This window comes from Parasteatoda tepidariorum, chromosome 11 (assembly GCF_982258835.1).
Source record: "Parasteatoda tepidariorum strain Cologne lab strain chromosome 11, Ptep-v5.0, whole genome shotgun sequence".
NCBI lineage: Eukaryota > Metazoa > Arthropoda > Arachnida > Araneae > Theridiidae > Parasteatoda > Parasteatoda tepidariorum.
Genome location: NC_141765.1, coordinates 48111436 through 48255614, shown reverse-complemented (window position 1 = coordinate 48255614; position 144179 = coordinate 48111436). Strand labels below are relative to the sequence as shown.

General features: G+C 27.5%; 2 protein-coding genes across 3 annotated transcripts in view; both read left to right on the top strand.

Annotated features, from left to right (window-relative positions):
- Window positions 1–25449, top strand: part of LOC107439181 (hexokinase-2) — a 37180-nt gene extending 11731 nt beyond the window's left edge. The window contains exons 2-13 of one of the 2 annotated variants that reach the window (XM_087154340.1): window positions 895–1360; window positions 2128–2290; window positions 8052–8197; window positions 10835–10910; window positions 12042–12181; window positions 13195–13294; window positions 15562–15641; window positions 16858–16970; window positions 19455–19604; window positions 21346–21479; window positions 23130–23263; window positions 25157–25449. In XM_087154340.1, the coding sequence (XP_087010466.1) occupies window positions 1283–1360; window positions 2128–2290; window positions 8052–8197; window positions 10835–10910; window positions 12042–12181; window positions 13195–13294; window positions 15562–15641; window positions 16858–16970; window positions 19455–19604; window positions 21346–21479; window positions 23130–23263; window positions 25157–25252 (1410 nt within the window). In that variant the 5' untranslated portion in view covers window positions 895–1282 and the 3' untranslated portion in view covers window positions 25253–25449. Of the gene's footprint in view, window positions 1–835; window positions 1361–2127; window positions 2291–8051; window positions 8198–10834; window positions 10911–12041; window positions 12182–13194; window positions 13295–15561; window positions 15642–16857; window positions 16971–19454; window positions 19605–21345; window positions 21480–23129; window positions 23264–25156 lie in introns of those variants that run through there. The other variant, XM_087154339.1, reaches the window with a different exon arrangement.
- A 20216-nt stretch (window positions 25450–45665) lies between these two features.
- On the top strand, window positions 45666–140970 carry LOC107439183 (integrin alpha-9). Its single transcript, XM_016051687.4, has 27 exons — window positions 45666–45909; window positions 70696–70817; window positions 86667–86779; window positions 87095–87221; window positions 90446–90522; window positions 93162–93210; window positions 93758–93868; window positions 95206–95294; window positions 95475–95546; window positions 97776–97919; window positions 99173–99275; window positions 99903–99994; window positions 100394–100484; window positions 101180–101225; window positions 104456–104613; window positions 108093–108253; window positions 109264–109398; window positions 113673–113755; window positions 114460–114691; window positions 117026–117189; window positions 120414–120495; window positions 123268–123381; window positions 125845–126108; window positions 127286–127408; window positions 134225–134317; window positions 136899–137021; window positions 139162–140970. The coding sequence occupies exons 1-27, from the start codon at window positions 45752–45754 to the stop codon at window positions 139267–139269; spliced, it is 3234 nt and encodes a 1077-aa protein (XP_015907173.1). The 5' UTR covers window positions 45666–45751; the 3' UTR covers window positions 139270–140970.
- Window positions 140971–144179: the final 3209 nt, after the last annotated feature.

Genomic DNA, 144179 nt, shown 5'->3' with positions numbered 1-144179 from the left:
TATCAAGTCTATTCTATTTCGCATTGAAGTTAAAAATATTGGCCCTAACTTTTTAAATTCATTACTTTGTCATGAACTCATACTCCCCTCAAATATGACGGAAAATTTACCTACACTCAATAAATAAGTGCCTCAAATTTTACATTATTGCTTGGTCTAATTAAGGAAACATGCTTTATATTAGTCACACCAATTGTATCACGAGTATGCTTGGGTCACATTTTGTTATGATTATGAAATATTTCTTTTGTATTTTTTATTAAATAATCATGTGAAGATTCTTGAGTCAATGAAAAACGAGTGAACAAAAGAGATCTTATTATGAGCAGTAAATATATTTTATTCAATACATGAAATGCTGCCTTTTCTTTACATTGAATGATCGTTAAATACTAAGGATTGTATAAATATATTTGCACTTACAAACTATAAATAATTTATTCGGATTTCTGTTCGCAATTTTTGCATTTTAACGTCTTAATCACCAGTCATTACATTGTACATTTAACATCAAATAAAGAAAATAGGAAAGAAACTGAACATAGATTCTTGCAAAGCTTTTTATTTATTCAACGTTCATTAATTAATTAAAAAAGATGATCATTCAACAATTAAGGAAATACATATTTCTAATGAAAAGGCAGAAAATCAATACTTCGAATAAAATATAATTACATACCCTTTTAATAATCTTTTATTATTTCTTGATAAGCTTTGATTCTGGAAATGAGCGCGCCATTTTCTGTTCTGTAGACGTCTGTAAGAAGGACAGGGAGGAGGCGTTACTCATTATGATTAGTATACTGCGCATGCTTGAAAACATGCCTGGAAGGGTCATCCTGTTTCCTGAGGATTCACAGGCATCCTCACGCTATACACTACCATGAAAAAAAGAGTTGGGGATTAAAACAGCCAATTAAATCATCGGAATCCTTTCGTGCACGAAGTTCGAGTAACCTTGTAAAAATAAAGACGTCAACATGTGATTTTGAAAGGGTGAAGTACAAAACGAAAGTGAAACAGCGATTCTCTCGGTAATGTGCTTTATCAAAAAGGGGTGATTAGCGATGGGGCAACGTTAAGTTGATTCGCAAAAGCTAAAAAAGTACAACCGGTTGCATCAAAAGAGTTGAAAATTTTTGTTGTTTCATCATCGGCCTTTTAACTGGCGGTATATCTAATGATAGCTACTTCAGTTTTGTAGTTAACTCAATCGTTTCATAGTCTGCCGGTAGTTCACGATTAAAAACAATTTGTAAACTTATATATATCTCATTTAGAAATGTCTGCTAAAAGTATTATTTTTAACAATGTTGGGTGTGACTTGAAGCTGAATATAGATGCGTCAAAAATGCAGCTGGTAAGAATCAGTTTATCCTCATGTAAATAAAAAGCTAAATATAGTACTATTAATTGTTCTGGATTCTAAAAAGTGTAGGTAGTAGGAGTCAATTCATTCAATATGCAAATTTGCCAATATATTTTATTATCATTCTTTTTCTGTTTATAAAAGTATTGTTGATAATTTCTTTGGAGAGATAATATTAGCATAAATTTCAAAATAAAATACAAGTTTTTATTCTATGGAGGATAGGATATGAATAATTCAAAACAACGTAAATGAAGCACAAATAAAGGTACAGAAATGGACATGTGCTATAGTTTCGGTTCTATGAACTAGAACCTTCCTTTGTGTCTGAACACAAAATGACAGAACAGAAGTAACGAACAAGTTAGATTGTTTACACTACTTAATTATTCTTATTTATAACTACAATCTTTTACTTCATCAAAATTACCAAAGATTACCTTCATCAAGATACCAAACAAAACTAATGAGACATTGAGTTTTAGAGCAACAATTTCTCAGATTTTTAACAAGCATATTTAATTTTCCCCAGAATATTCTATTTCACTAACAATACAACAGTGGAAAATTTTATTTACATTGCTTGCAAGCAATCGGGTATGTTCCTTACATAAAGAAAAGAAAATTATTTCTATGACATTTTGTTTTATTTTTATTAACTTAAAGTAAATATAGAGAACAATATTTTAAAATGGAAAATAAATAGTACCAACTTTAAGTTTACAGGTAAAGTATGTTCATTTTTCTTTCTTTTATAGCTTAAATCTGTTACTGATGATTATTTGCTAGCAGATGATATTATTAAAAAAATTAATGATGTCTTTGAAAGTGAAATGCAGTTAGGATTGATGAAAAATCCTCCTGTAGAATCATCTTTACAAATGGCAAACACATTTATTCCCAAGCATTTATCTGGCGATGGTAAGTAGCATTTTGTCACATTTAAATTTTTTGGCTTAGTTTTAAAATTATGGAAAACATTTAAGTTTTGCAAAAAATTTTATTTCAATAATTTTTATTTTTTTAAAAAAAGAAGAAAGGAAATAATAAAGCAGTTGACTTTTTTTGCTAATTATAACTTCTACACTAATCAGTTTATTAGATTTCAGATTTATAGGCAGTTTGTCAGATTGGTTAAATTCTTGTTTATATTATGCAATGCACAATTTTAAAAATTGGTGCCTTCATTTAAATAAGGCTATTAACATAAATATTTTACAACAAATTAAAAAAAAAAAGAACATAAATATATTGGTAATTTTATAAGAACCAGGTAATGGAGGCACTAAGCTCTGAATTTAAAATGTAAACATTTTTACCTTCTCAGGGCAGTATTCATTCTTTTACTTGATCTCAGTGTTAGATGATTTAGACAGTTATACACGAGAAACTAGGAAAAAAATCATGGAGGACTATATATTTAAAGTGTATAAATTTTCTCCTTTAAGCAAGATTGCATCTATTCAAATTAATCTAATTTTACCTAAGTAGATTAAAAAAAAATTAAAAAAAACATCATTGAAGATTGCAAAATTGCAGTTTAAAGATTTCAAATTTCCTGTTAACCTCTTGACAAGAAATCATTTTCGCATGCTTATAAAAATCTGCATAAATGTATCATAACAGGTTTTCCTTCAATTCCAACTTTCAGAAACTCATTATTTTTAAATATTGTTCATTGATTAAATTGATAGAAAAAAATAGTTACCTACCAAATTTTTTGATACTGCAGAAATTAGCTTCATTATCTCCGAAATGGCCAAAACACTGGTATATTAAATCCATATATTTTAAATTATATAATATGCACTGTCCCAAAACTATTGAAAAAAGGTATTCAGCTTTGTATAATTGTCATTCACACTGCTATATTTGTTTTCATGGATGATATTCTCGACTTCTAAGTGTAGCTAGCTTTCATAAAATAAACTCTTTTTTTTTTATATTTGCTTCTATGTGTAGCCAGTTTTCATTATATCATTTTTTTTTAAATTTATATTCCTTGCTATTATGTGTAGCCAGTTTTCATTGTATCAAATTTTTTTTTTTATTTGTAAAACATAATTCTTGATGTGTTACTAGTTTCTACGATTTTTATTCACTTATTATATTATAATGCTACTTTCATGTTACACAATTGCCTGCATTATTTTTCAGGTAGTTTTAATAAGGAACTTGTAACTAATATTTTCTATGTATTGGAGCATTGTACATACTTATTGTCAAATTTCAAGAGTTTGGTTTGTATATTTTCATGTAGTCCTGCATGATAGTTTTCAAGATATCTCCTGAATGTTGATCCACTAGTTTTATAAAACATAGATACATAAAAACAAGTGGTTTTAAGTATGCCATGTGTAGATTTTTCGATAATTTCTATTTTTTTAATTTTGTGTTTAGTACTACTATGTTTTCTAGTTCTTTCTATTGTCTGTTAAATTTGTGCCAAATGCTATCTTTAAGCCCATTTAGCTAATTTTACTCCTCTTAACCTTTTATTTTAATCAAAACCCAATATTAGTATCATTAACTTTGTATTATGCAATTAATTATTAAAATATATGGCATATTTGAATTTTATAACTTAGTAAACTCTCTAAATGTGGATAAAGAAATCACAACTGATCTCAAGGTATCAGTAATTTCCAGTCAAAATTCTATTAAATGCCAATGTAAAAAATAGCCAAATCTGTATGACAATACTTGCATTTTCTGACTACTTGTTTTTTCATATAAAACTTTATTTTTTTCTAGTTTTTTATACATAAAATTCAACAAACTACATAGAATTGTTTGTCTTTTTAAATTTCTAAAGAAGTTAAATCTTTTGCATTAAAAGTGTACTAAGATAATAATAAAGTGGCTATTTTTCTCTCTGACAATATCATTTATGAAAAATTAACCAATTGTAACCACACTTACTTAGTGACTCAGACAGTGGTTTATAAAAACCATGGATGTTACACATTACACCACAACCTAAATGCACCCTATTCATTTTTCCTCTTTTTCTTTCTTTCCTCTTTTTCTTTTTCTTTTTTTAAATTTTTTTTAGCATTAGACATAGTTTACAACAGTTTGTGATCCACTTATTTTTAGTGTGTAATGTCTTTCAATTTTAGTGCTGTATAACAAATAATGGATTTGTGCCTTTAAACTTTACTCTCTCAATGCAGAGATCTTTAGGATAAAAAAATTATTCATCTTTTTTTCTTTCTTCTCTCATCTGTAAACAAAAAGCAACAATGCAGTATAAGATCCTTATAATACAAACCTTGAAATGTGGAGCTTTGTGTTGTATAGAATTTTTTGTTATATGAATGATTAAACATACCTAGTAAACATGGCAATATATATCTGGTACAGATCAATATTAATGCTTTAAAATAGTTTTTTGAATAAAAATACTTTAAAACACGAAAATTAGCACTTAAGTATTTATTATTTATTGAAAAAAATTAAGTTATCGTGATCAAATGAAATAATATCCAATAAATTTATAAATTTTGATTTGCTTTGAGATAGTAAAATTAATGTAATTTATATAATTGTGTTTGGTAGGTCTTCTATTGTAGTTATAGCTATAAAGGCCTAAATAAGCATATTAAAGTGTTTTTATCCTTTTAAACAAGATAAATAATTTCAAGTATTGAAAATTGTGCCTCCTCTGTGCTCTAATGAATATATTATCTGGCGATGTAAAATCAAGGTCATGTCCAAAACCTTGTTTTGATTTTCTTCAATTTTGTAAGTATGCCATAGATGCTAGACATTTTTGGCATAAATAACAAGATTAAGTAATGTTTTTCAATATCAGTTATTTTCAATCATCATCACAAATTGTTTAAATTTTACAAAGCCTAGGATGACACTAATAGGTATAATTATTTGTTCAGTAAATTGATTAATTCAAACTTTTCCATATTAGTTTTAATGATTAAAGTTTTAAAGATTTTCTGCCAAATCTTAATTTTTTTAAAGATCTTTCTTACTAAAATTGTTGGAATGATTATGACTTACTGTTTGTTTGCTCTTGAAATTTGGATGAGCAATATTTAAGTCTTTACATTCTTTAACTCCTCTGAGTTTTTAATATTAGATACATTAGTTTTTAGTTAGATATTTTTGTTATTTTTGAATATAAAAAAAACCATATGCTTAGTTAAAATATGCTTAATTAATTCAAAATTTATGAAAACTATGAATTATCTTTTAATGGATATCTAAAGCATTTTACATCAATTCTAAATTGGTGGGTTTAAATTCCTAAATGCTTACCCCCAGATGAATAATACCGTATTTTTCGGCGAAAGCGCCGCTTCGTCACAAGCGCCGCACCTCGATAAAAATGAATTTTTAAAAAAAAAAGTTATTGTAAGCGCCGCTCCGGCGCAAGCGCCGCAATGGCGCTGAACCGCGTATATCAGCATCCTTTCAGAAGAGACCTTTAAATTACCATTTAGAATATCTGTATAATAAAAAATTAAATTTTTTTATGGATTTCATAAAATAAAGTTTTAATTTCTAAATTATAATAACAAATTTCTTTTTCAGCAAAAAAAAGCAACAAAAAAAGTTTTCTCTTTCAGCAAAAAAAAGAAAACAAAACTATATAAAATAAAGTTGTTCTTACTAGTTGGCACCGCGCCAAAAAACAGTAGAACAGCAAAAAAAATATTTATATGTTCAGTAGCTGAATTAAGGCTGAACTGATTACAGGAATCCGTAAAACAATGCAATAAGAAAAATAAAATAAAAATTTATTAAAAGAAAGATTTTAAAATTTATTACCGTTAACAATTTGAGGAAAAACTAATACATAATAACGAAACAGCTAATAATAACGAAATAACTAGTAATAACAAGAATAAGAAATAACTAAACAGGCCCCAAAAAAATTCTGAAGAAATGAGCGAACGGGAAATAAGTTTCACTTTCACAATCCTTGAGGGTGGAATTTTAGTGGGTAGAATGCCCTCTCCTTCAATGGAAATAACCCAATGTGACTCAATATTTAAAAGGGGTTGGGGAAAAGAAAAGGGTATGGGACCCCTAATCCAGCATTCCAAAATTTGGCACTTAATCTGATCTAATCTTTTTTTTATTTTTTTTTTAAGAAATTTATATTGATAGGACAAAAAAAAATCAGCTATATTCTTTTTATTTGGAATTTTATTCTGTTGAAGTAACTTACTTTATTTTATCTTTTAAAAATAAAAAAGAAGCTTGAAAAAAAAATAATAAATCTGTGTCAAAAGAAACATCTGTTTCTTAAGCAGTTTAAAATAAAGTGAGAAGTAAAAACACTTGCATTTCCAATGAACAAAATAAAGAAATGGAAGTTGGAAAAAACTGATCAATCAATCTTGACAGCTATGCTTGTGCTTTACCCCCAAATTTCCCTCTTCTGTTTGACCATAAATTGGCCACACCCAGTTGACATTGAAACTAACACGTGGACAACAAAATGAATTCCTTTTGCGGTTTTTTATTCGATTCATAAATTTTTTTTTATTTTGCCGCTTTTTATTTTTTCTTGTTAATTGTTGCTTGCTTGTTTTTTTTATCGTTATTAGTTTTTAGCTTGTTTTTTGTTGTTATTCATTGTTAGTTTCTTAGCATTAATTGTTAAAAAAAAAATTTTTTTTTTGTAGTTCCCTGTTAGCTTTTTTTTTTCTTCTTGCGAGGTAAGCGTCTTTTGTTAAAACAAAATGTTATCTAAAAGAAAAAACGAGAACTATGATCTGGCTCCAAAGAAGAAACGATTATTTCTTCTTCATAGGATTCTGATTATTTCTTCTTGATTATATTATATAGATTATTATTTTGATTAGTAAAATTTCTCTTAAGATGGGCCAGTTTTAAATTCACCCCACCCCATCATAATCTACGATCGAAACTTGACTAAATTTATTGGTTTTTCTGAAATTAACAGTGGAATTGAATTATAGTAAAATTTGGGGGCCATATTGGAATTTCCGAAAGAGATCCGAAGTTCGGCATTTCGTCAGTCCCGTGAGTGTCAGAGTTAGGGTCCTATTCTTCCTTTTCTGTTCGCTCAAATTACAATTGCCAAGGCGCTAAATAGATTTCTAGCTTGCGATTTTTCCTTAATCTGGGGGTGGATACAAGATGCATACCTTTTAAATTTTCTCCTTATGCGATGTTTTTTTAAAATTATTATTTCGTTTATTTATTTTCTTACAGGCTGCTGCCGAAAGTTTGCTAAGAATTGGCGATGTTCTGCAGCAGATCGCGATATGGGCGAATATTTCGTCGACTTCGTTATTAATTTTTTTTAAATAGTCTTTCTCTCAGAAAATTATTCCATCTTAAATAACTTTCATTGACAAATTTTTTTGCTACTAAAAAATATTTCGTCGGAAGCGCCGCTGCATCGGAAGCGCCGCATGTAGGAAAAAAACAACTTTTTTTTCGGTAGCGCCGCGGCTCTTCCGCCGAAAAATACGGTATAGAATTTCTATAATTTTTTTTATTTGATTAATTATAATCTTAAATTGCAATCAAAGATATCTTGAGACATTAATACAGATTTTTTGTAATTTAATTATCTTTCTTTAACAATTATTCTCATATTTTAATTATTTGCAGATTGCTGCTTAACATGTTATTCTTTGTTGAAGTAAACAAAAAAATGTATATTTTAACTTTTGTGTTCTAGAAAAAGGAGAATTTTTGGCTCTTGATCTTGGGGGTACAAATTTCCGAGTGCTTTTATTGAAATTAGATGATCCTAATGCAGATTTAGACAGCATTGTAAAATATTATACAGTTCCAGAAGAATTGCGCTTAGGGGAAGGTGTAAAGGTAAGATATACGCTTATGCTTCTCTAGTCCTTTTAGGATTATATTGTTCAGTAAATAGCAAATAATTTGTGAGACATTAGTGGTTCGCTTCGTTTCTTGTTGGAAGCCCAGACTCATTCATTTCGAGGATGTTAATTATGAACCATTTTTATTATATTCTTAATTATCATATTCCGCTATATACATACAGATACATTTTAATAAAGGAACTTAAAGTTTTGATTTTTTCATCCATATCTGCTGAGAGAGTGCTCTTTTTCTTATGATACCTCTATTTGTCTATATTCATCTCTCTGTATCCATATCTGACAAGAGTGTCCTCTTTGAAAATTGTTGTTCCACTGCATTCGGGGGACGCTATTTCCTCTCCCTCATCTATCTGACCCCCAGGCCAGAGGTCATCCACTTATGTGGGAGTTAGAGGCCTGGCATAATTCATTTCTACAAAACAAAGTTTATGATTTTTTTAAATTTTTACTGACAAAAATTTTTGTTATTCAACATTACTAAAAGTTTTTTTTAAAATAACGGCAGGCACTGAACTTTCGTTTTTCGCCTTAGAAGATGCCGGAAGTGTTGCTCATTTATCGTTACCCAGTGGGCCAGGGTTTAAGCTGAGTCTAAAAATTCATTAGCAAAAAAGCTAAAATCTGAAAAAAAGTTTTAGCAAAATGCTAAAATGCCATTAGGCTTATAAAATTACTTTATATCAAACAAGTACTGTAAGTTATCTGACAAAGAATAGCTTAATGTACAAGAATATCAAAAAGAATACCTATAACAAAAAAAAAACACATTTATTATTTATCAAAACATTTTGGTTTATAATTAACAATCTTCCTTTCTTTCATGTTTGCCCATTTTACAAATGCTTCTTGAAAGTTAAATGCCCTTTCAGGGCCCTCAATATTAATCATTAACAAATTGTTTACATGGTTGATTAATCACCTGTTTCGAATATTAGTTTTAATCAAATTAAGGCAGCTAAAGATGTTAGCGTCATGGTTTTTCGCGGAAGCTTTTTTTTAATGGAATTTAGTAAAATCCTTTAGCAAAAATGCGAAAATGCTTTGTTGAATTTTAGCATTTTTGAGGGGTCTTTTCGCATTTTGCGAAAAAAGCTACCGTAGCGGAAACCCTGCAGTGGGCACCTGTGAACCAAAGTCATGGAGGCGAGCAACATTACCCACGCCACACTGCCACAAATACCCGTTCATAGGGTGGGCCACATTCATACATTCACACATCAGAAGACAACACAGAGAGAGAGAGAAACATCCATGCCCAGAGCGGGATTCGAACCCGCAGCCATTGGCTTCGCAGTCAGGCACGCTAACCACTCGGCCACCTGGCCGGCCTTTACTTGAAGTGTTTAAGTTAAATTGAAAAAAGTAAAATATTTGTAAGAATAGGGGATAGTGTTTCATATTTAGTATTTTACCAACCTCAATTTAATAGATTCAGTGTATTTCATAATCATATTTAAATTTGCAGCTAAACTCTCAGTGTTGACCAGCAGCTTCTACCATACAAAGTGATCAAGTCAAATTGAACTTGGTTTTGGCAAAAGATTTCAAAAATTTGTTTATAATCATCTTACCTCCATAGAGGGCTATCAGGATTTTTTGTCCTGCATCTACATAAGGTTACTATAGAAATTGTTAACGTATCAAGATGTTAATCATGGTGTAGTGAATTTGACAATTTAGATGTTAGTGATTGAAAAGGAATTCAAATGTATGGCAGTAATTGATAAATGAAAGGAGAGTTTGAATTGGGTACAACAAAAGTTTCAAAGAAATGATTGAAACCGCTATTTCCTTTTATGTTGCAACACAGTAGATGTTGTGAACTCTGAATATTTAACTAATTAAGAAAAATTACTTTTTTAAAAATAAAATTATTTGTCATTTCAAAAAAATTTCGTAATTTTTTATGATGCCCACAGTACATTTGTAATTATTGGAAGTTTTGTTGTAAAACTTGAAATATTCTGCTCCTAGGCTCTTTTGTATCAGTTGTAATTAAATATTGCCCTTATTAAAATTTGGTCTCTCTTATATTTAATTGTTATTATTGATGCTTGATGGTGTCAAAAATGTTAGATGATTTAAAAAATAAACTAAAAAAAACAAAAGGAGATAAAAATCTGTAGTTTGCCTCATTCTGTTTAAGAAACCAAACAGTTAATTCTCAACAAGTTTCAATGTTAATTAACAAATAGTGTTGTTAAGTGGGGAAAACTCTAAAACTGAGTTTTCAAAATAAAGAACGTCTGCAGCAACAATGTAGCTTAGTCTCAGGACAAAATTATAATAATAGCTGTGTACGTAATTAATTCGTAATGAGTGGCCTGACATGCAGCTAGAAAACATTGCTTTATAGTTCTTTTCAGTCAGGAATGCCATCTGACCAATTGAACTGAATTGACTTTGGAAATAATTATACAACTTCTGAAAAATAAGTTGCCCAATTATATAAGCAACATATCGCCTTTTGTTATCTGTTTAATTTTCAAATTGATAATCATTTTGCAGGACACCCTATATTAAGCTATACATTTGAATGGCTGATAAAATATTTTTTTTTCTTTCTAAAATCCGAATATCATTTTAAAATGCTTTTTTTCTTTTACAGCTGTTTGAATTTTTAGCAGACTGTATTTTTGATTTTCTGGAAGCTAACAACTTGATAAAGAAACGATTGCCTTTAGGTATTTTTCCTATTCCGTTGCATTGTAGATGTTACTTTATTTTCACTCTTTATACTTTTAAAAAGTTACTCTTTATACTTTTTTTTCATTTAAAGCAGTGGTTGGCAACAATTTTTTAAAATGGTTATTTAAATTCTTTTTCCCCAAAAATTTTTGGTGGTGGGCCACATTGCTACTATTTTGGAAAACACATTATCTTAAAATACACTAAACAGAAATATTCTATTTAGCTTTTGCTCTTTATTTCTTATTTTAATTTTATGATTTTTTTTCTACATTTTTGAACTTATAAATGAATTAGCTATTTTTTTAAAAAAAATGTCTTAGTTTTAGTCTTTTTCAAAACGAATTGTCATCCTTAATTGTTTATTATCAAAATTTATGTCTCTAACATTATATTTATCCTTGTCTTTATGTCTCTAACATAATATTTATGTCTTGTTAGCATTGTAATAACTTCAGTTACTAGTTTACATCTGGCACAAAGTATACTATTTTTTGCAGACTTTATTTTAACACCTTCCTAAGTTTGAGCTTTAAAAGTCTTACTGTGATGGCCATTGAAAATATTCATGTAGTTTCAACAATAAAAAGACGATCGCTTTTAAACTTTCGTAATATTGAGAGATCTTAATAGCTTCTCATCATGGTTATTGATTATTGCTGGAAAGGTGTACAGGGATGTATCTGTATTCATCATCAGCATTTGGTAAGAAGATAGGGAAAAGGCTATTTAATATAGAAAAGCATGGACATGTAATATTTTGTGATATTAATTCATTTATTATTTTTGTAGAACCTGTTTCTTTGTTAAAAAGAATTCTGATTTGCATCTGTCTTTAAAAAAGGAAAAGCAGAATAGTAAATAAAAATTGTACAGTTGAATTTTATATTCATGAAACATATTTAAGATTCATTTTCTTTTTACGCTTCTTTACTATATTATCACTATTTATTTCTTTTTCTCTTTTTAATTTGGTTTTCCTTTTATAACTGTCAGGATGAATTTTTTAATGTTTTTTTTATCCTAAATAATAGTAATCTGAAATCAGTATGAAAATTTATTTTAAGAAGATGTTTTATTTTCAGCTATATTTTCTTTACATTTTTGTTTTTTTCCCCTTTCATTAGGATTTTGTTTTTCTTTTCCCATGATACAAACAAGCATAGATGAAGGAATATTAGTTACATGGACTAAATCTTTCAACTGTAAAAATGTTGTAGGGCATGAAGTTGTAAAAATGCTCAAAGCTGCTTTAGCACGGAGAAAGGTTATTGATTTATTTTACAGTTTACTTTATTTAATGACACAATGACTTCTCTGAAACAGCATCAAAATATCCTTGAAATAGAACATTAAATATTTATGTATGTTTTAGTGACAAAAATGTTTTAATATTTTTTTTTTCTTTTTTGGATTATTATATCTTTAGTATTATATTTTGAATAATTTTTAAAATTTCATATATATTTTTACTACTTTACAATAATTAAACTTGTATAGTTGTAAAGATTTTTTTTCTCTATTTATGTTCTATATTTTGTGTAAACTAGTCATTAAATAATCCTGTTTTATTCAGAGGTTGTATTTTTAATTGCTGATTTATATCAGAATAATCTGATATTTATTCAAGCCACACGAAAAGTAATAAAAACAAGTGTGAAAATATTGCTTTAAGAAGATACTAACAAACAAAAGCAAAAAACAATAAAAGAAATGCTTTTCAACTATATAAATTTCTGTTAGGTGCATACTGAACAAATAAAAATATACATATATCTTTTACACAATTATTTCCTCCATCCTAAATAATTTTTTTGAAATTTCCCTTTATAATCTTACATTAATAATTTAATTATCTTTTATGAATAACTTATTAAAACAACAGTTTTTTCAAATTACATTTTATGAAATTAATTTGCTAATTCAGCTAATTATCTGAATAAATTATTTTACATCAATGTTTCAATTTCATATTGACTTTTAACAGGTTGTTAAAATAACTGGATTTTCTTTTAATAAAAATTTTTGGTTCTCATCTAATACACTTTAAATTTCCCCTCAAAGTTAAATTATTAAATAGATATTGAGTATACATTATTTTAGTATATAAAACAAATTACCACTTTTGAATTTTCTACACATTTCACTTATGGTTTCTAAACTCTAAATAAGTTATTGTTATAATAAAGTTGAGCTCTCTGTATTTGAATTTACCCTTAGAATTTTTTATGTTAATATTTTGCTAAAGTTTATGCTTCAAATTTTAACCACTTTTTGAAGGATGTGGCTGTTGATGTTGTAGCTGTTGTCAATGATGCTACAGGCACTATGATGATGGGATCTTATCTTGATAAAAGAGCTGCAGTAGGATTGATTCTTGGTAATATACTATGTAATGTATTTAGTTTTATCATTAAAATAGTATACATATTGTGGGTTATTAATGTTGCATTGAGTTGCATATTTAATGGCGAGAGAATTTGATTAAATAATTTGCAATTTGGGCTTTTAGTCTACTCAAAAAAAAATTAAGATAAATTTCTGGTATTTATTGACAGTATTGTGATTGACATTTAAAGCAATGATTTTAAATAATTTTGCGAGTATGAATTTTGGGATATTTAAATAGTATTTTAAATCATATTTTGGCAGAATAATGAATAACTTTTTCTTGGAATATCTCTTAATTAATTTTCTGGACTTGGCACACAATTCTTAAAATTTTTTAATGCATTCTAATTATAAAAATTCTATTTAACGCTACAATTTTAAGAGATATTTACCAAGATTACTTTTTTTTTCTTTTAGAAATTTAAACTGCTCTGATCTTTTATTATATTTTCTAAAAAAAATTTCTTGGTAATTATGAAGTTTATTTTGATTAACAAAAGACCTGAGATAAACTGCAGGGCTCACTGATACATTTTTTCATCTTTTGAAGAAATACTTAAAGAATCATTTTATAACTTCAGAAGTATTTAGATCATGTAATCCCTCGTACATATCTATGGAATTTAAAGCTTTTGGAGGTTTGAGGGTCCACCAATAAATTACAAACGGAAAATAGTGTATTTGAACACCCTTTGACAAAAAATGTAGCAATACATTTATAATTTGTAACAATTATTTTGGTTATTATTTGCAATATAATTGTATAAAATTTTGTAAGCCTATCTTAAATATTTATGGAAATATAGACATTTTATAAAATCAAACAAATTTTTTTTGTCTTACTTTTGTTTGCTATAACTTTAAAAATATTCTATAAAACTAAACAAACTTTTTAGAGCATTTTAAAATTAATTGCCAAACCTTTGCTTTAAAATTTGAAAAAATTCGTTTAAAACTGTGCAGTATATAAGTAATGAAAGTACTTTTATACTGCTCTTGCACGGAAAAATTATAGCATTGTTTTTCAAAATTTTATAGTCAATTGTATTTGACAGCTAATGAAAATGTCCAATTTGAATATCCTAAAAATTTTAAAAGTCTCAAGTAGTTTTTGTACTTTTTAAAAGAAAGCTCAAAATAAGTGGTTTTCTTCAAAAAAAATTTTCATTGTAAAACAAAATTTAATAACAAATGATAATACCTTACAATAAACGCTTATACACCAAAATGTGATTGTATAAGGAAAGAAAACATGTAAAAGAAATACTTTTATGGGGTATGATCCCCAACAATGCTGGTGTCATTTTTAGTAAATCTTGTTTAATATTACAAAATGAAATTTGGGGAAAACCCTTATTTTGAGCTTTCTTTTAAAAAGTACAGAAACTACTAAAATTGCTTGAAACTTCATAGATTTTCAAGAAATTTCAATCATACTTTTTTTAAGGTTGCCAAATGCGATTTACTACAAAATTAGAAAAAAATGTAAACTTTTTATGCACATGTGCAAATTTAAGCAATTTTTCTCAAATTTTGCTCCAAAAATTTTGTTTAATTTTATTGTTTATTTTTTAAAGTTTTAGCAAAACATGGGACCAAAAAGAAATTAGTTTTTTTAATTAACATGTCCATATCTCTATAAATATTTGAGCTAGGTTTATGAAGTTTTGTGCAATTATTGCATTTAACCAAAATAAGTGTCAAAAGTTATAAACCTATTGCTATATTTTTTTGGCATAGGGTGTTCAAAAAAACTATTTTCCATTTGTGATTTATTGTTGGTCCCTCAAACTTCTTAAAGCTTTCAACTGCATTGATATGCATGAGAAATTGCATAACCTAAGCACTTCTAAATTCATTAAATAATTTTCTAAGTAATTTTTTTAGAAAGATTACAAAATCTGTTAGTATAGAAGTGTTTCCATTATTATATTCAACCCGTCCCTGTATCTAATAAATTTAAAATGTTTGAAAATTTAAAGTTTTTCATTAAATTAATAAATAAATGCACTTCAATTTTGATATTTATTGCCCAAAACTTAATTTCAAATGCCTTTATAATATGTTACATAAGTTAATATGTTACATGAGTTTTATAATATGTTACATAATTTTTGTGATTGATGAGAGTTTTTCTTTAAAAATTTAGGCATAAAATTTTTCATTTTTTGTATAATATAACTGTTAATTTCTAGAATATTTTCTGTTCAAATATTTAGTGCTTGGAATTTTTTTTCATACATTATCAAATTGCAGGAACTGGTTGTAATGCTGCTTACTTTGAAAAAGTAAATAAGATTGAAAAATGGGAAGGGAATCATCCCGGAGTTGAAGAAGTAATATATTTTATACTAACTATTAGTGAAAATATCACTAGATTAACTTGAAATGCCTTGTTTAAAACATGCTCATGATTTTTATAACAATTCTTATTTCCCCCTTAAGCAATGTGTTAAGTATTTAAGACTAAAAAGAGTGAATCTCTTAATTTGTATAGCCTGAATAAATAATCACCAGAGAAATTATTTATTGTAATTACTGAATGCCTTGAATAGAAACAATGCATTGATTAAAATTTTTGATTACTAAAGATTAAAATACTTTATTACTAATAAAGTTTTATTTTATAACTGGCGTTGAACAACCAACCCAATTTTAAGTTTATGACATACCAATGTTCAACTCTGTAGCCTTGTAATTTGCCTTCGTGAAGGACTTTTTGATGTAATTAACTTGCATTTCATGGAGAGGAAAACCACAAAACCTACCATGGTTAGCCTGATGGCAATGGGACTCTAATCCATGATCGGTCGACCACTGAGGATATTTTACTTAAGTAAATGGTGGTCTATGCAAGCCGGGTGTGGAAATCATATCGACCAGCCTTCTCTGGGATTTGAGCCCAATCACCTCATTAGGAGGCGAACGCTCTATCCCCTGAGCCTCCAAGGATATATAATGATATGGATTGATAATGACAAAAGCTAGTTTTTTTTAAAAATTTAACAATGATAAAGTTATTTAGGTGATTGATAAAATGTAGGCCTTGTCATAACCAGATTTATATGCATGATTTTCAATGTAAGTCATAAAGATATGCATTTTGAGGATACTTTTTATGTTTTCGCTATGTTACTATGCTAACTGGCTGTTTATGTTTTAAATTAGACTAAAATTACTTATTATGCTACTCATTCTTTGAACTAACATTTTATATTCTGACAAATAAATATATTCTATAAAAATAGTTTCTAATAATTAAGATTTATTCAATCTTATTTTTGATGACTTGATGTGGATCAAAATAAATTGTAATAGCATATATTACAATATTTTGCTTTTCTGTTTAATAAATTCAGAATATTGATTTGTACAATAACAAAAAAAAGCCTTTGAAACTATTTTTTGCTTCAAGATGTTTTTTAGATTTACATATTGATTAATGAAAGGTATTTTTGCTGAAAAATGTGGTATTTAATAAAAATGATCTAAAGTTCTCATTTTGGGAATTCTGTATTATAAATTTAAGACAAGCGTTACATATTATTTCAGGTTCTTATAGACATTGAGTGGGGTGCGTTTGGTGATAATGGTGTATTAGATTTTATGAAAACTGATGTAGATAAAGAAATTGATTTAGAATCTCTTCTGCCCCATAGTTTTACGTATGTATCATTAATTTCATATAATATTCATCATATTGTTCCTATTATTATCATCTTGTCTTCTTAAACGTATATTTTTTAACAAGAGTTCATAAATTTTCTATAATTTTGTTCAACTTAATATTTATTATCAAACTTCGAAGTGTTTCAGAGGATTTACTCTTAGAACAAACATCAAAATTTTAATATTTGTTTAGTTTTATTCAGGTTATTGGCTTCATCTTGTTTAAAAAATTATTTTTAAAAATTCAATAGTTTTATTAAAATTATATCAACTAAGTTTTTTCACTTATGCTTTGTTTTTGTTAGCCAAATGTATGTTCAAGTAAAATATGATTCTTTTATGTTGTATAAAAATATCAATCAAATAAGTTGAGTATTAAGTTGTCTCTATGCATGTGATTACATTATTGTAAACTTACATTATTTAGGAAAGAATGTATAGATATTGAAGTAAAATATAAGATACCATCTGTGGATCAAAACTTTGTTAAAACAATAAATAATTTTAGTTTAATGCCATAAGAGATAAAAGTTAAAGTAAAATAAAAAATGAAGTTCTCTAGAAACAACATATAAATCCCAAATCAACAAGTTATAAAAGACAGATAAATCATAAAAGATATGCGGAAGTAATAGTGGTAAATGAAAAAGGGAATAATAATTACTAAAGTAGAATAATAATTGCTTATTTCTTTCTGTATTATTTACTGAGAAATTTTTAAAAATGGTTTTTTTCAGCTGACGAGTAGATGAAGTAAAATGTGTTGGAAGAATGGAATGTGATCCAAATTAATTAAATTATATTGCTAGTTATGGAAAAGCAATTGCCAATGCTTAAGTTGAAAAAATGATGAAATCATCAAAAATGTTTGATTAAATTTAATATTTTTGAACAGATTTTATAATGTTATTTATTTATTTTCTCTTTGACATTGTTTCATTTTTTTTATTCATAGTTAAAATTCTAAGTTTATCTTAAGAATCAATAAATAATTGAAAAGTATTAACAAATATTTTATTTTTCAGTACAAATTTGTTTCTTTAATGTGTGTCCTGCTGGTTTAAAAGCATTTTATTTGTTGCACCCTAAATTTTTATTAACCTCTTGAAAGTGTCTTTATTATGAATATTTAGTATTTATTTTACAGCTCTTACTAGTCAAGAAGAACAGGAAATACCTGGAATTTCTATATCATACCTAGAAAATAACCAGTCTTATATTTGTCAGTAACAGTAATTTATTAAGATTCAAGTTAAACAATTCTGGCTGCTACTGCAATTATTCCTTGTACAAATTATGCATTTCAGTAAAGCTTTTTCATCATTTAGTGATATTTTCTTGCTCTCAAAGCCTAATGTTTGACATTAAAATAAAAAGGAATTATGTTTTTCCTATAAAAAACTACATTGTATGGGGAAAATATGGCCTGCAATAACATTAAATATTTCTTAAAATACCTGAAAAAGTCAAAAAATTTTATTTCTGAAATCTGAGTCGGAACCCTGTTAACTTAATAAAATATTACTTCTTAGCTTTTATATGAATTTTGTAAAAAAGAAAATGAATTTTTTTCAAAATAGATGTAAAAATCAGGCAACACAGTTTCAATTAGAATGCAATATAGTTTTTTTTTCAAGCTAGTGGATTTGAAGGATTTCATTATTATATAAATTAGTATTATATTCATTACTATACTCATTACTATATTCCAGTACATTATTATATTCATTATTATATAAATAGTTTTTGTAAAGTTCAGAAACACATGTTACTTTTTTATTAATGACAATTAATAAATGTAACTTTTTAGGAAAAGTATTAAGTTACAACAACAAAAGGAGAAAAAAACATGTAATTTGTTATGGGTGAAATATATTAAATTTAAACTTTTCAAATTAAAAAAGGAAGCTTTGAGATTCATAACAAAAATGTACAATAAGATTGAAGGCTTATTTTTAGAAAGCAAACTGAATAAGCTACTAACATTTTTATAAGGTATTTTTCGTAAACAAAGTTACTTACAAAATTTTTTTTTTTTTCAAATCAGCTAGAATTTATTTTTGTATTAACGTAAAAAAAACAAACCTAAACCAATAACTTCTTATTTTTTCTAATACTAACTATACTACTGCTTATATCTTGAGATTACCAGATTCACAGAATATCATCTTCCTTCCAAAATTAAACTTGTTGATTGGTAAAATAAACCATTTTTTGTCCTCAATTTTTATATTAACTTGTAGTTCATTGATAAGGTTTAAACTTAATGATAATTTAGTTTTATTTCAAACATTTATCAACTATCTTTTTTTCTTCTTTTTTTTTAACCTGTGTGCTATAATACAGTTGAATAGAATATTTTATCACATTAAACTGGATTTCTTAAGCATCCATTGTGCATTCTTGTCCACTGTAAAATTTCAGAATATTTTAAATTTGTTTTAAATAATATGATTTTAATTCTTCCAATTTTATTTCAGATTTGAGAAACTCTTTGCTGGAAGGTATATCGGTAGTATTGCAAAAAAAGTTATATGTAAACTTATTGAAAAAGGTGTTTTGTTTGGATTAAGAAAGGACTTACCCAAAGACTGGATATTTACTGCAGCAGATGTTTCTAACACTTTAGAGTTAGTGACAATTACTATGCTTTTTAAAGATGTAACTTTTCTAGTTTTTTTGCATTGCATTAAAACATAAAAAATTAAATATTTATTGGAAAGTAGATAGATTAAATATGTTTTTTTGAATTCAGAAATAATAATAAAAACAAGGGATTGGTGAAAATTTTTGATGTAGCAAGAAAGATGCATATGTTAATTGTAGAATAATCACCTAAGTATTTTTTCACTCTTGCAATATTCTACTTTTAATGTTTCACAAATGTGCTTGCTTCCAGGTCACTTGTTGAAAATCACTTGTTTGTGAAGTGATTTTCTAGGGAATAAAAAAAATTATATTGAAATAAATGGTCACATACAAACTTTTGACTTTGCTCTTCTAGAATTTCAAAAGAGACTTCTTCATGTAATAGCATATTAGAAGAAGGGCTGTTATTAAGAGTCATATTATTTAGCCTAGACTAAATATTAAATGAATACTTGGTGTAAAAATAACTCTTAATTGTTTTGTTGATTTTATACAAAATACTCTCTCCCCATCTTTTTCATTGCTACTAATTCTAACATTATATACAAATTTTTGGCACAAATATCTCGAAAATTATAAATCAACTTTGATGAGTTTTTCTTTTTTATGTCTAGCTGTATGTAATTAACTTCAATAACATAGTTCAAATAAATTTTCTTTGATATTTTATTGGGGAGATTATGAGAGAAGTCTAATATTTATTAATAATTTTTTGGGTTATTTTTGTTAAAAATTTGTTTGTTTTTTTCCCATGAGGTGTCAAAAAACTAGGGAGGATGCCTTGGGTTTCTAAAAACAAAAAGGATTCTCTAAACATTTCTTATTGAATATCAATTAAAGGAAAAATGAAGTTATTTGTTGACTGAATTTTTCTTCCTTGGTTAACAAACTTAATTTGGCTTTTAATTAGAATGAATGCCTTTGAAAATCTTCAAAAATTTTACATCCATTACTGTTAATTTCATAAGAAATTGACAGTGCAAATGGGGCACAATTACTTAACTGTTTCATTTTGAATGTTTGTTTGCCTTATAAATAAGGTGATCTTCAAAGTAAAGAACGAGGTTAAACTGGTTCCACTATGTAAACATCTTTGAAGAAGAGAAAACTTCTTTACACACTTTCGAACTGGGTTTTTTTTTAAATTCAGAGCAAAAAAAAAACTTTTAGGAGGAAAATATTTATGTTTTGGCCTTAAGCTTGGTTAACTGTTAACTTAGTTATGTTACAAAAGGAAAATTTGACTAGTTGTTCATTTAGCCACACTATCGTATACTGAACATTTTTGTCTAAATAATAAACGTTGTTCAATATCTAGAAATGTTTACTAACTAATTCTTGGAATGGTTTCTTGCTTAAATCTATCTCAAAAATTAAGTTACAATGATGCATGCATACTTATTCAATAGCATGATCATACCTTGTAGATTCTTTTGTGAAACAAATGTAGTAGTCAATTTTTCTTACAACAACTTGTGCTAGCTTAATACATTCAGGTGAAGGGCCATAATCCTGAATATTTTTTTGATTTTGTGTTTGGTGCAAGATATACATCTCTGGTTTTATGTGTTTTAACTTCACAATAAGAATGTTCTGATTTATTTTTGCAGAGCTGTTTTCTTAAAAACTAATTATAAATTTAGAAATTAATTTTATTAGTGTGATTGTCACTTTCATAATGTAAAATGTCATAAATTTATTAGCAATATTTTTTATGTGCAGGGAAACAAGTAAACAAGTCATTTTGGATATCATGAAAAGCAAAGGATTTAATGATATTTCAGAAGAGGATGCAGAAATTCTGCATTATGTCTGTACTATTATTTCAATTCGTGGAGCACTTCTTGTTTCTATTTGTAAGTTGCAAGCATGTTATGTGCATGTTAAAATCTTCATCATCTGAGTTTAAATTTAAAAGTATATGATCTCTGATTTTGGCTTATATTGCTTTGATAATTTTACTGTCCAATTATCAAAATTAGATTCAATAATAGGTTTAAGTTATTTTATAGATTTTACAGATTGTCGATATTTTATTATGTTGTAAATTTATTTTTTAATTTATGTATTTGTTTCATGTATTATATGTGTTTCATGTTTATATTACATAAACTAACAAATACATAGTTGTACCTAATGTAACTTTTTAACTTAAACTATGAAACAATTTTACTGTATTGATGCTAATTATTGTTCTGTAACTGTAACTCATTTAACACATGTAACCCAACATGTAACTCATTTAACACATTTAACACCTGTGATTCTGATCCATAAGCTGTATCTACTGTAAGCATTAGGTTAAATATGAGAGAACAGTGATAAATTTTAATTTGACTTCTTGGAGCCCGGCTTAAAAGCCATTTGCAAAAGAGAGAACTTTCATTGAAGCTTTTCTTTGTAAGGAAGAAAACTTGAAATTTTAGATTTTGCTCTGTTCATGCACAAAATTTTAGTCTCATTTTGCAAAACTTATTCTAACAATAGATTGTAAAAAGAACCTGGTTTATGTTTTAAATTCATTACCTTACCTATTTTTAAAACAGGAATTTTTTTTATGTAAATTGTGCATAAAGAGAGAAGGGAGAGCAAAATGGCATAATTGTATAAACAAAGTTCTATAATATATAGCTGTAATTAAATAAACTTTAATTTTTTCAGAGTTTCAAATTTTATAAGTAGTTTGAATTGCATATTTTTTTTGAAAACTGCTGCTCTTTAAAATATATAATCAAGTAAATATTAAATGTTAAAATTTTGTTGGAATAGTATAACTATGCAAAACCTTTCAAACTGCTTTCTAGTTTAGAAAAAAAAAATGGAAAATGAAGAAAATATATCTGGATGCTTTTGTTTCCTGTAGAACTCAAATGTTATTGAAAGTTAAAAATAATTTATTTTTGTAACTGCAGTTAACAGTTGATGTATACATTTAGTTTCATATAGTATCAAGTTTTGAAAAATGTTTAATACATAATATCTTACTTGTATGTTATATATAACAAATTTCAATGTAGATTGTTGATTGAAGATTGTTGATTAGAAATTTTGCATTATTAAATATTTTTTTTTTATTTTTTTATCAAAGAATAAATTATTAGCCCATTACTCGTAGTTAATATTACTTTGAAAAATAGATTAGAAGATTTTAATGCAAGCTCAGACATAAATGAGTTTTAATAAATTTTTTGAATTATTTTATGCATCGATTACTTTATAATGTATAAAATAGTTAGAAAAATTGTTTTTTTTAGACAGATAGTTTTTTACTTATCTTTACTTTAATGATTTTTAGTATCAAAACATTATAGTTAATTTTAATAAATCTTCTGTTTTAAAAAGCAATTATGTTCATATTTAGATTACAATATACTATCCATATTTTTGTTTTAAACTGATAAATGAGAGACCTATAAGTCATGATATATCTTTAATTTTTTTTTTTTTTTATTAAACTAATAATTAGGTTAGAACTAATGTTAGACTGCTTTTGTTTTTTGTTCTAGGTCTTGCAAATTGTTTGAGGAGAATGAACAAGGAAGATGTAACCATTGCCATTGATGGATCATTATTTAAACTTCATCCAAAATATGCTCATTACATGAACTTATTTATAGCTGCCTTGGCACCAAAACATAAGGTAAGTACAATTTATTGTAGTAATTAAAATAGTTTGGTTTTAAAGTTTACAAGGTGCAGAATTAAATTAGTTGAATTTGAAAAAAAATGGAAAATTTAATGCAACACTTAGAACAATATGGATTAGTTGGCTATGTATCTTTGCATATAGAATGACTACTAATTTTCCGCTAGAAATTTTCTTAACTTTTCAATTATAGTCCAAACTTTTATAAGATACATTGCTAATAAAGTTTATACAATCTAGAATGTAAATGAATCAAAAGCTATTAAATTATGTAGAATCCATTCTCAAGAAAGCATCCAAATAAAATTACTTAATAGTTTTTTAAAATCTTTGATTTAAATTTCCAACCTTGACTTGAAAAAATATATCATGCTTCACTGTGTTAATATTAGCCCCAGTGGCTGAAGCTGAAATGAGACACCAAAAATAAGGAAGCGAATGATGTTTGAACTATGAAAATCTTGTTGGTGACTTGGTGAAATGCTTTTGTGTCATAGGTTGCATTAGGTCGTTAAAATACACTTCTTGGACTCACATTTAGATTTCTTTCTTTAAGATCTTGGTAGAGTTAGTGATTACTAGGACATGTCTGTTTTAAAAGCATTTCTTTGTAATGGGTGTGATAGAATAGAAGTATGCTAGCTGAATATTACCAATCTGTTATCAGGGACACACCAACAGAAAACAACAATATCATCCAAAAAAATTATTTTATTGTTAAAATTTTCTATATTTAAGCCTCTGTTTCATTTCTTTGTAATTATTGGTATAATTATGAGCAGTAGATCTCTTACAAAACTGGTATGTAATGGACGGTTTTGATTCATGAATCAAGAGCCTTTATTCAGAATCATAAAAGCTTCATTTAAATGACAAAAAAAGTATAGATTTGTTATTTAGTGTGTTTTTTAGAACACATTTTCTTAATTTTTTTTCTTTAAATACTTTGAATAAATTTGTAATGTGTATTAACAGAATGATAAATTTCTTTCAAATTAAGCACCCTTTTAAATTACAAAAAAATTTGGCCTTTTTTTAAAAATATGTCTTTTTTTTTTTTAGTATGAGCTGAGCTCTATTTTTATTTTTTTTTTGTTTAAATATTTTTTTTGTTTGTTAAATTTTGCTCTTCATTGTAAAATTGAATAGTTGAAATTTAATTGTTTACAAAATTTTATTAATTACAGTTTTGATTAATTATCACAAGGAGTGAAAGTTTTAAAAATGGGAACTAGTATCATAAAATTTTGTAATTGATTTTTAAATTGTATGCAAGATGCAGAATGTTGAAATTATATTGCATTAATCTAATTTTAAATGAGGAAGAAACTTTTTACAAACAATTAAGTAGAAGATTTTAAAAATGCTTCACTAAACACATTCTTGTAGAAAAAAACAGTGAACAATCTAATATTTTTTGTAAATGTCTTTGATTCATCTTGTCCTCAAACAAAAATAAATATTAGTGTTGCAGTGTGGGTCTGTCATATGACAATTTATGTAACTTGTTTTTGGCTGTAGATCTATTTAGAACTAATAAATAGATTTGTAAATTTTGTGATTGTGCTAAAACCCAAAATATTTCATCTGATATAACAGGCAAAAAGTTTGCTTATTGAAACTCTTTCTTTTATTCAATAACTATGCTGACAGAAAGCATTATATGATTCAAATTTAGATTGTTATGGTGACATGCTCTTTTCATTCTTGCAATGTAGTATAATAAATGTAAAAAAAAGTTTTAAAAAAAATTTAGTTTTCAAAATTATATTTTAATGTTTCTTTAAATTTCTTATTTCAAAACTTTTCATGGCAATCTTTAAAAAACTGACTAACTTATGAACTAATTTTAACTTACTAAGAATTGTAAGGTTTTCTTTCTTTTAGTTTCAACTTATTCTTGCTGAAGACGGTAGTGGTAAAGGAGCAGGTCTTGTAGCTGCTGTTGTGACTTCTCTAAACACATCAGTTTTGCATAATTAAAATTAAAATATTTTCAAGTTTAATATAACTCCAAAACAAAGATTCTGTATTTTTATCAGAGCATAACATTGTTTTGTTGCCCAGTTACATTGATTTGTTACTTCGTCTATAAATTTGTTATCCAGCATATTTGCTCAGTTTTCATTTTAATGGTTATTGTTCTTTAATAAAAATATTTTGTTATTTCTACAGCTTCATATTTGTTTTATCCTTTTAATTTTATTAACTTTAATAAATAATGTAACAGTTAAGCTTTTAACAACACAAAATTTAACTTATTTTAAGAACTTTTTTAAGTTTCAATAAGCAAATTTTAATATTAATAATTTTAATATTTTATTACTTAAAGGACAATCCAAAAAATTAAATCTTAAATGTACATTTAATTTTAACACTACATTTGTATGTACTTGTGATATTATTTTAAAAGAAAAAAGTATTAAACATATTAAATAGTTCAATCAAATTATACTTAAAGTGATGCATTTTAAAACGTTATGCTAAGAATAGGGGATAGAGCAGAATTATTGTTAATTAAGACTAACTTGAAAGAGCAGGTCTTGCTAAAATTGTAAGAAACTTTTCATACTATTATTTATACTCATTACAAATGTATTCAAAATGTAAAAAGAAATTTTACGAATGAAAAAGAAATTTTACATTTATATATGCATACGCAAGGGGCATTCCAAGTTGACAACACTTTAAATCCTTGTAAAAATTAAATAGAAAAACTATACATATTAGGGGTTACAAGTTGATATTTAAGTGAGAAAAAATAAGAACATTTTCAAACTTTATCCAATCATGAATGAGGTCAATGTAAAAGTAAAGGAGGGATTTAAATAATCTAAGTTAGTTTAGGTTGATACTTAAAGGTGGTTCTTAATTAAAGATAAATGCATTCTTGACCCACTAAGCAATTAAAATGGGATTTTTTATGATTCTTATCCTTCATTTGTTTCTTATTATCTTAATGATTAGTCAGAGTTTGAAAATGTTATTTTTTCTCAGTTAATATTAATTTGTGTCCACTAATGGACAAATTTAACTTTATTTTTTAAAAGGATTAAAAAATAAATAAGAGTGGTCATTACAGAATAACCTCCATCTTACTTATAATTTAACCTTTCAAACTATCGCTTTTTTCATCCTATTACCAGTCTGCTTAGTTGCTGTCACCAAGGTGCACACTATTTTTTCTAGAAGTTTATCTCAATTCATTTTTACCCCTGCTGGAGCATAAACCATCGAGAAGGTTCTAGGTGGCTATTTCTTGAACCACCTCGAATAAACCAGGTTTTCGAAGAATTTAATGCCTCTTTTCAAGGACGTAGGTAAGGGTGTGATTAATCAAACACCCCCATTGTAAATGTAAATTTTTAATATTTTCTCAAACTCATTCTTTAAAAAATATATTCAAGGAAAATTTCCATTATTAAAGCTTTTTTTAGGTAAATATACACCTTAAAAATCATTTTACCAAATCCAAGGTATCCCTCCACATCATTACTTACTAGGTTAACCAATTCTTTCTTACTAGGGGAAAATGTTCACAACTTCAAATTACCCTGCTTTTTCTATACTTATCTTGATAGCTATGAGGGATATCTATAGGTTAGAAGAGAAAATAGCTTGTTTATTAGAATTTGGTGTAAAAATGGGACAAAGGGAAAATTTCTTGGAATTTTAGGGATGCCTTTTGAGGACTGAAACAAGATGAACTGGTGGATGGAGGGTGCTCTAAGAGTGGTCATAACTTATAAATAAGTTTAAATAGGAGGTGACATTCAAATAACACACTTTTTCGACATTCAGCCAGTAAACTTTTACTAAGATGCTCTCAAATTTTGTTCAAACTTTCTGGTTGTCTTCAGAACCTTTAGTATATTATTTAAATATATTTTTATTTTAATTTAAGGAAATATTTTTTGATACATTAATGTATTTTCCTTTTATTACATTTTATTCAATTTTTATTAATAAATTAAATTCTATATTTTAATTGTGACACTTTGTTGTGAAAATATTTTTATTTATTTTAAATGAGTTTTTTAATAAATTCAAAAAACACTTTCAAAGAATTTTATTTATTTGGAGGCAAGTATCGATTTTATTCAGTTATGTGATGCATGTAAATGCTGAAACTGGATTGGATTTTAATGATTAAGTGCCAATATATTTCATAAATTAATTCTTTTAATTTTTATAATCGTTTCATTGTTATATTTGTTACAACTGTTATTAAAAATAAAAAGATACTAAATTTTACAGAGGCAATAACTCTAAATTTCTGATTAAGAAAATTAAAAAAATTTTCTGGTTGACAACTGAAAATCTGCTCTGATTTAAATACTTTTAGGTAATGTGTATGGAATTAAAACATGTGAGTTAATTAAAACAGTGAAAATGAAGTTAATAAATAAAATGAAACAAATCATTTTAAAGTCAGTATTATTTTCATTGAAATAAGGTTGCAAAGAAATTTTGCATTATGATGAAGTTTAAAAATAAAATGTTTTCTCTTATATGAATGCCACCCTAAATTTTGATCATAAATTTTTACATTGGAAATTGCATGAAAGTTTTGATTTGGAATGTAATTATTGTAAGAAAAAATTTTATTATGTGCAATTCATTATTTTTTTCTAATAACCACATTGAGAGAAATAGACAAAAAATAAAAAAAAAAGAGATGAAAGCCATTGAAAAACATTGTTTAAAATAAACACTTTTTATATAACATCTATTTTGATATTTTTATTAAAACTTATAATTGAAACAAAAGCTATTTTTGTGGAAATTCCAATGTTTCAAAAACAATTGTTCATCAGTATTACTTTTTTCTGGAAATTATGTTTTTCTTACGAATTAAATATTTCATTATAAAATAAGAGAATTATGCAGATCTGAACCTATGATATATTCATCTTCTTTAAAATTCTCATAAAATTTTCATGCATCGATATCTATATTATAAAAATCATGATTTGGCTAAATGTAAAGTATATTACAAGAGATGAAATCGGTTATACTGCTCTAAACGCAACTGTTATTACGAACTCAATGAAAAACAATCAAGTCTGGTGTTAGAATAATAGAGAAATCAAATGAAATAAGAGAAAAAAAAATTGCTAATGTTACTCAGGGCCGTGGGACACGTACCTATCTGAAAAAGATAAATCCTACAGGCAAAAATACTTCAGTAGATGGCAAATTTTTTATTAAAAAAAATCAAACCTTGAAATAACATCATGAAATGTTTTCTTTGTAATATTTTACATTTAACGTTTGTTCTTTTCCTAATGCAGTAGTTTGGCTATTTTCCTGATGCAGCATACAGTTATAAATTAGTAATAAGTACTAACAAAATTAAAAAGCATTTTTCATTAAAAGTGTTAGCTGTTACACAAGTTTTTTGTTCGCTTTCCTACTTATTTTAAAAAAACGCTAATTTATTATTCATGTAGTTTTAAAATCAATATTGTAAATTAATCGAATGAGTTTGAGAAATGGAGGATAAATAGAACAATTGTTTTCATCTCAAATTCTATTCCTACTTTAATTTCTTTGCTCATTAGTAGAAATATCAATAATATTTTACTGTCCCTTAAAAAATTTACTTGTCATCTTGCCTAGAAGTTTATTAGACATTTTTATGTAATCGAAAATGTTTCTTAAAATGAAAGAAATTGTAAATGACAATCGAAACTGTAATAGCTCAGGGACTCTGAACCGAAACTTTTCCAGGATTCAACAGAAAATGCTCAGTGAATTTAGCACATAACGCATAAAATAAAGCTTATGCGTACTTTGTGTCAAAAGATTTAAGGTGAAATTTTTTAGTGAATTTTTTCTAGTAGGCATCCAAAAAATTATTAGAACATGTATAAATAACATAGAAAACTAATGAAAGTCTCTTTACTTGATTAAAACTCTAATTTAATACTTAAGTTACTTTTAAATGCGAGTTTTCTGTTGTTAAATTAATGGAAAATCTACATCAACCTTCATACCATTTATCCTCTGGGAGCCATATTAAATTTTCCCCGTCCTGGAGTTGAATGGGACATTCGCAGATGATTTTTTAATTTCCTTAGAAAATGGATCCTTAGGAAATCCTTAGAAAATGGAACTTATAGTTTAATAATTATGAAGGCTTTATGTACAAATTTGTGCTTGTACCTATTTACGCATCTGATGTTGTAAATAAGTGGGACATTGTTTCCTATGTATTATTTTACGCTGAGTCAAATGAGATTATACACGGATTAATAGGGTGAACAGTTTAAAAGTTGAAAGCGGTTCTATGCATAAAAAGTGCTATTTTTGTCATTGTTTTGCACACGTTTTTCTTTGATATCTAGGGACTATCTGCACATATAAGGTGTATTTCACGATTTTTTTACAGCATTGAATGAGATAAAATTGGAGTAGATAAAGTAAATAGTTTTGGAGTTACATGGTTTTCTTCACAATAAGTGTGATTCAAAAATAGAACATTTTATACCTATAAAAAAAACTTTCAATTTGTGAAATATTAGCGTTTTTTTATTTGTTTTTGGTCTCATTCGATTAAATGTTATATATATATATATAAATATTGGAAACAATACCTCACTTGTCTGTTTAGCAGTGTAAGTTGTGTAAATAAGTACTTGTACAAAATTGTATTTTCTGTACACTTATAACTTCTAAACCATTAGTCCGATCGTCTCGGGATTGGTCTCATACAATTTAGCGTGGAAAATTTGCTTTATATGTTCAGATAGTTCTTGGATATCTATGTAAATTGTATACATAAGTCCGTGTCAAAAGAAGTACTGATTATGCATAAAAACACATGCAACTTTTGAACTATTTGTTCTATTGACTTGTGTATAGTCTCATTTAATTTACCGTAAAAGAATACATGGGAAACACTTGTTTAAATAGCAATATCAGATGTGTAAATAGGTACAATAAATTTAGGGCTGCAGGTTTGACGCGGCGCGAATTTCCGCGATAGTTCCGCGAAATTGTCATCTTTTTTCCGAAAATCCGCGAATTTCTCGATATGTCTAGACTTGCGCGAAAATTGCTTAAAATTTAAATTTTTTTTTTTTTCATTTTTTATTTATTATTTTTATTAAACAGAATTTTTTATTTTTCTGAACCTTAAATTGAACATGTAAAATTGATTAGATATTTAGGGGAGTGAATCAATAGCAAAATGACATGAAAATAGTTCAGAGATAAGAGATAATCACAATCTTGTCAACTAAGGTGGTCTTTCTACACTTAGGGAGGGTAATTACCTTCCTGAAGTCAGTAAGAGTACAAAAGAAATTGGAATCACAAAAGAAGGAAAATGTTATAAATCGAATCTTTGACAGAAAAATTGTTATACATGCTATTGCACTCAGCAATGAAATTTTTACTGCCTTTCTACATATCCAGTTAATTTTTCCTAGGCGGCTTTTTCTGATTTCTTAAATATGGATCAGTTTCTTAGATGAAGGGGGAAGGGACTAGTAGTTTGAATGTAGAATGTTTGAGTTTTCACAGCAATTACTTCTTACAAAGCAACGGTCAAGGAATTGCGCGTTGGTGAAGGAAAATTGATCGAGTTTTGGAAATTAAAGACCGAACGCTCCAAAATTGGCAAAAGTGGCGTTGATGCAGAAAGATCGCTTTCTAAGTATAAAAATGTATTAAGTGATGAAAGACGAAAGATAAAGGAGAATAATCGGACAACGTACAATACTTTGTACCAAAATTCTGTTCATTTAAATAAAAATATTAATATTGCTTGAAATTCAAAGAAATGCTTTTGTTGTGTATTTTTAAGCTTTTTTTTTATTATTTGTGCAATTTCTGTCTTTTGCATCATTTATATAATAAATTTTTAGAATTTGTGTAATTTTCAAAATTTTCCGCGAATTTGGGGTCTTTTTTCCCGCGACAAACTTGCAGCCCTATAAATAGTAAATAGGTACAAATTTGTACTTTTTTTATATATAAAACCTTTTATAGCTTCTTAGTCTCTCGGGATTAGTCTCATATTAATTCAGTGGAAAAATATAAGTCGGAAAATATGCTTCACTTGCTTGTCAAGAAGAAATTTAATTCTTCCTTTCAAATCACCACCATTTGTATAATGGGGTTATGCCTGCACATCGTAAATAATAAGTAAACTAGTAACCATTTGTTAAAGTTACAAATTGAGACCTACGTCCTGAGACTAAGGATGATACAATAATTTCGATAAAGTAAGCCCATTTCTACAATTATGTAGACGGTGTTTTACGATTACTGTTAATATATTTTTTAAAATCCTTGTAAAAAATTAAACAAGAAAGTTATACATATTGAAAATCGCAAATTAGTATTTAAGTTTAAAAAAAAAACGTTTCTAAACTATGACCTTTCAATATTGACATTAATAAAAGCAAACGAGCAACTAAAATAATCCATAAATTTTTTCCAGATTGGCGAATGTATTTCAGGCCCACACTTTTAATCAATAAACACATAGACAAAACAATGTTTAAATTGTTTTCGATTTCAGTTCCAATTCAATTAATCCTAAATTGGCGATCGAAATGGGCTGCAGGTGGCGTAGAGTAGAATTCTCTACCTAAGGCAACACTTCACATGCTTTCCACATTAGAGTGTGGAGAGTCATAGAGGAAGGAAGTACGTTCATTTCTCTCTTGATTTTCATATAAATTAAAATCTTTTAAGTTGGAAAACTATATAGAACTGAAGACTACATTAAACATAGTTCTAAAGAAAAACATCATGGAAATTTTAAAAAATATTTTTATTCAATAAAAAGGAAAAATATTAAGAAAAAAGAAAATATCGTAGTACATTCCTATACAACTGAAAAGAAGAGGAGAGGGAAGGGAGAAGCAGGACTAAAGAGAATAGAAGGGCTGGTTCACTCCTTTGAAGTATCTTTCGCCGCGCCGATCCTCCAACGTCACTCTAGTGACGTCACTTTGGCGCAAAGCTCGCACTTTTACTTCAAGAACGGAGCGTTTGGCCTTACTAGCTCTAACTAATATTGGATAATTTCTTTTTGCGAGATATTCTAAGACATTTGTTATTTTCTATAATGACTTTCCTCAGTTTTTGCAGTGAATTTACAGGAATTTAAAACTATTATCGAAATGCCAGTTTGCGCGATTGCAACTTGCAAAAATTCTGATATAAAAACAAAAGGAAAAAGTATAATTTTTCGCGTGTTCCCTAAAGTAAATGAACAACTATGTAAAGAATGGATTCCGAAATGACACAGTTAATATAAAACAGCAATACGTTTATTCTGTCGTAAAGAACTTTTATAAAAATTCATTATCTAAATAGAAACCGCCTCTTTACTTCATAAAGAAAGGCAGGTGAAAAGAATTCAAAAATAGATAAAGTCAAAGAAAATTAAAATGTAAGTAAAAAATATAAATAAAATATATAGTTGAAATTCTCCTAATTTCATAACATATTTTTTAATATAGTTATTCTAAATATTTATGATTTTTTTTTTAAAAATTTTATTCTCTTCAATTTAAATATCTATAAATTATATCATCGTAAATTTAAATGTCTATAAACAATTGTAAAATTTCTAATGTCATTATGAACCTAAATTATTATTTTGTTTCAGTAATTAGCGTTTAAGATTGATGTTTCCTAATGATTAAGTATGAACCAATTGTTATTAACGATATATTTTAAAATCAGGGATTCTAAATTTAACTTAACTTATCTTTATAAAAGAATATGTAGATAAAAAAAGTGTCGATATACGCCTTCATTTTTCTTAATAGTTAAAGTTAAAACTGAACTTTTTAAAATAAAGTATTTATCGTGTCATTTTCACCAACTAGCAAAACATTTTTATAAGTTTAAAATGGTATTTTTTTAATATGATAACCAAGAAAGTTTTTTTTTTGAACTATGTTTATGAACGGAAATAATGTGTTAATTACGTAAAGTTTGAAGGCTAATAACCAGAAAAAGTCTAACTTATTTTTACAAAGAGAAAGATGCAAAGTTATCATATCTTTGCTTGCGATCTCCGAGATCTGTGGACACAGTGACGTCATGAGGAGGGAAATCGTAGCTTCAGCTCTAAGAGCGGAGTGAACTAGCCCTTGTATTCTCATTAGCCCTGAGGGAGAAGGGCCAAAGGCATGAAACCGGTCTCTCCACAGATGGCGTATTCGAGCGTTGCGATCGCCAATAGTGGCAGTTAAGATTTTTTATCACATGTCTCCAACTTACTTCACTTACATTTATTTAAAAGAATAAAAAAAAGTAGAGGTACCCTTAAACTTCCCTGAAAATCACACTTAAAGAAATGGGGGAGGGAAATGTCTTGTTTTAATATTCTTGGTTGCAAAAGTTTTGTATTTAGAACATTGAATATTTTTTTTATCACTAAACACATAGAGAAACGCAAAACATGGATTTCAGTATTTTATTTCCCCCAGAAACATCTGCGATAAAAGTAATAATAATGTTGTAAATTTAAACTTTTCTCGCTTTCTCCAGACGGGAAGAAGCATGATGCAGCTCTGTCAGTGAATACTGAAAACTATTCCACGCAATAATTTAATTTTTAAACCAAAAATATACACCAGCAAGTAAAATGTAAAACACTAAACATTATAACATCAACTTCCAAACAATTACTATGCTCGGAACAAAATAAGCCAAAAATAGAACAGAAAAAATTATACACAAGCTTTTTTTCGTTTGCCCCAAAGAATTGGTAACAGACCTATGGATTGGGAAGTCTTAACCAGAGCAGTCGATAAGGTAAAGCATTTATCTAGAACCACGTCTCGGTGATATTCGAAGAAAAAAAAAGTTAGTAATTCTAAAATTTTCTGTGTTTCCTTTTATTCATTAATAAAACCATAAATAAATCAAATAATCGAAATCCATAAATAAATCAAATTTGTGGATTTAAAAAATAAGACTTGTTTAAACTTTCTTAGATTAATATTAAGTAAGCTTTTATAATTCCTCAATTATAAAAGCAAAAAGTGTCTTTAAAATACACGAAATTAAATTTGAAATAGAAAATAGAGAAAATACAAAATTGTTCTCTTTTGGGCGTGTAATCGGGGTGGGGTAGAAAAAATATATTTGTTTAAAAAATATTGATTCATTTTCCCAAAATCGCAGCAAAAAGAGAATATTTGAGTGGTTCTTTATTTACGTCTCATTAGAACTGCACTAAAGGTCTGGGAAACATCTCTTATGACTATTTTGATCCTCTGCAGAAAAGATTAGCCTCGCGCGAAGTCGCGAGCGATATGTTAGAACAGTTCAATGAGGACCGTACTGCCTACCATCGGCCCCTACGCAGGCTGATCAAAGTGGTCACCAACCCTCTCACTGACCGCTACCAGTGATGCTTGACTTCGGTGCTCTACTGGGAACCGTGTCTTTGCAATAAGTCCAGTGGGTAGAGAATATTTCAAGAGCCTCGAAAAATATTTTGCGCAAAGTTTAGCGATTTTGCACATTCTATCCAATTACGCAAAAACGTAGAATTCTTGGAGCAAGATTAGAAACTGTTAGGGGTGGTGTGAAAAACACGGTCGACGCAATTGACCAATTGTTCCGCTCGGGTTCGATAGTTGAATGTTTTATAAGAAGAACTTTCTCGTTAGGGTTAAAAATAGCTCCGTGCATGTGATTTTCTGGTCTTTTTACTGATTTCAGTTATTTTTAAGTAAATAAATTGCTGTATGCAACTAGACAGTAATACTATTTTACTATTTTTTTAAATTCTATTTGTGGTTCACTTTTTCTAGATTTATATTGATAAATTGTTTATAAATCAAATTTTTTCTTTAATAAGAACTACTTTATTTATTTCCCATAAATCGAGTGGTGATCTCGAATTTTGCTTTTATTAGCATATATATTTAATAAACTAGGTCTTGAAGTAGATCAATTTATTTTCAGTACATTACATTACTCGGAAATTGCTTAGTTTCTCATGGCTTAAATCGGTGAAGTGAGCAAAACTAATCTCTTAATCCAGAGAGACCAAAAGTAATTCTTTGAAAATGCATTTACATTGAAATTTTAAAAGTATTAACCTTTTATAATTTACACTGATGAGCAACTGAATTACAGATTAACGCTGTTTTGGAAATTATATGACTTTGCTTCTTATTTATGCATATATGGCTAGCACTGGAGATGTTAAACAGTTGTTTGAAATGCAAGTATGGGTAAATCTTGTGCTTTCGGTCACAGACAAACACAAGGTGCTAAACGCCATTCCATTTCCGAAAGCGTCAGAGTTCTAAGACTTCATAAATCTACTATTTGCAAGAGATTCCAAGAATGCATGGATGGTGTGAAAAAAAAACTAACGATCTGGCAAACTACAAAGCCTTGAACGAGCTTGGTGCGTGCGTGACGATTCAGTCATATTGTATCTGGCCAGCGAAATCAAAAAGTGGCTAATATTACCACTTTTTTTTTTTTTTAAACGGTTACCTCCAGAGCAGGGCGTTTCTGTCCCGCCCTTACGTTTCCTGTTTACTTTCCTTGCCTTTTCCTTTATGTTTTTCTCTTTTAGATATTGAAATTTTTTAAAAAAATTATCAAACATGCGAAACATATCCATGTACTAGTAATGATCCTTATTTCTGTTTTATTAATATTTGGCTGCTAACATTTAGCCTCTTTTCAAACATTTTCTTTTTTTCAAGGTTGGAATGATTTGTAAAGAGTTTCCAGTGGAACTCAGTTACTCTGAGAAAATTGTACTTTTTTTTCTAGAAAAAGAAAAACTTAGCGAATTTTTTGGACTTCACGTGTACGGGGATAGAGTCGTTTACAACCCCCTCCTCAGTCACGCCATTGACAAATGGAAAAAGAGGAGTTAAAAACAAAACTTAATTTCCTCCTTCCCTCATTTGATAATTATAGGGCGAAAATTAAATTTAATTTTAAAAAAATTAAACAAAATTTTAAACATAACCTGAAAAAAAAAAAAAAAAAAACCCTAGTGAATGGGAAAGTATGTTAATATCAAAATAGACGAATCGAATTAGTAAGGGGTCTGAAATGGAAACAGAACTTTAGTTTAGTCATTATAATTGTAAGGTTGTGATTTTAAAATTGTAAATTAATATTGTAAAAAAAATTAAATAAAATTACAGTATATTTATTTTACAAAAATATACTTTTTTTTCTGTCAATAACCTTTCATATTTTGAAATGAATAAAGCAGCGCATAGAGCATGGAGCTTTAATGACCGAAAGCTTTGATCTTAAATGAAATTTTGCTGACAGAGAAGATAAGTTTAAAAAATCAGGAAATAATTGCTGTTAGTTGAGCTGAAAAGTAAATTTGGACATCAATATCTTCTATAAATCATTCTTTAAAATTGTATTATTAACCTTAGAGTTGAGCTTCAACTTTATCTGCAGATATAACAAAAACTTTGTTTGACAATGATGAAATTTTGACTGAATTTTAATGTCACAAAGGGCACTAGTTTAGACTTAAATTTTTATACATTTGCACCTCGAAATGTATATGTTTTGGATATCAATGATTGATATGAAAGTTATTTCCCAAAATGGTGTCACACGCTTTGTGGTTGAGTTTAAACTTCGTTTAAAAATGGATGTCAAGATATATTTTGGATAACAATAAGAATTAAATTTGACGTACTAAAGCAATTAAATTAATTTTGCACTTTTAAAACATCAATAAATTGTGTCTTACAGTTAAGAGTTGAACTGCAACTTTATCCTAAAATGTCAGTCAAATTCTCAATTTTTACATAAAAAATAAAATATAAATTTTAATACTAATAGATGCTATAGGTATTAATTCTGCGAATTAGCATCGTTAAGCCCATATATTGTGACATAAATATTTTTTACAAATGTTAATTTTTTGAAATGGTGTCATACTTTTCGAAGTTCAGCTGAAACCTTGCGAAACCTCTTTATTTGCATAAAAATTAAACTGAAATTTAATGTTTCTAGGGGAAATAAAAAAATTTCACAAAATGACTCTGCGAATGCATTTTTTTATAACTAATAGTTTCTCTGAGAATTAAAGTTTGATCCCATGGCAAGTGCCACTAACTGGTATTTCGGGCTATAAAGAGTAAAAGATTCACCTGCAATGTATTTAATATAATTTGTGATGAGAGGGCTGCTTTAAAATATTAGGCCTTGGCTATGAGCCCCCAAAGTTGACAATCCGCTTCTAAAGTAAGAAAATTTCGAATTTCTTTAAATTTAAATCTCTTTAAGACTTGAAATTTCTTTTTTAGAAAATCTACAATAACTAAGTGTATCATGATTTAATTTTTTAAAATCAAATTGAAAATCAGTTAATTCAAAAATTTTTTAACACAAAACATAATTTTAACATGATAGAACAAAAGAACACTTGAAAAAAAATTATATCGCTTTACAATTTTCTCCTACTTAAAATATTCCAAAAATTCTCCCCCCCCCCCACTGCTAATTGCCTTATTTATGTAACTATTTTCAATTCAGCTGAAAATATGAAACAACTCTGCAAAACAAAAGTTTGATACATTATTTTTATTTATTTATTTTTTTGAATCAGAAAATGACAACAAAATTGCACAACATAGTAACATATTTTCCCAATTTTTGGAAAAGTAGAATGACTTTAATATTCTTAAAGGAATCGAAATGTTACGTTTCTTTTAATATTTTTAAAGGAAACTTAATTTTAAGCAAATTTATTGATGACATAATAAATACTCACTGAGTGTTCTTTAATCACCGGCTTAAATATATATTTTTCTGAACTCTTATCAAAAACGAAGCTCACAAACTATACACATTAGGAATCTTAAGAGGACAAAATAATAAAGACTATCGAAATCTTCAGAATCATTCGGGAGGAAGACGAAGTTAAAAACATCAAAGTTGATTTGATTGCTTGAAGAAACTTGGAGGTGTTTCTAATAATCACCCCTCAACTCTTCGAAGTCTCTTTAGGTGTGAAATCTGTTGTTTTCAGTCCCGACTTCCTCAACAATGATTCGCTGGATTTCGGCAGCATTTTTGTCTTTTCCATGCTTAAATAATAGTAACGACACCTACTATTTTTACATTTTTTCTTAATTTTTGACAAGGATTCTAAAAAAGTATATTAAAGGCGAATATAACGGGCAATCTGTTGATTTAGCTGATATTGTCATTTTGAAAAATGCTGACTCCAAATCAGTTAATGAAGGATATAATCATTTAGAGAAAGGCATCTTTGATTTTATTACTAAATTAATAGTTTGTATTACTTGATAAGCTTTTGTGTTGGATGAATATTTTAAAGATAGTGAGTGTATCTTTGTGTGAGAAAATCCAATCAATTGATCTTAAGTTATTCAATTTTATTACTCCTTTTTATTTTCCGCCTTTTGTGCCTTCTGGTGCATTGCGGAAGCGTGTCGAAGGAAAAGAAAATTTTTATCTGTTTCATCTGATCTTCTCCTTTTCATTTATTTGATGCTTCATGTCATTTAACTCTCAGCAACAATTTTCTGTTTTGTATTCCATTCAGCTAAATCACTTCATTTTATTTATCCGGATCTAAGATAGCTACGCTTGCAGGATATGTTCTTGTTTTTGACATTTGTGGCTCTCACTTCCTAAAGTTAATATCAGAAAAGAATCCAGATTGGATCTTATTTTCACTTCAAAAATTTTTTAAAAGAAGAAAAAAAATCTTTCTTTTAATCATTTTGTACTAGATATATTTGTAATTTTTCAGATAATAAAATTATTACTCGAAGAAGCTAAAACTTATTTTTTCCAATTAATAAAAATAGCTATTTTATTTACGGGAATTCAAAATCACTGATAACAGAAAAAAATATGAAAATTGGTTCAATAGTTATTTATCACAATTAAATTAAACATTTAATGATCAATTTTTGATGTGAATTAAAAAAAAATATTTTAAAACTGATTTTTAGATTGTACATTTTTATCCGTAGCCATTAAATTGTAATTATATTGAAAACGTTAATAGATATAGCTTTTAAGCTTTCTCGTTTAATTCGCAATTTGGTTACTGTTTCTTTATAATTAATTTTGAGAAAACTATTGTCTAGAATGAAATTTGATTTTCCAATTTTTATTCTATCGATCTGTGGCTTTATTTAACCATTTATTATTTATTTTTTTTATGTATGTAACCGTCAATGTATTAGAAACAAGCCGGCAAAGTATTATACAAATTAATATTTTACACATAACCTAGGCATTCTACAGAATTACTTATGCAAAAACTATAGGCATCCCGCAGAATTACTTATACAAGAACTATAGGAATTTTATTTAATTACTGGGTAGATTATATATTAATTATCAGATTTCCTACTTTCTCTAAAGAGCATTCGTCATTAGAATGTTTTGGCATTCTATACAATTAGGCATTCTATAAATTGAGAGCATTTTGTACATTACCACAAAAATTATATTTGAAAGAAAATGTGGTGTCGGAGCTTTGGTATTATAGTAATTAAAAGGAATAGAGAAAAAAGGAAATTCAATGGCATGTAGTGAAGTTTAAAGTTCAAGTAAATCTAGGGTAAAAACAAGTCTTCTCGCTTTTACATTACATTATAACGAAATCATTTCATCTAGTTATAAAGATTTTTAGGACGTCTGAAAGATTTTCATTATTATTTCGACAGGAAAAAAGTTCTCTTCTTTCGTATTTCTTTTTAACTTTGTAAATTTAAAAACTCTCTAAAAATCTCTCTCTAACCATCGAAGATAACATTTTGAACATTAAAAAAAGGAAAAAGAAACGTTTAAGAATTTGCTTGAGTCGTTTGTGAAGAAAAAAAAATCCGATTGCAATGACTTTGATGAAAAATCCCTTTCAGATGACTAATATTCGTAGGTACTACACATTATAATCCGGTTTCTGGAAAAAATTAATTTATAAAAGATATCCCCTCGAATAGTGTTCTGATACAGTGCTTGAATATTACAAACTTTAAGCCTTAATGGGTTTCCACACAAAATAATCTTTATTTAATTAATTCTCTTTATTTAATTTTCACAAATAAACTAGTGATAGATATTTACTCTATTTGGCAGTATCTTTCGATATATGTAAAGTACAAGGCCGCCACCCAATCACAATTTGAGATATAAAGCTCGCGGTATTTTAGATTTTCTATTTATTTATTTTTTTTTTCTGAAAAATTCATGCCAATACGATTTTGCAATCAACAGTTTTTGATAGAGAGATAAATACACTCACGTTCATATATTAAGGATAATTCAGAATTACTCGGAAATTGAATCCTTAAAGTAAAAATTTTACGTGCAGAATAATCACACATATCTTCAAGAATAATTTGCAAATCAAATTACAGAAAGCCACTAGATTACACTAGTACGTCATAATGACGAGAGTGTATATAAGAGAGGATATAAGGAATGTGGCAAAGAAGTAAAATTGTTCACGAGCGTTCTGAAAGCCGCTCAGCCCCATAACCGAATAGTTATGACACGGAGATTTTTTACGTGGTAGAATTATCGGCCTTCTTGAATATGGGTGTACTCAGAGGGAAGTATCCTAAAAACTTGGAATTGCCTTTGCCATCTCTAGGCTTTGGCAACGATTCTAAGAAGAATATGTATGACGTTACAGTACAAGTTTTTCCCGAGTTACAATACCGAATAAAGACTGGTATTTGGCATTAACTGCCAAAAGAAGCTGACGGAACACAACATGGCACCAATTTCATTCCTGATCTGAACTTCACCCAGTAAGGTTGTGTTGTTCTCGGAGTCATGACTTCAAGACACTTTGGACGAGGTCGAAAGCTAAACTGTTCACCCGGGAGACACAAGATAAAGCTCAGGAGCCTCCCGTGCAATCAGAAGACATCGTCCCTGAGGATCACGAGGGCAGCACTAATAAGGCTATTGAAGAGCTCATTTTATTCTTCCGGCAGGAAAGAGACAAGTATTGAAGACAAGTATTCAGACCCTAAAATAAGGAAAGAGGAATACAATTTAATTGACGGAATTATTGACACCCATACTAAGTTACTGGCTTCCCGAAAGGACACACCCATCCCTGAGAATCTTCTCAAGCCAATAGATAATCATCAGTCTGACCCAGATGCTCTATATGCTATATGATCTGTATGCTCGCAGGCCTGTCACATGTGTTCCGCTCACGGCAATTCGCTGTCGCCAGCCTGGAGTAAGGAACATGCAATGTGAACACCTTCACAGTGGCCTTGTGTGATGTTTCCCGACGAGTCCAGATTTAGCATTGCAGTCTGATTCACGTCCGACTTTTATGTGGAGAACGTCAATTGCTCATTACCACCATCATTGAACAGCAATGCTCTTTGCAATACTCTGTCCCCAGAGCAGTTTAATTTATTTAAATCCTAAGAAAAGCATGCATTTTCTTGACGCATTATTAAGCTAAACTTCAATAACAAGTGTAAAAGCCGCAATGGTTCAGGGAGAACGTTCGCCCTTCAATGAGGACCCAGGTTTGAATCACAGCGGTGTCTAGTTGATACGAATATTGCTCCCAGCTCGCACTGGCCACAGTGCTGATATTAAATGTACCCAGTGGTAGATGAATCATGGATTAGAATCCCCTTGTTATCCGGCTAACCGTGGGCTGTTTTCTTGTGTTTCCTCTCTATAGGCAATCACAACGCTCGAATACGCCATCTGGGGAGAAGACTAGGTTCATGCCTTTCGCCCTTCCCTCTCCTCCTCTTTTCAATCGTAGAGGAATGTACTACAAAATTTTTCCTTTCCTTAATATTTTTCGTTTTTAATTACAAAAAGTATTTTTTTTTTAATTTCCAAGATGCTGCTTTCTTTTAGAACTATGTTTAATGTAGTTTTCTGTTCAATATAGTTTCCCAACTTAAAAATTTTAATCTATATAAAAATCAAGACAGAAACTAACGTAGTTCCTTCTTCTATGACTTTCCACACGCTAATGGTGGAAGCATGCGAAGTGTTGCCATAGGTAGAGAGTTCTGCTCTACGCCACCTGTAGCCCATTTCGATCGCCAATGCAAATGTGGGTTATTTCCATCAAAAGTCCTCCACGAAAACTAATTTGTCCCACCACTTGATCCAGGAGTTCCTTTGTCTTCCGAGTTGTGTTCAAAATTACAATGCTATGAAGTTTAACATTGATAGTCGTATGCTCAGAATTGGATCAGCTGTTCAACGTCGGTTATAAAATGAAATAAAAGATCAGCTCAATAATTTGATGCTTAGCCTGTCTGGACGTTGTACGGATTGTATTTCATCGAATGGGAGACATACAATGTATTAAACTTCATACCAACCGTGTAATAATAGGTTTTTATAAAGCGATATTTTTTATAATTGCTCCAAATAATAAAAATTGTAGTTTTTAAGAGTGCTATCATGCATACATGCACCATCTTTTTTTGTTCTTCATCTTTTGTTTAAAAAATGGGCTTTATGAATAAGTCCACATTGTTTCTTTTCTGGAAAAAAAAATTTTTGCAGGAGGATTGCATTATCCTTAATTTATGATCATGAGTGTAGTATTCAATTGACTGTTTTTAAATTTTTGACTAACTTTGATTTTATGCAATTTGCGTTAAAGGAATTTTTTAGCGGTCGGTTTTCATCAATATAAACTGCAATAAAACTAGATTTTAAAAATTGAGAAACGTGTCATTTGAAATTACTTTCTCAAAACCCCAAATCGCATCATTTTATTGCCTTAAAGTTTTGAGGAAAAATGCATAGCAGTTCTAAAAGTTATCACGCGCTTCTCCTAATCTAATAAAGCGATCCTTTTATTTTTTTACCTTTTTTTAAAAAGTTTTGCACTATCTAATTATCATCAAAAGTTTGTTAAGTACAAAAAAAAAATATCAAGAAAACGCAAATTAAAAATTTTACCTAGAATCCAAGATGGCGGGAGTAGATCCGCTTAAGGAAATTTCAAGTACCTTCTTAATTGTTTAAAATCCAAATCGAAGCAGAAGTAAAAATTGCGCATTTAATATTTTTAATCATCACATCGCAAAATTTTGTGCATTTTTGATTTCTTTGCTGGTCATTTTGTTTGAACTATGATAAAAAAAAAATATAGCTGGAATACATTTTTAATGTATTTTTAATAATTTTAAATAAGAAATTGGCAAGACGGATCTAGCCTAATATAGCACTATTAATCATCTTCGATAAGAGCTAAATACACTTCCAAATTCTTTTGTTATCATCTAAGGATTATGATAATGTATTTACATGTAATCATCTCTTCTTTTACTCAAACAATCAGAGATGATTCTTTCTGGGGATTGATAGGAGACTAATTGCTAGGCACCGTGCCCCCCTACTTTAGACTCGTTATTTAAGAGGATGTAAATTTGCTGTTAATTGAAAACGTATGGTTTATATTTGTTTTGTTACATTTGTTAAATAGAAAATTCTCAGGGATGCTGAAAGCAAATAAGGGCTAGTGGCGCAAGAATAATGTTATAGGCATATTGATTTTAGAATAAAGCAATTTTTGTAATTTGACATGAAAAATGACATTTGAAATTAAAAATGATATAATTCTTTCCTCCATGGTTTTATGCAAATTTTTTATCCAGAGAAAGAAATAAAAGTTGATAGTTTTAGCACTTAATTAGGCAATCAAAACTAACTACTCTCATAAATGCCCCTTAAAATATAAAATAATAAAGAAAAAAAAAACATTTATACAACGTTTCTAGTTTTTTTCAGTAAGGGAATAATAAAGATAGAAAAGGGCAATATGGAAAACTTTTCTTTAGTCCTCACACGAAATATACTTTTATCGATTAAAATTTTTTAAAGGAATGTAAAATTGTAAATTAAAATATTTACTTTCACCTATTTTTTTTAAAAAAAAAGAAAAGGGAAACGAAAAGTTAGTGAGAAAAAAAGCGAGACTAACGACTGGCGGAAGAGGCAATATTGATAAACTACCAAAATAAGTCCCTAAACAAAATATATTGCACTATTATTTAAATATGAAAGATAGGAAATATTTAAATGCTTCTATTTTTTATAAGACACAAAATGAAAAAAAAAAAAAAAAACAATAAGAGGCAAATATCTAAAAACTTTACTCCAAATGCCCTTACGCCGAAGGGCGGTGCGAACCCTGTTAACCAAAAAATGATAACGATATAATTATTAAGGAAAACGAAGTAACCGATACTTTCAAGTTAACCAGAAAATTTTAAACCTTTTCTTTTGTATAATTGGTAACTATTTAGCAAGTTCATAGATTCCAGATGAAGTAGTTTCATAGTGGCTGATGTAAGTTTCCTGACCTTTATAAGCTTTAATTTCCAAGATCACTTTGTCCGCATTTATGTAATTTACTAGTTCGTAAAATACTAAACGGTATTTCTACCACGCAAATTAAAATTTAAATTTATGAGCATATGCTTAACAATTTTAGACTTCTAACATTTTCGCTTAAAAGAAAAATTTAAAGCATAAATTAAAGATTTACAGATAAAAAATGTAATTATAGACTCAACATATAATTATCATAAAGTAAATTACAATAATTATGTTATGAATACTGAAGTGAAATTTTTAAATATTTTCTTTTTACATGTATTTAAATCGTGTTTTTCTATTAATTATTTTATCATATATTTATTAACATATTATGCAGAAATATTTTTTTTCTTTTTTGTTTTTATTAAGTCTATACAATTTTAAATAAATAAATTTTTCTTAGACCCCAAATTTCTTTGGTTCCAAGGAAAAATTAGAGCGGACAAAGAGTATTGCTCAACTGAATTAAATACAATTTTCCTGGCATTAAAAAATTTAAAATTTCATTAAGTTCCGATGTTTTCCTTAGGTGTTTAAAATTTCTTTGACTTGGAAATTAAAAATTTCTCTTTATTTAGAAACTAAAAAATTCTCCAACATTTTTAAAGAGTAAAAATTTCCCAGACTTTTCCCTGTCAGTCAGTTGTTCAAATGAATGAAGATCTCGTGAGAATACTAAATTACCTTTCGAAAAACAATTGATAGATAACTCGCTTTTTTTAAACAATATATAGCCCCTTTTTATATAGGGTAGTGGGCATTTGTATTATTGCTGGGGGGGGAGGTTTTGCAAAAAACTTGCTTTATAATTAGCTTCAAATTCCATATATAAATGGAAAGTTTTTATATTTTTGTCATGAAAAGTCAGGTAAAAAGATGGGAAGATTGACCTTGTAAAACCACTCCCGATTGAATTTGCAACTAAACTTCATGACTTGTCCACAATAACTTACTTTTGCGTCATCTGAATTTCCGTTAAAAAGTGAGCAACCTGTACGAGTTAAGTCACGTGGCGGATAACATTGCGTCACTTCCGACGGCGTGGTCGAATTGTTTGTTCCGTATATTTCACACGATTGACTCGGAGAAGCACTTCTTTCTCTTTTCCATTGACCAGCGAACATGAACACTAGGATAACGATTGTCTGGGCTCTGGCTCATCTTTTTTCTACCGCGCTTTCTTACAATATAGATACAAAATTTCCAATTATTTTTAAAGGTTCTCCTGATAGTTATTTTGGATACACTGTTGCTCTTCATAGAAATAGAAATGGACCTATGTAAGTAAATTTATATTAAAAATTTTTTACATCTTTAATTCTTAAAATATGAATATTTTATTTGATGATATCTTTTAGTTATATTTTTGCTACTTTAAGAATTTTCAAAACTAATTAAAGAATAAACTTATATATTTTATCTTTTATTATAAGTATAAATTTCTTAACTATTATTATATATGTACCCGGTTGCAGAAACCCTCCAGCAGCTGCAGATTATTAGCAAATTATTTTTCATCTAAGCTTTCCTTTCATTTTTGAAAAGTAAACAAATAAAAAGGGAAAATTGCCCATTTCAAACTTCTCTAAACTTATTTCGAATAAAAATTACAAAGCTGAATAACTCCGTAAAAAACTATAAAGATTTTTTTTTCTCCTGTCTCTTGATTACAGACTTGACTATATAAGGATCACTGTATAAAATTCAATTTAAATTTGAACACTGTTTTTATGTATAAAAAATAGAAAAAATTTTCTTTTTAATGTCGCTCAAATGCGTTAAGCAATTTTTTTTTTCTTATTTTCACACCTTTAATTACTATATTTTAGACTAATTATGTTTTGAAAACTTTCCAAAAATTTTAATTAAAAAGAAGGGGGGAAAAACGAATATAAAGATTACTAACGTCTTTCAACTAATAAAATATACCCAAGGTAGATACTTTTCTATCTTTTGGGGGTTAAAAATCATTTTAAATAAAAATATTTTATTTTAGCCTCATTCATCACGGATTTGGTTTTTATAAAACATTGTTTCACATTTTTTAATGTTTTACATTTTGGCCATTTAGTATCTTTTATCCATAATTAGTTATACAAAACCGAAACAAATACTGTTTTTTTATTGCCCAATATAAAAGTTAGAATTTTTGTTTCATCATAGTTTTTATTGGCCTATACTTTTTATTTCAAAGAAAAGAAGTACCTTGTAGCGAATAGGTATAAATTGTTTACTATTGATTTCTGGTCTTTGCAAACAGTGGTATCAGGATTTGTGACCACATGAGTGGCGTCAATATTTTTGTGATAGTCGGTCAGAGTGTCTCCTCAACGAAAGACGTTGCTTTGGTCAATTTTTGGGACAAATTATCAATAAAAGAGTTTATCCGAGGTTCATAATCAGTATTTTATTTTTGTGATTTTAAATGTCTGTTCTTTAGGATCTGAAATTGTTAAGGGTCAGCAAAAAAAAATTTTTTTTCTATAATAGAGCCGACACGAAACCCTTATGTCGAGGCTTTTATCCCTCTTCCGATGGTGACATCTCTAGGATGAAACTAATCAAATAAATTCAAGAAATACATTTGGAGATTCCTAAACATTATCTTGTTATCTGAAAAGTGCCAATAAAATAAGTTTTTAAAAACTTATTTTATTGACACTTTTCAGATAAGTTAAGCACGTTAAGTGCAATAAATTTCACTTGCTGACTTCGATTTTAAGCTTTCAGGTTTATAAATCCTTAGACAACTTTAGTTACCACGACCCCATCTTGTTTTAGATATCTTTAATTTTTTTTCTAGTCTTTCTTCCCTTTTGCGTCGAATTATTATATATTTTTACCTTGAGATTGGCGTATTATAGTCACATCAGACACTTGTGCTTTTTTCAGGGAATTTGCTTTCTTAACAAAAACACCGTTTCCACAATCTCGAGTCCTTCAGTGATTTTTCTTGTGTGTGTCAGACTAAGTTTACAACATCGTTTGGTAAACTTATATCTTTTGTGCAGTATATATATGAATTATGATATACTTTTTTAAGTTTTGACGCTGAACAGCCTCTCCCTAATCTGTCACCAAACTCTACCCGGCTTTTGTGTTATTAAATCAGGGTTGGTTGGTTCAAACCACGCATTAAACCAAATTTTCCCTGTATATTAATTTATTTAATGCTTCAGTATGTTAGGAAGCATATTGTAAACTTGAAGTTCTATTATATGTTTTTTTTTAAATAAAGAAAAAAGTTTTTTTATTCTTTTTTCTTTTAATTAAACCATTAGTACTAAAACATACTTTAGCTATTTTATATGCATTCCATTTGTCGCTTTTATTTCTTTTGCTTATTCCATTATTTCCAAATATTTTTTTAATTAAAAAAATATTTAATAATTTTTTAATTAAAAAAATATATATGCTGCTTAAATATTTCTTATTAAAATTGGTATTGATTCAATCGATGAAAAAAAAATATTTATTTTACAAAATTTTAAGTATTACTCTAATGTTATAAATTCTATTCTCTTAAATAATGATAATGTTAATAAGGCTGATGTATGACCTTTTCATATCACAAGCAAGCAAGAAGGGTTTACTCTTTTAGATTCATTACTAAAATAACATTAAGATGTTGAGAGTTTATTTGCATGTTAAGTGGAGCTGTAAAGTAATATGTAAACATATTTAAGATATTCATTTCTTTTTTTTATCATGTTAGCCTATTTATAGAACAAAAGTGAATATTTTTAAATTGTTTATTAATTGATAAACATTAGGTAATTGATAGTTACTTCCATGAATTACTTATGAAAGGTTCAGTTACTTTTATCTGAACCTTAAAATATTAATGAACCCTTAGTTTTAACAACAAAAAATATTAGTTTATTTAAAAATTAAAGAAAAATTGAAATCAAGAAACCGGGATCTTTGGTTTTTTGAGCGAAATAATTCATATTTTTTCCAAACCTGCATTAAATTATATGTTGTACTTTCAATCTAATTTATGCAAAGTCAGAAATGAAGATAATCGTCGTCGGGCGCAATTTTTGAGGGGGACGAAATTAAATTAAACAGTCATAATAGCTCCCTAAATTTAACACATAAAAAAAAAATTTGCTGAATACCTGCAAAAGATTAATATTTTTTTCTTCTTGTTCTTAATTTAAAGGAATTTAAATCGATAATTCATGGAAAACAGCCCCCTACCAGCGACGCCCATGGCAATGAAGTTTTAACTAATTTCTTTTTAAGTAACGGTGTATATTTTTCCCATTTGTGATAACTTAAGCGAATAAGTTAGCCAACGAAGAAATGTGTCGTTTTATTAATCTATGTTATTTTGCTGGATTTTTTTTAAATGTTTATTTTTCTAAAATTGAGTTGTTGTTTTTTTAATTTTTTTTTTTAATCCAGTTTAACTTCTAAAAATTTTCCGTCATTTTTGCTTTTCAATCATGGCATTTTTTAAAAATCAGACAATAAAGTATTTTAAATAGCACATGAAATACTATCACAGCGCAGCACTTTGCGACCTTAACCAGCAACAAATGAACCTTTCTCTTTCTACGTATGAGGTCGAGTACCCATAAGGCCAAGGTTAAGTTCACCAACATTAAGGAATCCAATCCACCTTGATTTTAAATTTCAGGATTGATGACTTTCACTTGAAAGGATAGTACGAACGGATGAAGAATTTTTAAGATGGGAGCCTTACTGTTTCATGTTTGAGAATAGTCATAAAAGAAGACGTTTAAAAAGAAAATAATAATATACATGTTTTGTTTAGTCTGTGGGCGATAAGTGGTATAGAAGCAACAAAAATGAATAATAAATGACGGATTTTTTTTCTTGTTTTAACCCTTTGACTCAAATGGGACACCGGTGTCCCTTGTATATATTTTTTTCTGACGCCCTAATTACAAGCCAAAGTAAATTTTGGTGCTTTTTAATAATGAAAAGATATATAATAATTACTAAAAAAACTGTTTGATTATCGAAATTATATTTGTACTGAAATATAAAATCCAAGAAAAGTGGTTTCAGATGGGACACCGGTGTCCCCTGAATATATTTTTTTCTGACGCTCTAATTACTAGCCAAAATAAATTTTAGTACTTTTTAATAATAAAAGGCTGTCTAATAGTTACTAAAAAAATCTGTTTGATTATCGAAATTATATTTGTACTGAAATATAAAATCCAAGAAAAGTGATTTCAGATGGGACACCGGTGTCCCTTGTATATGTTTTTTTTTCTGACTCCCTAATTACAAGCCAAATAAGTTTTGGTGCTTTTTAATAATAAAAAGCTGTCTAATAATTACTAAAAAAATCTATTTGATTATCGAAATTATCTTTGTACTAAAATATAATATCCAAAAAAAGTGGTTTAAACATTTTTTTTTTATTCATACTCAAAAATTTATCAATCATTGATTTTGAAAATTAAGGAAATTTCAATAATGAATAACAGTTCCTCTTAGATTTAAATAACTGCAAATAAGTGCAAATTTGAAAAATTATTGTTTGGAAGTGATCCGTGTTTGGAAAATTTGACCTTTAACGCAGAAAAAGTTACCAGAGTTTCATTCTATATTTGATAACCTTAACTTATAAATATGCTAAATATAGTATTTTTCACTTATTTTGATCTAAATTAATACAAAATAATGGTAAAAGTATGAAAAATATGAAACATAAATTCTGCGTCAAAGGGTTAAGATTTTAAAAAAATTAAATTTTACTTCATATTTTATTAATGCTAAATATTTATTGGAATAAGATATTGATATGATTTCGGTAGTAAATACAGTTATACTCGTTTAAGAAGTTCACGTTTGAAAAGTTATGCTGTTTAAGTTATTTATTATTCCCGTTACGAATTGAATGTTACATTGGTAATTTACTTCTAAAATAAACATTGCTTACTGTGAGAGGCTTATGAGCAGTTTGTTTTTATACCGCTTATTTTATATCTTAAGTATTTCTTTATTATTTTGCAAAGCACCGAAATTTAGTATGAAATAAATAATCTCAAGAAACTCATATCGTGATAGATTTCTTGATTAAAAACTGCATTCGCTTCAAAATTCATTCGACTGTTCGGAAATAACAGCCGATATGTTTCTAGCGCTTAAAAACAGGCGCCCATTTCCATGACTTGCCAGACGTGAATGAGAAGAAACAAAAGTGATTTGAAATGTAAAACGTAAAGTTGCCAATGAAAAATGGAGAAATAAAGGCATAATATATAAAGTGAAAATAAATATAGTAAAAATAAATAAAGATACCTTTATTTTTCGTTGGCAGTTTTACGTTTTATTTTTCAAACGAAGCATAGTATATATATATAAATTATGCTTCCAGGGAATAGTTTGTTCTTATTGCTTTTTTTTTCGGGTTCAAAATTTAAATAAAACCAGTGAGGAAGAATTATGTTATTATAAGCAATTTTAAAAATTGCCTCTTTCATAAATCATTTTGCCCTTTGCATTCTTCTTGCCCTTCTAGTTTTTTGTTACTTCCGTCATTCCTGGTTATGTGTGTTGCATGATGCCTATGTAAGTATATATATATATATATATATATAAAGAAGCAATTTTAAGTTTTCCTTCGAATCAAATCTTTGGAACACAGTGGACTAGTGTGTGGTTTTTTGTGAATTGACAAATCTTAGTCCGTAAGTTTATTCTCTATTATCATATTATCAAAAAAACCTGTGATGCGTCAGAGGTGAAATCACCGGTTAAAAACCTTGTTCCTTGCTGTGACGTAGCTCATGACGTCACGAGCTTTCTCACCGCAGAAAGTTTACTTTCTTCTAAGTAAACGTTGAATATTGGACATCTGTGACGCTTAAGTTCCATTGAAGCGGCAATGACTAATTTTAATATTTCATAAGTCACGATTGTTTTCTTACAGTAGGGCAAGGAAGATGGAAAACCACTTTTAAAATTATTGATAATATTTTATTTTCATGTTTTTCTAATTTGTCTTTTATTATTATGTTTTCAAAATATACATATTACTGAGCTTGTATAGTATATATATATATATATATATATATATATATATATATATATATATATATATATATATATATATATATATATATATATATATATATATATATATATATATATATATATATATAATTTGGTAAGTTGGAACTAAAACTGTTAAAAAAATAAATCTTTTGATAATAATTACTTCTATTTAATGGTTTTAAAACCATGGATGGGATATTATTATAAAGAATTTAAATAATTTTATTATAAAGATAATATTATAAGAATTTTTTCGTGAAAAAATGTAAGTTTTTCACACAGACTATAAGGGGTTTTTGAGTATTATGCTGTTATTTAGTCGAAATTATGGAAATTTCTAAAGTAACTATCTGAAAACATTACTATTGAACAGTTTGATGCAAATGGGAATGTATGTGACCTATCCTCATATTGTCCCCAGCCCTTCAAATTCTCCAAATCACTCTCTTCAGTCATACAAAAAGAAACTAATTTTAATATTTTGAAAATTATTTATTGGTTGATACTATTACCTTGTAAATTTAAACATACTAAAATAACTAAACAAATATTTATTAAACTATATTGTAACAAAATCTGATATATAGTTAATAAAGTAAATTATTAACAGAATGTTAAATTTAAATTCGTTTCTATTTTGTATGAGTAATATTTAGAATATAAGGGAAAATAGAAAACATTTAAGGAAATGAAATGTTGCCAAACTACTCTGACAATTGCACATAAAAAACTGAAGAATATATTGTCCTCTTCCAGGAAAACTATCTTTTTAAGGCCTCAGATTCAAGTATAAACAACGAAAAAATTATAAAGACTGGAATTTTGTAATAAAACAACTATACAAATAAATGGAAAAAAATTGAAAGTTTTTGATTAATATTGGCTTCCATTTCTCATATAGTTGTTTTTTTTTCCCCCATTTTATTTTTTACTATTGTTGAGCTTGAATCTACAATAAATATTTCTATGGCATAAAATTGAATTGTTTCCCACCCCAAGCTACAATTATTTTAAAACTGACATTTTTAGTCTTTTTTTCTATCTTTTTTTCTTCTTTTTTTGTTGAAATATACAAGTTTAAAAACTTTTCGGGGGTTTGCATAAATGTTGCGAAAAACTTCTGGGGGAGTTAAGAAACATCATCAGGATTAAAGTTGCATAGAAATCCTATACCCGGAAAAGTCGTCATATGCTGCTAGGGCCGCTTCTCTATTATGAACTGTTTTTTGCTGCTACGTACGAGACATTTCCGGACATTGGTTTCTATGCAGTTTTAATCCTGATGATGTGCCCTTACTCCCCTAAAATTAGTCTTAAAATTTATGTGATTCTTGGTATATTTATCGTTTTTAAACTTTAAATTTCGACAAAAAATGGACTAAAAATGTAATTTAAAGTAAAAATGTAATTCTGCAGTTTAAGAAGAAAAACTAATTACAAATTTGAAATCCCACACTAGAATTAGGCAACATCAAGTATTTGTATAAACGCGACAACAAACTTGTTCCCCAGCGTTATTTTTTAAAATAAACTTTTCATTTTGCTTGTAAAAAATTGCTTCTAAAGAATTTTTTTTTTTTGAAGTATATGAAGTCAAATAAAATCCATCATTGATTTTTAAATACAGTTCATACTTTAAGCGAATAAAATATTTAGATTTGATTAATCCTATCAATATACGAGCCATTTACTGTGTTATGTATAAGAAACATGAATACAAGAAAAAAAAAAGAAAACAGGGATGGGAAAAAAAAAAATCCGTGCTTTTTCATTGTGGAAAGGGTTTACATTTTAACTTACTTTTTTTTACTTTCAGGGGTCTGTCCAGACATTTTGTGACAGATCCGTTTTTGTAAAAATGTGAAAAAATTACTCGTAATTTGTGAATATAAAATAAACGTTAAGTCACATTCTTTCAACCAGGGTCCTGTTTTTGTGAATTTCTGCAAATAGGGTCCTGTTATTGCAAAAATCTTTTTCAAGGAGTTTTTAAATTGTAAAGACATACAAGATTATGCTCAACACTGCGAAATTATAATTTAAGAAAATTAAATTTTAAAAAATAAACAGCAATTGCTGCCATTAAATTAGAGATGCAACATTCAAATATTTGGTATTTAGCCTATACTGCTGAAAGCAGAATATTAATTTCGGACGAATAAAGGTAGAAGCGCCTGCCGAAGACAAAACTTAGTTTCTTTACATTTGTCTTTCTTTCTCCCCCCCCCCCTTCCTGGAAGAGGCTTATTCGATTAACAAAACAATAATACAGATAATCAAATTTGTGAAGGGTCCGATTAAAAGATAAATTATTGGGTCCGTTTTTATAAAAAGATATTTTGTGACGGGTCCGTTAACGGACCCAAATTTCTTCTAAACAGACCCCTGACTTTAAAAATATTTTATGTAATTATACAAATTATTTGAAAATTAGGCTATGGGATTTTAGTTAATTAAAACATTCTATAAATATATTTTACCACATCCCTCACGATAATAATTATATCAAAGCAATTCCAAAAAGTATGAAACGTTATTGCCTAACTGTAAGATCTTTAGTTTTGGTAGTTTGGGAAAAAAATAGCGGCAGAAAAGTTTTTCACCTCACACCTCATTTTTCATGCTTTAATCGTTACACAAACTACTGAACTGATGAAGAAAAAAGAAGAGGAAAAAAAAACGGTGAAATTTTTAAACGATATCATCTCCCAAGTTTTTATGCCTGGAATGTCAAAATCGTCAATTCACACTATCTTTTATTTATGTACTTAAAGCTATCTTATAGTAATAACATAGATGAAGCATATTTAAAAGACCGACAAAACAGTTTTGATCAATTTTATCTATAATGAATAATACATTGCCTTAAACAACTTAAGATTATATCCGTTGATTTTTCTTGATGTTTGTTAGTATTTGCCTTCAAAAGGTATATTGCCCTTTTTTGGCCAAAATATTTATATCATAAGTTCGATATGAGAGTCGTTTTCACAATTCAGTGTTATTTGGAAATCGAGGAAGGTGAAAATAAATTTTGTAATATGAGAAAGTATAATTTTTTAAGGGTACATAGTTTATCATATATAATTCGTATGTGTAGTTCTTCATATGTAAGTTCTTAAATAATTAATATTTGAATGTTTTTCATATAGCTCTTTCTTTTTATTTTAATTATTTTTAGTTGGTACATTTTTGGCCCAATGAAATAAAAATTGCATTCTCTATTAGAAAAATCCGTATTACTTTTGCAAATTATGGACAAAAAATCATCACAAACAACATTAATATTAATGATAACAAATATTTTTTTTTTTCAAATGAAAAACCTTGAAAATAATGTACTTGTAACTAACAAACATTATTATAAACCTGAAGAGAAAATATCTGCGAGTAAAAACTCATAAAATGTTTTCATGTAACTGAATCCATAAAATTTTCTGAAAATTTCTCTCTAAGTTTTGTAATATGCCTAAAAGTAACTGTTATGGTGTTACGTTAATGACGATTGATAGATGTATTTGCTCTTCTAGCCACTGCTGATTTAAAATCTCGTAAATCATTCATATTATAACCAAAGTAAGTAACCAGTTAGAAGCTGCATCTAAAGTTAATTTTTTTTATAAAAGAGTCTTACTATATCTCATTGTTCAACATCGGTTTTAGAGGCTGATTCCATAGATTGTTGTTTAAGAAATTAATATAAGATTGTTTCTTTCAATTATTGAGTAGAAAGGACATACTATTGACACTTTTTATTTTAAGAGTTGAAAATTATTTTTTTAATATTTTGAATGTATTAATGAATAGTTGAAATTCAATGTTGCTACTTTTGGTTTTAAAATTAAAGAAAAAATATTTTTTTTAAATAATTTTTTAATATTTGGTTTTAAAAATCGTTAGATTCTATTACACACCAGATTTTAATTATATTGTTAAAAACTAAAAGAGGTTATAATATTGATAAAATTAAGATGACAAGAAAATGATATGCTATTTTATTTCTTTACCGATTTAAGGAAAAAATTAGAAAAAACATTGTCTTAAAATCATCTGAATTTTCCCTTTCAAGAGTTAAAATTTTTGAAATATGTTTTGATTGTATTGTTAATATGCCGAAAGCATACGCATGCGATATGTTTTGTGGAAATTATTTTTGCATTATATTTGCATGACATTATTATGATTTCTTTCTTTTTTCGCTGCCTTATCAAGGACACGAAGACAATCTTTGGGGATACAAGATTTTCAAGGCTGTAAACATGTAATGCGTAATATTGAAAATGACGGATTTTTGTTTCCAGTTTTTAGCGAAGAAATTTTTCATAAAAGGATGATTTAATGTTAAAAAGAATACATAAAACTTAGTTATTACGAATATATCTCAGATTTCAACGGGAATTTTTCATAAATTTCCAGATTTTTTTTTTAAACTCAAAACTATTTGTAAAAATTTTATTCCCTTTGAAAGGTTTAAAAACTCTCGTTTGGTTCAACATTGTATGTGGATAGAGAATATAAAGAGATGCAATGTGAGGTTCTTCATATATTTTGCCGTCAACTTGAATTACACAATTGTAATAACTGACAGATGTTTTTTGTGCAAATCATTGAATGAACTCTCTACAAATGGTCCACTAACTTTCTTATCTCCGACCCCCAAAAATGTTACTATTCTCTTATCGATCCCCTTCTTTAAAAAAAGATTTAAAAAAAGGAAGAAGAAAAAAATTACCTGTTTCCTAATTATTTTTATTTTATTTTGACAGATCAAATTTTTGCATAAATCAAAGAGAAGTATGTGCGTGATGACGCTTAACAATATTAATTAGCAGTGTTTGGTTCGAAATTTGTTAATTTTTGTCTTAAGATGGGAGTTTCACGTTCAATTTATAAAAAATAAAATTAACTTGACTCAAGTAAAATAGTTCAGTCTCGCATGAATTTACTTAAGATAGGATAAAATACTTAGATAGGAGTTAACTTAAGATAGGAGTTCCACATTCAATTTATAAAAATAAAATTAACTTGATTCAAGTAAAATAGTTCAGTCTCGTATGAATTTACTGTATGTTTCAAAGTCTAGTGCTTGTGCCATCTTGGAGCAAAACGGAGAAAGAATCATTTCTCACAAGTAAAACTCTTATGCGAAATGTGCGTGTACTGTTTGTTCCATTGAGACACGGAGACAACGCGACGTCTGCAATCTTTTTTCTTTGTTTTATATAGCAATTAATGTTATTGGAAATAACTTAATGGCCATTCAAGTAGCCTCAAAATAAATGACTAGTTCGAATTTAGCAAATTAAAATCTATCATATAGGCTTGTTTGATAGCAAGATTTTAAAGTGCACTATGAGTTCCCTATGAGATATTTTTCTAACAAATTTGTTTTGAAATGTTTCGCCTTATTGAAGGTTTTCATAAAATCTAATCAAAATCTGATACGTCAGTTCTTTAATGCGATACTTTTTTATGCAATATAATCATTCAATTACTAAAAATAGATAATTAAATATTCATGTGTAATGAAACGATGAAATACTTTTTGAGTTAATAAATTAACTGATTAAAAATGAATTATTATTTTTCAAATTATATTGGTAATTTGATTTTTCGCTATCTTTAAATTAATGTTTTTAGTATGCATGAATGAAATCTTCATAATTATTTATATTGGCTTATCAAATTTTATTTTCATATCCACTTTTTAAAACAATTTTTTCAAGGTTTTAATTTTCATAAATATTTTACATACACTAGAGCTATTCATTTTTATATCTGTTAACCTTATATCTCGTAACTTGAATGAATTTTGGATTCACTTTTCAAAGGAGCTGTCGTACAACTGTCGTCACTTTAATATAGATCAGAATCTTATCGTTTTCAACCGTCAGCTAGTGAAATTTATTATCTTCTTCCTTTTAACAACTCAGTCTCTTGTCTTTATTGAGATATAAAATACATGAATTTATTAATGTAGACATTGTAGACTCTGTTAACATTACGATACACAAATTTATGAAGAAAAAGAAAGAAAAATATCTTGTATTTTTCTCTTAATATTTTGTCCATATATGAATTGCGTTATTTTGCATGAATTAGTTTGTTATTATGTTGTCAATATTGAAAATATCTGTAAAAAAAAAGAAGAAAAAAACTCTGTTTAAAATGCACAAATTCGTGAGGAAAAAGAAGAAAAATATTCTGAATTTTTTTAAAATATCTTATGCATAGATAAATTGCGTTATTTTGCATAAATTAATTTGTTGTAATGTTGTCAACATTTAAAATATTCGTCAATGAAAATAAAAATACCCTCTACTGCATAACTTCGCTGTATATATTGAGATGCACATATTCATAAAAAAAGAAAAATATCTTGTATTTTTCCTTTAATATGTTGTACATAGATGAACGCTATTTTGCATGAATTAATCTGTTATTCTGTTGTCAACATTGGAAATATTTGTAAATAAAAATAAATAAATATTTTCTTTTAATTTGTTAATAATATGTAACTAAGTTTTATCAGTAAAATGACATTTTTAACAAATTTATGAAATTTGAATGAGTTGAAAAATTGCCCCGAGGATTTATTTCGAGGTGTGTCTCGATTTTACTTGATTCAAAATAAAATCTATGTCTTCAATAAGAGGAAAAATACACGAAATAATTCCATATCTGTCATAAAAATAATAATATATAGTCTTAATTCAATATAAATCATAATAATAAAAAATATAGTAATATTTCATTATAAATCATAATATACTTAAAAATATATTTATAGTTTCATATAAATGTATATAAACATTTTCATTTTATATTAATTCCTTACTTTAAACTGTTATTAATATTCACTATAAATTTGACCATTCTTGTATTATGTAAATACTAGGTATTTCGTAATGACCACCTTTCATATACATTTAGAGAAGTATTGTTAAAAAAGGTATTCGTAAAACATATATACTATGTGGGTCGAAATTAATATCTAAGAGTGAGCGAAAAAAAAAGCATTATTAATTTCAGCATATCCTTATAATCTTTAACATATCCATTTTAATTTTGTGAAGCATGTATTTCAGCATATTCATATAATTTTCAACATATCCATTTTAATTTTGTCTCAAGTATAGTTTCTACACCATTTAATTTTTTTAACTTAAGTTCGTAATGTTGTACGATTTTAATTTTAATTTGGCGCAATATAGCAAGCTTCTGTGACATTTAACTCCACAATTTTTGTAAAATTGTCCAGGATTACACATAAAAAATTCAAAACTTTATATGAAATGCCCCTCGTGCTGAGCCTCTTTATCTCGTGTTCAGCCTTTTAATGAGTTGGGAAATTTACAAGATTTGTGTAAATTTTAGTTTTTTAATTCTTTCCCACTTTATAAAGCATTTTACAATAACCGTAGTAGTTGGTATCCCTGAGAAAAGTCACTGTGAAAACGTCATTGAAAACGGTTGCCTTACGGAGAAAGCCTTATTTCGTAGAATTTTAAAGGACCATTGTTATTTGTGCCAGGCGTCAAACATAAGCATTTTCATCCTAATAATTAAGAAGTGATTAGTAAGACACAAAATAATCACCAATGCACACTTGGTACAAAAACTATTGTTATATATAAATAGATGTTTTTTTAAATATCTTTTTTCTTTAATATTTTTCTTACGTTTTTTTTCTTAAATATTTTATGATGTTTAATTTTGACCCCTGAAACTATAATAATAATAAAAAATAGATAAATCATCTATGTAATAGTTTTATATGAAAAACATATACTAAAAATTTCAATCCATACCCGCCAGATTTTAATTTTTTAAAATGGGCTGTTAAAACTTCTCGTAATATTTGACTGATTTACCTCGAATATTAAGATTCCGATATATATATTCGTTAATTTAATTCGTTCTCTTAATTAAATTCGTTAATTTTGATAAAATTTTTCCTTCATTGAAATATTCATTTGTTACTTATTTTTTTTACTTCATTTTAATCCAAGTCTTTAAAAACATACATTAAGGATGTTGCTTTAGTGACTATGATCGCTCTGTGTATGAAACTGAGACTTGAGATTGAATTATTTTTTGTTTGTTTTACAAATTTTTTATATTTAATCTTGGGATAGATCTCGCTTCTATCTCCCCACGATCCCGAGTTGCCCTCTTCCTTCTAGCCTATTTGTTCCTCATATTATTTTTAATTTTGTCTCAGGTATAGTTTCTACACTATATAATTTTATTAACTGGAGTTCGTAATGTTGTACGGTGTTTACTTTTAATTTGGCGCAGTATAGTTGCAACCAGCTTTTGTGTCATTTAACTCCACATTTTATCTTAATTTCTGCCTCATTTTTCTCAGTTGTGAGAGATTTTTTTCCTCAGATTATACATCACTTTGGGCATGCATTAGTTTGCGACCTTAAATTTGTAATCATTATTTTATGCTTTTTGTGATTAGAAAAATATATTATTCATACGAAAGTGTTTGCAAAATTTCAAAAGAAGGTGGACATATTTATACACTAGCGCTAAATTTTCAGAGGAATAAAGTTTTTTTTCTTCTCCTTGGTACAAAATCACCTATTTTCATGGAAATAAAAAATACTTGTTGAATTTCAAAATTAATCATTTAGTACATTGTGCCTGATGTTATGAACTTCAAACGCGTATACAATGTTATCAAATCTACTCAGAATCATGAATTTTTTGTTTTTGTTTTATATGGTGTTCATCCACATTCTTGTTATTAATACTTCTCTAACTTATTATTTTATATTTTACTATTGACATTAATATAGAATTAACTCTCGCCATATTCCATAGTTGCGTGACAAAACTAGTCAATCATGAAAAAAATATTTGTGAAGCATATTCCATACTTTATGCGTCTTCCTGGATTTTCCGAATTTTATCCTGATGTTCCTTACTTTTTAAAAAAAATTTATTCCAGAAACTTAAATAAATTAATTCCAGCTTTGAGAATTAAACTTTTTTTTTGTCACATTACACTGCCAAAACTTGAACGATATAATTTCTGAAATGTATATGCTTAAATAGTAATCATTATACCAGTAAAAATATCCTCTTATTAAATAATACCTTAAAAACATTTATAAAATTAAATTCTATTGCATAATTCAAAGTAACCAGTTGGTTTTTATTGCTAAAATTGTAAAAAACCTTAAGTTCAACTATTTTTCCTCTAACAATTGAATTCCATTTGTCATCAAACTTTAAATACTTTAATTCCTTATTTCAAACTGAAATTAAACTCTGCTACATAGTTTAAGGTAACTATTTAATTTTTTAGACCAAAATTGAAAGAGCCATATGTTCAACTACTTTTACTCTACCAATTAAATTCCATGTCTCAGTAGACTTGAAATACTTTCAATTTCTTTTTCAAAGTAAATTTAAATTCTAGTAAATAATTGAAAGTAACCATTTAATTTTTTAAGCTAAAATCGAAAGAACCTTATGTTCAATCACTTTCATCTAACAGTTTAATTTCATTTGTCATTAGACTTGAAATACTTAGATTTCTTATTTCAAACTAAAATGAAATTCTATTACAAAATTTAAAGTAATCATTTAATTTTTGAAGGTAAAATTGTAAGAACCTCCTATATAACCAATTTCCTCTAAAAATTGAATTCCATCAGTCAGTAGACTTGAAATAATTTAGATTTCTTATTCAAACTAAAATTAAACTCTGTTATAAAATTGAAGTAACCAGTAACTATTTAATTTTTGAAGCTAAAATTGTAGGAACCTTGTGTTCAACCACTTTTCTTCTAACAGTTGAATTCCAACTGTCAGTAGACTTGAAATAATTTCGATTTCTTATTCAAACAAAAACTAAATTCTATTACATAATTTAAAATGACAATTTAACTTTTGAAGTCAAAATTGTAAGAGCCTTATATACAACCACTTTTCCTCTAACAATTGAATTCCATCTGTCAGTGGACATGAAATACTTTCGATTTCTTATTTCAAAATATTTTCGATACTTAGGGTAACGTTTTTCAAACAAGCCTGCTTCTATGTTTTATGGCTTAGAAAAGAATAGTGGTGCATTGAGACCATTGTCTGTGAAAAATAATTTATGTAACTAAATAAGAAAAATAAAATCTGACAAGTTCTGATCATCGTCGTGCATTGCCATCTGTGGGATTGATTTATGAACAGCTGTGATAATGCTTTCATTCTCATCAAACCGTTTACTATCATGTAATTCGTGAACTTCTGTATTCCTCTTCATTAAAACATTCTCTGCCATTAGGTTCTAATAATAGACATATCATTAGTATATTTTTCATCTCGAATGACATTATTACTCCCTTTCCCTCAATTCCTGGAGTCCAAACGGTCCATTAAATTTACTGACTTGTAACAATTACTTTTATGATATAAATTAAACTAGGACTGTTCTTTTATTTCCTGTTATAGCAATTAAGTGACTTGAAGAGTTATATGTATGTTACCTTAAATAGCCGAAATCCGGTTTTATAGATAATTACTAGTAAAAATGCGAGGTGTCTACAAGCTATGAATAATTTCATGTTCTTACAACGGAGGTCATTGCAGGAGAGATTTGAGTACGTTAACGAACACTTGCGTTAAAAATACAGCTTTCAAACAATATTTTATCTAGTAAATGGGCTCTTCACAAAAGATTTATCTTAAAAAACCAGGCCCTTCACAATATCTTTCATTTTAAAAACGGACCATTCGCAAAATTCTTCTCATAAAAAATGAAGTTGAAGACCTCATTAATTCATAATTTTAAAACTACCTCTCTTTACAAGACATGGCTTTTGTATTACAAAACAAAAATAGGATCTTATTTTTACACATTTATAAATTATAGGTACAAAAATCCCGATTCTATGTTAATTTTAGTTTCAAAAAAATTATGAAAAGCAGGACTTTTTTTTAAAAAGAGTGAACAAACCACTGGGTTTTGCGATTTTGTGGGAAAAAAACTTACACAATCAGGACTTTATTTTTACAAATTCACTAAACTATAAGTAGATTTTCTACAATTTCCCAAAAACATAATCTTTCAGAAAAAATTCTGGAGTGGCACCTGTACTTGGCATTACGCTTTCTTACAACAGAAGTTAAATGATACCCAATATTGCTCTAAGATTTAACTTTATCTTTTTTCTAACTATAAATATATAGACTATAGCAGATTAAGTACGAGTTAAGAAGTAACTGATTCTCTGATATTTTATCAATATGCTAAAAATTTCATACACGCATAGTAATTACTTATTTACATAGTGGTTAAGGCCATAAGCTATCGTTGTGAAGGGCTAAGGTTCTGTCCCCCGGTAACGACTTGAAGCCTCTGAAAAGTACAGGCGGCCGGTGCACAATACTGACCAAATAACCAACCTCCTTGGACAACAACTAGCTGTAGCAAGAATTATTTTTTGATTATATATATACGTATATATATTAGTACATTATAATACAATGTTTATTACAAACAATTAATCTCATGCATATCCAATTTGTATATCATTCCGATTATTGACATGTGTACCGATAATTATTCCATAAATATTAAATAACGATTGCTGATTTATAATTTAACTATATATGTACTGATAAAAAAAAAAAGAAGGTGTGTTCTTTACATTATTAAACGTTAAAAATAAAGCTTGCTGTGTCAAGTCGTCAAAACCAAATACGAAGATACCAACCTAAATATATATTAACCTAAGGTATATTTCACTTAAATAGAAACAAACTTTTGCAATTTTTCTGCTGTCCAAAATAACATAAATAATCAATAACGCGTGTTTATAAGGTGTAGTGATAATTTTCTCTTATAAGGCGTAATGTAATTGGTATTTATAAAATTTATTCAACTCTTTTATGGAACTCGTAACGGAATTTTTACGAACAAAGTAAAAGCATCTCTCGTTTCATTTCCTAATAATTTTTACCCCTGAGTTACATTTTTGATAAGCTTTATTTCCAATTACGTTTACATATTATCTTTTATCAATAACTCAAAGAAGTCTTTTTTTTTTCTACAAATGCTTATAGTATTAATAATTTAATGTAACTGATATCAACAATTGCTTATTAGTTCAAAGAAAAGTTCATTGTTGAGAAGGAGTACTTGCTTAGCCGAAGCCACTTAAATACTTACTTAGTCGAAGTGAAAACAGGAACTGTACCTTTTTGAACTAGATTTCAAACTCAATCTAATTATGTAAAGCAAAAATAAACTTAAAAGGGAAAAAAAATCGCATGCTCTTGAAACGTCACGACTATTGCATTGATTATTGTAATATGTGGTTTCAATTCTCAGGAAATGACCGAAAAGTGATATTATTCATTTTTATATGCTTTAAATGCCTTTTTTAAAACCTTTCTTTCTCTTTCTTTCGTTTTCATTCTCAGGAATGTTTTGCCGTTATTGCGATAGATTTGTTTTCAAAAGCTCTTGAGAGGTTTTCTTTGTCATAACAGCTGTTATATTTTATTACTGGCTTTATTTAATTGTTTCGAAAAAAAATAACGAAAAGAGTTACTGAGAATTTTGTTTTAGAAATTGGTAAATGCATGTTTTCGATTCCTTAGTTTATGTAAAAAGGAAGACAAACAATCAATAATCAAACAGTAAAAAGACAGTCAATGTATCGCTTTTTTTTTTACGCAATTTTGTGTTGAAAGACAAAATAATGTTTCATTCCAACCCTGTAACACCTTTTTTTTAAAAAAAAATATAATAATATTAAAAGTGCATTGTGTAATGACTTTTTTTTACATTTAAAATAAAAATGTTTTGAAAAATAAGAAAAATTTCGCGGCAAATTTTAAATGAAATTATCTTTGACTCATAGGTTGTTTAGGTGTGCAATGATTTTTGTTAATGTTTATTTTATTTATTTATTTTTTCAGTTTTATAAAACATTGTACGTCTTAAATGTTACTGTTAAATATTTCAGCTTTGCCTTCTAATTAGAGAATAGTTTGAACTAAATTTTAGCGAATGAAGCTCAAAAGTTACAATTCGTATCAGAGATTATTAATTATATATTTCTAGGGTGATCCGCAATGACTACCTTTATATATATTTTTTTTTCTTAAATCTTTCTCAAAAATGAATTTAAAAAAGTATGCACATTAAAGAATCACCTATAAATGTTTAAGCAATTGAAAATCTGATGAATAACTACTGAGGAAGGTGGTAATGAAAATAACAAAACTTATCTGATCTCCGGAGAAAACAGAAATTGATTGATGATTGAATTATGATCTTGAAAGACGATTTTTAGTCGATTTTAGACGATTTTTAGACGAATAGTTTCCTTCAAGTTTGGCTATCTATTTTTTTTCTAATACTTTTTTCAGGTCTACATCTTTTATGTAAAATATCCTAGTTAAATTGTTGTTAATATTGGTGGCAACGAGATAGCAGATAGATTGGCCAAAGAGGGAAGTGAGGAAGATATGCCCACCGGGTCATCACTTAACTTATCAGGAACTTTACTCAAATGAAAAATATAGACAAAAATCAATCTGGCAAACTCCACCTACGCACTAATGGTACACCGCAACATCTCCTGGCACCCTTCTGGGAATCAATTGCGATCGAAGCTCCCAGACTGCCTTGGCCAGTTTCTCAACTGACCTAAAATGTCTAACATACGAACATGGCACAAAAATTTACCCGACTTGTGAAAAATGCTGTATCCAAACAGTCTCACCGAAACATATACTTGATTGTGTCGGACTGTCCAAGGCGGATTAATTACCGATCCCCTTCTTGTCATCGACTTTCTGGCTGTCAACAACTTTTTGGAGTTGATCTGACTAATGTCAGATCTATGAAGATAAGCAACAACAACATAAAATAATGTAAAATTGCAGTTATTTTAATTAATCTTATGAAATCCATTAAACATTTTTTTCTTCCAATTATTGTTTTTCAGTTTTCACTTATTTGAAAATGATATATTAAATAGCTTGAAAACTAATACTATTATTTAAACTAGATTGCAATTATAAATTGTTTAAAAACTGTCTTAATATTTTATATTTCTCTTTGAAGAAGAATTTCTTCCACTTGAGTTGGAAAAAATCTATTTCTTTCTGGGTGGTTTTTTCCACTGTGAAAGAAACTTGCCATCCCTGCAATTATGCAACTTACTTGAAATAAATATTGTGTCTATTATTTTGAAAGATTCGTGAAAACGCATTTAAGAAAGAACACGAATTCATTTAACCAAATTCCGAGTGAAATGTATGCATTTAACAAGGATGAATACAATAGCGGTAAAAATTTAAATTTGAATATTTCGTGACTAAACATAGTTTAAACTTTTTCTTCTTATATATTACTAAATGTCGCCTTTTTTTTGCGTCTTACTCTGAAGCATGATTATGAATTCCTAAAAACATTATATGGAATTTAAAACACTGGGTGAATCTTAATTTTTTTATATACGGTTATTTAAAAGTGGTTACAACAAGGATTTGATTTGCCTGCATTTCTTATAATAATTATTAAATAATCAAATGAATTATAGACATTTTTTCCCTTCTGATATCGATTTCAACTTGTCGTTTGTGTATCTCTTTAAAACCTGGTGCAATTTGAAAGTACTATTTTTTTCCTGTATAAATAGCTTTAAGTGTTAAAAGTGGTAGTAAAGTTTTTCTTTTTTGAAAATTAATCTTATAAATTAAAGACAAATAATGCGTACTAGAATACATTATTAAATTTAAGATCTAATTTTATGTTAGTAATGAAACAGCTGGGATATTTTCAATATTATAGTGGTAGCTATGATAAGAAAACTTTTACCCAGTTTATATATTACCACTATGCACACAATGGGATCCCACACAATCGTGCAAGCTCTGTCTTAAAGAAATATTGATACTTTTTATTAATATCCTATACAGCATACAACCATATTTTAATAGTTTTTTTATGTAAAGTTTTCAAATTATTTCTATATTGTTTATTTATATAAAATTTCTTGAAATTCTTAATTTATTTATTAGTTTTTACTTTACTTTAGTTGACTTTTTAATATTTTACTGATCAAAAGTAAAAAAATTTCTCTCATTTTTTATTGAAGGCTTTAACATATTGTTTTGATCCTAATATTAATACTTTTTCTATATTCCGAAAAGCTATGGCTAAAGAAAACAAAAAATTTTTATTTAATTTCATACACAAAATATGAGTTTACTTAAATAAAAAATCTATGCCTTTAATCTCCTTGAATATAATTCTCAAAATATTTGATTAGTTAAGTCTTTTATAAAAATACATGTACTTTTTTTAAATTTTTTTATTTTGAATTGATATTTAGTATAAATATATGATACCTCAATATTAAAACTATTTTTGGGTACTAATACATAAGCAAAAAAAATAAGCTAAAAAATTTATTTTGTGATTCGTGTTTTTTAGGGTATAAATTATTAGTAATTTATGTGTTATATGGAAATCATATCTTATTTATTGTATAGTTATATGATTAATATTAATGTTAATAAATGTTCGCTTTATATGAAGTTTTAAGTAGCATTAGCAAACCACCTACATTCTATATGAATACTTTATATTACTCTATATATGATATGAGGGCGTTAATGGCTTACGTAACTCTTTATTAAAGAAAATTGACTTCATTAAGCTAAGTAATTCAATGGACATTAATGAAATGTTATTATCATTCCATCTCTTGGGTTTAACTTGATAAGTTTCACGTTATATGTTTTCTCAATAAATACGTGTGTTGCATGTTTAGAAGACAGATGTTTGCAATTATATAAATAAGGGAAAATATATTTTATTTAAATATTATTCAAACTTCCTATTTATTGTTTTAAAGTGACTGAAACATTATTAAAATGATGAGAGTCTAATTTTTAGTTAAAAAAAAACAGTAGAAATTTTCATTTGATAGTAAAGGGTTGAGATATACTGGAGTGTTCGGCTATGACCACCTTTAATGTATATTTTTAAGTTCTATTTCAAAAATGAGCTCAAAAAGTATAAACAGCGGTAGCACGTTAGTATTAAAGTGAAGAAATAACGTTATCGAAATCTGTCAAATCATTAGAAGAGCGGGGTGGCACGTATAAAAACTAGTTTGATTGCCTGAAGAAACTTAAAGGCGTTTCTAATAATTACATTTCAACTCTTGCCTGTTTCCTCGAGCAATCAAGTAAATTCTGATGTTTCCAGTCTCGCATTCTTTACAAGTGACTATACAAGAGCCGTGGTGGCTCTAGGGATAGAGCGTTCACCTTCCAATGAGGCGAACCGGGTTCGAATCCCAGCGATGGCTAGTAGATACTAATTCCGCACCCTGCTCAGTGGCAGACGGATCATGGGTTCGAGTCCCCTTGGTGTCAAGCTAACCGTGGGAGGTTTTCGTGGTTTTCCTCTCCGTGTAACGCAAATGCGGGTTAGTTGCATCAAAAAGTCCTCTACGAAGGCAAATTTTTCCCAATACTTGTTCCAGGAGTTCCCTTGTCTTCTGGATTGGGGTTCAAAATTACGAGGCTATTGAGTTGATCATCAGTAGTCGTAAACCCAAAAAATTGGGTCAGCTGTTCTACTACGGCTATGAAATAAAATATAAAATTGTAGTAATAATTGTGAACTTAATTTAAAACAAATATTTTGAATTTAATTTTTAGCCATTTTTTTATTTAAGTGATTATCTGATTTCTTAATCGAAAGTTTATTTTCTTATAAAACTTCCTCAGTATTACTTATAAAAAAAAAATTTTAAAAATTCAGTTTTAAGTCTATACAACAGTTATAGTTAACAGAATTCTGATTAATCGAAACTAATTCGACATTATCAATAATTATATTATTTTTAAAATTTCATACGAATAGATATTTATAATTTATTTTACATAATTTATTATTTGTGTGTCATTTAAAACAAATATTTTTAATTTAATTTTAGGTATTTTTTTATTAACTTGATTTTCTAATTGATTTCTTAGTCGAAATTTTAATTTCATGAAACTTTCTTAATATTTTTTTAAGTCTATACAACAGTTACAGTTAACAGTTTTCTGATTAATAGAAACAAATTAGACATTATTATGTTAAACAATAATTATATTAAAGTTCTTTCATACAAATATTTTACTTAGATCTAAGTTTATTGGAATTTTGAAATTCATTTTATTGACAATTTTATTATCTTGTCGGAACAAAAGAAAAAAAAAAAAAAAAACGAAATAAATTTTAAAAAATGCAAAATATTTTTGTTTGTGATTGCGGGCTTCATGTAGCCGGCTGGTCACGTGCTGGACATGACTGTTCTATAAAGTAGTAAAAACTTCTGAAGCGCTAAATTTTGTTTATCATCATTTCATTGCAATGCAATGTGAATGCTTTCTAAAAAGATATTTTGAAAGCGGAAATGAAAGTGAGCCGGAAATTCAAATAAATCATAAGTGCGAAATGATTAGCTAGTGACTCATGGCAACTCTGATTTTATTGCATTTGGGATTTTCTATTTGTGTGAATTTTTGTCTTTTAAGTTATTGCCAATTTCAAACTAATAATATAGAAGAAAAAAAGGAATCTTAGGAAGCCTGTACACGATACATATCTTGAAGATGGAGTGGAAATTATGTTGCTTTAAGTAATAATAATAAAAAATAAAAATAAAAAATAAATAAATAAATAAAACGAAGCGTTTGGTATTATATCTGGCCGTTTTATAAATACATCGTGTGAAATCGATGTTATTTAGTCATTGGATTACGATATTGTTATAAAATATTCCCACAGTAAATTGTGAGGTCTTGCAATGAATATCGATTGTACGATAATTATAGGCAACAATAATTCCGCAATGCTTATCGATAACGATTATTATCGCATAAGAAAATATCCTGATAAATGAATCATGAATACGATATTATCGAGATCATTATCGATTACGAGAAATTTAGATCATGATAATTTTTAATGAGTGTTCGATATTTATCGCATACGATATTATCGCGATAATATTCGACGATGATTAAAATTGATTACGATAATGTAATTATTATATGTTATCATGAGTGCTGATAACTTTCATATGGGTAAAGAAAATACTGATTAATGTTGAAGTAATGTTAATTATTTTAATTGAAAAAAAAATCAGTGTTATATAGTAAAAGATTGATATTTTCAGGCGATACATTGCAATAATAAAACTCGGATGTCGCCCAGCACTGTTTGTTACAACGAAATTTTATTTACGTGAAAGGTACCCGATGTGACACTCACAAATAACAATGCGTTTTAGTATAATTTTTTGTGGAGATTGCTCATAAGTGAAATTGTTTTCTATTTCGCTCTGGTAATAAAAGAGAATAATAATAAATAATTTATTAAAAATGTTTTAAATATGTTTCGAAATTCTCGCCAACTTAAATAAATTGGAAGCCAATTTGATTTCAAGAATCACATAAAGATATTAGCGACGTTTTTAATGCAAAACCGCTCACTTTAATGATCCACATTTCTTTGATCAAACAGAAGTAGACAATTTTTTTTCTCCTTGAATTTCGCTCTCCGAAAGATAATCAAATTAATAACTACTGATGCTAATATTTTATAAGCAGTACTAATATTTTATAAATAATTAATAAATTTGAATCGCTTATTCAAGTAAATAAATACCAATTATTTATTATTAATTTCTATTTAAATTTAAGAATTGCTATCTTATAAACTTAATTACAAATAGGAGGAATGTATAGCATGAAAATGAGAAGGGAAAACAAAAGTATAAGATTCCGGTTCAAAATTTTTAAAAATTGTCGTGAAAAGGTTTCTAATGAGGAATTTCTTTGTTTTGATGAAACTTGTAATGTTTTTGATATCTTCATTGATTCTTCTTGTAATTGTTTTAAAACAAAAAGAAGTTTCGCAATATTTTAAATTTTTTGCTTGCTCTTCTTTTAATTGAAAAAATAAATAATATATTTTAAAATTATTTTAGGGCGATAATCGGCTCACCTCGTTCAAATTCTACAGTATTAGGAGATCAGCTTTATCAACCAGGTGCTTTATTTAAATGTGATCTGAGAGCTTCCTGTGAGGAAATAACACTCGATAAAAAAGGTAAGATTTATTGTTTACACTTTGATAAATCTTAATGATTGTGAAACTGATGTGTTATTTGAGCTGCAGGGATCTATAATGCGCATTTTTTAGGATTGATCTCTATAAATAATGTAACAAAATTGATAAAATAAAAAAGTATATTTTAAGTAAGTGCGATGTTGCTATAATTTACCAATAATACGGTATTATGAACGGAATATATCGAGACGACTGGAGATATCTTAACCCGTAAACTGGACCGAAAGTGTTATGAACAGATTATGTCCGTTCTTAGTCAAAAAGAATAATAAAAGGTGCTCGAAAACGTTAGAATCTTCTAAAGAAGATGGAACACTTTTAGTTCATTTTCCAAAAGATGGTGCAACGCTGAATCGGTTCAAGTTATCCTATTTAGACCCAAATAGTGTTCTAGTAAACGAATATCGATTAAGCCCCCTCCCACAAATCATTCAATTTTTCAGGGTTTCAAGTAAATTTTTAAAAAGTTAAAAATTAGAAAATTTTAAAAAAATATTACGTTTTACTTAAATATTGCCGAACAGAATTTGTAGACCCATGAATCATCAGAATCATGGTGGCTCAGGGGATAGAACGTTCGTCTTCCAATGAGGTGAATACCAGCTATGGCTAATCGATACGAATTCTGCACCCGGCTCGCACCGACCACAGTGCTGACGCAAAATATCCTACTGTAGATGGATCATGGGTTAGAGTCCCCTTGCCGTTAGGCTAACCGTGGGAGGTTTCCGTGGTTTTCCTCTACATGTACCTCAAATGCGGGTTAGTTCCGTCAAAAAGTCCTCCACGAAGGCAAATTGTTAATACAAAGAGGGTCCAATTCAGAAAAACTGTCGGAATTGCCGAAAACTATTCATTTATAACGATGATGAAAATGGGCTAATGAGAAATGGGCGTTTTTTTGCCTTGGAAAACGCCATTTGCGAACGAGAGAGCTAATATTATCTTTAATCCGAAGTCTGTAATGAGAGTGAAAAAGAATTTGCTTAGAACATTGCCACTTTTAAAAATTGTTCAATCTGAAAATTGTCCATTTACCGAATTGACCTCGATTCCGAATGATCCATATAACTGATGTTCTACTCACTGTCTGTGATGCTGTTTGCATAGTATAGTGTATAGTCAATATTTGCATTCGTCGTGGCATTAAAATTTACATTCACTCCACTCATGTTTTATTTTTATATTTTCAGCAACACTGAAATCTGATATAATTTTGTAAAAAAAATACATTAAAGTTTTACGAGTAGTTTTTTATTTAAAACAAACGAGTGGTTTTTTATTTACAAAAAATGCCAAGACCCAATTAAAAGTTTCTAATCCACAATTTTTTTTGAATTTTAAGTGACTATCTAGGAACATGAACTAATTAAAAGGATTGCCTAAATGAGAGATGTACGCGAAAGAAAATACAGTCGCTAACGCTATGCATTATTAAATTAGGTTAGATAAGTGCACCGCTAATTGCATGTTACTAATTAATCAGTTCATCACGTGAGAGCATTTAAAATGAATTCGAAGTCGTGCAAAAATAGACTTGTTCGGTACAAACGTTTTGAACAAGTGGTGTAAAAGTTTTTGTAAAGAGCGAACATGAATATCGGATGAATAGCCAAAACTTTGATACCCATAAATCCATTGCTGTCCTTAATAAAAGGTTCAGAGGTAATCAAAGAGTTACGACTCGGGACTTCTGTGCAGCACTTTGTCTGACGTAAGTTAAGGAATAGCACGAACACTTCTTACCAGGGACTAATATAGGACCTTTATATCTATGCTTCTTACCAACATTTAACAACAAATGTTCGAACTAAACAACGTACTATTTCACGTTGTTATGCTCTAGATACATCCTTCTTAACTCAACTTTATATTCAGTTTAAATGCTCTCGCGTGAAATGGTTAATTAATTATACACTTGCTGCGCATTTTTCTTATCTTCCTTTTTAACCCTGCATGGTGGTACTATACAAAGAATAGCTACTCTATTTCTGAGAACACCATCACCAGAAAAAACATCAAAGAACATACACAAGGGGTGCCGTAAAGACCGCTCTTAATATGTATTTTTATAATCCTTATCAAAAATTTAAAAAAAAACTATGCATATTGTGGGTCGCAAATTCATACTCAAGCAACAACAACAAAAAAAAAATGCTAACGAAATCTGACAAATCACAGTACAGAGAGGCGAATGTAATAAACATCAAAACAAATTTATATGGAGGTTAAAACTTAAAAGTGTTTACAATATTAATCGTCTTATAACTCTTCTCTATCTTTACGGAAAGATATACTGTACTTAAATAATAATTTAAAGCGTGTGCTCTAACATATTTTTTTTTCTCTCAAAAATGACACTTTTTAGAAGCAGGCATGCCACGGACAGCGGACTTACAACGAGATTAAAGTAATAATAATAATATTTAAAAAAAAGCTTTGTCTTAGTTTAATTTCGCTGCGTTTTTCCTTATAGACCATACCACAACAAAGAGAATAGCCATGATATTTAAAGGCATATTGCTTTAAAATAATTTTCTTTTTGTCGGATTTATTAATGATCAATTTCATCGCATGTTTGTTCAATTCCATTTCGTCATTTTCAAACTAAAAACTATGTTATGCAATAAGTTGAAAGACGAGAAGAAAGTATATCTTTTGCAATACATTCCGTAACATGACTAAATTGTATAAAAACGTAAATATGTTTTATTTTATTAATCCTTAGTGCTAACCGTTATATTTGCTAACAATTAAATTAATATTGAAAAATAAAACATAACGCTGCTAATTACAAAATTAACTTTAAATTTTACTTTCACTTTTTATGTATCTTTAATTCGATTCTCTTAATTTTTTTTTTAAAAAATAGAGAACTGGTGAATTGCTTAACTTTAACTCCGTATATTTAAAAAGAAAATGGTTTTCCCAGACGCATTGAGAGTCGTATGAAATGGCGGATATTAGTCATATATAGAAATATTCTTTTACTTCATCTTCCAGTTCTTTTATTTATACAGCTTAATTTGTTTCCCCTTGTTCATTTTTGTTTCTCCTTTTTTGGTTAACATGACGTTTGTTGCATCATTGGAGAATGAAAATAAATACTAATGTACTTTTGTTACTATATTATTATTTTTTCCAGAAAGATCTTAAATGTTGGGCAAACGGGACATTGTTTCAGGGTCTCGCATTTCTAGGACTCTAGAGGTCCCTAGAAAAAATAAATAACTAAATAATAATAATAATTGCATGAATTAATTTTTTAATTTTTCAGTTAACCTGTTCATTTAAACTAATACCATAGAATTAGTAAATTATATGTATTTAAACATTTTTAGTTAATTACGTAAGCGGGACCATTAACGCGCACAATCTTTTATTTCTAATGTATCGGTTCGTGCTTGATGAGCCATTAAAATTTAAGCAATAGTGTGAATTTCAATGTAAAATAAAGTAATAAAATAAAGAATAATAGAATAAAAATTTAATTGAGAATAATAGAATAAAGATTTCTTTTTAAGAATTTAAGCAAAAATCTAATGGTGACTGAGGTGACCTACAAAAAGAAAAGATTAAAAGGCTTCTCAAAATTTTTTGCCCAGGGTGCTGCAAAATCTAGTGATGAATCTGATTTTTCAAATTTTGTCGAATCAATCCAATAATTCGTGAGAAATCAAAATTTAAATATACGACTTTTTTTAAAATTTGACAACTCAGAAACTATTCAACCGATTTAATTTAAATTTTGATTTTTAAGCCGATCTCAAATTTTTAAACCTGTTTATTTAAGTTTCGATTAAGAAAAAAAAATTTTTTTCTACAGCAAATGCTTTGTGCATTAAACGAAGTTCAAATGCCAATTTTCTTTATAATAACAAAGAATTATTCTACGTTTGTAACATTACAGAAGTAGTCGTTATTAAAACATACATTCCAGGAATTATCCCTTTTTATTTATCTTTGATATATAAATTTGGGCAATCATTTAGTGCCTTTGAATAAATTAATAAATTATGCCAATTATTCACTTTACTAGGGCACAAGTCCTATTAATATCATCACGATAATTTAACCCTAATTAAAATATTTATTTCTTTTTAATTTCTTCTCCGTGATGACTCGAATCCTTGAGATGCGACGAAAAGTGAATAAATAATGTTGTTCATTTTGTCAACTTTGTCTTATTTTTGAACTTGTTTACAGACGTTAAGTATTTTATGATTTTATTTTTTAAGAAGGGGGGGGGATCTTATTTTATGTATCTATGAAACTTAAATGATATCTATTAATTATATAATCTATAGTATTTTTAGAACTTCAAAAAACTTATATATTCTATAATGCGTGAGTAAAAACATTGTTGAATGTTGACTTACGTATAAGAATTCGTAATAGTTTTTAATATATTGTTAGTAAATACTATAAAACTTATAATAAATTTAAAACTAATATAACTGTTAAGAACTATTAATAAGGAGTGTATAAATATGTTATAAATGTAATTTTTTTAAGTTTCTTCTCGGGAGTATCTTTTTTAGTTAAATACCGAGTAACACGACCCCGAGGAATCCTAGTGTAAATCTCACTCCATTTTTGTCTTATTCTCATTTTTTTATGTTTCTACGTCAGATATAGTTTCTAACACCATATTATTTTATATATAAATCTGTGTACGTATTTTATTTTTTGACGCTTTACCTCGAGTTTTGTGCAATAGTCGGATTCGTTTGTTGTAAATTTTTGGGACAGATTAGTTTTGATAAAAGTGGTTTTTTACTGTTAAAATTTTATTTTTATCATGCTATGAAATTGGCTCTTCTTTCTCTTTAAACTAATTTCTGAAGAAAACAACATTTTATTTTAATTAGTTTGTAAAAATAAAAAAATATAAAACTTTAGAATTTGCATAAATAAAAAAAATTCAATTTGTTTTACAAAAAAATGGATTTTATAATTAACTTAGCTTATACACTTAACTTTTTATATTATTAAATTTCTATTGTCCTTGCAAAAAAAAAAATAATAATAATAATAAATAAATATTGTAGCTTTAAAGCACACTCTGATATTTTTGAACATAATGTTTCGTTAAAATGATAAAAGCAGCCTTATTTGCTAATATCTTATTACTAAGCAAAGTAAAGCCCTTCTTTGCACACAAATACTAGTTTTTCTAAAGTTGAAACTTTTCTTGGGAGAGTTTTCTTTTATTTGCTAAAGACTTCCGGTATTTGTTTATCAAATCATTCAACTGACTCCTGAAAACTTGCACTTAACTTATTCCAGATTTATTAAGTTGTAGATTTTAATGTAGCGCCATCTATTGTTCGCTTTTCAACGTATGTAATACTCCTGATCCTATATGGCGTGCAATGAATGGATTACAAGTTTTTTGAGCTATGACAAGTTTTGTTATAATTCTTGTGAATTATAATAATCTATATTGAACTAGATAAAAGAAAAGTTTTTTTCGTTTTTTTTTCTGAGAGTTTTTTTTAAGATGAGTTTTAGCGAGAACTCTTGTTTTCCGTGAAGTTGAGATATAAATGACTGTCCGTTTATACTTGTCTAGAAATAATCCACTAAATAAATACAATTGATTAACATGATTAGTACAGGATTATTATATATTGAAATGTTTTTATATCTTCTCATAATCTTGACTTCGTATATATATATATATATATATATATATATATATATATATATATATATATATATATATATATATATATATATATATATATATATATATATATATATATATATATGTAACATAAGAAGCTTCTATTAATCTTTTTACGTTAGTTTCTTTGCTATAAAACAACTCCTACTTTATTACTAATTAATTATTCTAATCGAAATACTTTCTCACACTTTTAAAAGCTACATCCTGTTCTTAAATCTATTTTTGGCTCAACTATGCATGGAATTAAGAGCAGGACAATTTTCCCTTTGCTCTGTGTGGGAAACGTTCGATCTATCTCATAAACCAATAGCAACTACTAAGATTTCCCTCTTTCCCTAAATTAAGACATTTTACGGATTTTACTTTGCAAGATTTTCCCTAACATATAACCAAGGAGCGCAACTTTTCGTGTGCACTTTTACTCATTCTCATGACTGCTCTTGTCTAATAATTAATAAATAAATTTTGTACCCTCCTTCCCGACCTATGACCTGTTTTAATCCTTCCACTCGGCAACGACGTTATATATATATATATATATATATATATATATATATATATATATATATATATATATATATATATTCTTTTTTTTCTTTCTGGAACAAAAGCAAAATTCAACTTTTAGACTACATCCGCTTTGTTTCAAAGTATGATTGACACAAGGAAACCAACAAGTTTGCTCATTAAATTTGCTCATGGGAAAACCATATGCTTTGTTTATGATGGAAATGCAAAAGATAGAACGATAGAACACCCAATAACCTTTGTTGTAGTGATCATTGTTGCGGGGAGAAATTTAATAGGAACGAAAAGTCTAATATTTTATATTTCTATATAAATTATTTCAAGGTTATAAAAATGAATGGTATTGAAGGAAATAATCTTAATTTTTTTTATATGCAAGAAAGATTTAAATTGATCTAAAAATGCATTATTAAATTAAATTTTTCATATCTAATAATCATACAATTCTATTTTCCTGAAATAATTTGCTTGGGTCTAATATTTATCTGTTACAAAAATTTTATTTCGTAATAAAAATTTTAATAAATTTAAAGTTAGTTGTCAATTGGGTTCCCTTATGGCTAGATTTAGATACCTTGGGCCGACGTAGCCCACTGCTTAAATTTAAAAATTAATTTGTGCAAACGAAAGTTGTGAAATAGGACACAAAAACGTACCAATTCGTAACTCTCTCTCTCTCTTTCTATATGTATATATATATATATATATATATATATATATATATATATATATATATATATATATATATATATATATATATATATATATATATATATATATTATATTGTAAAGGCATAATCGAGAACAGTTGCAAATGGCATATGAATATTTTGCTACAAATAGCACAGCACATTAATTATTCAAATGCTGTTACTAATTTAAGCTTCATTGAAGATTTATTTTCTGATAAATAAAAAATATAAGTTAAAACCGAAACAATTGTTTTAACAAAAATTTATTAATGCATAAATGTTTTGTAGGTAGTTTTTATTTTGAAAAAAAATAAATAAATAATAACAATCTTTTTACTTTTGCATAACTCGACAAAAATCTCACTTAGAATCGTTTTATTACATATTCAGTCTAAGTTGATTTACGCTTAATATTGAAACGACAAACGAAGCACGTGTGAATAAAATTGGTCATCGGTAACTTTAAATGTTTTTCTGGAAAGCGGTATTTTTTTTTTTTTTTTTTTTTTTCGTTTTAGTCAGGGTTGGGTTTTTGACGTCAAAAAGTGGTTTTTGACATGACAAGGGTATAATACTGGTTTAAACCGTCAAAAACCCGTCAAAAATGTCAAAAACTGAAGTTTGCCAAGAAAATTTATAAACTTCAAAACTACCAACAGTTGCCATGCATTATATTGAAATTTAATTATACTATAGGTAATCAGCAGGTTTTAAAATATTTTTTAATTAAAATTAAGGTAAAATAACAGATTTAAAATCTCAGAAATTTATATTCAAATGCATGTGCAGAAAAATTTTACACAAAAATTGTTTAAATATTTATATTTAAAAATTTTTTTTCTTTCTTTTTGATACTTAAGAAAATTAAAAGTTTATCACTATGCATTTTGGACATATAAAGAACATATAACTAATATTTATAAGGAACTTACAAGTTATGTTGTATAAATACAAACTTGATACAAGATACAAGTGTATAAAAAAAAATTTTAATGTTATACCGAATATCTTTATTATCCAATATGTTAATTTGAATTTAAAAGTAGTTATATTTATGAATAATGATAAATATAATTCATATTATTTATTATATTTATTTATAATTACTACACTTATCATTTTAAAACAATTTTTATCTCTTAATTTTTTTTTCTCCACTTGTATTAAGAATACAAATAATGCATATCTTGAAAGCAAGAAGTAATTATTCAATAGCTGAATATTTAGATATTCAACAAAACTATATCGTATTCAGCAAAATGAAATTTACAAGTATTTGGATAAACTAAATTTTCAGCATAGTAAATGAATAGGCTGAATATACTGTAAATTGACACTAACTGCTCTGTGTATTTAACAGAAAGCACTTAAATTTGTATTGTCTTATGTTACAAAGATTATTAAGAAGATTTAAAAGAATATTAAAAAAAAATTTCTTTAAAAGAAGACGTCTGATGTACAAAACTGCTAATGTTTATCTTTAAAAATGTCTAATTTTTAGTATAATCTACTATACACTAAATTTGGTTATAAATAAATTTCTTAATAATATCACTGCAGATTTTCAATAACACATGAAAATGAATACATAATATTACAAAAGATGTGAGTTTTCAAAAGTACAAGATTTTGGTTACTATTCAAAATATAAGTGTTTCTTCAAAATTTTAAATTAATTTTTTCTAGAACATATTTAGAAACACTATCCTTTAAAAAATATATAAATTTTATGTATTAATTAAATTTCACATATGAATATAGGTTTTTGACATTTTCGACATTTTTGACAGTGAGGTTTTTGACGTGACGGTTTAAACCATGGTTTAAACTGTCAAAAACTGTCACATGTCAAAAACCTGCCAACCCTGGTTTTAGTCAATAAATTCATCTGCCAACCAGGAAAAAGTTACCTTTCCGTCGGATTAGCTGTGGAAGGCTTTCGAGGTTTTACACTCCGTGTAACACAAATGCGATTCGTTTCATAGGTAAAGCTGTTCAGGAATCAAATTTGCTCTTTTTTTGTTCCTTGATCTAGTAGTTTCTTTTTCTCTTGGGTTTCCAAAATTATGAGGGTACGAATAGTTGCATTAAGGGCAACAGCATTAAGAGTTTAACTAAGGTTTGAAAAAACGCGGAATTATTTGTAAACGCCCAGTCCACATGTTTCTTTTTTCTTTTTTCCATAATCTTAAGCTACTTGCAAAGTTTGTTAGGTCTTATCAGGTTTTTTAAGAAAATTTTCAGATTTTTTTCTGAAATATTTTATTTTTTTCCCCTGATCCTTAATGAGATTACAAGATTCACTTTTAACATGAGCGTTAATTGTTTGGTAACTATTTGTCACTTGCTTTGATGCAATGTGAATTAAGTTTTAGAAAATAATTTCTAAAACTTAATTCAATTTTAATGCAATCATGAAAATTGAATACTAATTAGTTTCATAAGTATGATTGAACATTAAAAAATAGTTTTTATGTTTTATTATAATATATAAACTTACTTTATAAATTATATTTTTCTGTATGCTTAAGAAAATTCAATAACTTTTCCTAGCTTCATAAATCATTTTTTTTTCTTCCGAAGAACTGATTTGTTAGTTTCTCATAAATGAAGTAAATTAATATTAATTATAGTTAAAATTAGTACAAACTATCTAGACATTCCAAAAATGCAAAATTTATACCATATCAAATGTTAAGAAATGTAATGGAATTTGGATTACTAAAAACATAATTTCATATAAATTAAGAAATATTCGAAAGGTTTTACGAACCTCAATCAACAATATGTTCTTCATACGAATAGATACTTTACTTTTCCATAATAATTAAAGGCATATTCAAAACAAGTTCAATGCATTTCGATTTATACGAGGGTTGCTATTTATATTTCTGGCCTAATAATGAAAAAACAAACATATAGGATCGAAATTTGTTTTATCGTTTTTCAAAATATTCTCCATGATGATCAATACACTTTTGCATGCGTTTGAACCAATTTTCAAAGCACTTTTTCCAGTCCGATTGAGGTAACTCCAAAACATGCGTTTTGAATGCATCAACCGCTTCTTCGGGAGTCGAAAATCGTTGTCCACGTAATTTATTTTTGATGTGTGGGAATAAGAAGAAGTCATTGGGTGCCAAATCAGGGCTGTACGGCGGATGACCCATCAGTTCGATCTTTCGCGCCGTCAGAAATGCCTTTGTTTGAGTCGATGTGTGAGAGCTCGCATTGTCATGATGAAGAATGATTCGCCTGTTCTTCTGCTTTTTTCGAATTTCTCCGATGACTTCTGGCAAACAAATGGTCGTGTACCATTCAGAATTGACCGTCCTGCGTTGCTCTAATGCCACTGTTGCCACATGACCGTTAATGCCGAAGAAACAGGCAATCATTTGTTTCGATGTGCTTCTTCCTCGAACAACTTTTGTTGGTTTTGCCTCGTCTTGGAAGACCCATACAGTTGATTGCTGTTTTGTTTCCGGCTCATTTGCATAGATCCATGATTCATCACCTGTGTAGATGTTATACACAGCTTTTGATGTACCTTGAACGTATTTTTCCAACATTTCCTTGCACCAATCGACACGAGCCTTTTTTTGAGCGTTTGTCAGATTATGCGGGATCCAACGCGAACAAATTTTTTTTACGCTCAAATGTTCATGCAATATTTTATTGATGCTAGTCATACTAATGTCCAAAGGCTCCTCTATCTCACGGTATTTCACATGACAATCTTGCTTTATGAGTTCACGCACAGCATCGATCTTTCCTGGCACAACAACGGATTTTGGACGACCTGCACGGGATTCGTCCTGGATCGAACATCGACCACGATTAAATTCGTTATACCAATTTTTTACAGTGCTGTAGGATGGCGCTTTATCGCTGAATAAAGAATTAAGTTCATCGAAGCACACTTGTCTTGACAATCCACGTCGAAAGTTATGAAGAATAATGACACGAAATTGTTCACGATTCAATTCCATTTTTTGAAAGAGAAGAACTTTTCCATTTACTGTCAACAACACAAATGAAGCTATAATGGTAAATCGTCTGCTGAATTTATGTTCAAAAATATCAAACTTTCGATTAAAATCGTCTGCGGTCGCCTAACAACACTTACTGTTGCCAATGCCAGAAATATAAATAGCAACCCTCGTATGTTACCGGCAAAGTATGAAACGCCGTCATTCTATAAAATGCCTAGGCATTGTATATAATGCCGGATGTTTTTAGGTAAGGTATGAAGCACGAGAAGTATTGCATACTTTCCCTGGGCATTGTATGCAATACCTGGGCATTCTATAGAATGACAAATGCTATTTAGGCCAAGTATGAAAAAAACGTCCTGATAAGGTTATTATGTAAATGATGCGTATTTCCCAAAAATAAAAATATTATTCTGAAAAAATAATGAGAGTGCCATTAGAAACAAATTATTCAAAATGCGTAAAGAACGTTGTACAAAACATAATTCATGCTTTTCTTATTAAGGGGGAAAAAATTTCCATATAAAAAACAAGAAATTAACCTACTTGTTGCAACATGGCAGGCTTGAATGACATTTTGAATTACATTTCATTACATTACGAAACGAATCGGAGATGTACTTTATACTTTGCCGGTTTCTCATTTGGCATTCTATGGAATGCCTAGGAAATGTGCGAAATATAAATCGTTTCATACATTGCCGGCTAGTTTTAGGCATTATATACAATGCCTTGGCATTCATAGAATGCCGGATTTCAATCTTTGCCAGTATATTAAGTTTATTTAGCTACATTATATGATAATTACAAGTTATATGATAATAACTTATATGATAATAACTATATGATAATACATTATATGATAATAACTTATAAAGTTGGTTTATTTTCAATTGTTCGAAAATTTTTGTGTAAATGACTATAATTTGTAATTATTAGTAAAATCTCTTGAAATAGTAAATTTTGAGAAAACCAAGAGTGGGTTTTTGGAAGTCCACGGGTATGTCCACTTCATAGAAAATTTTACTTTAATATATTCTGAATATCCCAACTCTCGTCCCTAATTTAAAAAAAAATAAATAAATTAATTAAAATCCTTTGAATTATATCTTGTAAAATATTTGTTCGATGGAAAATTATGAGATTTATATATTGTTTTGCATAAATGATACAATACATGGTTGAGTAATAAATCAAAATTTTACCGAGTACCCGTAATCGGCTGTGTAAAAAATTCAATTTTCACCAGGTACCCGAACCCGGCAAAATTTTTGAACCCGGTACATCTCTAAATTTTGAGTAAACTTTTGATCATGGGGGGTTTGTTTTATTTTCTCTTATTGGCTGAACTTATTTGACTTTATTTTTTCAATGATAGTTCTTTTATCTGTATTTATCACAAATGGTTTAAACTTGTCCTCACATGTTCTGTTTCTAGTCATCTGTTTTCCCCCCAACAGCAGAAACCTCTAATTGTTTTACGACACTATAAGAAAGAAAAACAAAAAAGAAAAAAAGAGAAAAAAGTAAAATAGAGAAATACTATTTGGTCTATACAATTTGCAACCAAAAACAAATATTCGATGGGAAATAGATTAAAATCAATTTTAAAAAAAAATTCTGGAACTGACTGTAAAAAATAACGAAATAAAAGTGTAAAATATTCTCAATTTTAATCACTTCCAGCTTTTTAAAATATATGAACATTAAAAATAAAATTTTCAAGAATTCAACTAAGTACCTGTGAAATAAAAAAGCTGAAGTTTTATACACTCAAAAACTTTGAAAATTACAAAATTCTAAGTGAAATATAATAAATTAGCACGATGTTTTAAGAGTTAAAACACGTATTGGGAAAAAACGATAACAATTTGCAAGCGAAAAATTCTCTACTTCTTCATCCATCTATAAATCTGCGTATTTATATTTCTTGGGAATTCTATCTATTGAAAGACAAGACAAATAATTTCAAATCAAAAAAGAGTAATTTTGACTATTGCGTTAGAACTGATAAATCACCTGCATTAGGGAAAAGCATCTATGCTATTTAATGCCAATGAATTATTTTCATTTTTCTCATTCTGCTTTAAGAAATGTAAAATTAGAAAGGTTCCTTTTTTACTTTTTATAGTTAGGTTAATTTTTTTTTTTTTTGCCATTTGATGACACCTCCCAGTGGACGCAAATTTTGCTTATGCGTCCCAGGAGATGCATTTTACGCATCCCAAGCGATGCTTCTCAACTTTTTAGACGTCCCTGGGAATGCATTGTGACTTTTTTAAGCGTCCCACGATATACCTGGTAACTTTTTATTACACATCCGAGAGAAACATCGTAAAAAAAATTTAAAAAATTGCGTTGCAGCTGCAACGCAATTTTCCACTAGTGATGCAATCCACTAGTCCACTACTGGATGCATTCACTACTGGATTCCACTACTGGATGCATTCACTACTGGATGCATTCACTACTGGATTCACTACTGCAATCCACTACTGGATGCATTTTAAGCGTCCCAGGGAATACAATCTTCATACTGAAGTACGTAAGCAGAATTGCTGGTATTTGAAAAGGGTTCGAAATATTTCTGCTTTGGTAAATTTTCAAATAAACATTCTATTAATAAAAATTGGGTAACTCGTTTGCTTTATGCTCACTTTCCAGAGCTGTGTACAGGAATACGTTTGCTTTATGCGCACTTTTCAGAGATGTGTGCAGGAATGCCGAGAAATTTGACCCTTGTCCCACTGAACGGATCGACGCTGCAAGTGTGTGTACATGTTAAAATTTCTTGTTTTTTTTTGTTCTTTTTTGCAGCTAAAAAGTACTTTTCTTCTAAACGATTTACATAACATATTATGCGCTACTTATAAAATATACTTTTAATGGTATTAATCCAATATAGGTAAATGGAATATTGGACTATAGGTAAGGATTATATTACGACGACCAAAGCCGTAATGGTCCATTCCCCAGCTGTTACAAGCATTAGCCGACGGCAATTTGAGGCAGATTGGGACGGTTACCAATTTTCAAGCCTAACTCCTCGTTTGCCTTCGAAGTCTAATCAAGTGTTCATATTCAAAAATACAATTTTATTTGTAAATTACATTAAAAATGCTTAGAGCATCTGACTTTAGTTTTTGTGCTTTTCGTTCGCAAAAACGAACATTTACTAAAAATGCTATAGATTGATTTGGTATATAATTAAGAATATTTGCTGTTACAAAATCTTTGTAAATTGTACTTTTGAACTAAATCCCCTTGGAATTTATAAAAATTCATTGTTGGACTCTGGAGAGTAAGTTTCAGCTCATTCTATCATTTGGGATAATTTCTGAGAAAAATTACAGGTATTATGGGTGAAAAAGACAGTTCTCCTTACCCACAGAAAAACAAACCAGTTTCCAACCAAGGGAAAAGGAGTAATTTTACCAAAGCTATGCCTGACGGCTAAATTTCGTTTTCTGTCCATGTTAGAATGTAGAATGCTAAATGTTCTTTTGTTGTTCTGCTGTAGAATTCTTATTTGCAAAGGAAAAAGTATTTTTCTTTTTATTACGACACTTTAAAATTACAACTAGAAGAAACATCGAAAAAGTTTCCTTCTAAAATATTTATCTTTTAATGTCTACTTATTTAAATAAATAAATTTTCTGAAGTACGTTTTCTAGATATAGTCTTTGACGGTACTTGAATGGCAATAATTATTTTATATTATGTCTAGAACGTTATAATCTACGTTCAAAGAGATTTGCAAGGAATCGAAATATTCGATAAAGGATAATTAAAATTGTTCTAAAACCGTTATTGGAAAAATTATGAGTTGTAAAAGTTTTGATATTTAATTCCGAGAAATTGTAAGCTGGCAAAAAAACAAAAAAAAAAATTTTAGAGCTGTAAAAATGATTGCATTTAGTCTTTGTACTTTTTCTCCTGAACTAGTAGAAAAGTATGAAATGTGTTACTTTTTAAAAAGTACCGAATTCAATCTGTTTTTCCCTACTTGTATGACAGTAAAGATTTTAATATGTATGAAAGTAATGCACCAAGCTTGTTAACATTGTATATTTATGCAATATATACATAAACAAAACGTTCTCCTTAGCATAGATTTTCTTATCTCCTTTCATGGAGATATCACATGGTATGTATCTCCATATTTCCATATTCTGTCCTCTTCCTTTTACATATTTCCATATTGTTGACAATAGAAATCAATTACGTATTATGTATGTTTTTTTAAAAAGTATGTGAATTCAACTTAAAAAACAATATCACAAAACACATTGTAAAAATTGCTCTAAAAACCCATTAAAGGATGTTTTAAAAATTATTTATAGCATTTTAAAATAATTTACAACGTTAGAATGCTTAGTTTGAATGAGATCTATTCAATAATATAAAACATAAAGCTATTGGGCTGCATGTTATTGAGAAAAAGGGAAAAAAACTTCTCCCATAGACTAGCACGAAAATGTAGACTGAAGCTGGCAATGGTACCAACGCCCTTAATATATATTTTTAAAATCGCTTTTAAAAGTGAAGTCAGAAATTATGGGTCACAAATTAATATGTAAGCTTAAAAAACCGTTTCGAAGTCTGATGAATCACTATTGAGTCCCACCTTCTTCAATAGTAATTTGTCAATTTTTGATGTTGGTGTTTTCTAGCTTAAATATTAATTTGATCCCCTAATATGAATATTTTTTTTCTTCATTTGTGACAAGGATTATTCATAAAAGTTGTGGTTATAGAATATTCTGTATTTAGTTACTGGAAAATATATTAAAGTAAAAAATTCTGTTTAAATTCAGATTTTTGTAATATGAGTTGATTTATATTTTCATTTATTTCATTAAATGTTCATAAACCTTATAAATCAGTTGATTAATTATTTCTTTTATTTTTGTTTTATTTCTAGGTAATACTCAGACTGATAATGGAAATAATGTTGCCTATTATGACAAAAAAGATTCCATGTGGCTAGGAGTAAGTTTGGATATTTTGCACAGTCCGACCCGAAGTGATATAGTAGTAAGTATGTGATTATCTTTAATGAATTTTGGATTGATTTTGTTTGAATTTATTAAAACAACAACTGTTGAAAGAATGATGTAAACTAACAAAAATAAATACTATCCTATCTACTATCCATCTAATAATTTCTATCCACAATATTTATCTTGTAGTTCCAGCTTAGTCATTCTTTTATAGAATAATACTTTGATCATTTTCATTATTATTTATTATCATCATTATTATTATTTTATAAATTCAATGTTCATGATATTTTTTTAACTAAATATAATGATTTAGCTATTTAATTCAAATATTAATTATTTTTTTAAGACTTGTGGACATTTATGGAAAAATCAGTTTTACCGACAACATTATTTGGCTAATGGAGCTTGTTATGTTATCAATAGTGACCTTGATTCAAGGAGTGTGACAAAATTAGTGCCTTTTGTGGAAAAAGGTAATTATGTTATTTTGTAAAGTAATTTACAGTGTGTTACAAAATTATAAGACCACCCCAAATATCATTCATTTTTATGGTGCATTGCATAAAATCAATAATTTTAAAATAGTAAAGCAGTTGAAATAAGTTATATTTTATCAAGCTAGACTAGTGTATGCAAATAATCATTAATATAATTCAGTATACGACCTAAAAGAAGCTATGGATGATTGACACTAAATTCCTACAACTTAGCTTTATAACTTGATTAAGTCGATGAAAAATTGAGTACCTTGAAGTTATCCAGAAAAATGGTGCATCATTATCATCTCATAATTTGTTTACATTTGCACATTTTAAAATATTCTTTTCAGTATTTGAAACTTCATGATTACTATAGGTTTATCTGAACTCACTTTTTCTACACTTTAAATTTTTAATCAGTGATGAAGGAAAAAGAGAATTAGCGACAAAAAGTTTCTTTCGCGATATGGCGTCCTCTTGAATTAAGGCAATCGATGAGCCAAAATTACAGAAAAGTATGCTTTTTGAAGAAATCTCTAGAGCGTTGCGTGGAATATGTTTATATGAGGGAAGGTGACGTAAGATCAGATTTGAGCTAAACTGGGCGACCTAGAATTTGTTAGATTTAATGAAGACATTCATTGTTGATTTCAGAATTTATTAAACATAATAAAATTAATTCTATTGCGACTTTTGATTTCCAGGATCTTTTCAGTATCATTCCCTGTTCTAAACTAAAAGATGTCCCTTTGAATTATTACTATGATTTTAAGAATATCCTTAATTGCGATTTCAATTATTGGAAAATTCTAATTAATTTTTGTCTTTTTAATAATTATAATTACAATGGAAGGGATATTTTTATTCAAATTGATGGAATACCACAAGGATCTAATTTTTCATCTGTCTTAGCTAACTTAGTTTTGCACTAATATGAAAAAAATTATACTCTTAATATTAAATTTGTTTTTTAAATTGATTGATAATTTAATTATCTTTAATTTTCTAGATTATGCAATTTTATTAAATGATATTTAAGCCGAGGAATTAATCTTCCTTCGTAATAATAATGATTAATTTTACTTTCTTGATTAATTTAAATTTTTTGGATTTGGGTATTATAAAAGAAGAAAATATCTGCTTTGTTGACTTATTTGCTTTATTTTTGTAAAAAAAATTCATTTTAACTGGTGGTCTTATAATTTTGTAACAAACATTTCAGATTTAAAATTTTGATATTGTTGACAGAATATTCATACTTAAATATATCTCTTAAAAATTTATATGCATGTAACATAAAAAGCTTCTATTAATCTTTTTATGTTAGTACTTTTCTATAAAACTTCTTCCTAATTAATTATTCTAAATCGAAGCAGTTTCTCATATTTTTAAAAGGCCACATCCTGTTCTTAAATCTATTTTTGACTCAAGTATGCATAATTAAAAGTAAGGACATTTTTCCCCTTTACCCTTTGTGGGAATCACATGACCTATTTAACAAACCAATTGTAATTACTAAGATTTCCCTTTTTCCCTAAAATATAACAAAATAGAGGGAAATTCATTTGCTACTTTCCCGTGGATAAAAACTGAAGTACACAGTTTTGGAGTGCAAATTTGATCTTTTTTATCAATGGATAAGAAAATGTTTTGAATATACTATGTGAAACTAATAAAATATTTTTTGTCCTCCAACTGCTATCTGCGTGGCTCAACAACACTCATCATGTCTGCTACCCTTTCATGCATGTATTTTTTTTATCATTCATTTTCATTTTCTTAATTTAGTTTTGGAAAATTTATATTACTTATTTAAAATTCACAAAAGCCACAGTGGTCTTGTAATTTTATTTTGTTACACACTGTATGTTTGTTTTATATAGGATGTTCCATAACCACCATTCTTAATACGTATGTTTAAAATGCTTGTCAAATATAAAGTAAAAAGTATGAATGATTGAATATAAGGTATTAAGGGTGGTGATTATAGAATTTTCTGAATATTTTTCTTTTATTTCCATTATTAACAAATTGTATATGTAATTAAAGTTTTTTGTATTCTGTTTTTTAGTCTGAACTATGCTATAAAAAAGAACTTCAATTAATGTAGTTCAATATATGAGCAGTAAATAGTGTAATATTTTAGCGCCTTTTTCAGAATAGCGTAAGCCAATAATGTCGCTTTTTACATTATGACACAAATTTTAATTTACTGTTGAACTTAAAAATTTGTTGTTTCTACAAGTGGCATATTCCATATTACTAAGTTCCATTTTACCTAAAATGAATCAAAGCTATTGAATTATTGTCTAAATATAAATAAGCAATTAAAAAGATATGATTAATTTTTTAAAACTACATAAATGCATTCAATTGTTTTTTTTTTTTTTTTTGTGCTTAATATTGTGTTGAAACAATTTTTTAGAAGAAAATTCAATACATGTTCAAATCATAATTAAAATGTTAGTTTTACTTTTATTAGTTAAACATTTTTAATGTATATTTCAGGAAATAATAAAATAACAGAAATTTCAAAGGCAATGTGTAGTAGAACAGTGCGTACTTTTTATGAAAAATTTTAAAACTGTTTAATGTTTGAAACAATTTTTTTTTATTTTCACATTTTGGCATGTTTTTTGTTGTACAGAAATATTTAAACAGCATTAATAAGCGAATTTGAAAATAAAAATCTATTATTGGGAACAAATTATCCTGCTCTTTAACAGCACAGATGTTAATAACGTTTTCACTATTCTACACTGCAATTTTTTTAAAAATTTGTTTAGTTATTGACAAGCTCTTGAAAAATTGAAAGTTCATTTATCGAACACTATATTACCATATGAAATTGACATTTTAAGAGAAGCTGGCATTGTTTTCATTATAATTTATTTCTGACTTAAAGAATATGAAATTAATTACATTAAGAGAATAAGAAATTTGTATTCATATTTTTTATTATTTATAAATAACTTTAATAAACTGTCTATATTTAGAAAAATTATGATAATAAATAAAATAATATAGGGACTAAGTTTAAGATCATGCTAAGTGACTTTTTAAAACAACTCAGTGTTACAGGTTTAGGAACATATATTGAAATCTTTACAACTTTCTGTATCATTCTGAAGCATGTTTTCTTATATTTATTAAATGTCATTTAACCTGACTTCCAATTAGATCTTTCGATTTTAACATTTTACTATTTTTCTTTGTAGCTAAACAAGCTATAATACCACCTGGAATTTATTATTATGCTTTTGGACAAGTAGGCACATCCGTAGCATTTTCTGAGGTAAAATTACATGTCTTTTATTTCTCAAAATTTGCCAGAAAAGTAATCTTAGAAAATTTTCCTATTGTACGGTATATTTTCTAAAATAATTAATTCTCATGAAATAATTAAAAACATTAAGTCATCAAGATGTTTCAAGGGCTATAAAGATTTTAATGTTAACAAATGACGGCACATATCTAAACTTTCTTCAGGGAGTGAATGCTGTGCTTTTCCCCATCGAGTTTAAAGTCATAGGTGTTTCAATTTGATTTTCATTTTAAATTTGATTTTCATTTGATTTTTTTTAAATTAGTCTCAGTTATAAAAAAACAATTTTTACAGCATGACAACAGTTTAATAATCTATTAGCATTGTTAATTTCTCGATGAAAGTGCTATAAAAGAGGAAAAAGTCAATTTATTATAGATTTCTTTTCGAAATTTTAAAAAAATTGACCTTACTTCAAATGGTTTTGATGTTATTATTACACAATTTTTTTAAAAGGGAAATATTTAAGTCATCTGAAAGATTGGTATCGTTGCATTATAAACTGTTTTGATTTTGTGTTTCAGAAATAAATCTTAATATTTTTTCAGTGCTTGTGAAAAACATTCATAGGCAATCTTTTGAATTAAAAAACCTGCACTATTGAAGAAAGCAGATAAGGTTATGCATAGATAACTTACATTTGTTGTTATTTTTCATCTTTCTATGATATTTAAAAAATATTAAAAATTACTAAGGTACATAAATTTTTTTTAATTTTTAAATTCTATTTTAAATTAAATTCTCACTGCACTAAGCTGGGATTAAAAAAGCATACAAAATCGTTCATTAATATTTTTGAAATGAAATTTTATCTACTTATTTTAAAGCATTTAAGTTAAGAGATAATCTACAGCTAAATGATTGTGTAACAAACGTTAGAGTTGTGAGCATTAGGGTTTACTAAATAATTTTCACGTACTAGTGATGCCAGTAATACCTTTTTAATATGTTTATAGATCTTTATTAGGATAATATTGTATTGAAAATGACAATAATAGTTGGCTATTTATCTCAATTTGAACTAAAGGTCATTACTTAGACAGCATACAATAGAAGATTACCTCCTCAAAAACTTAATGAGTTTGTCCTGCAGAACTATTTTATTTGCAAAATTTACTCTCTGTTATTCATTTTATGTGATGTAAAGACTAAATTAAATTTACCTCTTTTACTATAGACTCCCCAAACCATGATGCTTCTCCAGGAAGAATTTCTCTTTGAAAAATATTTATTGTCTGTTCACAAAACCCTCCAATAATATGAATACCCATTTGAGTTGGATAAATTCAGCTTTTTTAATCCTCAAAAAGATTCTATAATGAAATATGCTATTTTAAGAATAATGTTTTCATTGCAAACAAATTGATATTTAGATATTGACTGGTAACCAGTTGACGTAAGCCTTTTAACGATCGTTTAACCTTGTAGCTTTGGGATGAAGTTTCAGGCTTAAAGCATTCTTCATTTTGTAAGACACATTTCTAGAATTCTGCTTTATTACCCAAAGAACTACATCGTTTGAGACACCAAAGTTGATTTCTTTTTGCACTTAGCAGAAATTGACTTATTTGACATTATTCGAACAATTTTTCATTGAACCTGGAAGAAATCTTGCCCTGTTTGGTCAAAAACTTAGAAATTCACCAATTGATTAATTTATCATTTTAGAAATGTACATATTTCTTTTACTCCTGCTCTGAAAAGTTCTATGAGGGGTGATGTAAAGTTGAAATTTTAACTTTTAAAGTTGACTGCATTTTATTTATATATCAAATGTGAGGTACATCTATTTTTGCAAAAACAATTCTACAGCAGTAATCAAAATTAGTAGGCTCCTATAAATTTGTAGTAAACCTTTTTTAGGAAAATATAATAAACTATGTGAAACTTTGGTGTGTGCTAGATTAGCTTATTTAAGTAGGGCATGTTTATTTTGCGTTACACTATGAAGATTATATTTAGTAGTACATTCATGGAAAAAAGAATCACTAAAACTAAATTTGTGTTGAAATAAAATAATATAATGCTTGATTCTTTAAATTGTTACAAATTTCTTATGTATTAATAATTATAGAAAGAATTTATTGCAGTTACTAAATAGAGACTGATAGTTTATTGGATCCAGATTTAAAATCTGTCATTGAGGCAGCATGGTTAATCATTTTTAAAAAAATTTATCACAATTATAAGTAAATTTGTAAGGAATAAAATCGTTTTAGTTTATTAACTTTTTAAAACAATTGTCTCTAATTATTTGTATAATTTTGTCTGATTTTATTACTTGCAAATAGAAAAAATCTACTAAATTGATAATTACTCTGTACATAGTAATGGTTTTAAAGTCTGACTAAAAACTTCAATAATAAAAAAATTCAGCTCATATTTTTTTTATCTATAAATTATTCATGAATAAAAATTATTTTTAAATAAAAATTATTGAATCAGAATCGAGAGATCATTATATGAGATTATTTAATATAGAACAAGTTCTTCACTGATTAATTAATTAACTAGTTAGATGCAGAAGAACTTTTTTTAATGTCCATGATAATTTATAAGTATTCTTATTTTATTTTATTATTACAGTTTTTTAAAAAAAACTTTTTCAGGATGGAAGCTTTTTACATCTTGGAGCTCCTGGTTTTTATGATTGGACTGGTATGCATACTTATATTATGAAATTCTAATTATTTTTTAATAAAAACTAAAAAAAATCATATGATTAAAAAACTACCTTGCTCTTTTCTATATATTTTAGTCCAAACTTTTTTCGTACTGTTATAGTGTCAAGTTCTAAAATAACTTAAAATCAATTTGGTTTATTAAAATAATAAAAATATGGCTTTTTTTTCCTTTCTTTTGAAGAGTAATGAAATTAAGTGCTTACCTTGAAATGGTTAATTTCATTTTTGGTTTAATGTTATTTTATATAATTTAATTGCTTATATAAGGAATACCTGTACATACATAAAGGACATAATTATTGCTATATTGCTTTGGGACGCTATTATTTTAATTTTATATATAATTTTTTTCGAAGAATTTCAGTCACTGTCAAGTTACACCTTGAATTCAAATGGTATGAATGGAAATTACAAACAGTCTTCAATTCCATATGAAAACTATATAATTTATAATAAAGGATAGTGCTTTATTTTGCTTTTATTGAAGGTAATCTAATATTACTTTTTATTAAATACTTTAGGTACTGCGGTAAGTTACGCTTTGAATCCTGATAGTGTGAATCAAAACTACGTACGGCCTTCAATTCCAGATCCTCCTGTTGATCAGAACTTGACTCCTGAATCATATATTGGTGAGGGTGAAATTTTTATTGAATTTTAGAATTACAAAATGGTTATTGTTTCCAAAGTATAGGGTTTAATTATTATTTATTTTGTTTTATACATTGTTAATATGAAGGGATTTTTTTCGTGAAGTTCAAAAACAAAAAAAAAAATCATGAAAGAATGAGAAGAGTTCCAATTCCAGTCATTTTGTTTGTTGTGTAAAATGAAACTGCAGAACATGGCAAAATAGTGCAGTGAAGCTTATTGTTCTCATTATCTTTAGACTAACCTTAAAATTTTAATAATCCGCAAAATAAATTTAGCCAAGTATAAGAAATTTTTGAAAATAAATTTGTGTCCTCACTTTCTGATATAAATTGAACTATAGGCTGAAAAAAAACAGCTTTATTCAAAAAATGTCAGAATAAATGTTGTTAAAAAAATGATTCAACATTTATGAAACAAAAGTTCACACCTATGGTTAACTCTGGTTTGTTAAAGTAGTCAGTTAAATAAATAGAAAAAAAACTAATGAGTTCTGAAAATAAAATCATAATACAAATATAAATAATAAGTAAGAATTAAAAATATTTTGATTTTTAAATTTAATTTAAGATAAAACCAGAGATTTGAATTTAAAGCCAGATGCTCTAACTACCATAATGGATATATACCTCTGATCGATGTGAGTTAATAAGTTTAATAAAGTTGCTATGGAATGCTCAAGTCATTAGCCCCTTCCTTCTCGCTCCCGTGAAAATGACGGGGTGAGGTTTCACCCTCTATTTCTCGCTCCTGTGATATTGATGGGCTGGATTGTTCAGTAGTAACACACCAATAAGAATAAAACTAATTCATTTCTTTTGCCCGGAAAACATTTTATTTCTCATTTTACTCACCAGGTGGCAGTACCAGAATATTTTTAAGGTAATTGTAGATAGTTTATTTTAAACTGGATGTCAGCACTAATTAAATGTGTAATACAAATACAAAAGCTAAAAAATAGGCACTTTTATTACCATTTTCTTGAAAATTTACCAATCATAAAGGAGTTTAAGAGTGCAAGATCAAAAGTTATTAAGTTGTTCGTTTTTTCACAATGTACAATATTGTCAAACTATTTAAAATATAATGAATCAAAAATTTACCCATGGTTTTCCCTTCTTAAGAAATTACTAAAAACTGCACACCAAATAATATCATTCAACAATTAGAAAATAGGCTAATGATCAAACTTTTCTATAATTAAATCTTTCATCATAAATTGTGAATTTTGGCTTTAATTATATGTAATATGTAAATGTATGCAAATTTATTATGCAAAATGTTAAATTTAGACTATTTTATTTCATTTTAAATTAAGGTTATTCTGTGACTTCTGGGAAATTTTATGATAATCATGAAAATTATGTTGCTGTTGGAGCTCCTAGAGATGGGGAATTTTGTGGACGCGTAAGTATGCTAGAAAGAGTAGTTCTAAGTTATGATATTATTCTCATTATTTTTCAAAATTGATGCTAAACTATAACAGTAATACAATGATTTATAGCATTTTAATTATGATTTATCAATTTATATTATTTTTAAAAATTTATAAAATGCATACAAGCTAAAAAATCAAAACTATTACAGGTATACATCTATAAAGCGATGAAAACATCAAATAAAAGAATGGTTGTTCATCACAGAAAAACAGGCTTCCAGGTAATGTAATACACTATATTGTATGTTTGCTATTGTTCCATTTAATAAATATTACATTATTAATTATATTTATACATGTTTAAAAGTTAATGCTGAAAAATGCAAAAATATATTCATTAAATATACTCCAAAGTATTCAAAAAAAAATTTTGCTCAATATTTTCCGTTGTAATGATATCATATTATCTTAGTAATATTATATTATCTTAGTAGTATTATTTCAACCAAAAGTCAATTTTGGTTGAAATGAGCAGTTGGAGATATTAATAAATTTAAATAAAAATACTTTATTTTAAAATAAGAAAATTGGATTATTTAATGTTTTATTGTGTATTAAAGTGTGCAACTTTATGGAAAGAGACACAAAAATGTTCATCCGCTGTAAAGCCATACCTTTATTTTACAATATATGAATATCGTGATATTTCATACTGCTGTTTGAAATATATGATTCTAATTGTTCTGTCAGGATAGAAAGTCCTTTAATATGAATATTTTTGTTTTAGTGTATTTTGCAATATCTTTGAAACTCTTTAAACAATTAAAAAACTTTCACATGTCATAGTAAAATTAGTTTATACGAAAATAAAGTTCTATATTTATTTGCTATTTTTTATTATTTAATTTAGGTGTGATTAAAATATTTTTAGGTATGCAAAGTTTCATATCATGCAAAGTTTGCATCATTTTAAACTGTGTAATTTTAAATGAAAAATCCAGAATTTGAGCAAAATTAGCCTAATAGTTTTTAAAAAATAAAACTATCATAGGGAAACAAAGACTGCATTTTAGCATGAGGAATATGGGGATCAGTGTGTAGCAATGTCAACCTTCATCTATGAAAAGGTACCTCACCATAGAATTCAGTTAAAATGTCTTATATATTAGTGAAGTGGAATTATATTTTTGTAGTGGTAGATACATTACAGTACTCCCCCACCAGAATTATATTAGTGATAGAATTCAATGAACGGATACCACTAATTGATTCATTGTTGTTTTGTGAGAAGCCGGGAGAGCTGTATTAAGATCACCGTACTTTTTTAGTGCTGATTGTGAGAGCTGTATTAAGTTCACGGTCGTGGTCGCTCCTGTGTTGCATTTAGCAGTAGAGTGTATACATTGTGTGTGATCGAGACTGAGAAGCAACTGCGTGAAGAAGACAATGTCGCTGTCACAAGTAGCAAGTCAACTGTTCAATGTGGACTATCCATCGAAGTAGGCGTGTTCAAATCGTAGTAGGCGTTTCTGCCTAGGTAGACGTGTTCACATCTCGTTCGTGTGTGTTCACATCTCGTTCGTGTCTCCAATATGGGGATCAGTGTGTTATCGGCAATGTCAATCTTCATCTATGAATTTGAGTGAACATGTCTTATATACTAGTGAGTTGGAATTATATTTTTGTAGTAGATACACTACAAGGAAACCAGATGATTAGATAAAAAAAAATTGTGTGCGTTACAATATTTATTTATTTTATACATCATTCTTGAGTTCCTATGATGAGCAGATTTTTCATTGCGCAATAAAGTAAAATATGTTTGCAAAGTTAATCAAGATGTAAATTTTTTATAATTTTTTTCTATACTTATGTTATTTTAAAAATTTAAATAGTTATACTGTGAAAGGCTTTCTTTGTTTTAATCTTAAGGTCAAACAAATATGGGTATGATTAACTCAAAAAAAGTTCTTTGATTTCAATAGTAGAATTGCCAAATGTATGAATATCTTTTCAATTTTGGTTATAAAATAAAATGAGATATTTATGAAAAACATGTCTGCTGCAATCTCTGAATTGATTTCACCCATTTCGTTGCATTTGGCAGTTCATTAAAGTAGTACCTATCTGTGCTATAGAAAATATTATCTAAATATCTGTTTAGCTTTATATCAGTAGTTAAAATGAAATAATAAAAAGAATGAGGAAGCAGTGTGCCTTTCATTTAATGGGATTCTGAATGAACAGAACCATTAAATACATATCTCACTCAAACCAGATTAAGCATAAAAATGTCAAACAGCCACAGGGGGTAAGTACTAAGGTGAAAGCTAGTGATGCCAAAATACTTATTATAACTTTACCATTCAGCATACATTTGATGAATTTTTATTTTTTCAAAAAGCCTTTGGATTTAATATTTTTCAATTTAAGTACCCAAAAAATTTCTCATGTGTTAAGTTTGTTAATTTTCATGTTCTCATGTGTAAATTTTGCTCCTTGAATTACAGTTAGGAGAATATTTTGGTGCTGCTGTACTCGGAATAAATTTAAATGGTGATGAGTATGATGATTTATTAGTAGGAGCTCCTTTACATTCCATGGATAACGGTGTTGATGAAGGAAAAGTCTATGTTTTTATTAGCAATGGTTTGGTATGATACTTTCTTTATTTGTTTTAAACTAAAATTGTATAGAATTTTCATCTCTTGTGTTTGGTCATTACATATATTTTGTTAACCTAATTATATTTAGAAATTGTGCAGTTGTTTTTTCATGATTAAAAAATGTGCAAATATTACGTCATTAAATCGAATTAAAATTCTACCCCCAAAGATTGTGAAAGTGAAACTCGTTTCCGCTTCATTATTTCTTTAGAATTTTTTTGGTGCACACTTAGTTATTTCTTATTTATGTTGTTATTAAGTTATTTCGTTATTAGTTATTAATTGTTTCGTTAATATTACTTTTTTCTCCAACTTTTAACTGTAATAAACTTTTAAATCTTTTTATTTTTAAATAATTTTTTTTTAAATAAATTTTTAGCTTAAAATTTTTTTTATTTTATGTTTCTTATTACACTGTTTTACAGATTTATGTAATCAGTCGCAGCGTTAATTCCTCCACTAAATATGGTTGAATTATTTTTTTATAATAGAAGAATAATTTACTTTCCTAAAATTTGAGATTCTCCAACGTTTTTCTCTCAAACTCTCACCCTCCCAACGCAAGGTTTTTATCAGCGCCACTGAGCACATAAATATTTTTTTGCTGTTTTTATACCGTTTTGTTGCTTTTTTTTTGCTGAGAAAGAAAACTTTTTTCATGTGAACTCTTTGTTAATGCATTTTAGGTTATTATCTCCCCCCCCCCAAATAATTTAGACATGGCATATATATGTTATGACTCCTTTTTGAAAATTGTATCAAAATGGAATGCTGAAATTTGTAAATAAAATAAAAAAAAGTTTTTAAAATGCTATCAATTCTACTGCATTACTGTTGGGAGAATGAAGAAAAAAATCAAGATTAAAAGTATGATGAAATAATTTTGATTCATTGGAGGAAAATGAAAAGTGTTGGAAGAATATTACTAGAAATACTTCTTGCTTTAATCTGGTAATTTTTATTATGACTTTATTTATTATTATTTATTATTATTATTTATTATTTATTTATTTATTATTTATTATTATGACTAATTTTTATTATGACTTTTTTATTATGACTTAATAAATGGTTTTTCCCTCCAAAATTGATCTTCAGCCTTTAATGTGTTTATTTTTAAACTAACAGGTATTCTTAAAGACAAACATTGATACTGAATCAAATTATAAATATTTTACATGAATTAATTTAATGTATAAAATGTGATATTGTATATTAATTGAGATTTTTCTTTATTTTAGGGACTCCAAAATTATGCAGAGTTGTATGGAAAAAACAGAGCATATGGTAGATTTGGTACTGCTCTTGCAAATCTTGGTGATATAAACCAAGATGGCTACAATGGTAAATGTATTTGCTTGCTTGCTATTTTATAAAAGCTATGACATGTATGATATTGATCCTACTCACCAACATATTTTTAAAACACTGCTCATTTTGCTGTTTGAAGAGTTTTATTGAATCTTCATAGCTTCTTCATAGCTTTCTTCCAATTGTTCTGAGCAAATTCTGGTTGCTTAGTTAAATTCATCATTCTGATGCAAATAGCAGTACAGTTTCTATTCAACCTATTTGATCAAGGTTATTTAATCAATAATGAGGGCTCTTTCTTATTTGATCAAGGTTATTTAATCAATAATGAGGGCTTTTTCTTACACTGGTAACAAACTTGTTTTTCATTCAATGAGAAATGCCGGGCAGCCGTGCTATCATTGAATTTTCTGCTAAAGCAATCCTGAAATTAAAATTATTTTTTACATCTATATAGAATAATTTTTAACGCTTTAACATATCTTTTCTACATTAGAGTTCCTTATTTATTTTCACATTGATCCAACTTGTCTTGAATTTTTTTTTATCTATACTTAAATAAAGGCAATAGATTTATTCTGCTGAAGTTATAAGCTCATTTAAATACTCCCAATAATTAAAAAAAAATACTTTAAACACCAATGCTTTTTTTCCCCTTAGATATTGCGATAGGAGCGCCCTATGAAGATGAGAAAGGTGCGGTATATATTTATCATGGCTCTGCTAGTGGAATGAATATAGAGTATGTTCAGGTACATGAATATATTTTTATTTTATTTTCATTATTTTTTGTTGGAATAAAAATGCATTGAGTTTGTAATCTGTGAAGGGGAGTTTTTGCTTAATTATTGAAACTAAATTGCCAATTTACACTTAGCAAGTGATGTTTTAAAGGTTGATTTCATTTATTTTTCTTGCTTTTTGTTTGTTTGTAACATTGTATTTTGTTACCTTACTTAGTTCACATCATTTTGGTCACTTTGATTTAATTTGGATGAAGAGCATGTTGCATGCTTAAAAAATGTCAACGTCATTTTAATTTTTGTAGTGCGTTTAAAATTTTTGTTATATTAATAGTAGAGTGATAGTCTTTTTTTAAAAATAAAAACTTATCTATTATGAAATTTAATTCCTACTTCATTCCATTTCAGAGAATAGCAGCTAAGGATATTGATTTATCTTTATCAGGATTTGGAATTCATATTTCTCGAGGATTTGACATTGATTCTAACCAATATCCTGGTGAGAAATAATGATTAACTTATTTTCATGTTTGCAAATTTATTTCTATTAATGATTTATAATTACATCAGGGTTCCCACGGTCCTTAAAAACTGCTTAGTTTTTATTTTGGAAAATAAGGGCCCTTAAAAATACTTAATTTTGGTTCATGCTTTTTTAAAGTCTTTGTAACTCACTGTAATGTTGCCTACCCTCTTATGGATAGTTGTATCATTGTAGAATATTTGTTTTGAATGATGATGTACTAAAGAATGAAATGTAAATGCAAAAAATGCAAAACGAGTATTCCAATGGGAAGTTTATAATTTAAACTTATATATTTTGACTGTGCTGAATTTACTCAAGTTAAGAATTCTCATTGTTATTGGTGCAGGATATTTTTGTTGGAAATGAAAAAAATAGTTTTAATTTTCTCATTTTATAAAAAAAAAGTTCATTGATTTCTACTGCAAGCAATTTTTTTAAGTCATGACCTTAATGTAGACAAATGTGGGACTGGGCCGTTATTTATATTTTGCATTTATTTATTTTTTTTATCAAAAATAACATTTCACCTATACAAAAAATAAATAAATTCATATTTTTAAGAAAAAACATGAAAAACTTGTGTAATCATTTAAAAATATATAAGTAGCAAAACTTGTATAATGTATTAAAATGTTAACCCCATTATTTGCCTTTTACTTTATTTCTAGATTTGCTAGTTGGTTCATATGCATCATCTAATGCTGTGTTGTTTAGGTAAAAATTTAAATTCCCATTTACTATAAATGCTTCTGTTATTTATAATAATTTTTCTAATTTAGTCTGTTGTTGGATACAAAAATTCCTTTTATGTGTTTTTTCCTGTTTTCCATAGAGACTGCCCTTTAAACACATGTTTAGCATCTTTATCAGAAAGAAGAAAAAATATATGCAAATCAATGCGCGAGGGAGATAAAAATTTTATCATACTGTCAAATCATCATTGAGAAAGAACTAAGAGCCACAAATGCTCCCAAAACATCTTATAGATATCGCTATACAAAAAGATAATCTGAAATCCAACAGAGATTTCCAAGATATTTGAATATCTATGAAATGTCTCTTAGAAATCCAGGTTTGATGTCCAGCCTATTATGACGTCTAAGGTATTTTTCCAAGGAATCAGACGTCGTGATTTATCAAAGACATACAAAGAATATTTTTATATCTCAATTCTTGAATAACTTGCTCGATAAAATTTAATGATCAAGCATGAAAAGTACATTTAAGCTAAACATCTCATAATTTCATTGATCAAATTAGTTCAAATATTACTGTCATTGAAAAATATATGATATTAGTTCATTTTATTTTGCTGAACAAATTTTTAAAATTTCAATTGACAGACAGATTTTATCTAATATTTTAAATTAAAGCTAAAAGAAATTATAAATAAAAAAAGATATAAAATAAAAAATGCTTAATATAAAATAAATAATTTAAAGATTCTCGTTTTGAAATGAAAATTTTATTATTTATTTTTTTTAGTTAGCTTTTTTTCAAAGTGTTTAAAGTTTTTAGATAATCTTAGAAAACTATAGTGTGCAGTGCATAAAATCAAAAATAATAATATTACACTAAATAACTTTAGTTCTGATTAATGTTTGGATTTTTATGTAATTCTGTATTTATCTTAATGGTTTCTGGGGGTGACCTTAAATATACTTAATTAATTAGTGCAAACTATTTATAGGGCAAACTAATTAATAGGGTTACAAAATCAGACACAAAAACATACTTTCTCTGAATAAACATAAATGCTTTTTACATGTTAGGATTCCTGACCCTCGATATATATATATATATAGGGGAGAGTCGGGTAGCCCCGCCTACTTAAGGAGTATTGCTTATATTTCTGTATAATATTGAGTAATAATCAATATTTTTGTATGTTTCTATTGTTTTATCACCTAATTAAGTAATGCAAAAAGAATAAACCAAAAAAAGAATACTTTAACTTAAAAAAATAGAAATTTAAAAAAACATGTTTTTCAGCTCTTTTCAAAATGTGTCAGATAGCCCCGCCCAGTTACAAAAATTATGTTTTTTGACTGTTTTTTCAGGTGTAAATGAAAGTGACCAATGTATTGACAATAGATAAGCCTCATTTATCATTTTTATCACAAAATTATTTTATTTATTACATATTTATATACTTTTAGTGAATTCTATCATTTAATAACAATAAATGTCATACTTAATGTCATACATATATTTGTTGTTAAAAATGCATATAACATTCAAATTTGAAGCAATAAAATAATAATCTTTGCAACCGTACATTTATCGACAAAATGAAATTGGGCGGTGATACCCGACATTCATGTGAGCGGGGCTACCCGAAATCCAATTTTTTTATAAATTTGTAATTACTCGAACAATTTTTCACATGTAAACTTCTTTCTTTGTGCAAATTAAACTTAAGACTACATAATTTAATGCTGTATTTATGGAAAAAATTATTTTTTTAGTAGTATTAAAATGAAGTTTAATCGAAACATTCAACCAATTTTTCTTAATCTCATGACTACTGTATTCAACATATTTTCAAAACTATTGTTTACCATGTTACCAGATGCATAAATACTTGAAACTTTGAAAATAATATTTTTTAAATATAACAGTTAATGTCCGATGGCCCATTGACTTGAAAAAATATTCTATTCATATGAAACTGACAGTGGGCGAGGGTACCCGACACTCTCCTACTGAAATTTGAAAAGAAAAGAAATTAGCATAAATATTTTTTTAAATAATTTTTTTTCTTCTTTTTCATTAATCTTTTTTAGAAAAATATATACTAATCTTAATGGTTTTTATTTATATCTATATATATATATATATATATATATATATATATATATATATATATATATAAATATATACACGTTGAATATGTTCGGTGAATGTTTAATAAACTTTAAGGTCTCTTATAACAGTAAAACAAGCAATAAAAATCAGAATATGCATGATGTTTATTAGGTTTGAAAATAGATATCAAGTAAAATTGCATTTTTATTGCATTTTATTTTGAAAAAATTTATTTTAAATTGTTTTAAATTTCAAATGTTATTAATCAGAATCCTTAAATTGGTTTTTAGAGTGAGGTGTCGTGTACTAATTTTAAAATATGAATTTGGTTTATATATTCAATATTAATTTCTATGTTCTTCTACATTTCTTTTAACAGACATTCAATCTGAAAAGAATTTTCAACTTAATTTATTATTTCAAAAAATTTATTTTTTAAATATTTTTTTAACATTGTTTATTTTAAGTTGTTTTGTATCAATTATTTTATGTATTTCTACCAATTGGTGTCTTTATCAATTGTAATCTATGCTTCCCTTTACTACTGAGCCACGAATTTTCGTATGGGAATGGATTAAATTGAATTAAGGATGGACCCACACACTTCATGAAAAATATGACTTGATATTCATGTTCAAAAAATGTTCTTTATATTTGTATGGCTGTCATTCATAAAGATGAACACACATTCATATTCTGCAGTAGAAAACACAAGTGTATTCGCAGCATTACTTAGATTCGTATAATTCGATTGAAAATTATGTCTTTAATTAGATTGAAATAATGCTACTGTCTTCTTACTTTCGGTAAATATTTATCATATCATTAAATTCATGTTTATGAAGGCATGCCAGAAGATCGTTCATTATTTCTACAGATGTTATGGGAGCACTTATCGCCATATCTCTAATTTACACCACTAAAATATGTTTGTATGACACTGTAGCTTTTTATGTGTGATTTTAGATGTAAGGCTATGGATTTTAATAAAATTAAAGTATTAAAGTGGAAAGATGGATTTTAGTAAAAACAGAAGTAGGGTGACACATGGGTATTTTTTTGAAAGTGGGAGGGTGTGTTCTTCCCACTTCTAGCATAGCACTGTATTCATGTCTTAATATTTGTTTATTTTTCAGATCTCAGCCAGTCATACAATTATCAGCAAAGATTGTATTTACACCAAAACAAATAAATACAAATGTAACCAACTGTACTTTTCAAGGTCAGAAAGTATCTTGCATCAGTGTTAAAGCCTGTCTTACGTATTTTGGAAAGCATGCCCCTTTAAGTTTAGGTAATTTTTTTAAAATTATATTCTTTAAAGGAATTAAGAAAACATGTTCTTCTAGTCTCTGAAATAAAATATCACTTTTCACTAAATATAAAAAAGTTCTTTGCAAAAGGAATATTTTCTTTTGAAATGCATTTTAGATACATTTTGAACCTATCCTTTTTTTTTTTTTTTACTATGAGCATTTAGTCATAGTGACTTGATTTGCTTTAAAGACTTTCCTACTGCAAGATCTTTAGAACCCTTTACAGCAACTGAATATTTGTAATACCTGATTATTAGTATCAGTAATTATCATTATTATTTAAACTTTTTAATCATAGCAATTTCTCTCTATCTTCATGGTGCACTCAACTCAGATATGTAAAAATTAAAGTACATAGTTTTTAAAGTTCTATTTATCTGTCTTAGATGAACTGTAAAAATATTATTAAGTAATATTAAAATATGACTATATCAAAAATCAATTTGAAAACAAATTCTGTGATAAGAATTTTTTATTTATCATAGATTAATAGAAGTGCATACACAATACTCAAGAGCAATCATTTTTGATTAATTTAGTAATAATGTGTCTCAAATGAATTTAAAGCTAACAAATATGCTTCTGCATGGAACACTATGAAATTTTAGTAGTACATAGTAAAAAAAAAATCAAAATTAATAAATTTTCTGTTTTAGCTTTTTTTTTTTTTAAGAAAAAAAAGGTTAAGGGTAAAAAGGATTGTAACTTATAGTACTGTGAGCAAAGTTTTGAATAAAGCATGTGTGCATAAATACCTGAAGATATCTTCTAATGTAAAAGAAAAAAATGAATATACTATGAAAGATTAAATTTTAATAATAAGTAATTTATATTAATATTTTTATTAACATGTTGAAGGGCATAAAATCAAATTCATTTGTTATCTAAGTTAATCAAATTACTTCCTTATCACTTAAAATTATAATCAGTGCATAGAAAAGCAGATATAATTTTCAGTAATACACGTGTTTTAACTTGTAAAGCTGTACAACGTTCTGTCATGTTTAGGACTGGGCTATAAATCGATATATCGCGACATATCGATTTAACGCCTATATCGGCAAACCGATACAACGTTTTCATTCCAAGCGATGCATCAGAAATCTGATTTAAGCCCTCGAGTGAAGAAGACGATATAACGATATAGCGATACACGCAAGGACTTTCTCTTACGTTCCGATGCCAACTCGCGCTGTGGAAGACGATATTGTTTCGTTATGTTGAGACGGCCTTGACTGATGAGCGGTAGAATCAGAATCACTTTTGAGACCTTATATCGTTATATCACATGTTCGTTTTCGCAACTTCGCGATTTGAAATCGTTTCTTGTAGATTATTTTCAATGGGATTAACTTCGTGATCGCCGTCGTAACCTTGTTCTGAACGCAATCTATTATTGAAAAGAATTTATAAAGAAAAGTTTCTTCATTAATTAGGTAAGTTTTTTATTTATTTTCTGACAAAACTTTTTTTATATTTTTAAATGTGAAAATTATCGGAAATCTAATTTAAGGCACCCATAAGGAATTAAATTACAAAGTAAATAAATTTGTTAGGTTATTTTTTTACTTTCTTTTAATTTATTAAAAACCTTTCGGATAAAACTTCTAATAATTTAATGGGCTTCTATTACTGATTTTAAATTTATAAATCTTGAGTTGTTTTTATTTTTAGAAATAAAGTTAAAACAAAACTTATTTTTTGGACATAAGTCAATAAACTTTATTTGTTCAAAAGAATTTGAAAAGTTTGCGAATTTTATTCATTTCTTTTTTTTTTTTATCAATTACTACTTCGTTTTATTAGAGAGTAAAATCATTATTTTTTTTTAATTTTCGTTCTATATTATTAGTTAATTAGCTAAATATATTACCGAATATCACAATTCTTTTGTTTTTATTTTTAAGAATTTAATTAAGAAACTTTGCCTTACTTTGTTTTTCGTTCATAATTCGGTCATTATTTAATTTAATTTAATTATTTATATGAAATAATAATAAAAATAGTGTTTAAGAAGCATTTTTTTTTCTAAAATTTATTTAGCTCTTTGTTTTAAGCATACAAATAATTTTTTAACGAACTTATTTTTTAAATTTTGTTCCTATGCTGTTAGGTAAATATATTGATAAATTTCACTTTTATTTATTTTTTTATTTTTAAACTAAGAAATCTTTTGTTATTTGCGTGATCATTTTTAGAAAATATAACAAAACTTGTGTTTACTTCTTCATTAAGAATTTGAACATTACGATCGAACTTAATAATTCTGTAATTATTTACGCATAATAGTACAAGCAAATATTGATTTGTTAAAAAAAGTTTCTTTTTTTAAAAAAAAAAAAAAAAATATTTTTAACACTTTGTTTTAAGTGTATAATGAATTTCTTAACAAGCTTTTTTTTTTAATTTTTTAAATTTTCTTTCAATAATTTCAGCTAGATATCTTTATAAAATTCCCTTTTTATTTTTAAACTGAGAAATCTTTCAGAGAACGAAAAATTTAAGAAATTATTACAAATCTTATGTTTACTTTTTAGTTTAAAATTCGAACATTTTTAATTTTAAACTTCAGCTTTTAGTCAATCTAACTTTTATTTTAATTAAAATATATTTTGAAATTTTAAAATCAGCTTTTGTTTAATAACAATATTTTTTTTCATTAAGGGTGTTTTAGGGGTTAACTTAAATTAAGACTGCTTATACCTTATAAACGATAAAGAAGTGCAAATATTTCATTCTGTATCTACACACATTTTTTCAATAAATATTTTAAATAAGATTTGTACATCTTAGTCAATTTATTTAATATCTTTATTTAGCAAAACATATATATTTTCAAATTCATAAATTGATTTAAATCAATATGCGTATGAAGTCTTGATATAAATCTGACTTTCTGTGCCTTAAAGTAAATGAAATTCAAAAATACTATATCGCGATACATCGCTATATCGCGATGCAAAACTGACGATATATCACGATATATAATTTCTAATATCGCCCAGTCCTAGTCATGTTATAAGGAGGCTTGTATTAAGCTTCATGATAACTTGTTAGGAAAGAACATATATTTTGACAAGAACATAGGAAAGAACATATATTTTGACAAACTCAAAAAAATATAGTATTTAGTTAAAAAATTATAAAGTTGATTTTTCAGTAAGAAATTTAAATATGAGTATATAGGTACTTATGAAAGTAAAAGAAAAAGGTACAAACTAATTTTTTTAATCATATTGAACTCCTTAGTGTTACATCACTGAAATGTAAATTTAAATGCTGAAGTCAAAGAACTGTTTTGACATGCATCAACACATTGTTATGATATATATTAATTTTTTATAAAATTAATAAACTTGTAAATGCTAAAATAGTTTTTTTAAACAATATATTTTACAATAGTTTTATTTTTTATAATATTTTATATAATTCTGATTCAATTTCTGTATATTTACAGATTTTACACATGAACTTTACTTGGAGCATCCAGTTCAAGGAAACTTTATATCTAACAGAGGATTTTTGTATAAGAATGGAAACAGTTACTCAGTTTTGAAACATAACTCAAGTTTAGCAATTGCTGGTGAAAAGTGTTTTACAGAAGAAGTTTACATTCGAGTAAGTCATTCTTTAGAAATGGAAAATATTTTCAGGCCTATTCTCTGAATAAACAATAAAAAATTTAGTAGTGAGTTGCATCAAAATTATGTGAAACGTCTAATAAACTTTCTGTGTGTTATATCATTTACTAGCACTTTATTGTTGATTTTTTTAATTTTGTAATTTGATTTTAAAATTTTGATGATAAAAAAAATTACAAAGCTGATTTTGTTTTGTTAATTAAAAGCATTAAAAAATCGAAGAAAAAATTATTTCATGAAAATTATTTAAAAAAAAAATTTTATGCATTCATTTTAATCTTCTTTTAACGTACTTTAATCATAGTAGACGTTTAATATGGAAATTGTTAAACTATAAGACTTAATTAAGATTTTGAATTTCATATTTCAAAATTTGATTTTACATAGTTTTTATTATTATTATTTATTTAGTTTTATTTTTGTTACTCTGTACAATTTTGATCCTTAGAGAGGAATTTTTTTCCACTGTTTTTTCACTACAGTTAACTCTATTTCCTATAAATTTACTGATAGTAATATAAGAACTATTCATCATACATTTTTATCATTTCTGTTTGCAGTTAAAATTCATTCTGCATACTTGCTAAAGCTTTGCGAAGGTGCTTCTGTTGATTTCCTCCTGTTTCTCTAATTAAATCCAGATTTCATCCAGTTTCTCTGATTAATCCATCTCTAATTAAATCAATTTTTATCATACTGTCGGTCAAAGGGTTCTTGCCTTCCCACGAACTTTTCTAAGAAAATGCAACTCTTGTGTTGACTGAAGACTTTTTTAAGGGAAGGGGGATTTATAATTCCCTTATTGGGTATTCTTTTCATACTCAATGTTACTGAGAGAAAAAAGCAAGCTGTTAATCATTGACATGTGTTTTTTTTTATGTTACAACACCATTAAATTACAGCTACTATGTGATCCATTATTTTGTAACTTTTTCAATAGTTGTGAACTCACTATTTCATACATATTTACACTTTTTAATTTTTCAGAATGGCACTAAAGATCTAATCACTCCAATTCAACTGCTTTATAAGTACAGTCTAGTTTCAGAAGAAGAGAATAGAGCTTTCAATAATAATTTTCCTGTTATAGATCCACAATCTTCAACAAATTTAACCTCTTTTGTAAGTATATTTAGTTCTTATACAATAGAACCTTGATCGATCATTTCTTGTGGGACCCTTCATTGCAAATGATAGACATGAGAAAATAATGAATACTGGTCAACATAAAATATCAAATAATTACTTAAAAATGTATGAAAGATGTAAAGTAATGGATTTAAAAATTAACAATTGAAGAAATTATTTTAATAAAATAATTATGTACAGTTCGCCAAAGAAAATGGACCACTCTGCATAACTTATGATCTAAAGATTGGATCTTCATGCTTAACCCCTTAACTGCTGCGGGCGTATATATACGTCTCGGCCAGACGATGTGTTAACTGCCGCAGGCGTATATATACGTTTTCCTGAAGTACGATGCTTTGCATTGCGCTGCTATAAATAGAACTACACCCCTACTTCAGATTGCAGTAAAATGACCTTGAAAGTGTTTGCTTTGCAAATATATTACTAATTTCGGAGGAGGGGGAATGGGAAATGGATGTTATGGAAAAGTGATATCGTATTAATCGTTTGCTTGTCTCCTTTTGAGTAAGGTCGGGTTTATTCTTTTTTCGCTTTCGTTTCCCGTATGTATTTGGTGCTTTTTATTCTTTCCATCAACCTCTTCAAATGCATCGGAAAATGTGCTGTTTGTTCAAGAAAAAAATTCCTTGTAAATCCCGCTATCAGTGCAATGAATGTGATGTTGGTTTATGTATCCAACCATGTTTCAGGATTTGTCATACAACAGCCAAGTTTTAACATCTTTTATATTGTATTTTTATTATTTAATTTAAATTTTGTATTTTCTTTCTTTCCTTTTTCTTGTCTTGTAAAAGTAAACTGTTTTTAAATTGCAAGGCGTGCATCATTTCCCCCCACCATAACACTGCGTAAGAAAGTGCACTTAAGCGAAAAACGGTGGCACTGGGGAGTGAATCACATAAATTTTACTCGGCAGTTAAGGGGTTAAGGGCTCGAAAGAGTGACCTCAAATATGCTAATCAATTAGTGCAGAGGATATTTTAAGTTATGAAATCAGATACAAAAACGTACTTTCTCTGAATAAACATACTTTTTTTTCTCAACGGATTCAGATTTCTGATGCCCAAAATATGGTCCCCATATTCTAGTCTGGAGAGTGATTCTAAGTTTGGAGCTCTTAATGTTAATTCTACTTTTTGCTTATTTGGACATATTTCAAGAATTTTGTAAACAAATTGAAAAGTTTTTGCACACCAAGTTATTTTATCAAAGGATAAGTCGTTGTAAATATGACTTATAGTAAATATTTATTATTTTATTAGATAATAGTAGAAAAAATTTTGAATTTTTAAGGTATAAATTTTTTTATATAATTTTAAAGTATGTAATTTTGCATGACAAATGCAAAATTTGAGCGGAATCGGTTGAGTAGAATCAAATTTTAAATAAATTGTCGATTTAAAATTCGATTTCTCTGGAACTATTAAACTGTTTTCACTCAAATTTTGTATTTCGTCATGTAAAATTAAATACTTTAAGATGACATTAAAAATTGTATGCCTTATAATTTAAAATTTTTTCCACTATTATTTAATAGAATAATAAATTTTTAAAAAGAAATATTTTTGCATGGAATTATCTTTAGATAAACAAATTTTATAATTGTGTGCAGAAATATTTGAATTCGCTTAAGAAGTTCTTGAGATATGTCGGAATACGAAATAAGCAAAATTTACATTAAGGGATCCAAACTTTGAATTGCTTTCCTGACCAAATTATGGGGCAATATTTCCCTGATTGCTTCTACCCCCCATATAATGGTGGTCAGAAATCTGAATCCATTGGAAAAAAAGGTATGTTTACTTAGAGTAAAAATGTTTTTGTGTCTGATTTCCCAACTTAAGATATTGTTTGCTCTAATTAATTAGTATATTGGAGTCACCCCCTTCAACCATATAAAATGAGTCCTAGAACATCAAGATCTGATCATTAGATCAAAAGTTATTCAATGTGGTAGATATTTTTGGTGCACATACATAATGCAAAAATTTATACACTATGAAAAAAAGATAAATAAACACGATCATTTAGTTAAAATATTTCCAAATTTTTGTTTTTAAATTCTTTTTTCTTTTAAATGCAAACAATGAATTTTCGACATTTCTAATGCATTGCTGTTCATTTTCAGTAACTTTGAGTGAATGCAGAAACTTTCTAGTTTTTTCAGAGGTTTCCTTCCACGAATGTTAGCACTAGTTGTAGTTTCTTTTTACCACTACTTTAAAATCACTTTGCTTTTCTTCAAGTTCTTGAACCAACAATACCACAAGTTTCAACATTTTCATCAGCTGGTGCCTTAACGCTAAATATGCAGTTTGAAGCGTTTCTCCCAAACTGTGAGCTTTCTCTTCATCATTATTAGCACATTTTTTCTCAAAATAAAATAACTACAATATATATATATATATATATATATATATATATATATATATATATATATATATATATATATATATATATATATATATATATATATATATGATGGCAGAATTTCTGAATGGTAGATGTGAGAATCTGTTAGTTTAAAAAAGGATTGAAACAGGTATTATTAACTTTATAACTATTGAATTTGTGACAGTACAGTTAGCAAACAAAACGATACTGACGGGAAAACAGAGAAACAAGAATGATGGATCGAGGTTTGGTTGTAATTTATTAGTATTTATGACATTATTGAATATAGTCACAATGCAATGCTTAGTTTTATAAATGCTTGCCGTCTGAAATTTTACTTATTATATTTTCTTAAATACTGAAAGATAACATTATAAAGTATAAATTTGTTATCAAAATCAATATTTAATTATTTATTGTTCTATTATATAGATTGAACTTTAGTAGTGCGCATTAACTTTTGAGTTGTAGATTGAAATTTTGTAAGGTGCTTTAATTTTGAATCAATGTTATAATTTTTGAAATCACTGTAAATAAATCTAGTATAAAGCTACTAAACACATAACTTTTAAACTCTTTTATCTCTAAATAAAATGTATCACCTATTATTTTTATTAATTTCTTGAAATTGTATTATTGAAGATCTAATGTATGGTTTTGTGATGTTCTAATTTTAAAATTTTTAAATTTCTTTTAACGCACTTTTTATCTCAAAATTTTTATAATTTTTAATCATAATAATATAATAGGCTTAATATTGTAGGTGATCCTAAGTTAAAGCATTATTAGCTATATTTAATTTGAAAATGATTACAATAATAAGTATTATTTTCTCTTTTGAAATTTTTTAACTTTTGTATTTGTGCATATTTATGTAGATAGCAAATTCTAAATAAAGCATTTTGAGCAATATTCAAAAGCTTAAATCTCTAAATACCCCAAAACAGGATCTGCATTAGATATTACGTATAATTTAAAAAATCTCTCAGTCATTCAGTACTTATCCAGACTTTAACTTAAACAAATTAATAAGAAAGATCTTAGACATGTCTAAGATATCCAAGTCTAGAACTTAAATATATCTTGCTATTTCTCTTATATTCAAATATCTTTCCTCCACATAGCCATAAATGATGTCTCAGAGATATCCAAAATATCCCAAATTCTTGGGCCTAGACATATTTAGATATCCATGAGGTGTCAAACACATCTACAGATCAATTTGGACACATAACAGATGTGTTTGGATATCAAAACACTGATGGTTGTATGGGAGGGAGTCAATTCCTAAAAATAATTATTTACAACCATGGGAAATATAAATTATAATTTTAAGGAAAAGATATTATTAAAAGTCTTTTTCTGAAAAATCATTACTTTTCATTGAAAAAATAAATTTACTACAATAAACATCAGATTTTGTGCCTGCACTAAGTTGTTTGGTATTGTAGTAGTAATCATGCTTAATTATCTATGATATTATCTGTTATTTTATCTATTTTTTAACTTTTACTTAATTAGTAAACTTTTAAAAAAACTATAAAAAAATATGCTTACCTTACTTAAAAATTTTGCACTTAAAATCTAGACCTTTTTTTAAAGTTAGTAAGTTCAAATTTAAAATGAGTTTGTAACCATATTTTTAGAACTTTTATCGTTACAGAAATGAAAAATATAAAAGCAAGATTTTTTGATGATTTGTTTATAATATGAGTTGCTCAAAAGCATGTTACTTAGTTTCACATGGAAAAATTGAAGATTAGCAGAGATTCATATATTAAAGATTTTATAAATATTGTATGTTTATTTTTGAATATAAAATATATCTAATTTTATTTATTTAATATCAGATTTCATTTTTAACTGGTTGTGGAAATGATGATATGTGCAACTCTGATTTAGCTATTAATGTGAACGTAGTTGGCATGGTTGAGTAAGTATACCTCAAATAATATATTTAATCCATCTAATTATTTATATTGCAGTTAGACATTTGCATTTTGTAATTTACAATTTGAGTATTAAAACAAATACATACATTTCATATTTGAACTACATAGAAAATTGCAAAGGGTGAAGATAAATCTCTATGATGTAAGTATATCTTAAAATATAACCTTTACCTTAGAGTTGTAGATTGGGGAACAAAAACTTAACTCCATCCTTCCCCTAAATTAAAGGAAAAAGTTCAATTAATTAGCTGCTTACTATTAAATTTTGGAGCACTATGCTTTTCTGTAAATCAAACATTAAGTTATTAATTGTTTTAGTAAAAAGAAAAAGTGACCACAGGTTTTCAATATAAATTGAAAACATAAAACATTAAAAATCAACTTTTTCATTTAAAAAAATCATAAGATTTTCATTTTAGAATTGTATTACATTCAGGATGATGATGTTTATGTTTTATAAAGTCAAATTTTTTTGATGGTGAGTCTTTTAAATATCTTATTGTTCCCTTGATCTTCTTGCTCGAAATAAATGCAGGTTTAACTAGTGCTAATGCAGGTTTAACAGTATAAGAAGATGCTATTGAGTTCAAGGTAAATGTTATGGGCTGTTTCTATGCATAAGTTATGCAATGCTATGTAACTGGTTAACTCTCTTGTGCTTCATTTATAAAATTTTATTTTTCAGAAATACACCTTTAACTATTGGGAAAAACTCAACTCTAAGTTTATCTATTGAAGTTGTCAATCATGGAGAACCAGCTTATCTAGCGGAGTTATTAATCACTCTACCACCTGAATTGCCAAGCATTAATCAAGATTTCTGTTTTGCTCCTGAAGATTCTTTTAATCATAAAAATAATGCTACTCTTATCTGTGACCTAACACAGGGAAAAAATTTTCTTTCTCAAGGAAAAAAGGTAAATGTATATTTTGTGAGTGAGTAAATGAAACAAGTTGTTAATGTGCAAAACATATTTATAAAAATCTGTTTTTAAGATCTTTCGAATTAATCACAAAATTATCTAATTCTAATTAATCTTCTTTTGTTGTGATAAACACATTAACAAAATACCCTTACATAAAATTATGATTATTATATATTTTAACAACAAAATCTTTTTTTTTTAAATAAAAGAGAATTTTTGAGAAGAATAAGAACAACAAATGAATGAGAAGCAACCACATAGTTGATAAGCAGAGCTTCATAGTAACTGAAAATAATAATATAGTTTCTACATTATAAATTAATCATAATTGTATAAAATAATGAAAAAATTAGTAAATTAAGTAATACTTCAGAACTTGCGACCAGCAGATGCATAAATAGCTTTTGTTATAATTTCATTTTAAGTTAAGGAAAACGATGGCTACCCAAAAGCGGTAGAATGTTTTTGTCTAAAAAATAGTGAACATGTTATGTGAAGACCAAGTTCCTAAAGACGGGAATACTGGTTTTAATATAATTCAGTTTTATTATTGCATTGATGTTATCTTAAAATATATGATGTACACTAAACAAACCTAAAAAAAGGGGATTACTTTTAATAATTTTTGCTAATGATTGGATTTTATACAAAGCAATCTTCTTGTTCTAAGAGGTTTTTATTAATTTAAATTCTCAAAATTTTAAGGTATAAAAGTATCAGTTTAGAAAAACAATGCTTGAAAGCTCAGTCAAATTATTCTTAAAGAATAATATTTCGAAAGTATGACTTCTTTGAAAGTATATTTAACTATTCAACACATAATGTTAGAACCATGTGTTTTGTCATTTATAAGATATAGTTTGATCTATAAGATTGTGTAAAATTTTATTGACCTTTTAATTTAAAAACGTTTAGGTTTAACAATAATAGATTATTAGGAACATTTTTTGATTAAAATAATGTTTGAGTAAACCAGTCTAGAAATTAGGTATCATACTTTTACTCATGCAAAATAATATTGCAAGATTTTAATGCTAAGACTTATCACAGTTGTTATTAACATATAGAGTAAAAATTGTATTAGTGTACTAATTATTCGACCCTTCTGGAACAATATTTACCACATTGTTCCTCATTTTCTTGATCAAAAATATATAAAATATAAAGAAATATTCATAAAAATAAAGAATGTTACAAGTAATTTTTTGGGCATTAATATAGAAATTACACTTCAAAGTCTTAACTGATGGATAGTTTATTTTTTAAACTATAATACTTAAATTGTAAAGAACTGAATTTTTTTATATAAACGTCGCATTTAAGATAATTTTTTGACGAATTTCTATAGCTGTGAAGAATTCAAAATTTGTACGCCAAATTATTTTTTCGAACTGAATCGAATTTGCTTCAGAGGCAATTGAAATATTTCTACCAAAAAAGGCATAAAGCAGAATTAACAAGATATCATCAATGTATTGTTTTTGAAAACCAGATTAATTATTTAAGAAATTATTTTGAAATTGTACTTCTTACTAAAAAAGTTTAAAGAACAATTTAATTTAACTTTCTATATTTAATGATTTTATTAAAAAAAAATTAAATGAAAAGAAAAAAGAATAGAAAAGATACAAAACAAAACAGTAAAAAAAAGGAGATAAAAATAGCAAGGCTAGTTATTTATTGAAAAAAATTTTATTAACTAATGTTTTGGAAAACGGGGAGTTTAAAATTATTCAACAATTAGTTGACCACATTCTTTTCCACATGAATGAGTGTAAATGCTGAGTATGAAGAACCGTTAACGCCCCCTTTCCAATCTCCCACTGGGAGGGAACTGTGGATGAGTTAAGTTCAAAAAGCTTCCTTAGAAAACTGCCATAACAGGTGAACATGAAATCTCAATCTCTTCTGGAACGGGAGAGTTAAGTGGTTATTATCTCAAAATAGCTTTTATTTAAAATTGAGAAAAAAATTTTAATAACTTGATTTTAAGTTTATTTTTTTCTATAATAGATTGTCATCAGTAAATAGCCTATCTATGAAGTTGATGTTAGGCAATTAGTTTACATTCTTATAATTTATTTAAAGAAATAGTAAAAGATTTACATAAATTAATAGATTAGGGATATAGGAGTAGTGACAATGCAGCTCCTCATTCAATATTTCTCAAAAATGATCGACTAGAAATTATTTATTATTCAATCGAATTATTAAAGCATCAAACAGTAAATAGTCTCTTCGTATAATTGAAACTTTATTGTATGATGACTCTAGTATGTTACAGATGTGTGATAGATAAGATTAATACGGAGTTTTCATTTTCAGGAAAAACTTACTATTAAGCTTGATTTAACTAAAATTCCTACTGATACGGAGCAAGTATTGATTTTTTTGGAAGCTAGGACAGTAAGCAATGAAATAAATCCACAAGACAATAATTATACTCTCCCGTTAAACTTCACAACTGTTGCAGCCATAAGCATAACAGGGTAAGTGTGCATTTATTACTTACAGTTTATGACTACAATAAATTCTCAATAACTTTAAATCTGATAGAAGTCATAACAAACTGGATGATCAGAAATTTAGCCTACTTTTAGTTTTGGTTTTCAATCTCAATTAACAATTCCTATTTTAAAACTGGTTCATATACTCATATTATTTAAGGATATTTTCTCTTTCTCTTAACATCCTCCAAAAACTTTCAGAAAGAAATATATTCTTCAATGCTATACCTTTTCTTTTATATGGTCGGTTTTCTGTTCATATCATTAAGAAAATGGTTTATTTTCCAGGTTGAAAATTTTAAACTTTTGCTTAGACAATCTTAGTGATAAACTCCTAACACATAAACTTAAACAGCTAATGATAAATGCAAAGCTCATAAAGAACTTGGTGGGTTTGAACTGAATTTAATAAATTTGAATACATTGAATCCTTTCATTTTCAATTCCCAATGTAATTCTATGCAGCATTAAGGGAGACAATACAAACAAACTCGTCTGTTGCAGGTGTTATTCTTTTCTCTCATTTCAACTTAATTTGTTTTGACGTGTTGAATCTATTGTGCATGGGTTTTAAATGAGTTGAATTTATTTTACCCAGTAATAGATTTTAAAGATAAATTAAGTTTAGAAATTTGTGTTTTTGTATACTATAAAGAAATGCGAAATTCTCAGTATTAATTTTACTTGGCCACTGAAGTACTCAAAATTGGCTCAATAAAAGTCCTTCAAAGAACATGTGTTGTGACTCCCAAGATATTTATTTTGTATTTCCATGACAACGAGATATATAATGTTTTGGTAATCTGGTAATAAGAAAACTGTTGTGTTCTAAATTTATGTTGCGTTAAAGAATTACGTTAAATTTTGTTACTCTCTGGAAATATGTGTTTCTGTTCTTTATAATATATTAATTCTTCTGTAAATAACATTTATGTGCCGTATTATATGTTTTAACAAACCACTGGAAAACGCATATCAGCTTCTTAGTTTGAACAACATGTATTCAAAGACCAAAATTCAACTGTCTGGATTTTGCTCCTTCAGGGTGCGTAGCGTTTGTAAAAAGTACTTAAAGGTGCTTTTTTGGGGATTTCGTTTTTAAAAGCTTTTAAAGGTGCATTTTTCAGCTGGTGTTTTTAAAAAGTGCTTTTTTTTCCCTTCAGTGATATCTGGTGGATCCCATGCATTTCACGAAAAATGGGGTGTTTGCTACGTAATCATTCACGCGGACTTCATGTCGTACCCACGTTATGACTTGCGCATGCACCCACACTTGAAACCGAAACCCGAGTGCTCGAATTCGGATGGAGAATATCAAATCCTTATGAAATGTTTTTCTTTTTAATTTTATTATTGTTTATTTTATTTTACTTCTAACACTTTTTTGACGTAGGGGGTACGGGTACTTTTGTTCTGAGTTCAGGGTCAAGTTGAATTCACTCGATGATGTGGGAAAGTACTGATTGTTTCGATTTACGTCTGTTTTTTTTTGGGTTTTTTTTTTAACGCTAAAACTGTTTATAAAAAGTTTTTGTTTTTCAATGATATCACTGATTGAATATGAATTTTTTGAGTGCTTGAAAATTTTTGTGAAGTGCTTGAAAAGTTTTTAAAAAGTGCTTATTTTTGATTCAAAGATATTGCTATGCACCCTGTCCTTGTCTTGAATTGGCTGAGATAATTAAATATGGGTCTTATTTAGGCTGAGTAATACAGGCTGATAAATATTGATAAAAATGGAGTAAATAAAAAAATTGTATGTTGGACTTATTGTGAAAATATATATGTTGATAGCCCTTTTTCGGCCAAGATTTTCTTGTCATGACAGCTCGAGTTATTTTGCTAGTAGGTTTAGCTAAACCAGTTTCCCCAAGAAACTAAAAAACAGGCAGGCCACTGTTAATAGTTTTGTTTTAGCCTGTAAGTTATATATAAAAAACATTAATACTAAATCTTCTGACACTTATATTGCTGCATCCAGCAATTGTTTCCTTAAATCCTAACTTAATTTTTATAAACAATTCAATATATATAATTCTTAATTATATCAATGTTGAGGAAATATGTTACACTATTTAAAAAGCATGAATATTCTATATGATTTAGTATAGATTATTTACTCATCAAGGAAAGTACAAAACTTTCATAATCTTGTTAGAAGAGTATAATTAAAAAACTAAAATATCTTGCTTAAAATAAACTAGGGCATAAATCTGTTTATTGCTTTTTCATTCGTAATTTATTATAATATAACCTTGCTTATATTTTTAAGTATTTTAAAATTATTTCACAATTTTTAAAATTATTCTTTTATTAACTTTATGTTCTTAAAAAGTCATTAAATTTTACTTAATATGACAATGATGTAACTGTTTAATATTTCTTGTTAAATCTAAACAATTATTAAACATAAATTTTAGAAATTTTTATTTTATTTGAATAGTTAACTAAGATGAAGTATTAGGTAATAGGGTGATTAAAAATAGTGATGTAAGTTTCTTGTAAAGTCATTTTCTCATAAAAAAATTATTCTGCAAAATAGAATCTAATAAAAATTTTATATTATTCTTTTACTTTTCATTCATTAATGAAGTTACAGAGCTACGGATTTAAAAATTTAGTAAATATCGTAAAAGTAAGACAATAACTTTGAGTCTTATCTTGAAGTATTAATTCCTTTAAACTACCTTAGCTACATTCACCCTATTCATTTTATTTTAAATAAATCAAATCCGAATTGAAAGAGCTATAACGTTTGGGAGTATGAAAAACGTTATTTTAAGGAAAGTCCATTTAATGTTTTTGTACCCTTATTTCATTCATACAAGTGTATGAATTATGCTTTCTGTCAAATTATAATTTAAATTTTGAAAATATAACAGTGCTGATCCATCTTAAAACATTGTATTCTTACCATGAAGCAAAATACCTGATGTTATAAGAATGAATATCAACAGTCATCAGAACTAAAATTTTAATACAATCTTGGTAAAATTTATTTTGATACTATCATGAAACTTTTTTTAAGCTTAATAATTATTCTTGAAAAAGGATTTAGGATTGAAAGTTTATTTTGAAAGAAGTATGAAATGAAAGATCTAGAATAAACATGATAATGTATTATTCATTATTGTATAGTATCCCATTTATTGCTATAATGGAATAATTAAGCAAATATTTAAAACCATACAAAATGTTTCTTTCAGAACTCCTACCCATGAACAGATCCCATATGATGAAAAAATTCAAGAATCATTTTTGCCTCTTACAATTACTCATACATATTTTGTAAGTATTTTAGAAAGATGTTTTATTGTGAAATTATCATAAAATAGGTAAATTCCCCTGTTTTTAGGCTTATTATAAAATAACTATTGGATAAAATATTTTGAACATTTATCCAAAACTATAGTGAAAAAAATTGGCATTAAAACTTTTTTTAAATAAAAATTAGATAGTATGTATAAAATAAGTACAAAAAGTTTTTAAAAATTTTTTTTGTCTCCTCACCTTCCTCTTTTTACATTCAGTTTTGAATTCCTGAATGTCAACTTTCTCGCACTCCTTTGAAGTGGTGACATGCAGCCGAGCATGTATTAGCTGAAAGTGTTAGTAACAAAAAGAAATAAATTTTATCTTGTCGTATAAAGATAACTTTTTGGTATGGTTCTATGTACTGAGTTTCTATTTAGTCATTTGAGCAGATTCAGATGATCTGATTCACTCTAGACGAAATTATGATAGAATTTTACAATTATCACATAAAGTTGATCTAGGTGATAGCAATATAGTGACATAGATAGTGAGAAAGAATATGTTCCTGCAAAAAATATCAAGTCTGAAATAAATTACAAAATGAAAGTGAATGTAATAAAAATAATAATTTGGATAATGAATGTTCTGAAATTAACTCTCAGACTCAAGTGTCTATAAATTGTAGACAAGAATGTGGACGTGGAAGAAACAAGAGTATATGTAACGGTATTAGTCGAAAGCATTGTAGGTTCAGACGATAGCTCATTTTGTTAGTATTTATTCTTAATGAATCACTAGACTAAATTAATAACTTTCAGGTTTATTTGATTTTTAATAGCCAAAATATTTACACACCTCTTTGTGGCTTCAGAACACACACAGTGTGTGCTTTTTTATTTTATACACAGATGATGCTTCAAGCATCAACAGTCGTCATGAATGTTTTATTCGCAATAATCTACCTCCAATGAGGACATTTCTGCAGATAGAACAAGGTGGAAAGTGATTTTATTTTCTGGATCAGTAGGTCATTGTGTATCCCAAAACTTGGGAAGGAAATTAAAGGCCCTACATAATATGCAAAAAAAGAAAAAAACATTTTAAAGACAATATACTTTGAAAAGCGACAACCAATAGCCATTTTACTACTATAAAAATTAAAGTCTCAGTCAACAACTGTGGTTGGAACCCTAAGAAGAGATTGAAGAGAAATGCAAATAAGAGCAAAATTAGGGTTTTTTTTTATTTTGTACAGAAAAGATAAAGATATAACATTAACTGTCTATCAAGCAAATGAAATATATTATTATAAAATGAAAATATATTATTGCTTAGTTCACCTCATAATTTTGTGAATTTTGATGACAATGAAAGAAAGACATCAAAAACTATAAAATATGTATTATTATCAAATAATGTACAGTGTGAACATTGTTGATCAAATAATATGTCGTTATAACACTAAAACAGAAACTTGCCATTGACCTGTACACATATTTTTTAATATTTTATATATATCTGATATAAATTCATGAATTTTATATAAAGAGGTGACTAAAAAGAAAGAACTTCATTACAGAAATTTTATATTACATTCATGTAAAGAGCTCTGTGCTCCATTTGTGTCACCAAGAAATGTGGCTAAGGTAAAGAAGCCAGTGAGACAAAGAATAAACAGAGATGAGATCACCCTGAATTGAATAAAACTGAATGTAAGGTTTAATGGCACAAGGTCCAAGAAAAAAAACCCACGCTGCACCAAACAATGATTTTTTTAGACAAAAGAAAAAAAGGGTAGGATTCATGTAACAAATTTATCTTACTAAAATACAAGAAATTTTTTAAATGGTGTATAATATACCAATGCATTCAAAAATTGAATGAAATCGTATGTAAGTGTAAATAGGTTTAAATTACACAATATAGTTTAAAATGGTTAGAAGTAAAAAAATTCAAATTGAATAAAAAATGAGATCACTCTCAAAAACCAAATTTAGGGTAAAAACAACTTGTAAAGTAAATCATATGCCGGAATGCATGCCCTGATTTAGAAAGAGCTGTTAGTGGCAAATGTGCTAGAAAAAAGTGAGATGCATTGACAACTGTAAGAAATTAAAATGAATCAAATTAGTGTCATAAATTTTTAGTTTCGATATTCAAACAAGAGTAATTTAGCTTATTATTTTTATCATTTTAAATTATTATGTATATAGAGTAGAAACTCAATAATATAAACACTAATAATGTAAATATCGAAAAAAGTCACTATGCTCCATTTAATTAGCTGCTTTTGTTATCCAAATACATTAAAAATACAATAAAACATATTAAATATTAGATGATCATGTTCCTTATTATATTTTAATTCTTTAATTTTCACTGTATATTTATATTTTAGATGTCTAATCAGTTTATTATCAAAAAATCTAGGAAAGGCCACGCTGGCCCCTTCTGACTTTCTAGATATACAGCTATATTCAGCCTTTCAAATGATAATCCTTCAGGAACAAACCTATATTTGTAATTGCTGCTGATAGAAAATGAAATGCATACAAAATTGAATACAAATAATAACCATTTTAGGTCTATTTTTTCAACAGAACCACTTTATCCCATCTTAGTTATGAAGAATTTGTAAAACATGGAATAAAAAAGAAAATTGTATAAAATAATTATGTAGGTAAAGTATTTTTATTAAAATTAGTGTAACGTGTTCTTATAGAATGTTGGAGAACTATAATAAAAAAACTTTACAATATTTTATTGTTATTATTTTTTATTTAATATTATTCCTCATTTAATTAGATAATGAATCATGGTCCAAGTCCTGTTCAAATAGTGGATTTCATTTTATATGTACCTACTTCATTTCATAAAGAAAATAGAGAAGAAACTTTTGTCACATTTACTAGCTTAGAAGTAAGTGATTCTAAATATTTTTTCAAAGTTTTTATTTATGTATGCTTTTTCATGACATTTAGGGGAGACCTTCACTAGTGTAGAAATTTTTTACATTTCCATAAAAAAATGTCTACAAATGACTTATTAAATATAATTTTTATCTCATTATTTTTTTAACAATACTTTGTAAGTTTTACTGTGCCTCTGGCTTATATCTTGATTTAAAAAGTTTAGTTTATTCATAATAACTTTTTTTAAAAAAAAACGTTGTTTTGATCTACACTAACCCTAGTACCTGCTATGGACAACCTTGATAACTTGTTAAGTAGTCACTTATTACAACTCAGAAAGATATATCTAAATCCAAAATTAAATTTATTTCAATCTAAGCCTTATTAGAGAATAAATATTGACATATATTAATTAAAATACCAATTTATAATAGAGTTACTTAGTGTACTGAGAAAGAAACCGTTATTCAATTTGGTTTATTTGATAAATATTTTTTACTTTTTTTTATTTTATCAAAAAAAAAAAAAATAAATAAATAAATAAATGTCAACTTTAAATGTGTTTTCAGATGCAGTCCAGGTAGTTCTACCAGTCACTATTCTTCTCTTAAGACTTGAGAAATGCTTTTTTCTGGAAAAATGAAAGATTCATAATTGAAGAACTATATCCATTTTTTTCTTAAACATGTAATATCATAATCTCCAAATCCATAAACAACTTCCACTGTAACAGCATATTGCGCTGTTATTCATTTATTTATTTAAAAAAAAAATTGACTAGCACATAGTAGTTAACTCTTACTAAATTGGTGTTTTTAAGATGTTTAATTTTTCTTTTTAATCTAATATAATTGCAATTTAAACTAAAGTTGCTAACTTTTGTATGAAAAAATTTACTTAAAGTATGCTTCCACTACCCCACAAAGATATTTTTGTTTGTGGCTAATGCTGATTCATTGAAACTATACAAAGCAAAGTTAATATTAATATTGGTAAAAAAGAGTATCATTTTTAACATATTATCACATTCAGTTGAAATTCTGAAAATAACATATTTCTGACTCAGTGGTTATGGCATTAAACTGTGGTTGTAAAGAACTAGTGTTAGTTTTCAATAGATGACTGGAAGCTCACCCAGCTTCAAATCCATGTGCACCATCTTGTCTGGGAAATGAAGTCGGCCTGGGCACAATGCTGACCACATCAACACCATCTTGTCTGGGAAATGAAGTCGGCCTGGGCACAATGCTGACCACATCAACACCATCATGTTGGTCACGAAGTAGTTGAGCCTTGACCTCCATAGCCCCTCTAGTTAAAAATATTCTCTTGGGAGAATGCTTTACTTTGTATATTTTTATTGAAATGAATAACTATTGCTAATTAAGAAACAAACAGCCCATATCTAGCTGTTTTTTACAATGTTAAATATTTCAAATGATAGGCAAATCCACTGCCATATGTGGAACAATCAGACCTCAAATTTATTAGGCAGTTTCAGGTTTTTTATCAATATAGATCTATTTTTACATATATTCGAAACAGTGATATTTTTGGAAGGGATGCACTGTGTACCCGCAATTACCCAGTACATGGCCAGCTCTTTTAATACTCAGTACCCAGATTTGGCTATTAGTCTAAAGACTCAGTACTAGGTTACAGTGCTGGGTAACATATATTTATGAATAACATATTTCAGTCTAGTGCAGAATTTTAATTCTGGGAAATCTTGGTAAAAGTATGCCTTAGGAACAGAAAAATATGTTTGCTAAAGAGAGATCTACTTTATTAAAGGATAAGTCGATTTATAAGTCTTTTGCTGAAAACTATTTTAACTTAAATTATTATGAGAGTTGAATCAATACAAAATTTAAAATCAGTAATTACATTAATATTTAAAGTCAATAAAAATAATTAAATTCAAATCTAACCACACAAAAATACAATATATATATTTATAATTTGGGTTTGTATTTTATCGAAGTCTAATTGACAACGAACAAAACAAATATTTTCTTTCAAATGACACATTAATTCTTCAAATGCTACTATTAGTTGAAACATCATTGAAAATTAATTTCCCAGTAATTAAATGTTATGCAAAACAATATGAAAATAATACCTAGCTGGGAAATAAACTGAAACTTTACTGGGTACCTGGACCCCATACATCTATAATTTTAGGCCTAGATACATGTTATAATATAATTTTTTGTTACGTATAATATTAATTATTTTTAAAGTTTTACAATTGAGTGATCTAAAGTGTTTATTATTTGTTTAAAGACATGCATCTTTAATATCATACATTTATTGTGTTTGAGTTTGTTTCACAAAATAAAATGAAATAAATCTTGAAAATATATTATCTTTTATGTTGTTGTTACACCTAATGAGCAATGCAAACACTTGTATTTTTTTGTTTAAAAATTTCCGATGTTCTGTTTATCTTTCATTGTATATTTCTTAGGCAGATAATGGAAAAGCATTGACCATACCTGCTAAGTGTAACGACTCTAATATAGTGATAAAGCCTCTTTCTCCTGAAATTAATAAAAACAACAGAGATGGTATTTTTGATGAGGATAACCTGTTAGTTCCAGAAGAACAAAATAAAACTGATACAGTGATCGAAGCCTTAAGCGAATTTGGAACAACTGACAAAACTTCAACTCGTTTAAAAAGGAGTACTGCCGCTAAAGCTACTCCTCAAAGAAAAAGTGAAATTGTACTTGTAAGTAGAAAGGAACCGTACAGTTTTAATTATTTTATATTAGAATATATAAGCTTTTTGTTTAATCATCTTAAAATGAACCTATAGCTAGCTTTTTTCAGCCTGCAAAAATGTTATAACACAGGGTGTTATCACATTTTTGACAGTCTTTCCAAAAACACTATACACATTAGGAATTGTAAATTAATATTTAAATGAAAAAGAACAAAAATATTTTCTAATTTTGACCAATTATATTGAGATCATAATGAGCTCTGGAGAAATTAAAATAATCAAAAGCCCATTGATTTGAGTATGAAGCAAATAGATGGTATTTAGGCAAAGAAAAATGCTTTCCAGACCTCAATAATGGTCAGTGTTCAAAAACGTTTTTTTCCCTGACTTAAATATGATTTGCAACTTGTTATTTTTTATTGAAAAAGGATGTTTTGATGTTTGTGCATTTTAAAGACCTACTTCTTCTGAATTCTCTGCAGAAAACAAAACCAGAAAAGAATTGCGTTTTTATAAAGGAATTTTTAGAAATCACCTTTGCCAAATATTATTTTGTTTTTTACATTATTATTGTCTCCCTTACCTCAGCCCATAATTGCTTCTGGTATTCCTGCTTCTAATTTTGATGGAGACAAAATTTGGTGTTTTCATATTTTCAAGACCAAAGAACTTTTTTAAGAATCATGTTTATATGCAAGTTTTTGCGATGAGAATAATGGTATAACTGTTTTAAGAAAAAAGATGTTTGATTCTTGGCAAAGATTATTCTAAGAAAAATCTATTTGATTTTTCACTGTTGATAAACAGCTTTTTCACGTGAAGTTCAAGTAAATTACTTCAGTTGTTTAATAATTTTAAAATCAAGTATCAAGACAAACTGTTTTTTTTCTTTTTTCATAAAAGAATTTTTGCGTGAAACGTTATTGCACTGACAATTGTACCTTCTGTAATACATATTTCGATAAGTTTCATTCAAAAAGTCTGCCATAAAGACAAGTTTAGTTTGTCCCAAAGCTTGGCCAAGACGTTTTTATCTTCTCTGCTAGTTGGAAATGAATGAGGTTATAGAGTTGAACTATGTGAAAGGTGCACATATTTACTGTGGATTAGTTAATAAACATAAGTAGTAAATTGAGATGCATTGTAAACAAGATTTTTCTAATTTGAACTTTCTTATATTTAGAGCTGTGAAACTATAAACTGTATTGCAATTGTATGTTCTGCATCGCCATTTACAGACACACGAAAATTTGCCAGAATTACAGTTTCAGTATTAGTGAATATCAGCATAATAAATGACAATTTCGTAAGTAGATATTTCCATCATAAAATGAGAAAATATGCTTTTTAAAATTGAATATGCATATCATAAGTAATTTATATTATCAATAAGTTTTTTTCATGATAAACTCTGATAGTTATAGGTTTCTTAAATGCAACATTTCTATAATCTAAATTTTTATGAACTAATTTGTAAATAATTTTAGCCACTGTCTTTTATGAAATTTCTGGCATCTAATAACTCTATTCTCTAATGCTTGTATAAATGCCAAACAATGGCTTTTGAATTTAGTAGCTATCTTTGTTTTTGATTTCAAATCCTTTTTAATATATAAAAAAGATTACATTAATTTATTTCTGAAATATAGGATTTTTTTTATATATGGGTCATTCTCACAAAAACAGTCATTTTCATGTCCCCAATATAATTTATGTTTGTTTTGCAACTTATTATAAAAAAAAATTCAGGGAAAGTGTCTTTCAGAATGCAGGCTAACTAAGGAATAAAAATAAAATTATCAATTTTTATTTTTTATTTATTTTAGGTAATTAAAATATACCAATATGTCATTCCCTCACTTGTCCCCACTCCTGATTTAAAAAAAGAAAAATTTTTTTTCTTAAGTAAAAAAAATAAATTTACAAATTCGTGTTTTTTATTTCAGAATATTGAAATATAGAATTCAGAAAATCAATTTTAAATTTAATTTCTGATAAAAATATTACCACAGCACTATTTTAAACTTTGTCCCCAGCGTTTCGCGTCATTCCCTCACAACAATGTTTTTATCGTCTGCAAACTTCTTAGAATAAAAATATTTTAATAAACACTTTAGCAGTTAACAACTGGCATCATAGAACAAAATTCCAGTATGTTTCCATTTTCAACTTAAAGAAGCTTTGCTGTAGAATAAATTTTAATGAATCAAACCAGGTAAAATTTTTTACATTTGTCATTCCCTCATGTCGTTTTTTAAAATAAAATAAAATACAAATTCATCGAAAAAGAGGATAATTATATTTTGCTTTCTTGTCTGAATATAATTGTATGTGATTGATTTCAGAAATCAATTAGGCCTAACTGTTATTTTGAAATTTTATTGAATTTGTCATTCCCTCACTAATGTATAAAGTGAGGGAATGATTCAAGATGAGAATATTGTTAAATTTTGCTTTTGTTTGTTCTTGGTTTTTCTTTTTTTAATAAAAATAGAATTAAAAATTGCGGAATATATTGTATTAAGTCTAATTCTAAAGTCTAGCCCATTCTTAATTTAACTTTATTTAAAATATAATATTGATGAAGTTATCATATTCCTAAAAATATTTTTGAATGAAAAAATTAATTAACCTGATTAATTTCTATTAAAATTATATGTTATAACTTATAAATTATATGTTATATAAATATATGTTACTTTTGTTGGAGAACTTACAATTATAATTTTATAATTTGATGAATTTTATTTAAATGCCAAATTTAAATTTATTCGTGAATTCTACACAGCATGAAATAAGACAGCAGTTATAATACAATTATGATCTTGAATTAATTAGTTTAGGCATTTTAATAAATACTGAATGCCTGTTTTAAGAACAGTCTAAGAAATATTAGAATCTATTTTCCAGATAGCTTAACTATGGATAGCTTAACGAAAGAAGGAGCTCGTTTAAAGAAAAAAGAATATGATCGAAAAAGAAGAGAACGAATGAAGTCAAATTCAGATTCCTCTTTAATTTTAAAACAGAAAGAACGAATAAAATACCTGAAAAAAAAGGAAAGAGGACGAGTGAAACCTGCCTCACAAATGACTAGTCGTAACTTAAGGGTGAAAAGGAAACAATGGAAGAAAAACTCCGACAACTACAGATTGAGAAAACAAGCTCTAACAGAATCCAGTATAAATGTGCCATCTTTGAATAATAATGTTCCGGGACCTTCCAGCGAACTAAACACATTAAGAATTTCTGAGCATAATAATCTTAGTTCAAGAAAAGTTAGATATATAAAGTTACATGCAAGAAATAGAGCAAATTTGAAAAAACAGATAAATAAACTTGAACATGAAGTATCTGTTCAAAAAACTCGAGCTGGACGTTACAAAAAGCAATTATATAGAATTAAGAATCAAGACCGAAACAAAATGTCATCAAGAAGTCGTGTAAATAAACTTCTGGGCAAGGAAAGGGTATCACCATCAGTTCGCAAGCAGTTGGTTTTTAGTGAAGCACTATGTTTGCAAGTAGGAACTAATTTTAAAACTTTAGCAAAGACTCACAGAGAAAAAAAGTTGTTTCATAAACTTTTAAGCGGAAAAATTCTGAAAAAGTACAGAGCATTATGCTTTTCAAAGCGATTTCTGAAATATAGAAAACATAAAGAATCGGTTAAATCAAAATTTAATAAAAATAACATATCTTATGAAACTTCAGAAAGCTTTGTTGCCTTTTTTGAATCTGATGATGTATCTAGATTGTGCTCTGGTAAAAAGGAATGCGTCACAAGAAAAAAGATAAAGAAGCAAAAGAGAGTGCTTCTTGATACACTAAGAAATCTACATAAAAAATATTTAAGTGAAAACCCAAATCGTCGAATCAGTTATCCTACTTTTTGTCGAATGCGTCCGTTTTGGGTAAAACAGCCAACAATTAACGATAGAGATACATGTAAATGTATAGTACATGCTAATATGGAAATGATTATCTCAAAACTTCATGAGATTAATATTACTGAATATAAATCATCAGCATGTTTAATAAAAGCAATAACTTGTGATTCCAGCTGTGAAAATTGTCTGTTCAGAAAATGTCCTAATTGTAAAGATAAAAGGCCAATTTATAAAGAGTTTAATGATAAGGTAGTAATCAAGTACAAAAAGTGGGTATTAGAAAAAAATAAATATGTTGTTAAAAATCAAGAAAAAATTTCTAATAAACCAATTAAGATTGAATATAAAGTTAGTACATCCAATTTAATTAAAGAGCTAGAGGGCAACTTACCAAAATATATGGTCCATATTGCAAGTATAGTTCATCAGTATAAAACTATGAATGAACTGAAAAAACAATTATCAACAGATTCAATACTAGTACACATTGATTTTAGCGAAAATTATAGTTGCAAATATAGTGAAGAGATTCAGTCGGTGCATTTTGGAAGTGGTAGGCAACAGATAACTATACATACAGGAGTTTATTACAAAAAAGAAGGTGATAAAGTAGTTTCCAACTCTTTTGCTACAATAAGTCCCTCACTTCGACATGATGCAGCAGCAATATGGGCCCATCTCAAACCAATTTTTAAGTGGATTATGAGTACAAGTGAAGTAAAACATGTTCATATGCTAAGTGATGGGCCATCAGCCCAATACAGAAACAGAAAAATGTTTCATCTGATATCCCAACACATAAAACAGCTTACTCCTGGTATTCTAAACTTTACTTGGAACTATAATGAATCCGGACATGGAAAAGGAGCTCCCGATGGAATTGGAGCTGTTATGAAAAGAACAGCAGATCGGAGAGTGGCAGAAGGAAAAGATGTGCATAATTACGAAGCACTTGTTTCTGTATTAAAAGAAAATTGCTCAGTAACTTTATTTGAAGTTGCAATTGAGGATATAAAAAAATGTGATAAATTAATTGAGGTAAAAATTAAACCATTCACTGGCACAATGAAAGTTCACCAAGTTGCATACAGTGCAAGGAATAACATATTGAATTTTCGCTCTCTTTCGTGTTTTGCATGTGATGCATCAATTTTGTGTGAACATTATAATTTGGGAACTTACAAAATAGGCAGGGCTCAAACAGAGATCAGAAGAAGAAATCCAAGGAGTCCAAAATTTAAAAACTTTGCGCAAAAAATAACCAGACAGTTTTTTTTTAAAATCAAAAAGCAGTAACTATAAAGAACTTTCAAAAATATATATTTTGTATAAGATATTTTTTCTAGCCCTTTTGAAATGAAATTTTACTTTGTCAAACTTCATTAAGAAAAATAAGGTATCACTTTCACACATAAATACATTTTCCAGCTTCAAATATTTAAATAAATCTTGCTAAAGTACATAGTACAGATGTTAAAGATTAACATAAGAACCTACCAATCTTATATTTTTAAATTTGAATACATAAAATCTAAGGCATTTTATTCAAAGAGAAAAAAACAGTAAATCATTAATTAAGTTTGTTTGTAAACATGTAAAATTAAAATACCGCAGAAGTAAAGATCTTACATTCAAAAAATGTAACAATTGATGTAATGGCTCCCACAAATGCAGGAAAATAAAAATGGCCCTTTCCAAAAAACATACATAAATACACAAAAACAGACATAAAAAAAATTCTACCACCCATTCCATGTGACAATCGTGCCAGCCAATTTTATTTCCCAAACCTGTAAAAACTATTAAATATACAAAACTAAATTATAATAAATAATAGATATACCTAGTATGTTATCATTTTCAAACTTGAAGTAGCTGTAACTGAGAGAAAAACATGTATTGAAATAAAATATCATTCCCTCACTATTAGTGTCATTCCCTCACTTTTCAAATAGTGAAATTAATTAATTAATTTAAATATTAAGTATAATTTAAAGGATATATACTTTCTATATAATGCCATTACATATTTCTATTAATATAAAAAGTTTCAGAGCTTTTTATTCATTTTATTTTTTTGGGATTTTATGAACTGAAAAATGACAGTTTTTGTGAGAATGACCCATATATAGAAAATACACATTTTATTTTTGTATCACAAATTATAATGTATGTTAAATGTATGTATTATGCATGTTAAAATTCATTTAAAAATTACATATTTAGAAAAGGATGATGTTTATGCTACAATCACATTAATGTTTCATTCCTGTGCACTCATGGACACTTAATTAGTTCATTTTAAAGAGAGTCAAACTTACAGAGAGGAATACTCTGAAAATACTATTGACCATTTAACTGTTTCAATGCTACCGTATTTTCTGGTGAAATCGCTATCAAGTGCCACACATCGATACAAATGAAATTTTTTAAAATAAAGTTATCACAATCGCCGCTCTGGCAGCAAAAGCGAAACACCATGCATATCAGCATCCTAATAGAAGAGACCTTTGAATTACCATTTAGAATATGGGTGTAATAAAAAAAATATTGTACATTTCATAAAGTAAAGTTTTAATTTCTAAATTATAAAAAAAAAAAAAATCTATTAACAGGACCGCTCACTTACGCCATAGACTGACTGTTTAGGCAAGGCTGAACTAGATAATCGTTGATACGGGTTAATTTGAAATAATCGTGGATAATAAATAATCCCTTTAAATGGTCTGAAAATAATGTGAAGTACAACAAAATATTTTTAAATACACCAAATAACGTAATTTCTAAAATATTTGGAGGGGGGAAGAATAGCCTAAAATGTGTTAACAAAGAGTTCACATGAAATGAGTTTTCTTTTTCAGCAAAAAAAAGCAACAAAACGATATAAAATAAAGTTGTTCTTACCAGTTAGCACCGCGCGCCAAAAAGTAAAGCTGTCATGTTTTACTTCAGAAGAGCAAATAATTAACAGCAAAAAATATTTATGTGCTCAGCGGCTCCGATAAAAACCTTGCGTTGGGAGGGTGGGAGTTCAAGAGAAAAAGGTTAGAGAAACTGAAATTTTAGGAAGGTAAATTATTCTTATATTATCGAAAAATAATTCAACCATATTTAGCGGAAGAATTAACGCTGCGACTGATTATATAAATCTGTAAAACAATGTAATAAGAAAAATAAAATGAAAAAATGTTTAGCTAAAAATTTATTTAAAAAAAAAGATTAAAAAATTTATTACAGTTAACAATTTGAGGAAAAACTAATCATAACAAACAACTAATAATAACTAATAATGAAATAACTAATAATAACAAAAATAAGAATTAAATAATAACGAAAAAACTAATAATAACAAAAATAAGAAATAACTAAGCGTGCACCAAGAAAATTCTTAAGAAGAATTAACGAAGCAGAAACGAATTTTACTTTGACAATCTTTGGGGGTGAAATTTTAGTGGGTAGAATGGTCTCTCGTTCAATAGAAGTAACACAATATGACTGAGCTTAGAAAGAGAGGAGAGAGAATGCTAAAAGAAGGATGTACCCCACATCCTCCGCTTTATATCTACTCGAGCTGTTTAGGAGGAATCAATCAGTTATTTTTAAAGGGGTTGGGGAAAAGAAAGGGGATACTTCCTTATCTGTTCGCTCCAATTACAATTGCCAAGGCGCTAAGTGGATTTCTAGATTGCAATCTTTCTTTAAGTTGGGAGTGGATACAAGATGCATACCTTTTAAATTGGTCTCCTTATGCGATGTTTTTTTATTACTTTGTCTTGCCAGTTTGCTAAGAATTGGCGATTTTAGATCGCGATACGGGCAAATATTTCGCTGACTTTTTTTGCTACTAAAAATTATTTGGTCGGAAGCGCCGCATGTAGGAAATTTTTTTCTTCCGATAGCGCCGCTTCGCTTTAGCCAAAAAATACGGTTTTTTCTTTTATATCTCTCTTTGCTAGCATGCAGGCAAGGCATAGAACAAAATTATACATCAAAAGGAAATGGAAGAACTTAACTGAAACATAATATTATAGTAAAAACGATGCTCAAAATACCATATTGCATAAAATTATATAAAAAACAGGCAACAGGTAAAAAGAATGAAATGGAATAACTTAATTTCTGTATCTAATAACTAAAAAATTTTACAATATATATATTTTAGGATTTTCATAATCCGGCCCCTCTCCTCCAAAAAAATATAAAATTTTTCTTTTAATTTTATTCTGTTACAGGATCCTTGGTACAAAATACAATATATTACAAGTGGAGAAGCATCTATCCGAAAAACAGGAAACAATAGTGTCAGCAAACAGCATCGAACTGAAGTAAGGTTGCATCTTGCAGTTATATGAATTTCATTTGAATTGATAATCTAATTTGATAAACAGGACCTAATTTAGAAATCTAGGGGCCTTAGGCACAAAACTGTTGGAGGCCCTGTTGAGCCTCACATTTTTATATTTACAAATTGCTTTTAAATTTTTTATAACAAAAGTAAATTAAAATATATTTGTAAATTTGTGCTGATATTCATTTCAATTTTTGTTTTCTCATAATTCTAATAGACATTATTAAGGAAAAAACACTCATGAAAGATATATTTGTTACATTTAGGGGCCCCTAAACATGTAGAGACTGAAGGCCTGAACCTCTCAGGCCTTATGATAAATCAGGCTCTGCTAATAAAATATTGTCATAATTATTTTTCAATTAGTTTTTGCTATGTCTTAGACACAGAATAAACAAAAATAGGGAATAATTAAATGTTCGAGACTAACTAAACGAACTAAATGATATTTTTCATAGAACTTATGGAACTTTTTAAGCTAATGAAAGAAGAAATAGACAGTGAATTTTTTATAAATTTTCATGAAGGTAGACTACACTTGAAAGCATATATATAAAAATAAATTCAGTTCATCATATTAAAATTCTAATTAGATAATTAAAGAAATATAATTTGTGTAAATATTTATTTAATATTTTATTTAAGGTCGGTAAAAAAGTGTTGTGATTCAGGGAAGAAATCGTGCTAACTTGCAATCTGTCATCAGTACCAAGACCATAGCTAGGATTATTTTTCAGGAGGGAGGGTTCTGATTAAACCTAATTATATTTTTATATATTAATAAACTTAATAATCGCAAAATTAAAACAATATAACTCAATTGAATGTAACTAGTTAATATAATTAGTTATAAGTTTTTGAATTTTCTATTTGAACTTTTTTCCACTCTATTGATAACTTGCTTCTTCATTTGAATCATAAGAGTATTTTTTTTTCAATTTTCTTTTTTCCTTAGTGCATAATCACAAGAAGAAAAAAAATAATGTTGATACATATTCAATATGTTTGTGTATAATATATTTAACATGTCAAATTTGTTTTGTTTTTTTCCTACTCACAAATTTCACTTTTCTTTATATGTTTTATTTTAGTTCTGTTCCTAAATAATCCTGTTCTGTTTCTAAATAATATGAAAAAAATCTGAACATATTTATATCTGAACACAAAAAATCATTTAAGCATTCAAATAATGACCAATACATATGAAAGAATTACTATAACTTAATTGCAAAACCATCTTAACCCTTTGACGGTTAGGAAAGTGAGCAGTTTTCGCTTACTTAATTAGCGCAGTATTACGAGTAAACAGTAGTCAAAAGTGGCAGCTGTTTTCCCCCGCCGTTCTTCCGAAAATTTCACCCTTCTCTGGTGATGCCGTAGATAGCTCGCCTCATGCGTTTTAAAAATTTCTTAAGGTATTTGTAGTACATAAATAACAGTTTTTACGCACTTTAAAATAATTAATAAATGATAATTATTAAATAGTAAATTATAAATGATTATATTCAATTATATAAATAATAATAGTTAATTATAAATGTAAGACAAATATTAAATTGAAGGGACTAAATAAATACAACTAATGTGAAACTTTATGAAGCATTTAAATACAGTAATTACCTAAATACTGTGAACAAATCCTTCATCAGACTCAAAACTTGATAAGCTTTCTGTATCATGATCATTATCATCATAATTATCTAACTTTTGCTTTTGAGCCATTTTACTTTACAAACACCCTAAAAAACATGCCAAAATAAGAATAAAAAGAACAAGGTGAAAAAAAATTTCTCCATTATGAAAGAAATACATGGAACCCGTCTGCAGATGGTAAAACTGACTAAATTTCACTAGTAGGATTCGTTTGTAACATGCAGAATAATAATGGCGAACAAGCTCAGCTCGGCAGCGGGTATTGGTGAAAAATTTCACTGCGCGAGTAGTGCTCATTTCTAACCATTTCGGTCGAAATCTTGCTCCCGAGCGGATCTCGTTTGCGCGCATTATGAAGCACGATTTGATTGCGAGCTGAACCCGTTCATAACCATCAAAGGGTTAATCATAGATAATGTGTTCTTATTCAAAACTGGAGAACTAAACTATTATGAGACCCACGCTATGTTTTTACCCCGACGTCACACGTTCAGTTCAGTACATAATTCAAAGGGTTACAATTCATACAGTTTCATTGCAAAGTGCTGCTATGCTTAAAAAAGTATTATTGCAGTTTTTTAAATTTCCAGGCGTGACAGCTCCTAAAATATCATAGCTACTAATGTCCAACATTTTTGCATAATTTAACATGAGAATTATACTGCTTCCTAAAAATTGGACCTGACTACTAAAAGGACCACAGGGAAGGCTGGTTATCAAACTTTTTTATAGAAATATACTACACTAAAATTAAAAAACTTGCATTTATTTTTGTTACTAAATTTTTTGAATCCAATAATTAGAATTTTTAATAATTCAAAGTAAGCCCAGTTCTGCCATCTTGAATTATCAAGACTCTACTTTCTTGAAATTTTATAATTCAATCTTCTTATAAATTAATATAGGTGCAAACAACTATTGTCAATTCTGGTCCAAGAGCGCATGAAAAAATTGCACAATGGATAATTTTTGTCAGCATTGGAATTGGAATATTATTATTGTTAATCATCCTCATATTGCTTATTAAAGTAAGTATAATAAATGAGTTATGGTATATGTTCTTTCACAAATATGACAGAAATATAATATGACATTCATTGATATGATAGAAAAATCAGGTGAATAACCTTAAAAATTCTGAAAGTGCACTTTTGTTTTCGATTTTTTTCAGCTTATCACAATCTAAAAAGAGCACAAATTTAATGCTATTGTAAGATCTCTCTTTTTTTTACTGAATATAACTGTGTAAATAAATATTCCCAACTGCAAGTTTGTTGACATCCATATGTAATAACTTACTATATAGTTTCTGTTTAGTTAGTTTTTCTGTTTAGTTTATAAGCAACTATTAAACCAATATGTATTTTGAAAGTTATTTCATACTTAAGTCTTTTTCTAAGTTTCCATGTTTAGCTTATGTCACATTGCATCTTAAATTAAAATAAAATGTTTTAGTTTTAATTTTATGTTGATGCATGATAATTGGTATCATGAATGTTTTTAAAATGTTCATTTTCTTGTCAAATATTAAGATTTCTAAAATCATACTTACCAATTAAATACAATTTGGTTCACAGTTGCTTAGACCTTTCAAATTTAGTTTTGCTAAGAAAACAAAAATTGTAGTAATAAGGATAAACAGAATGAATGTCATTACACAAGAGCAAAAATAAATTAAATGTTTAGTAAAATTAGGTACATAGATGCTTACACTGTGTGCTAACTGTTGTCATAAGAAAACATAGACTATTATAATTGAGCATATTATAAGTTGATTTTTTTATTAAAATTGAGCGTTTGAATCTTAATTCCGCAAAGTTTCAACCATAGAAAATAAAAGTGAAATAGTATGGAAATCCAAAATGGAATAACATTACGTATGAGCTAAATAAGAAAATTTGGATTTGTAATAAAATTGGGTAAGCAAATGTTGGACCAGTTAAATTATGTTTCTTAATGTTTTAGATTTAAAAACCTGAATTACAGTAGTTGAATTACACGCTGAAACAATTAAAGATGAGCAAATTCACTTATTTGACTAAATTTGCTTTTTATTTTGATGGCACAGAAAGCCACATGTTTGGTTTATAATTCCTTTTCTTCAGTCAATTGCTTCAGCTTAGGTTCATCTAAAAAGTTACTTTTTTTATTGTCCTATATATCCAGGTTGGTTTTGATCAGTCTCTTTCTCACCAAGGCAATTCTTATAAAATCTGTCATGGTAATCTTATTCTGTGTCCTGTAAAAATAATTGTCCAACTATTAATAGCTAGAGACATCATAGAGTGTGCTGATTGGCTAAATGATTCATTCATTGTGCCATAATAATGAATGCTGGTAGGGGTCTATTTTTCCTTTGGGCTTTTAAAATGGAATATTAGATTACTTCATGCATGCTGCTAGAATGTTTTGTTCTGTGTCACACATGAATTAGCGTCTTGATGTGTCTTGAGCAATAAAATGCCATTGTTTTAGTTTAAAATGCTAATCGAAAAAAAACCTTGATTTTTTTCATGATGTTAAATATTCACTAAAATCAGTTGAGGTGTGAAGAAGCTATCTTGTTTAATACATAGTATGATACAAAATTTTAAGGAAACTCGAAAATTTGCGAAAATTTATTTCATTCACACTTTTCATACAATAAAGCACAGTGTCTTATTTATATGAGATAAATATTCTGAAATATGCATGCTGCAAAAGTATGAAAAAAAAAACGTTTTGCCATTATGTCTCTCTTTTATATATATTTTAGAATTATTGTGAAAAATGAAGTAAAATATGTACTTATATGGGGTAGAAATTCATCTAAAATAAGGGAAAATGTAACTAGGACATTATAATGAAGGAGAGATCAAAACTAGTTGGATTACCAGACAAAATTTGAAAAGAATTGAAAAAGTTAGAAATTCTTACCAATTTCCTTTGACTGTTTTTTGATGCTTTTAATCTTGCTTGCCTTCACAAAGATATAAGCTACATTATGATAGTATGTTTGACCTTTACCTTGTTAAATATTTGATTTTAGTTATTATACTCTGGATGTTAAATAGGGAGCAACCTCATTTTCAATTTCTATATCTTTTAAGTGTAAATACAAAATTTAGTTATAATATGGGAATGATTTTGCTATACTTACAAAACTGATTTTATACATATCTTTTTTAGTTTGGTTTCTTCAAACGAACAAAAAAAGAGGAAATGGAAAAAATGAAAACGAAAGAGGATTTAAAAGATTATGACCATCTCGATGAAGAAAGTGAAGCGTTAAACTAAATAGATGTGATACCTTTACTTACTGATGAAATTTTCCTGAAAAACCAGTTTTTCTTCGTTTCAAATTTCATATAAAATGAGACTGAAATGTATGAAAAACTTAATGTGATATAGGATTTATTAATGTGCACTATAATATCAGTTGAATGATGTTCATGTTTGCATCAACTGGTCAATTTGAAGGAGTATGAATGATAGTTATTCATCAAGATTTTCACTGATCATTTCTCAAATCTGATATTTTACCAAATGAATGCAAATGTTTTTAAGCATTGATAATTTTTTGGCCAAAATATTTTTAACAGGGTTTACATTGTTTGCATAGTGAATTTCATTGTATATGTATTTGGTATTGCACAAATTTATCTTATGTTAATTATATTAGTGTGAGCTGACACTTTAAAACTTAGGTAAAATAGTTAACAACTTATTTTTTAAAATTTTTCTTATAAAAAATAGAAACTCACATTTTGTGTAGCATGTAAAAGAAACAAAGCATTCTGAATATCTTATCTATTCTTTTTCATCTACCAGAGCCTATCTTTATGTTTTAAGAGCTCTAAGATATTTATATTAATTTCCCAAAATAGTTCAAGTTTGCTATCTACAAATAAATTTACTTTTTCCAACAGATTTAAATGCAGCACTATAAAAATATAAGTGAACTGTGGGATAGTTTTGTGATTTTCTTTGCGCGTACGACACATGTGAGCTATTTTTACTTAAAAAATTGTTCCAGATGTTTGAGTTTATATAAATACTTCACTGAAGTGTTTTCAGAATGGGGTTTAAAACTCAAGGTTATAGAGGTGAGCCCACTTTATAAAAGCGGTACACCCACTTCATAAATTGGCATCAACGATAAAAAATATGTTTGTGAAAATAAAAACTGTAATGAATGAAAATTACATCATCAACATGAAAACGAATCAAAGTGCTTCCTGTTTTTTTTTTTAACAAACTGTTGCCAAAGGTTAAAAAAGCCATTTTTATTGCATAATAAACTTAGTATCTCATTCATCATTAACATTTTATTCACTCATGTAACTAGTCAAAATGATTCTTTTTCCTTTGAAAGGAAAGTTTTTAATTTTAGAAAAGTTTATCTTTTTGTGCAAATTTGTTGTACTAGTGTGTGTACTAGAATGTGAAAAATCATAAATAGTGCTATGTTCAACAATGAATGCTCGATTAAATATCCTGTAAATAGCATGTAAGAAAACTTCCACTTGTATTTAGTTCTAGTAAATTTACATGATTTGAAATTAGTTTGATATTGTTGATTACATAAAAACAATGCAATTGCTGACATTATTTATTTATAATGTTTAATACATTATTTATAATGAAAACTACGCATACTCTAACTATTCATTAACAGTGATTATCTGTGATAAACAGCATTGTGAGTTACAACAGTTAACATGTAATTTTATATTACAATTTGTTTGTTTTACATGAAATCTAAGTAATGAAGCACTGTTTATAAAATAACCTTATAAACAAAGTTTTAAATATTTAATCGAGCTGTATTTATGGCATCATAAATCATCAGGAATATCTGTTTTGTGATTTTGTTTAAAAATATATTTTTAACATTAAGTTTCTTTTGTTTGATAGATTGTTTCAGTGATTGTTATAATTGCTAAATTTTTTAAAGTTAAATTTAGAAATATTCTGAAGAACAAAATAAAAATAAAATTGAAAAATGCTGATCATTCGCACAACGTAATAATATGTCATAATTTTCCAACATTGCAAAAAAAAGTAAATTTTCTACATGTTTAAATCAAACTTAATTGTTAGCTTTTCTATGACATAAGAGTTCGTCATAGGTTAATATTGTAACTTAATTTACTTTGTTTATAATTTGCATTGAACTGTGTAAGATGTGACTTTATTATTTAATTGTGAAAAAAGTATCTTCACTTAAAAAATTGTGATTAAAACAATATCAACCAAATATTTCACAAAGCAAACAATTAATATGGGATTTTAACAAAATTGTTTTGTAAGCATGTTAAATTTATGCAGACAAATTAACAAAATATTCAATTCATAGGATTGGGTAAAAATAAATAGATTCGCCTTCGAGCATCATGACTCTGGGTAAAATTGTGCAAAATTTTCTCTGACACCAATACTTTCCTATTGAATAAAATGGAAAGAAATTTATTTTTGTTGCAGCAAAGCAACAAGCTCAGAAAAAGCTTAAACAATCAGAGGGTTAGATGCAATAAATTAATCTAGACATTGTTTTAAATAGAAAATAAAAGTTTATAATATGGAATATAAAATTTTATAACATGTTTCAAATATCTTATTTCCCTTTATATTTGTCATGCTGGATGTGACAGTAATAATTAACTTTAAAAGAAACACAGGGATCTTGTATATCACTGAAAATAAATTTAACACGAAGAGTTAACATTTAAGTAATGTAATAAGAGTTGTTCTTATGGAAATGCCCTAAAACTGCTTTATTAATTTTTATACTAGAGTTCTAGTTTGCCTATGATGAATTATATGTAGAATTGTTTGCTATCTTTAAACTTTTACATAAGTTGACTTTGCTATACATCAGACATGAACATCTTATTAGTTTATTGAATATACAATGCAATTTTTTTTCTTCTATCTATTTTGAAAAATACAAGTATTTTTAAAATTATGTCAAACAGGTTTTCAGTAAGACTTTTTTACGGTGTTCTCAATTGTACTTAAGACAGCACAGCAAAAAAATTATTGACAAGGTCAATACTACTATAATTACAACAACAAAAGGAAATTCAATTGAAAGTATCCCTAACCAGGGTTCAGCCTAGAAAAACTAAGCGTGGTATTCCGAATCTCTATACAAAGTGGTTTTTTTTTCATATTTTATCATAATTATCATGCCAAATTGTTCTGTGAAATATAAATTTTTTATTTTATAAATTTAACTTGGTAACTTTTTGTACAAAATTATATGAAGTGAAACATATTTTAGTAATCTGATTTTTTAAACAAAATTTAATATAAATGAATTAAATACATAAGAGAAATACATTACTTATCTTGGAAACTTAATTATGCACAAGATCAACATAAATATCCAATATTTTAAAATGAATATACCGTCATTTGTGACTACTTTGTGCAGGATTTTGCAGTTTTTGAACTTTGACATGTAAAAAAACTATGTTAATTCAAACTTTAGCAAAATTTATCGAAATTATATTTATAACTGGACGCAGACGAGTGAATTTGATAAATATTGGCATTATTTGTATGTAATATTTACGAATAATAAGTCACACTAAGTAGCCCCCAAATGGGGCTACTTTGTGCAGCGATAGGAATTCAGTTTAATAATCATGTTTTTAGTAAAATATTGATATGAAATTGTTAAAGAAGTTAATTGTTGACATTTTTAAAGACAAAAACATCAAGATATGTAAAGATATTAGTTTGAAAATAATTTTCAGCGTTAAAAAAACCATTTTTTTTGAAGAATTTTTTCTTAAGAAGAATGTTTATTTCAAAACATTTGAGTTTAAACAAAAGGAAACCATATACTTTTTTTAACATTGAAATGGATATTTCAAAAATAATAATTATTACATATTCATCAACATTTATAATATTGATAAATTTGAACATAACATGCTTGAATGAACATGACAGAACTTGCTCTTCAGTTTCTGTCAAAATCACCTGATGTCCTATAAAATATATTTTTATGAGTTAAATCGTTTGATTAATTCATTAGAAAAATCTTTGTAGAAGAAAAATAATAGTTTACCAGGAAGTTTCACGTGTTTTTTGTGAATTTTATTAGAGATAGTACTTCTGTGGATTTTGTACTTCCGATAAGCTTCTGCAATCGACATACCACCAGCAACTGCTTGCAAACATTGTTGCAGCTTTTCTAAAGTGTAATCACGGTAGTTTCTCGTTCCAGGTATTTTTTTATAACGTCTGATCATTTTTCTGTCGAAAAAAAAAAAAACGAATGAAACTTTGCACAAAGTAGCCCCAAAGTGCATTTTTTTTTCATTTTCCGTTTGTTTGTTATTAATTTTAAAAAAATTTTTAGCGCTAACATGATATAATTGTTTATTAATATATAAATAAAAAATTTTGCACTTACTACAATTGTTTTATCAACGTCTTTGCATTTCACAGCTAAAGTTTCCGCGCACACTTTTCGACATCCGAGGTCCTCGGAAAGTTGTTGACATTGGATGAACCAAACACACTCTGAGATTGTCTTAAAATTCGAAAAAATGTTTGTAGTAATAGAAGAGACTTCTATCTTCAGATTCCACAGATTTTTAATGTGAAATAAACATAATACTGAATAGCAGCACTTGAAAAATGCCAAATTCGAATTTGCACAAAGTAGCCCCGAATGACAGTATATAATATTTTTAGACAAAAGAAAGTAAAATAAATTTTTCAGTATGAAAAAAACTATTTTTTAAGACTTATGTTATAGACTGTATCTGTTTCCATCTATTGTACCTTTGGCAAAAAGAACAGATCAAATTTAGTGACAATAACTTTATTGGTCATATAGTCTTCATAGGGATACTTTCCAAATTGAATGCATTAATTTGAAATATTCTAATGGATACTAGAGGCATTTTATATTCTATTTTGATTAACAAAATAGAAAAGATGTCACATTTTAAAAATAAATTTAATAGTATGTATTTTTATAATTTATGAACATTGTTTCTGAAATGTAATATAAATTATCAAATATTTTAGTGCTGAATAATCCACCTTATATGTTGACTGTATATATCAATTTTGTGATAATGTATTGCTTGGATAATATATATTTCTTAGGTTGTATTGTATATCTTATGAGAAACTTCATTGTTAATTTGAAGTTAAGTTGATTTGAAGCCTGTATCCTTTGT

Excerpts from the sequence above, each read along its gene's own strand:
- LOC107439183 (XM_016051687.4), top strand. The coding sequence starts at position 45,752 with ATGAACACTAGGATAACGATTGTCTGGGCTCTGGCTCATCTTTTTTCT. Across the intron at positions 99,276-99,902 it reads AAACCAAGATGGCTACAATG|ATATTGCGATAGGAGCGCCC; the intron begins GTAAATGTATTT and ends TTTTCCCCTTAG. Across the intron at positions 123,382-125,844 it reads TCACATTTACTAGCTTAGAA|GCAGATAATGGAAAAGCATT; the intron begins GTAAGTGATTCT and ends TATATTTCTTAG.